At 39.2% G+C, this 121,896-nt stretch overlaps 4 protein-coding genes, 1 long non-coding RNA gene, 1 other non-coding gene and 1 pseudogene across 9 annotated transcripts; 4 read left to right on the top strand and 3 right to left on the bottom strand.

The window, feature by feature from the left end:
* The first annotated feature begins 891 nt into the window (after positions 1-891).
* Positions 892-25,086, top strand: gtpbp3 (GTP binding protein 3, mitochondrial). The gene is made up of 11 exons (XM_088349840.1): positions 892-1,147; positions 2,087-2,352; positions 2,993-3,079; positions 5,534-5,616; positions 7,062-7,181; positions 12,935-13,007; positions 15,513-15,656; positions 16,695-16,860; positions 21,519-21,649; positions 21,750-21,936; positions 24,273-25,086. Exons 1-11 carry the CDS (start codon positions 1,071-1,073, stop codon positions 24,502-24,504), a joined length of 1,566 nt encoding a protein of 521 aa, XP_088205966.1. The 5' UTR covers positions 892-1,070; the 3' UTR covers positions 24,505-25,086.
* LOC148355323 (uncharacterized) lies at positions 16,115-24,500 on the bottom strand. Its single transcript, XR_015852236.1, has 2 exons — positions 24,244-24,500; positions 16,115-16,822 (listed from the first exon to the last, which is right to left on the bottom strand). It is a non-coding gene; the product is annotated as an uncharacterized LOC148355323 (long non-coding RNA).
* A 1,749-nt stretch (positions 25,087-26,835) lies between the features above and the next one.
* On the top strand, positions 26,836-26,921 carry LOC148355321 (U2 spliceosomal RNA; annotated as a pseudogene).
* A 1,233-nt stretch (positions 26,922-28,154) lies between these two features.
* LOC148355320 (U4 spliceosomal RNA) lies at positions 28,155-28,295 on the top strand. The gene has a single exon (XR_015852363.1). It is a non-coding gene; the product is annotated as a U4 spliceosomal RNA (small nuclear RNA).
* A 17,054-nt stretch (positions 28,296-45,349) lies between these two features.
* Positions 45,350-67,561, bottom strand: plvapb (plasmalemma vesicle associated protein b). Of its 2 annotated transcripts, XM_088349466.1 has the most exons (10): positions 67,513-67,561; positions 58,162-58,239; positions 57,910-58,086; positions 57,741-57,828; positions 56,039-56,240; positions 55,744-55,963; positions 51,973-52,122; positions 51,784-51,900; positions 51,431-51,538; positions 45,350-45,642 (listed from the first exon to the last, which is right to left on the bottom strand). In XM_088349466.1, exons 2-10 carry the CDS (start codon positions 58,171-58,173, stop codon positions 45,634-45,636), a joined length of 1,083 nt encoding a protein of 360 aa, XP_088205592.1. In that variant the 5' UTR covers positions 58,174-58,239; positions 67,513-67,561; the 3' UTR covers positions 45,350-45,633. The 2 variants fall into 2 exon arrangements, with proteins under 2 accessions (XP_088205592.1, XP_088205591.1); XM_088349465.1 differs by lacking the exon at positions 67,513-67,561 and having other exon boundaries at positions 58,162-58,503.
* A 4,788-nt stretch (positions 67,562-72,349) lies between these two features.
* On the bottom strand, positions 72,350-81,422 carry babam1 (BRISC and BRCA1 A complex member 1). 3 transcript variants are annotated; one of them, XM_088350377.1, is made up of 9 exons: positions 81,278-81,422; positions 80,076-80,513; positions 78,530-78,588; positions 78,329-78,449; positions 75,164-75,242; positions 75,067-75,091; positions 74,851-74,980; positions 74,692-74,778; positions 72,350-73,385 (listed from the first exon to the last, which is right to left on the bottom strand). In XM_088350377.1, exons 2-9 carry the CDS (start codon positions 80,493-80,495, stop codon positions 73,185-73,187), a joined length of 1,122 nt encoding a protein of 373 aa, XP_088206503.1. In that variant the 5' UTR covers positions 80,496-80,513; positions 81,278-81,422; the 3' UTR covers positions 72,350-73,184. The 3 variants fall into 3 exon arrangements, with proteins under 3 accessions (XP_088206503.1, XP_088206501.1, XP_088206502.1); XM_088350375.1 differs by having other exon boundaries at positions 74,692-74,980; XM_088350376.1 differs by having other exon boundaries at positions 74,692-74,980; positions 81,274-81,407.
* Positions 81,423-81,844: 422 nt separating this feature from the next.
* Positions 81,845-99,703, top strand: ushbp1 (Usher syndrome 1C binding protein 1). Its single transcript, XM_088349374.1, has 14 exons — positions 81,845-81,996; positions 84,339-84,541; positions 85,854-85,990; positions 87,069-87,232; positions 87,311-87,475; positions 87,570-87,817; positions 88,810-88,950; positions 89,034-89,119; positions 89,799-89,904; positions 89,969-90,191; positions 92,020-92,178; positions 95,700-95,797; positions 97,710-97,823; positions 97,897-99,703. The coding sequence occupies exons 1-14, from the start codon at positions 81,991-81,993 to the stop codon at positions 98,051-98,053; spliced, it is 2,007 nt and encodes a 668-aa protein (XP_088205500.1). The 5' UTR covers positions 81,845-81,990; the 3' UTR covers positions 98,054-99,703.
* The last annotated feature ends 22,193 nt before the right edge of the window (positions 99,704-121,896 follow it).

The following is a 121,896-nucleotide window of genomic DNA, read 5'->3' as shown; positions in this document are numbered from 1 at the left end:
GCATCTCCAAGGCATGGATTTTCTTTTCCAGTTCGGCAGCGAGAGTCCATGTCTAACAAGCATAGATGATGATCTTTGATTTCCCTGCTATGTTCTCGGCCGTGCAATCAATTGCATTTTAAAAGGTGAACGGGGATGGTGGTCAGTTTTCACATGATGTGACAGTGAACTAAACTTTGACTTAATTACATAAGGCACTTTTTATACAAATCGCAAAAAAAAAAACAACAACAACACTTGCAATACAGAAAAATAGGTGTAACTTCTATAACAAATTACAAATTTTGTTAGTGTTGATTTTGCTTCACAAATTCTCAGAAAACGGGAACTAAATAGGGCTTTTTTTTTCTGTTTGGGGAATGAGGTCTTTAGTATAAGTTTACGTGTTAAGATTTTGATGGAACCGGTTTGGAGGAGATTGTATTATTTCCATTTTATGGTTCTGATGTGTTTTTATGTTCGTCTTTTGTAGTGTTGCTCTTGCATGATGTCCCAATCATGAATAGAAGGATTATTTAGACTTTGCTATTGTGTCCTATCATCATTGTTATTATTATTATTATTATTATTATTATTATTATTATTATTATTATTATTATTATTATTATTATTATTATTATTATTATTATTATTATCATTATTATTATTATTATTATTATTACTATTATTGTTGTTATTATTATAATTATTATTATTATTATTATTATTATTATCGTGTTTACTGTCGCAAGGCGGTACGATGGTTCAGAACGTGGAGCAGCACGGAATGAATTCAAAGACGTACTGCCAGGCGGAACGGAAAATAGATTGACAGGTATTTTGACGAATTGAACTTCCTAACTAACACTATTTCAGGAAATTAACCAATCAAATTAGGAAAACAAGGTGAAGTTCCGGTCTATTTGTGTTTGTATTAACTCAAAAGGTCAGAATGTGTATAAAGCTTTAGCAGCTTTTGCCGTTTTATACTATTTCAATTTGTATTCATGTTCTCTTGAAAAGAAAACATACCCCATAGTTTCACAATGTCATGAAATAAAATTCACATGAGATAAAAAAGTGGCCGTTTTATGTTCACGAGGACCATGTTACTATCGTCTGTTCGTCATGGAGTAAAGACAGCTGCAGCCAACATTTGTAAGAAAAGGTTTGTAGTTTACGCTTATCTTTAAGTTGTTTTTTTGGACTATTATCAAAAGCTTTTATTGTTTAGCTTAAAGTGTAATTATTGTCCCCTAACTAGTCGTGTAAACCCTCGAAATATCTAAACATTTAAATATTATACTTTCAATTTACAAATGCTGCATTACCAATGTATGTCACTCCTGAGAGCTACGTTTTGTTACCCATTTGCACGAAAGGCTTCCAGTTTGGTATGCATTTGCAAATGACAACTTATTTTATTACTTTATTGTCACTATATTTTTACCAGGTTTAAATTATCTAAAGTTGAGTTAAACCAGGTATGCCAGGTAACAGGGTTGGGTAGGGTTACTTTAACTTGATTACCTTCAATTACTTTTGGGTTACTCCAATACCAAATATGCTAACAAAAGACAAAAGAAACTTAATATTAATAAAATTACTAAATTTTGTGCAGGCTTGGGTAGTAACGGAATACATGGAACGGCAAAAATGATGTTGGCAAGCTGTTTGGATTTATTTTCATTTTGTTTCTGTCGCATTTTATGTTAGTTTTGCTGGAGATCAAAGCCAGGAGAGAAAGCTTACCACGTGTTGTGAGTCATAATTGTATTCATATTTAGTTTATTTTGTCTTTTATTAGCATATTTAGTATTGGAGTAATCCGAAAGTAATTGAAAGTAATCAAGTTAAAGTAACCCTACCCAACCCTGCCAGGTAATAATAACAATGTCCCTACTTTCAGAATCTGTCTGTAGGGTACTCAGGTGTTCTTTAGGAGCCCATAGGCACCACATTGGAGAACCCTGGCCTTGTTAAACTAAATCAAAGTTGAAACAACTAGTTGATTGAACAATGTATATGGCGGTTACTCCTTTAAGTGATTTTAACAAGATTGTTTTCAATTAACATTCCTAAAGTACCCGTTATCCTTTTACAACAGATGGACTTCACCGTTGAGGCACCTGAGCGCAATCGATGAAGTCCCTCCACTGACAGATGCTGAAACTATCTATGCATTATCATCAGGCCATGGCAAGTGTGGGGTTGCCGTGGTACGGATCAGTGGCCCAGCATCCATTACAGCTCTCAGGTGTATGGCTGGCCTCACACGAACACTGCCTCTTCCTCGCAGTGCATTATTAAGGAGCATCAAACATCCCCGGTCAAAAGAACTGCTGGACCGAGGGCTTGTACTTTGGTTCCCAGGTATTTGAGCAAGAATGTAGTTTTGAAATTAATGGAAGGAACGCTTCCCCACTGATATTGAGCAATTACCTGATTTGTCTCCACTAATACTATATGATCGCCTAAAAAGTATGCGCTTTGTGCACAACAATGTGATGTCATACGTATAGTTTTCTCTTATTTCTGGATGAAAATGGTGTAAGTTAAAAAAGTAAGGTTTCAATTACAATCCAAGTGCCAACCCAAATCCCCAAAAAGAAGAGAAAGGAAGTTTTCATTCGAGCGCATCTAAGAATTGTACATCCTTGTTCATGCAAAAGAAGGAGCTGCAATAATGGTTTCAGCCAGAAGATCGTGTCAGCAAGGAGAATATTTTGAAGTTATGGACACCACCTTTAGGTAACAGGATCAGTCAAGAGAAATGCTGGACCGAGGGCTTGTAATTTGGTTCCCAAGGGTGTAGCTTTGGCATGAACGGAGGGGACGTGTCCCCAACAATATCAAACAATTATTGTTAGGTCTCCACCAATATTATGTGACTCTTTAAATACCAAGACCAAACCTACACCCTTCTTTTTAAGTACATTTCACTCCTCACTAGTAGATATCCTTTTTTTACAAACGCCTTTGTGCAACTGCTGTTTTTTCTTTTTGTTACCAGCTCCCCACAGTTTTACAGGAGAGGACTGTGTTGAGTTCCATATCCACGGTGGTCCTGCTGTTACAACTGCTGTCCTTCAAGCTCTTGGTAGCTTTCTTTTTGCATTTTTTTGTAGATATTGAATACATTCATAGAGTGTTTTACTTTAACACAAAATTACGACATGTACATTTGCTTTTTATCAAGAAGTTTGGCAATCAAAGGCCAGCGAAAGAAAGCATTTAGTTGCGCTTGCTTCTTTTTTGCCGCTAGAGAGCAGTGTTGTACAGGTTTTAAAGGAGGTCTAACCTGCGTTTGGAATTTTTTTTTTTTTTTTTTTAAACACACACAAGAACAGCTCGATTCCATCGTAGTCCTCCAGAGGAACCCAAAACAACAAAAATAAGGTAACGGATCAAATCCAGACTAAAAAACAACCACTCATTATATAACCTATTTACGTTTCATTTTTTTGTTACAATAATTTACTAACGCATCCAAAGGTCAAATAAATCGGTAGTCTTCATTTTAAAACATATTCCTATTGCCCAATATATGGTTAATACTGTATTAATTGCTTGAAATTATTGGCATGACCACCTTTCAACTATTTTAAGGTTAATTTTCAAAATGTTGCAGACTCCTAGACTCTGAGTGAGTACTGGCAGAGGGTTTCACATCACATCGCATCGGGGACTCCACATATTATACTGCATTTTAGAGTCATAATTTTACTGCACGCATTTTCTGTAACACCCCTGTATTTTACTTTTGTTGCTGTCATGTCTACTGCACAAAACATATATTGCGCAAGAGAAAAAAACCCGAAATACACATAATATATATATACATATATATATATATATATATATATATACTGGACTGTCTCAGAAAATTAGAATATTGTGATAAAGTTCTTTATTTTCTGTAATGCAATTAAAAAAACAAAAATGTCATACATTCTGGATTCATTACACATCAACTGAACTATTTCAAGCCTTTTATTATTTTAACATTGCTGAATTTGGCTTACAGCTTAAGAAAACTCAAAAATCCTATTTCAAAATATTAGAATATCATGAAAAAGTATACAAGTAGGCTATTCAACTAATCACCTGAATCATCTAATTAACTCGAAACACCTTGCGAGGGTTTCCTGAGCCTTAAAAACACTCAGCTTGGTTCAGTAAACTAAATCACTGCTGATCTGACTGCTGTCCAGAGGACCATCATTGATACCTTCCATCAGGAGGGTAAGACACAAAAAGAAATTTCTCAAAGAGCAGGCTGTTCACAGAGTGCAGTTTCAAAGCATATCCACAAAAAGTCTGTTGGAAGGGAAAAATGTGGCCGGAAACGCTGCACAACCAAGAGAGATGATCGCAGCCTTAACAAAATTGTGAAGAAGAGCCGCTTCCAGAATTTGAGGGAGCTTCAAAGACAGTGGGCTGAAGCTGGAGTCCAGGTATCAAAAGCCACAGTTCACAGACGTGTCCGGGAAATGGGCTACAATAGCCGTATTCCCATGGTCAAGCCACTTCTGAACTCAAGACAACGGAAGAAGCGTCTGACTTGGGCTATGGAGAAGAAGCACTGGACAGTTGCAGAGTGGTCCAAAGTCCTCTTTTCAGACGAAAGCAAGTTTTGCATTTCATTTGGAAGTCAAGGCGCCAGAGTCTGGAGAAAGGCTGGAGAAGAGCAAAATCCAAGTTGCTTGAAATCCAGTGTGAAGTTCCCACAGTCAGCAATGGTTTGGGGAGCCATGTCAGCTGCTGGTGTTGGTCCACTGTGTTTCATCAAGTCCAGAGTAAATGCAACTGTGTACCAAGAGATTTTAGAGCACTACATGCTTCCATCTGCTGAAAAGCTCTATGGAGATGAGGATTTCATTTTCCAGCATGATCTGGCACCTGCCCACAGTGCCAAAACCACCAGTAACTGGTGCACTGACCATGGCATCACTGTCCTTGATTGGCCCTGCTAATTCCCCTGACCTGAACCCCATCGAGAATTTGTGGGGTATAGTTAAGAAGAAGATGAAAGACACCAGACCTACAAATGCAAATGAGCTGAAGGCCGCTATCGAAGCATCCTGGGCATCAATAACACCTCAGCAATGCCACAGGCTGATTGCCTCCATGCCACGCCGGATTGATGCAGTAATCCATGCAAAAGGATTCCCAACCAAGTACTGAGTGCATCAATGGACATTTTCAAATGTTTGATTTAGTTTTGCTGTTATAAAATTATTTTTTTACTTGGTCTGAGGAAGTATTCTAATATTTTGAGATAGGATTTTTGAGTTTTTTTCAGCTGTAAGCCAAAATCAGCAATATTCAAATAATAAAAGGCTTGAAATAGTTCAGTTGATGTGTAATGAATCCAGAATGTATGACATTTTTGTTTTTTTAATTGCATTACAGAAAATAAAGAACTTTATCACAATATTCTAATTTTCTGAGACAGTCCAGTATATATGTATATATATAAAATGTAATTTATTGATTTATTCATTCATAATCGTATTTTTAATTTGTGTTTGATTTTGGGTTTGTTTTTTAGGAAGTGTGCCTGGCATTAGGCCTGCAGAGTCAGGGGAGTTTACACGAAGAGCTTTTCAAGCAGGAAAACTTGGTCTGACAGAGGTATATCCATTACAACCAATATTCTTTCTGTTATTTTTCAAGTAATTTTGAGTCATTTAAGACAATTGAGCTCATTTCAAGTAGGAGTCCTAGGCACACACGCCCTGCATTTGAAGCATTTTTTTTTTGTAAAATCTCAGTTCAGAAGTCCCAGGTTAATTTCAAATTTTTAACTACAGGTAACAGCCACATCAGACTGCGAATGGTTACAAGCACTCAGTCGTCAACATTACAATGGTACTATCTGCTTCCAGGACAATATCTAGTTATTTGGTGTAGTAGCATAATGCTGTAGCCGCTGGTTGCCTAAACTGTCGTACGCCTTGCTAGACAGCTGCATGCTGCAGTGCCGGACACTAAATGAAAGAAATGTGTGCCAGAAAAAAAAAATCAACATCTGCTGGCCATGGCTATGTAAGTCGAGCAGGTCAGCTGTTACCTGTACTGGCCTTTCTTTGTTGAATTAACATGGAATTCGAGTTTCCTTGCACAAAACTTAAACATGCATGGCAGGTTGATAGGCAAGTCTAGAAATTGTCCCTTGGTATGAATGTGTGTACGATTATCTCGGTGAGCCCTTCGATTGGCTGGCAATTAGTCCTGGATGTCCCCTATCCACTGCCTCAAGTTATTTAGGATGGGCTTCAGAAACTCAGCAACCATCGTCTGGATAAGCAGTTGGACACTAAATAAGTTTATTTTTTTATCACATCCCTTAAAGGTGTGGTGCTTCGTTTGAGGTGTCCTTAAACAAGTTGAATGTAGAATATTTTCTCTATTAAGTATGCGTTAACGATGCCCAATTGAGTTCTAGGAGCCTTTATACACATTTTCTATCACGCCTATCTGATTTCATCTTTCTTTTAGCAATCCTAATCGGGACGCGCAACACATTAGGTAGAAGGGAGGGGGGAGGTTAGAGAGTGAGTTTATGCTTGTCATTGTAATTGTTTGTTCGTGCATCATTAAAAAGGTAAAAATAAGAAAAGGCCTGTTTCAAATTAATTCCGAACGGCAACCTAAAACCCCAGAAAGATGAAAAAAAGGAAAGTTTATTCAAACGCGTTTAAAAAATGCACGTACTTCCAGGCGCATAATGAATGAGCTGACTGAGGCTGCGATCATGACCATATGCAAGGAGATGGCGACAGAGAGCAACACAGTTACGAATCCCGTACAGTACCTTTAAAGTAATAGATGTTTTCTAAAATGAGATGCCATGGAATGAATATTGTTTAAATTCCATTACAGCTGAACATCTTAAGCCTTTAAATAAAAGCACCAAAAAAACATTTTACTGTAAAAAAGTGTGATGCCTAAAAAAGAATCAGTCACATATAATATATTCCACTTTCTGCTGGAAGCATTGATGACGGAAAAAAAATGGCATATGACAATGTGGATGCTGTTTCTTTTTTCAGTGTCAGTTGTGATGCTTTTTATAGGTGGAGGGCCTCGGGGATTTGATCCATGCCGAGACGGAAGCTCAGAGGAGGCAGGCGCTACGGCAAATGTCAGGAGAACTTGGCCGTCTCTATCAGGACTGGAGTCTTAAACTGAAACGGGTACGTTTGATTTCACCAGCTCTTCTTTTTTGTCGCACAGTCAGGAATAAACATGTATTCATCAGTCACCAGGGTTCGTACGGGTGCTTGAAATCCTTGAAAATGCTTGATTGTTAGGTGGAGTTCCCCCAAAATTATTTTATAGCTGTGTTTCCTGACAGTCGCTTTTAAATGAAGAAAAATTTAAAAAGTGCTATTATCGAGTTGGCGTTACTGGCCCCAACTGTCTCATCCAAGAGAAAAGGATTATCAGACGAGTCATGGGAATTCCGACTCTTTTTCCAGAAGCTGCTCTTTCAGCTTGGCTCACTGAGAACAGCTCCTCTTTTTTTTTGTTTCCTTATAAGTGAGATCTTATCAATAATAATAAAACATTATGCTCCAAATTATTTAGTGATTTGTCATTGTGTATGTTTTGCTGGGGATCCATGCAAAACACACGATGTATGAATAAAAAAATTCACAGATCTACAAAATAAATTGTACAATACAAAACAATTTTGGATTTTTACACACTGAACAGATTTAAAGTCGAACAACAACATAAAACCCCTGGAAATGCAAAACAATTAAATAGAATTGTAAATAGTTAATTTTTATTGCAATTCATCATTTATTTATAGCACTGAAGAGTTAATATTTTAAATTTATATTTTAAACAATATGGACACAAATCTTCTGAAAAACACGCAAAAGAAGCATAATTTAGAATACAAATCCCAATAATCAAAACAAAAAGCAAAAGATCAGCAGTCTCTGAGATTGAAGATTGAATGCACTTTGCTTTCGAGCGATCAATTTTATTAAAATTAGTCCGAATTTGGCTCATTTTTCAGCTTTTTATACATACAGTGCCTTCTTTTTTTGTTTTCCATATTGAACTCCATTATTACCGAACACCTATAGAGCATTTCCTGTGTTTCTAAATAAGAGTGACGTATTGAAACTGCACGTGCATTGTTAAAGCAGAATGGCAGCAGAATTCATGTCAGTTTATAGCAGCCCCCTGACACATAATGATCATAGATAGGAACAGCGCAAAATAGCACAAATAATGTGCTAGAAGCAAGACAGCGACTTTATTTTATTCATCAAAGCCATGAACAAAAAAAATTTCTTTCGAATGGTGCTGGATTTCTTCCTTTTAAGGTACTGGAAACATTGAAAAAAATGTCCTTATAAGTGCTTGAAAAGTGCTCGAATTTGGCCATGAAAAAGGTTTGACTTCAACCTTTTTCCTAATTCTATGTGGCAAAAAAGTGCTCACTTTTCCGTGTTTTTCACTATGTTGACATCACTCAACACCTGTAGATCTCCTTAATGTGTATTATTTCAGCATGAGAACATACTTTATGAATATGGATTCCTGCGATAAAAGTGAAATGAGTTGCGAAACTTTGCATTTGTTGGCTGAATACATTATGCTAATGAAAAGAGGCCATTTCAAGCTGATATACTGTACTGCAGGGATCCCTAACCTTTTCTGTACTACGGAACAGTTTTATGTCTGTTTTCACAGCCGGCCCCAAGGTTGGCAATTAATCTGTGATTTACTTCTTTCATAAAAGACTGAATGTGGCCAAAAATAGGTTCTCCAGTCACACTATGACTATTTAATCTTCAGCAAGACCTCAGCGTCCAAATCAGGATTCAAGTTTTTTTTCTTTGCCAAATCCTGAAAATACAATCTGTTGCAGCAACAATGAGAATTTCTTGTCAGACAGGTTCCTCAGTTTTGACATGAGTTAGTTAAAGGAGGTGTGCGTAGTTTGCTGTGTTCTTAAAAGGTTGAAAGTGAAATATCTTCTTTAATAAGTATGAGTTAACAATGCCCAACTGAGTTCAAGAGCCCTTATGCTTTAGTTTTTATTGTGCCTATCTGCTTTATTCTTACCTTTATCAGGCCTGTTCGAAGCGGAACAAATCCCTAAAAAGATGAAAAAAAGAGCTCATTGAGCAAATCTAAGAAATGCCATGCAAATCATGTGTTACTCTGCAGCCATCTCCTGGCTTAAAATCATGATTGCAGCCTTATGTTTTCAAATGATGCACCCCCTTTTTGTTTTGCTGGTCATTCTGCTTTGGGATCTGATGTCAACTAGATATTCTTTTACACAATGACAGACAGGGTTCCCGCGGATCCTTGACAAGTCTTAGAAGGCATTGCATTCATCATTCTTAAAATAAGGCCTTGATTGGCATTAAAATGTTAAATCCAATTTTCGAAAGTCTTAAAAAATGTTAACACATGACTAAAAAGATTGAAAAACATTTATCAATTGTAATTTTTAGTAATTCACCGATTTACTTTGCTGGCAAATTTGTTTGAGCAAAATAACAGAACCATCAAAACAGTAGTGTGGTTTTAGTCGGGCCTTTCAGACCTGATGCATGTCTTAGGTCTACTCACAATACACATAGCAACTTTAGACAGAGACGTTACCTTTGGATGTTTGTAAACACTAACACAAGCAGTCTAATTGAGTATTCAGAGAAAGTACATTTTCTTTTAAGTGATCGATAATGTTGAAGACGTGTCCCCTCTGTCCCTGCCAAAACCACGCCCTTCATTCTGAGAGAGACATGGTCTACAACAAATGTGTGGTACATGCACTTTCACTGGGGACCCCTGGTTGATGAAAGATGTTGACATATTTTTGGCTGGTTCACAACTACTTCTAAGAAACAGTGTTTTTTTCAACATGTGACTGTAGCTGAGGGAAGACACTATAGCCATGTAGCGTTATGGACACCAGCCAAGTGCTCCTGGTTGCTCCAGTTGGGAGCAACTGTTCTAGGTGTTCTTCCTTGGGAAACTTCCTGAGATGTTTTTCTTTAGGTTTCTTAGTAGCATCTTTATTTTAGGTTCAGACCTTTGGGAATGTGAGAATAACATAAGATCAAATAATAAGTAAACCTTCTGTGTGAAGCTTTGCGTGACACCCTTGGAAAAAAAAACAATGTAAATCATAATCGCACGTGTGCATGGATCTGAGTTTTGGAATTTGATGCTTCCTGTTTTTCTTCAGCTATACGACTATTGTGCGTGTTCCGCAATGTCAATCATGTTACTGATTTGTATGGTGGTGGAAGTACTGCACAGAGCCGTTCTCCCAGATGGATTTGGCATTTAAAAATCCTTGTTTAATTTTGCATGTCAGTTTCTTTCCATCATTAACCCGCATTATGATATGTATATTAGTCAATTTAGATAAACCATTGTGTTTTCTTGCTGTTAGTGATTATGATACAGTTTGGAATTACTATTGTATTGTATTAACTCATTATTTTCTTGCAAGATAATTTTTTAGATGTTCTTGACTATTTTTATGGTTCTAAAACTGTTGTGATTTGGTTCTAAAACAGTTTGGGCAGTACAAGTATTTTATTTGCAGAAGAAGAAGAATTTTACATTGTACGGTTTACTTTATTCACACTTGACTTAAAATCCATAACTTTGTAAATATTTAAGGTATTTTAGTTGTCATGTTGACTTGTTTTAAGTGGAATATCCCAGTTGTGTATAGTTTTTATTTCAGATGTGAACACTTTATATATTTTTCTATTTATCAGTCTTTATATTGTCTATTTTTCCAACTGGAATGCAACCGTAATTTTGTTGTAGCAATTGAGTGATAACAAAGGTGATTCTGATTCTGAAATGCACCTACCTTCATGAAGATCGTAATGCAGTCTTGAGATAGCCCTCAATGCCATTAATAGATTATTGCCCTATACATAAACATTTGTAACTTGAAAGACAAACTCTTGTCATTGTTTTGTATGTTGGGGGCTCTAGAATTTAAATGACCAGAATCTTCAAAAAACAGTGACAACAACAAAGCGAAGCACTTGTATGTAAAACGGTTTATTCATGTTATCTTCACACAAAATTAAAATAGCAAAAATAGAATTGCGCACAAAATAGTCTTAGGCTAGGTCTGCAGGTGCATACCTGGTAAGGTTGCAAGGATAAACGTCTCTTCTGGATTGCGTGATGTTGAAGCATGGAATGATAATTGATTTTAGAAAAATACTTTTTAAAAAATGTATTATTATTATTATTATTTTTGTTGGACTGATCCCGACTTGCTCATTTTGGCACAAATCCATAGCCCCCGGTCACTGGTAGCAGAGGACAATTGTACATTGCTATATTGCAGTGTTTTGAACCAGTGTGCCGGGGCACACTAGTTTGTCCTAAGACTTGAACAGCAAAAAAAATTTCCCAATTTTATCTTTGCCAAAAAGAATGCTATTGTTTTTCTTTTAATGACCAGCCAAATAATTGACACACTAATTATAATCTTCTCAAAATGCAGTACAATAGTATTAATTTATATTGTTTGATAAAGGTCTTTTTTTAAGATTACAATGAATAATAACATTTCATTTGACTAAAAATCAGAGATAGAATGTTTATCTGGCAGATTTTTTTTTAGTAAGAAAAGATCAAAATGTCAACTGTAAGAAAGTAAGATATTACTGCAAAAATGATTAAATTAAAGATCTTGCACATAATTTTGCCGATGTAATCAAAAACAAAAATGTTATTAAATATGAGAAACTGGTTAAAAATTTAGTAAAATCCAAAATTACATCCGAATGAAAAAATATATATACCGGTAATCTAATTTTGGTGACCTTATGATTTAAGCTTAAAAAAATGGTGCCTGAATGAACTTTACATTTTTAACAGACGGTGTGCTTTGAAAAAAAAAGTGTTAAAGAACCCTGCTATATTGTCATCTTACAGCAGCAAATGTTATCCCACAATAATCAATCACAAACTCTAATGTGAAGTGAAACCAGTATTCTGCTAATGGCAACGGAAAATGGTTAACACTGCATCACAACACATACACCTTTAAAATATACATGAAACATCTAGAAAATATTTAGAGAGGGACTTCAAAAATGAAAATGAAACACTAAGCTAATGTGTTTTTTATGGTTTACCATAAATAAGCACCCATGCAAATATGAGCTACAGATGTTGGCTTACCCTATAGCTTAATATGCAGCAGTTGAAACCACTTCAACCTTGTTCTGTCGACCTTCCGCTGGATTCGTTCATCGACTGCACCTCGCCAACTGCAGAATTACGGGTAGCTACAACTTGAAAAAAATGTTTTTTTGTAAAAGGAACATATGTTGGCCTGGAGAAGGCTGGGTGCCACCAGGCTGTACTTGACCAAGACACACCGCAGGAAATGGTGCCCCTATGACCCTAGTGGTTAAGGGTCCAACCAACCAACCAATACGTAGACACACAATGGCGGAAATTTGTTTTGGATGCAGCAGTGACTGAACGTCATTGACCAATCAGTGGTTATCAGTGACCCATGTGACGTTTTAGTCCCCGGGACCCTGATTTGGAACCTCAAGAGAGGTGATACAAAAACGTTGGTGCCAGGGACTTAGAACCAGGTACTTTTTCATAATGGAAAACCAAAAAAGGTGAGGCGAGAAATGCTGGAAGTGTGTGCTGGAAAAGCACCTTATATACAGTTCTAGTGATAAACGTTGCTGGTCAAGATTTGCAATGACATGTTAGTTTTATATTCTGTTTGTATTAAAATTTTACAATTGAAATTGGGTATATAGGACATCATATAATTATACTATTGGTGGCTCTTTATTTAGATTCAGATTTATTCCGAATGGAGTTGCCCATTTTCTCCTGTCATGAAGCTTCAACAGATTGAGTAATCGATTGAGTAATGTCTCTCTTGTCTTTTTGTTTGTCTCAGTCTCTTGCCCATATGGAGGCCTTCATAGACTTCAGTGAAGAGGAGCTTATAGAAGACGGAGTCTTAAATCGAGGTACCTACTTTCATACTCATATTTGATACGCAAGAGCACAGTCTTGATTGAAGTTTCATAGGAGGCTCGATGGGTGCGTGGACTCTGGTACATCCAAATGAGAGGTGTCAGCCCGGCTTTCCTGTTTGGATAATTAACTAGCCATCGCGTGCTTTTGCTGTGCCACAGGGGAGAAGCCATCAAAATCAAAACGTTCAGAAACTTTCCTTTCAGGAAACATGAACCAAATTGGCAGTGGCACAGTGGAAACATTTGTCTTGTCTTCAAAGCCAACCTGCCGCTGCACTTATTGGCTCAGGAACAGTGCTGTCAGAATTAGGTTTCTCTATACTGGTTTCCCATATAGGAGTGTTTGTGTTAGAGAAATACCTCCCTAGAGTCTTGACACTTCCTGTCTGGCAATGGTAGAACTTTTAGAATCCTCAGAAGTTATCGAGGTTAACACGTTGGGACCTGGGATTTTATATATATTTTATACAGTATATATTTTTTGCGTGAGACAGCACAAAGGTAGTAGGCTCATACCTCAGAAGTGCAAATAATTATAGACTCGTTTTTAAAAATAGCAGGGCAAGCTGGCATGTTGTCTTTCTTCTGCCACACGCAAATGTGCCCCAACGGATGTGGCCAATATGTGTGTATATCTACATCCTTTTACTCACAAATATATAAATATAAAGGTAGAAAGGGGAGGAGGGCATAAAGAAAAAAGAGAAACCTTGACCCATTTTGTTTGGACAGAATACCAGCAGACAGCTGAAGTATTTCCTTTAAAGCACAGAAATTCCATGTACACAGATGAAGGTTAAGGCAAGCACCATCTTCAGTGCCTTGCCCCCCTAAAAATGTTTTCACATATAGACATATTTTCTGAGAATCAACAACAAGTGAGACACATTCGTGAAAAGAAACACAATTTATCCAATATTTTATACTGTGCAAACAAATAAAAATCGAAAAGTAGGCGTTGCAAAAATATGAACCCCCTTTGTGCAACCTCCTTTCACTAGGATCACAGCCACAAGTTTTTTGGGGTATGTCTCTTTAAGTGTTGCACTGCTTGAAACGGTAATATTTGCCCATTCTTCCCTACAAAACAGCTCTCGTGCCTAAAGGTTTGCTCGTGATTGTTTGTGCAGAGTATTAATCTCTTTCCATAAAGGCTCTATAAGATTGAGGTCTGGACATTGGCTTGGCCAATCTAACACCTTTTATATTATTAATTTTAAACCATCCCATTGTATATTTTTCTTTATTAAGGTCTCTTGCAGACTCCCAACATATTTTCTGCCAGAACGGCCCTGTATTTGGCTCCATCTATCTTCTTATAAACTCTAACAATCTTCCCAATCCCTGCTGAAGAAAAGCAACCCCAACGCATGATGCTGCCACCACTATGTTTGACACTGGGTATGGTGTTTTCTGGCTGAACCAAACGTAACACTTTGCATTCTGCCCAAAAATTTGGTCTTATCTGAACAGAGAACCCTGTTCCACATTGTTTCTCCTATGTGGTTTCTTGAAAACACCAACCTTTTTATGTTATTCGTTCAGAAAGGGCTTTCTTCTTTCCACTCTTCCAAAAAGGGCAGATGTATGCAGAGTACGAATAATAGTCGTATTTTGCACAGATTGTCCCACTTAAGCTGTGTATGCCTGCTGGTCATTCAATCTGATCATGCACTTTTTGGTTGCTTCTTTGATTAGTTCTCTTCTTGTTTGGGACAAAAGTTTAGTGGGACGGCCAGGTCTTGGTAATTTTGCAGTGGTTTTCTGCTCCATCCATTTTTTTTTATTATGGCCTGCACGGTGCTCAGGGAGATGTGTAAATCTTGCAAAATATTCCCATTCCATCTTTGAACTTATCTATTACTTTATTTCAGACCAGACTCAGGTGTTCTCAAGTCTTCATAAGTCTGTCTGTTATCCAGTGTCACCTTCCACAGACCTCTTTGCCCATCGTGGAGCACGTGCATTTAAAATGAGACCTAATGACACACAGGTGCACTTTGTTTTTCATTGTTAGTCATTTAGGTTGACAATGGGTCATTTGGAAGTCATCAGGGAATTCTTGAGGTCAGTTGGCTGAGCTGAGAGAAGAGGGGGGTAATATGTTTCCTTAGCGCAGTGGTTAGCACATTTGACTAATACGCAAGAAATCCCCGGTTCGAGACCGGGTGGACACATATATCGGCGTGGAGAGGGATAGGCGCCACCAGACAGTATTTTCCCAAGACACACCACAGGAAATGGTGCCCCTGCGACCCTAGTGGTCAAGGGATCCAACCAACCAACCAAACCAAATGTAACATAAAATGTTAAAATATTTGTACTCACTTCACAATTGTGTCTAACATGTTGTTGATTTTTAGAAAAATACTTTCAGGTTTTTAGCTTTAAGTTTGAAGCCTGAAATGTGGCAATATTCCAAAATGTTCATGCGGGAGGGGGCGGGTGCTAGTTTCGCTACGCACTGTACATCATGTCCCATTTCTGTGTATCCAGTAGATGGTATGGTGCGTGATTTGCAAAGTGAGATGGTGCGACACCTAAAGGACGAGAGGAGGGGCGAGCGACTACGTAGCGGAGTGCAGGTGGTCATCGCAGGAGCCACAAACGCCGGGAAAAGCAGCCTCCTCAACACACTTTGTAAGAAACAAGCAAGTCGATAGCACATAAGCAGATTATGATTAAGCGTTCCTTACACTTAGGCAACGGCAGTTATCTTGAATGTAGTTCTATATGTAGGTATGGCTTGCGTCACTCTCATTTATGAACACAGTACATCGGTCCGATTGAGAGTCCTTGTGAGGTTAATAAGGAAATTCAGTACATGCACAGGTCCTTTGTCTGATCTCTTAGTGGTTCGGGCAGTTTTCAACCCGAAAATCTTTGGACAAATTGGCAATACATTGCACTAGTAAGTTACTATGTTAGCATGGTTAAATGGAGTAAGTCATGATCTATAACTTTACTTAAAAAACCTAACCATGATATACAGTAAAAGATAAATATTCTTCTAAAACTTATAGCATGAGTAAAAATGTTTAATTTCCGATCTTTGACATCCGGGTTATGAGTGCAACGTAGAAACTGCTTCATCACGCTGCAATGAGTGGCAGTTTTATTCAAAGTTGTTCATAATCTATTCAGACATTATACACCTAATAAATGAGCGATGTTTTACCTTTTTTGAGTTTACTCTCTATTCTTGTGTTGAACAGGCCTCTATAGTAATATATTTTTTTCCCATGCTTTGTCAAGATAATCAAAACATGTGTCATTTATAGAATAAGGATGCATTTGTTTGGCTTATTGTATCCTGAAAGCATTTTGAATAACGTATAAACTATCCTGGTTGGCGACTTGTATCGGCCTTCCATAACTTCCTATTCACATAATGGCTTCATTTGTCAAAGTGTGTGATAGTTTGCTGTTGTGAGTAGTCTTTCTATATACACAGAAATTAGTGAAAAAAAGCTTTTTTTCCTGAATTACATAAATCCAAAAGTTGAGCCTCCCTGATTTGTTTTGCTTGTTAAACATCCAAGACAAATTATTTTGTAATAAAGGTACATTTTGAAGAAATTGTTATGTAAATTGTTTCAATCCTGGTACAACTCTTCAATGGAAAATTATCGGTAATAAAATTATAAATCAATACTATGCCCTTTATTTCTCATTCAGGCCAAAGACCTGCAGCCATTGTATCCCCCATTGCTGGCACCACCAGAGATGTAGTGGAAACGGCTCTGGATATTGGTGGCTTTCCTGTCCTCTTGAGTGACACTGCAGGCCTCAGAGACAGTTGGGACCTGGTGGAAAGAGAAGGGGTCCGTAGAGCCCGTGAAAGGTAAGTACTATGTTTATATTACAGTTCAGATGAGGGCCTTTTGTCCATATCAGTCGCGGTGTGACCAATGCATAATGTGTTTCAAAACAAAGGAAGGATACTAAATAAAGTCTAATTGCTTCTCTGTGGATATAAATACATGGAAAACCACTCCCAGGAGGTTGCATAATAAAGACGTAGTTTTCCTTAATGTATTTACAACACCCCATCTGTGATTTTGTGAATGGACATATTGGGATCGCAGATGCCTGCTGGCAGCCACTTCCCTTGTTTACACACACTCCAAAAATTGTATTTGTTAAATCCGTCATTACTCATTTGTCCCATACTAAGAGGCCTGTTGATAGACAGGCAGACAGCAAGGAGGATTGCCACAATTCAGAGTTTGTAAAGGTGCTTGAAATCTTTGAAAAATCTTGAATTTTAATGTTATTTTCAAGGATTGAAAAAAGTGCTTGGAAATGTTTCTCACGTCTGCTTAAATTTGACACTGACACTGCTCTGTAGTGGTGTGCTATGCCATTGGATTTTTTTCCCCTTCCCTCGTGATTAACAGCAGCTGGCATTCGTTTGTATGGCATTGTCCTGTGAAGCTTTATCGGCCCCCTATGGGTCGATCATGCCCAAGAGGTGCATGCTAGGACCAAAAGGAGCAATATGAAATGTGAATTAGTTCAAGGATTACAAAATTATTTTGGACGTTTATTGTGGACAATGCAAAAAAATGAAGGTAGCTTTTCCCAGTGGTATATGGAATAAGAGAAGTTTACGCAACTGAAAATGTAAGCTACATACTACCCAACACATGTAAGGGGAGAGATTTTGTCTCAAAAATATTTACACACGTATTGTTCCGATCCAAAAGATATTTGCTATCTACTCAAGAGCTAAAAATCATATGACTTGATAAATGCAAACTAAAAAACATTTTGTAAATTGCAAATATATTTGTGGCTCTGAAAAATACATCATCCACAATGGATCCCTTCCTTTAATGCTACTGCAGAAATTGAAAAATCGGCTTTGAAAGTCCTTGAAAAGTGCATGGAAAAAAACCTGACACTTCATACTTGACATTTATTACATAGGAAGTTGGTCAAAAGCAATCAGAGTGACACTGGAAAGTCTTGATTTAATACCTTCATCAAGTCAAGAACTAATAGCTTTCACCCAACAGCAATTATAACCTTCCATGCTGCAAAATAAAACACTGCTTTACTCAAGATCGGGATTTGCAATAATAAGAAGTGGTGATTCAGCCGTTAATTTCATTTTTTACTTTGAACATTATTTTTTTTTATCATTACCCTCATCACTGCCTTTAGTACTTGATCACTGATGTGTTTTTTCTTATTGAAAATGGTCTTGCACCATTGTGCATTTGACATGTTTCAATGACTACGAATTATATTCAACATTTTTACAATGCTTCTTTTCAATTATGACTATGTTATATTTGCACAGAGCATATTTGCTTGAGTAACAGAATCTCTTTATATCCCCCCTATAATCCTTAAAGAAAATCCAGACAATAATATAGATTCAAGTCAAGACAAGTCAAGTCAAATTTATTTATATAGCCCTTAATCACAAAAATGTCTCAAAGGACTGCACAGGATTACAAGGACACAATTACCTGATCTTAAACCAACAAGAGTTGGATATAAGTAGATTGAAGAAAATAACGTATACATAAATCTCAATGTACGCTGCTTTGAAGAGACTTTGATAAAAAAAAAAAATCATCTATTTTAAGCAGTAAGCAATAATAAATATTAGAGTTCAGCTCTGTTATACATAATTTTCCTGACGTCACCAGATTGGATTAGGTGATGGCTGGAATTGCACAATATGTTTTGATTAAACATGCACTTAGCGGTATATTAGTTTGTGACTTATTGTGTTTATAAGATTAGGGATGCTTGTGTTTCCCTGTATCACTTAAATTAGGCATGTCAAACTGCGTTTGGCTCTCAGGCTGGATCCAGACTTTATATTCTCAGGGGGCCGGATCAGTAAAAAATATATCAACACCAAATACTGTACCTTGCTTTCTTTTTTCAGTACTATGCTTTATCATTTAGACTACATTTGTAGCCTACCCTGCATATTATAATCACGGATGTTTGGAGATTTAAGTAATTATTCACAAACAATGAAAAAAAACGATTTTCATGTTTGTCATTGAATGCATTAACAATTTGTCTATTTCATCAGTTGAGTAAATGCACCCGTACATCAAAACCAACTTACCAGAAACAGCACAAGCGTAAAAAACAAAGTGGGAGTTATGAATATGATTATGCTTGTCTCAACGGTCATACTTCTTTGAAATAGAATGAAATACAATTTAAGAGTTTTAGTAATGAAACTTCTTAGCTGGGTCTACTTTTACACCTATACTACCCTGTAGCGACGGGAAGGAGTATTTGGTTTGTATTTGTTTTATAAAATCCTAACTTTTGAACTGGATTTTTTATTTTTTTACATAGTCTGAAATTTAGGGGTGTGCTGGATTCAATCGTGCAGGCCGGATCCGACCCGCAGGCTGTATCATTGTTATGAATGCCTTAATCTGACTAATAACACATCGCTTGTTTTATGTTTACATGTCGTATGCTCAATGAATAATAGTCATAAAGCTAAGCAATAGTGAATTTAAGACGTGACGTGTTTTGCAGTTTAGTATGCTATTTTGAATTGAGGTTTATATTTTCTTGCGATTTCTTTTTATCAATTGAGTGGTGTGCCGCTGTATCGGAAAGGTGTGCAGCGTGTGTTATATTCAGAACGTTGTGTGCACAAAACAGGTCGGACATGTGCGACCTGGGTCACTACAGGAAGGAGGTTGTAAGTACGAACATCCGCGGCTGCTACTAGCTCCTCTTATGGGTTGGATGTCGTTGCTGTCTTGTAGAAAAGACATATTTTTTTTCATTTGTCCGTTTATTATCTGAACAATCCCTCAACGGGTTATTAAAGAGTTATTCAAAGAGTAATTGTTTTTAGATCTCTCAATGTCAATTGTATCATTTTTTTCATGTAACCGTGTTTTTCCTACTTCTCAGACAAAACTGAATTTTAGAGATTTTCTTATCGATACTTCTTAAAGGACACTGTGTAATATGTGACCACGAGATGTCACTGTATTGAAATGAAATGAAATGATCTGCATTTATATAGCGCTTTTCAAGTCAATGACTTCCCAAAGCGCTTTACAGTGAGCTTCACATTTCCCAATAGCGGCCTTGTATTGCAGCCATGTAAGACGCTAACCTGCTTATTGAGGGTATTAGGGGTTCAGTGTCTTACCCAAGGACACTTCGACATGTAACACGGACAAGCCGGGATTTGAACTGGGATCCCTTGATCCCAAGACGAGCGCTCTACCTCCTGAGCTACTGCCGCCCCGTATTGTGTAATGCAACCAAAAACGAGTGCTTAGGAGCACACACTACCGAGACTCAAAGTAACCATAGAGCAGAATTTTTCTTATCATTTTTTGCCCAATATTTAACAAGCTTTCTGATTTATTTTTTTTCCGTGTACCAATAGTAGCAAGATGGCTGACAAATATTTCAGCTCCATCTAGGTGAGCCTCATGTTTTGCAAAATTGATGCAAATTTCTCGATTTACAAGTATTTCTGTTTATTCTTTAACCCTATATTGTTTCTGTTTCTTTAAACGAAGTCTTTTTTCAACTGCCGGTAGGCACTAGCTAATAGACGCTGTCCCTTTAACAAAGAAAACCTTTGCATAGGCCTATATAGCTTTTTTTATTTGTTTTTATTTCAATACATTACCACTGTCACGTAAAAATAAAATGTATCTATTTTTTTCATGCATCTTTGGAATTTTTACATTGTCACCAGGCCCAAACATAAATGCAAAAGATAGATAAGAAAGGTACGTTGTTTTTTCGCATTTGTGACCCGCTCTGCCAAAAAAGTGGAAAGTAGCAACGTTCTATTTTTAGCTGCAAGCTGATAACTAAGAAAAAATGAGGAAAATCATGCGAAAGACCTCTACGTATTTTGGTTATTTTGGAAGATATGACATTTCAAAAGCCTTTCCCTGAGTTTTATAGTCCATATTAATAGGGAAAGTAAAACGGAAATTAAAGTTCAATATTTCCGATTTTAGAAATCAAAATTAAAGTGATTTTAATGTGTATTTAAATGTGCTAAACGTGTCTTTTAGTCTGGTCTATTTTATGTCTGTGCAAAAGCCTTTGTTAGAACGAGACTGTCCCTTTAACTGTAAAACCATTTGAATGACACCACACCGGGAAAAAAAAGCAAAGATTACCTTAAACATTAGTTTCTCAGGTTTTTGTTCAGAAGGCTGAAATTCAAATGGCCATAGCTTTGAAATAGTTTATCATAAAGCTTTGGCTATGGTATCGTTTTAAAGCTCATTTCTTATACTTTCCATTGATACCAAAAACCCAAATTGGATTTTTGCCTCACTGTGACTCGTTTCGGTAGATCAGGTCTCGTTTCACAATTTTTTTTGCTCATGTAACAGTTGGCTGAATCAAATAAATATTTGAAACCTATTTTTTTTTTTTTCAACTGTCTAGTGATTGTTTTGTTTTATGATATTAAGCCATCCGAATCCATTTTATCTTCAACAACAGCATTGTTATTCTCTCTAGAATTGAGCAAGCAGATTTGACTCTGGTGGTTGTAGACTCTTCCCATCTCCCCAATGACCTCAAGCAAGCTCATGACTTCCTTGAGGACCACCTGAGGAATGTCCTGCTCAATCAGGAACATCATTTCACCGGTAACTTTGGAAACGTTTCTCTCGATCAAATGGGATGTCCAGCGTATTATGATTTCATATTTTGTGAGAATGATTACATGTATTTACTCTGTTCTCACAGCATTAGGATCTGACAGATTACTCCTGGTCCTGAACAAGGTGGATTTGCTACCTGAAGAACAGCGACAAATCATGAAAATGAACATCGGGCGTATCTCCGGGCTTTTTCCTATTTGTATGATGTCGTGCCAGACTAATGAGGGACTTGAAGACTTCCTCACAACACTGCACAGCCGAGTCAAGACTTTGTGAGTCAGACAGCTTTACCACCATTTTATGTCTTTGCCTTATTTTTAGCTAAACTGGCTTCTTTGAAATCAAGTGACTAATAGAATCTTTTGAAGTAGAGTCAAAGTATCCCGCCAAACATAGCAATTAGAAGTAGTATGAAAGAGGGATCACTTAAACCAATCAACTGTAGGTCAGTTTTGAATAACACTTTTACAGTTGCATTTGACTGTCATTTTTATTATAAGTAATGGTTTCAAAACAAGGTGTGAGCAGAGTTATTTTGTAAAGATGTCACAAACTACTGCAAACGAGAAGTATACATATGTATTTACCTTCAGCTCTGTGACAGCTATGAGACGGCAGTGAAAATACTTTGTTTAATGAGCTTCCATATACATGATTCCATGGAGACCTATAGCCAAAACGGGAAATGCTGGTGTAACATTGTGACTTTAAACTGTAGTCGGGACTCTGTCCTATATATATTATGGATTGAACCATGCAATTAATGTTTTGTTTATGCTTTACACATAACACAATTTAAATGATAAAGAAAAGATTAACATGTCTGTATTTTATCTCCGAGCCATATTTGACTCGTGAGCCATACGTTCCCGACCCCTTTATTAGTGTGACAGGCGAGTTATACTACATCGTGCATTGGCATATAGTAGAAAATCGCATTCACACCTCCAGACATGTCTTGAATGTTGGAAATATGACTTTTTCAAGTCTTTATTTATAATCTCATCTCATCTACCAGCTCAGTAGCCTAGATGGTAGTGTGCCCGCTTTGAGACTGGGAGGTCGCTGGTTCGCGCCTCGGCCGAGACATACCTAATTGGTATAATCGCGGCGCCCTCTGGCTGCGGCTGCATCGACTCGCTACAACGGGTCAGATGTATCGACATTTCGTTCTGTGTACATTGTTACAAAGAATGACAATACAAAGGAAATTATTATTATTATTATTATTATTATCTCATCTCATTAGCTGCACCGCTTATCCTCAGTAGGGTCACGGGGGTGTTGGAGCCCATCCCAGCAATCATCGGGCAGTGGGCAGGGGACCTTTATTTATAATATTGCACTTTATTTTTTTTGAACTTTTTCTTTTTAATGAGGAAAATTTTAGTCAAAATAGTCTGATATGTCAGATAATATAATTTTTAGTAACATTTTTCTCATCTTTAAAACTAATTCGTAAACAGATAGCAATACCAGAAAAATAGTTTAATTTGATGGCTTCGTTTTTAACAAGATAATATTTCTTAAAATTGTGGTAAAATAATAGGTCTTGTACAAAACTACAATAAGACATTAAGCCGGGATATGGTTGTTTTAGCCTCAAGTCAGTTGCATGAAAGCTGGGTCAAATTTAGCTTCGCTCAGTTACTGTTGTGAGATGTTCTCTACAGCTAGCCTTCTCCAAAACAGACAAAAAAACAGGATAAGATTATTCACAGAGATACATCTGGATTTTATAGCAGTTTCCTAGAATTACATGCTATGTTGCATTCTTATATTTATCCTGGATTAGAATTTGTACATAGATCGTATATTGACATTTTATTAAACTCTATTGATAATTGCAACAGCCAATTTATTGTCATTTATGTGGTAAATCTATTGCTCTCAAGCCATGTGTTTTATTGCTATGCATATTAAAAATTCCGGTCAAATTGCCATCAGAGATTTGATGAATATTTATATTTTTAGTGTTTTTAAAATTCTAAAAAGTGACAGAAAAACTGGCTAAGGTTGTCTCAATGAAGTCTTTGACAAGGGTATTATACTATATACAGGTTCAACTCCAATTAATCTGTTCCCGCGTCAAAGATTGCTAACACTGATCCACTAAATGCAACTAACAACATTTTACAAATAGAACAGAGTTGCGTTGAGCCAGTGCACAATTGTGCTAAATTTGCTCATTTTTTTAAACAACACTGGTTGTTTAACCTTTTTTTCTAATAATTGCTTTAGTTCAGTGGCCATATAAGACAACACTTATCCTTTTTCAGTTATTCTGAGATCGATCCTCAAGATCCCTTACAGGATGCTGTGAATATGCATTTCCAGTATTGCAAACATCTACCACTGGCTTGACATAGCCGCTCCTTTTTATCCTGGTTCCGCAAACGTTCAGCCGATTAAGCCTAAATGCTGCGGCCAGACTAGATCAAGTTGGGTTTATTCAGTTTTCCTGGATTTCTTTATTCCACTTTTGCGCAATACCCCACGGGAATCGAAAGAGTTACGAAAGGGGGAAATAAAACAATAGAATCGTGTCTTATAAATAGATTTTTCAAATTCACACTCACCAGTTCAGTGTTTCAAACTTCCTGTCTAGGTGTGGCGACCCTCTGTCTGGTGGCCCTAGTCTGACCCAAGCACGCCACAGGGCCCATCTGCAGCAGTGTGTGGCAGCTCTGGACCAGTACCAGAAATTCCGTGATCTGGACCTGGCTCTTGCAGCGGAGGGCATTCGCTTAGCTCTCACCAGCCTGGGCCGGATCACCGGAAAAGTCGGACCAGAGGAGATTCTAGATATTATTTTCAAAGACTTCTGTATTGGGAAATAGTCGGGTGGCCTATGCAAATAATCATACTGTACTGATGAAAATAAACGGCAGTGAGTGCAAATGTGCGCTATCGCATGGTGCAAAGGAAAGCAGAGCAAAAAACTTTGGAATTGTGTCAGGCTTTGTGTCAACAAACGCTGACATTGTGTTCTTGGCTTTAGTCGATTCTAATGGAAAAATATTAGAACCAATTCAAAAGTTAAATAGTAGATTTGCAGGATTTTGACTTTTTGTCTCAGCCTGTTAAAGTCAAGTCAGAATCCTGGGGGGAAAGTACTTGTTGGAGTTTTTATTTTAAATTAGCAGTCCGTAATTATAATATTCTTTTACACACTGACGCCATCTTCTGGCTTAGATCATCATTGCAGCTTCTGTAATTTAATGATTCGGAGCACAGAAGGGTCTCCGATTTTCTTCAAATTATGCAGCGGGCCTTATCGTGCCTCTCTGTGATGTGCAGTGGCGGACAGAGCTAGGGACACAATGAGGCTGCCATGGACACAATTCCGATTTTTGGGTGAAATCCGATGTTTTTGTGAGGTTTTTCACATTTCCAACTAAATCTGACTTGTATACAATCTCCTTTGACTTGTATGTGTCTCCTTTGTGAACGCCACCATGTCCAGCTTACGCACAAGACGTCACACTCAATGCATTGTTTGCAGAAGTACTCATGGATGATAATGCCGTAGTGTTTTGTGCAAACAATGGCTGAACAGTGTTGGCCTCCTGAATATGAATTCAATCCAAAACCTCCCTTCCCTTTCATTGAATGCCTTCCGTGTTTTCATCCACCATGGTGTGCTGATTTCAGCGGCAAGACAATTGAAGATTATGCATCGATGGTTCGCAATGGAGGAAGCTGAAAAATTAACTCTGACAAGTTTTTATCTGTGCTTTTATTTTGTAATCAATACTTGAAAACAACCAAACTTCGTTTTGCTCCTGCTGTATTTTAAAATTTGCACACTTGTATGCTTGTCTGTGTTGTTCTAAGACAGAACCAGCAGAGGGCTCCCAGGCCCGATAATCATGCGCGCCTTATGTATGTGTTGAAAACAGAAATGGAACCCGCTACGGAGACTGCGCCATTTAACATGGTATGCCCTATGGTCGTGAAAATACGGTATATTTCTGGTGTTTGTTTTTATCAAATACTGTACATTTCTTAAAGATGTGACTTATACTCCAAGTGTGACTTATACACGATTATTCCTTGTTGATTACTGACATGCATTTTTTGGCTGGTGCGACTTATACTCTGGAGATACTTTTTAATACGATAAAGTTCAATTGACTATTCTTCCCTCTTGACTAGTCCTTAAATTGCCAAGATGCCAATTTTTTTGTTTTTTAAATCCCTCCGTTTTTGTTATTTTTACATATTTCTCAGTATAAGTCATGACATGAATAATTGAAAACTTTATTCGAACATTAAAATAAAAACAGAACAAAAACAATAACCAAACAACAAAATAATATTACATACCGTAAATTCCTGACTATAAGTCGCTACCTTTTTCCCAAATGTTCAGCCCTGCGGCTTATTCGGTGAAGCGGCCAATTTATGGAATTTTTCTAATGGCCACCAGCGGCACTCGAGTATAAAAGGTAAGATTAAGACCAGTAGAATGTGTGCGCCAAGAAAGACTGCAACCTCTGAGTTATAACATACATTGGAACATGCCCTTGATGGCGATAGATATGAGGAGGAGGGGGGATTTTGTAAGGTTTATTGTTCTATAGTCTTTATCAATTATTCATTATTCGCTATCGGTCAAATCATAGAATGCTACAAACCCAAGGTCCTAGCTACAGAGCCATGCAGGATAGTACTCAAATCCAGAACCACAGATCTACCGTTAATTTCACAATTGCGGGATGCTCTTTCTTAACAGGCGCGTTTGATCCCTTGCGAGCGTGATGCTACTAGCGTGTTGGTACCTTTCAAAGGCACGGTTTGTGATGAAAGTTATATTATTATTATTAAAGCTTTGAAAACTCTCGTTGTACCGTCTTTTTTCTTAAATATGTGTAACCATGTATAATATGTATTTGCAACGGTATATTTTTGTAATGTATTTATTTTAGAGCTTTATTCTGTTATGTGTTCTACGGACGAATCAAATAGAAGGGGCGTAGCAAACGCGGGCCGATGGGAAGTGTGGTAAAGCTGAGTTACCGGTAGATCTGTCTGTTGTCGCAGCGGACAATAGTGGATATATATTTTTCCCACCCTTAACTTTGGAAATATACATTTTGTTTTGGACTGTGTGCTTCAATGAAGGTTCCGGATTTGTGAACTATCCATGATGTTTGTGCTCAGTCACGATTTTTGCAATCGGGAGATGGAATAAGAGCTTGTTCTGTCCACTCCACGCATCAGCCCGGTATTGCAGTACATCCGGGAACGGTGCATTCGCACTGATCGCTGCTTGGCCCTGTGGCTGGGACCTTGACTCAGCCTCTTGGCTGGGAGCAAGTGTCTTGGCCTCTTGGCCTTGTAGTGTATTATGATTTGACCGATAACAGATAATGGATAATTGATAAAGAATATAGAACAATGAACCTCTACAAAATCCCCCCCCCCCCTCTTTTGGCTTACTTCTAACAGCACCCGGACTTTACAAGTCTGCATCATTTTTTTGGTTTGAACAAATGTATTGACACTAATAACAGCAAACAAACAATGTGAGGTTTGAACAATTCCTCTTGACAATCTTAACAGCGATCAAGCATATTCACATTTTCGTTACGGCTGACGATTGTAACTTCTTTTTTTGGGGGGGGTTTGAACAAATTTATTGACACTAATAACAGCAAACAAACAATGTAAGGTTTGAACAATTCCTCTCGACAATCTTAACAGCAATCAAGCATATTCACAATTTCGTTATGTCTGGCAATATGACGTTTTCACATTTTTTTCCTGACATTTTCAACATCAATTAAGTAATTTCAGAGTTATTATCGACACTTTTAACATTCACAATTTCCTTATCATGTTCTAACAAGGGCAGCACGGCGGTGCCGTGGTTAGCGCATGTGTGGCACAGTTCTAAGGTCTTGGGAACCTCCTGTGTCCATCCCACCCAAGCAGCATCCTCCAGTCCTCTGCCCGGGATGGGTTCTCTCCCTTCTTACTTCTACTTTCCACAACCAGGCCGTTGCTGCCGGGACATTTTCCATTTATGATGCGAACTGTGGTTCTAAGATTGTGTACTATCTATGTAGTTGGAGACTAACTTTCACTATCAAGATAAAATTTCAAACTCACGTTACGAATTGCCGATCCTCACCGATCAAACTTTATCAATGGTTTGTATTCATCCCACGTGAGACATACAATGATTGTTGATTATTATTAAAGTGTCCTGTTGACTATTAACTATTATAGATTTAGTTCTCTACACAGGTTTTGTTGGGTTATCGCATAGTAAATCCCATAATGCATTGCGGTCGACGAGTTTTCTCGTATGTTTTGGAGCCTTTAAGACGTGTGCAAAAAAGTGGCGTTACGAAACAAGTGATGATGCATTTAAACCTTCCGATAGAATGTCCTAGTACTTTTGTTTCACATGCCGTAGAAGAGACCGTCTTTGTGGGTGGTTGGGTGGGCGATGACTTGGTTTCTGGTTTTAATATTATTTAGCTTTGCGCAGTGGCAGTATCGTAGCCTATGAGGTTTATCCGAGGCGCGATTATTGCTAGTTGAAAACTTTACCCAATACCCCGCCTTGACGACTTGAAATATAGTCGGCTATGGCAATTTTTGACGGTCTCCACGGAGACTACATTTCCCTGTGAAAATAATCTCTTAGAAAATGGGACAATGTCCGCCGCTTCTCGCTGAGCACTGCTTAGTATGGGTTTGTGCTCACCCTATGTCAGACGTATTGCGTCAATTAATTATCTTTAAATTGGCTCGTTGACTAGTACCGTATTTCCCGCACTATAGGGTGCACCGGGTTATAGGGCGCACCCCCAAAAAATAGTTTTTGGTCCTATATGTTCCATACATAAGGCGCACCGGATTATAAGGCGCTACAATGGGAACGTCAACAAAACAGTCAGATAGTTCAGTCCAATTTATTACCCCCTTAACATCCCGAAAGCTTGCAAAGAAGCAAATACGTGTCGTAGACACGTACGGATGCGGTGTCCGTACGATGTCACTCAAATGCATCGTTCCAAATATCATTCAGAAGGTTAAAGTCTTGGGATTCAAGAAATGCCAACCATTCCTTAGTTTCTATTTTCTTTTCGCTCGCAACTTTACTGTGCATATGACAATAAACACTTGGAATTGAGTTTAATTAAAAAAAAGACCCATCACAGAAACATCTAGATCACTCTGAATCAAGGTACTATATATGGCCGGAGTAGCTCACCGAAGTCGTTGCGTTCAATAATAATGTGCAACCATGGTCCTCTTATATTCGTGAGTGTAGCAAATCCAGGAGAGTAAAATATTTACAAATACAGAATGGCAAAACATGTTTCCTCTATGCCGTAGAAAACCAAAGTTGCTATTCACATTCATCTTTTTCGGCCAATTGCAGGCTTTGTTTCGCCCCTTTAGCCTATGCGAGCCTATTAATGATAAAAAGGATCCGCCCCCTTTACCTCCGAATAACTTTAGCCAATAGTGATCGATTCAAATGATGATTGACACATTGGCTGGGAAATGAATCGCCGGTATATGTATCCCAGCATACACCGCGGACCACATCGCCTACGAGGAAAAATCTAGTCGGCGGCTGCTTGCCTTTGTTGCGAGACCTTGCGACTTAATATTGATCCATATATAAGGCGCACTGTATTATAAGGCACATGGTCAGTTTTTGAAAAAGATAAAGGCTTTTAGGTGCGCCTTATAGTACAGAAAATACGGCACTCAGTGTTATATCAATAATATCGTAAGTATATCAGGTACTCCTAATTTAAATTATCAACAAGTCATTAGGGGCTTGCACGATCAACGAGTTTCTTGTATATTTTGGAGCCTTTAAAGCATGTGCAAAAATGTTGCGTTACGAAACAAGTGATGATGCATTTAAACCTTCCATCGGAATGTCTTAGTACCTTTGTTTCACATGCCTTTGGAAAGACCGTCTTTGTGGGTGGTTGGGTGGTTGGGTGGGCGATGACTTGGTTTCTAGTTTGTTTATTTATTTAGCTTTGCGCAGTGTCAGTATTGTAGCCCTTAGCTTGGCCTTTTGGCTGAGAGTATAAGTGTCCCGGCCCCTAGGCTTTGTAGCGTATTATGAACTGACCGATAACGGATAATGAATAACAAAGAAACCCCAACCCCCTATCAATTGTGGTTTTGGACCTGTGTGCCCCACCTAGGAAAATGCATTCGCATTGATCGCTGCTTGACCCTGTGGCTAGGACCTTGAATCAGTCTCTTGTCTGGGAACAAGTGTCTCGGCCTCTTGGCTTTGAGGTGTATTATGATTTGACCGATAATTGATAAAGAATATAGAACAATCACCCTCTACAAACCCCCCCTATCAAAGACGCCATCTGGACCTCCTGAAACCTGCTGGTAAGGAGGTGCAGGCAGATCCCCCCCGTGGCTGTGCTCCGAATGGCTGCAGATACCATACAATCTGCGAGCGGCAAGCCTAGGACGCAGCCATAAAGAAAAACAATAGTATTGCCCTTTACACATTGGTTAACTGCTGTTAAAAGTGTCGATAAAAATTGTTCAAACCTCATATTGTTAGAATATGATATAATGAAATTGTGAATGTATTTAATTGCTGTTAAAAGTGTCGATAAAAACTCATATTGTTGGGATATGATATAATGAAATTGTTTAATTGCTGTTAAAAAAAAAAAAATGCTCATGCTTAATTGCTATTTAGATTGTCAAGAAAAATTGTTCAAACCCAAAAAATGTAGTTGGTGTCGATGGATTTGTTCAGACCAAAAAACAATCGCGGGACTTTGGCCTGGACAGATCTATTGACACTAACAACGATGTTAAAAATGTCGGAAAAAAATGTGAAAACGTCATATTGCCAGACATAACGAAATTGTGAATATGCTTGATCGCTGTTAAGATCGTCGAGAGGGATTGTTCAAACCTCACATTGTTTGTTTGCTGTTATTAGTGTCAATACATTTGTTCAAACGAAAAAAGAAGTTACAATCCTGGAATTTACAGCCTGGTCGGAGTTAATCTTGTGACTGTATCACAAGCTTTAGTGCGGGCGCACGCGGCTTATACATGGGTGCGGCTTGTGTAAGTGCAAAAGTGGCAAACCACCTATAAAGTGGTGGGTGCGGCTTATAATCAGGTGCGCTCTATAGTCCGGAATTTACGGTAATATGTTCGAAAAGGGGTAGTCAGAAGCAAATGCTTATATTCCCTACCCCTTTATCTTCCCTATTAAATACACCAATTATATAACAACAATTGTAATACTATTAATAATAACAGCTTTGTTATAACAATAGCAAGAATAACTCAAAGTTAATCATAGTGTCACGGGACCGGACCAGATTGGAGGCAGGAGGCAGGAAGGATGAACTCATTCGTGTTAACGATCAGATACTTTTATTAAGGAAATACAAGTCGTCCAACACTCAGGGACAAAACAAAACAAAAACAGGCTTACAGGCAAACAGGAACTCAGACTAGGAATACTCACAAAACAGGCTTTTAGTCAGAACGGGCAAACGCAGGTTTCCTCACGTCAAACAGAACAGATTAATGCAGAACAGAAAACGCAATGAACCAGCCACCGGCAATCCCCAAAACCCGCCTTTAAGAAGCCCACACGGAAATTAGACGATCTGCTACAGCCGGTGCCCAGGGGGCGGGGCCAGCCGGTCGCCACGGCGACCATGCTGAACATGACACATAGTTCTATACGCACTACTGTATTCCTAATCTCTCGTATCACTTATACCTGATTTTCTCCATCTCTGTATTCCGCCAGCAATGTTTTTTTGTATTTAAATTTGAACAAGTGAATAGTTGTGGACATTGTTTGATCTTATCTTGTAAATTATTCCAAATTTTGACTCCACACACAGACACACACGTACTTCTCCTGGTGGTTCTCACCTTTGGGATTGTGAATTTTCTACAGCGTCTTAAGTTATAATTTCCTTCTTTCTGAATGAATCATTTATGGATGTTTTCTGGCACTATGTTTTTGTTGATCTTAAATAGCAGTTGTGCAGTGAAAAATTGTACTAAATCATCTAATTTTAATAATTTGGACTGCAGGAATAATATACTAGTATGATCTCGATATCCTACCCTGTGTATGGTTTTAATTGCACGTTTTTGGAGGATAAAAAGGGGCTCTAATGAACTTTTGTAACTATTGCCCTAGACTTCTGCAATAATTACAAAAGTTCACTACAGCCCCTTTTTATCTCCACTTATACATACTGTACACTTGGGAGTGTTTGGCCCGTCTTAAATCACATTTCATATAGCCTTGTGATACAAGTTTATTGGGCCCCTGGGTCCAACAAAGCCAAATTTAGTACCACGCAATAAAATTTTCAGCATCTGATGACCGCAAGGTCATACCTCCCAGTACGGATGTGTTTTATGTACAGGCTGACCTGGAACAGCGCTTCGGATTTCAGCTGCATCCATGTCGGATTTTGTCGGCTGTGCTCGGTTTAAATAGTAGAAAAAACAAAAAAATGCCATTTTTCTTCGCCATTGCAATTAGAATTTAGGCCGGGCTCCAAACATAACCTAGTAAATGTTTGTGCCTATTTATCTTGACATTTAATTTATCCTATTGTTGGCTTTTAAGTCTTTAATACGTGTTTATGCTAGCGTGCCGTGTCTAATTTTTCTTTTTGCACCATGATGTCTATTTTTGCACCAAATGCATATTGCACAAACCCTTACGATACCAAACTGTATGTAACCTCCTATATGCCGACATTTCTTGGGTAAATTTTGTGTAAATTATAACTATAATCTTATCATCCTTGTTTTATAACCTTATCTTCTCTGTTCCTTTATCTTCTTGGGTTTTTTACCTCACTGTGAATGTGTGAAACTGGAGTGTCATGCCCAATTTCGTTGTCACAATATGTTAACTCATTTTGTAACAATGACAATAAAGGTATATTCTATTCTATTCTATTCTAATTTAATTGTAAACAATGTTCAGGACATTATTATCGATGCCGAAAATGACAATCCGAATTAGTATTTTTTTAAAATTTTATAGCTACTTGATAAGTGTTATATTTTTCTTAGCCAAGGCACATGTGACTTCAGGTATGACATCTTCTCACCTGAAGGACACCCAAAATGCGATGCACTTCCTCTCATATTTATATGCAAGTATAAAGGCGTTAGAAATCAGGTTGCATGGACTGTGCTGAAAGAAGTTGAAAGCTTTAGGTACTTGGGTTGTGATGTGGCTGCAGTTGGTGGAATGGAGTGCGAGGTATTGTACAGAGTGAATCAAGGAAGCATGGTTTTGGGTGCTCTGAGGAGAGTGATGAGCAACAAGAGCATGAGTACTATACGTAGCCATAATACAATACAACTTTTACTTATATCTGTACATTCAAGGAAACTGTGCGGGTCAGATTTATCGACATTTCGTTCTGTATACACGTGTACTAGAATGACAATAAAGTAGATCTGAATCTGAATCTGAAGTATGGATGTTAAGAGGGGACTGTATGAGAGTGTGATTGTGCCGACTGTGTTGTATGGTGCAGAGACTTGGAGCTTGAACGCAGATTTAAGAAGGAAATTGAATGTTTTTGAGATGAAGTGTTTGAGGAGTATGTTAGGAGTGACAAGATTGGATAGATTGAGAAATGAAATTGTGAGAGACAGAACTGAAGTTGTAGTGGAACTGAGCAAGCGTGTGGATAACAGATTACTCGGTTGGTTTGGACACATGGAGAGGATGGATGAGGAGCAAATGTTGAAGAGGATCTACAGAGCAGAAGTCTATGGAAGGAGACCAAGAGGAAGGCCGCGATTGGCGTGGATGGATGGTGTTATGAGTGCACTGCAGGAAAGAGGTCTAAATCTAGTGGAAGCTAGAACTCTTGTTGGTGATAGGAATGAGTGGAGAAGTGTTGTAAAAGGATAGTTTGGACGTGTTCTAAGGGATGGGCAGGGCACCCGTATGATGCGGCAGGGGTAAACCAGTGAAAGCTGTTGAACAGAATGATTGTATTGTGTCACTCTAACCTGAGTGACATGGCCGTTTGCTTGTGTCCCGTTTCATCTGGAGGGACGAAAGCATGACCTACTTGGGTGCCGAGGTGCTTAACTTGTCTGGATGTTTGGGTATTTGGGTTGGGCATGGTCCCCCAAAATTTTTGTGTGTGTTTTTTGCTACTTTTTCCCTTTTTTATTTTCTTTTTGTGTGTGTTTCTTTTACTGTCGGTCAACCCTCTCGAGGAATATGACCAGGGTAGATATATAGATAAAGGTGCTCGTAATAATATCTTCGCATTATATTTGTGACTGACAAAGTAAATATTGAGTGATCAAGTCAAGCTCTAGTCTTTCTCAACTACTTTATGGAGACATGTTTACTGGAGCTGTGTAATTGTTATTGTAAACAAAGAAAAAGACATCAAAAGATTTGGATCGGTCCTCTCCAAAAGCAGGATTTTATCATGAATCGTGCATCCCTACACTCAGTGGGTCCTTTATGCAGATAATCCAGAACAGACTACAACCAGGGTGGGAAAACTACAGCCCGCGGGCCACTTGCGGCCTGTCATGGTTCTGAATCCGGACTAACAAAATATAGTTATGTTTATTTGGGGCTCCCCTTATCACAAGGAGTCTCAAAGGCCTGCAGAGACCATTGCAAACTAGACTATTATGACACCATCCCCTGGTCTAAAACCTACATGAGGGCAAGGAAAAACTCAAAAACCTCAACTGTGAGCGTTCATTGCATATACATAGTATGTGATTAAATTCTAAAAAAATGTGTTTGATGCTACGCTTGTCCCCTGTGTCCCCAACATTCATATAGCCACCCATTTTCCCTTATTATATACTGTATTGATTTTATTTATCAAGGTATTTCATTTAAAAATACCTGTGAGCTAACTGTATTGCATTGAGTTTTTCAAAGCATATTATTGAATTTAATGCTTATAGAGGGACATACTATATATATAAATATATAGGGCCCAATATATATATATATAATTATATCTAAATATAAATTATACACACACATATATATTTGCATTCATTCTGAGTATTTCAAAACCAATTTGATTAAACGATCTATTTATAGACCCCAAAATATATGTATGTAGTGGCGGGCTGTGCATTTTACACCTAGGCCTTCAGCTCCAGTTTGAATTAGTTATGTGTCATTACAAGCTCTTGGAGTTGGCTCTTGGAAGTGAAATTTCCAATTGTATTATTTGCGAGGACTCAAGTGGAATAGTGATTTTGGCCAACAACTTCCGCACGCCTGGATCTCTGGGTCTGACAGCGCGGCCCCCGCCACAGAGTGCAGTCCGCTCGGGGAGCTGGCAACTTGGACTGTGCAAGAGGGGAGAGGGTGGGAGACCTGCTTCACGTAAAGCCTTTCTTTTGTAACACAATCTAAGTTAAAGAAGATTTTATAAACTGGAACAAAGAACAATGACAGGTGGATAATGAAAAAGGTGAGCGAGAGAGAAGCTTGGCCCGACCGCAATCGTACCGCCCAGGCTCGCAAATCGGATCGTCTTTGGCTTAAGATATTACATCTAGGCTGAAATTGTTGGACAAAAGTTTTCCCGCTTGCAAAAGGCTTGCTCGGTTCTGATTTGTACGACCTTGTATAGCTCAGTCTTTTGAATTTTAACGGCTATTGGCCCGACCGCTTTGTTGAATTACCGCCCCCTAGCCAATCATAATTTGTGGAACCAGTGTCATTTCTCAAAGCCCTCTAGAGGGCTCTCAGATGCCAACGCAGAATCTTATTAGCTAAACCACCAGCTGTCTTGAAGACTGGTGTTACAGAATACAGCCTTCAGGATTTTTTTTGAACAAGTGATGGCCTGAAATGGAATTGGTTTAAAGCCTTGAATATAAAAGCACACATCTGGAAGCTTGGCAACCAGGGGAGAAGCAGTTGGAGGAAGCTGACAAACAATTTGAAATGATTTAATAAGTAGAGATGGACACAATATAATCAAATCACATAATTTAGATATTTTTAGAATAGAATATACCTTTATTGTCATTGTTACAAAATGGGTTGAACATATTGTGACAACGAAATTGGGCATGGCACTCCAGTGTCACATTTAACAGTGAGGATAAAAGAAAACAAAGAAGATAAAGGAACAAAGAAGATAAGGTTATAATTTACACATTATTTGCACAAGAAATGTGGGCATGTAGGATGTTACATACAGTTTTGGGATCGTATTAGTGAAATATGCGTTAAATGCAAAAATAGTCAACATTGTGCAAAAAATAGTCAACATTGTGCAAAGTGAGCATAGGCATGAATACAATAGGCCAGCAGAGGAGGCCTTGCAGACCCTGACGTCCCACCCCTGATCAAATGTACAAGGAGATGTCTGCATGTTTATTTATTCCTAAATGTCTGTTTTTGTTTTTTTATGTTTACAATGGAAATAAAAATGGACATATGTGTTTTTGCATTTGCAATGAGAATACGAGAAATTGGATAAGCCCACGTTAACCCTCTCCCTCATCTATTGCTGAGGTATCGGATTTGAGACGGTATCTGTCGATACCGACAACAATATCAATGTTTTTCCCTCTTAACCTGGCCCTTTTCCAAAATTATTTTCAACCAATGGGGTTTGCCACTCCTGGGCTCCAAGCAATCTCTGGTTTTACTCTGCTGCAGAGAAGTCCACCATGATCGCCCTTCAGGACATTTTCAAAGAGATTTTCGCCTTTGACAAGCTTTTCCGAATGTCAATGGCGTTTGTTTACATTTTGAGTCTGGTCTGTAGCCTCCAAGAGGAGAACACCAACGCCCACAAAGTTCATCAGAGACGACCTCCACCGTTTGGGAGTGAAGAGGACGGAATGTCCGGCACTCCGCCTTATCCAATACTCCTGAGATCGTCTCCGTGTTTGCTTGGTCCGAGACGTATACATTGGCTCACGGGTGTGAAACATGCGGTACGTAGACCCGATCAGGCACGCCACGGTGTTTAATCCGGCCCGCGAGACAACACTCAGAGAAGCACAAGAGAAAAGCGAGCCGTCGTTTGAAATATGTCTGCTTGACGTTGACAAAGTTGGGCACCATTAGCAAAGCAACTGGAGCTATATTAGTCCCTCTTTCAATCTTTTTATTTTTCCCTAGCTTTCTCTTTATAGTTCTTTCTCTTTTCTTTTTAACTTTACCTTTTTTCTCTCTTCCTACCTCTCTTTGTCTCAATTTTCATTTTTTTTCTCTTTCACTTTCTTTTTCTATCTCTCTCTCTCTCCATTTTCTCTTTATTTCTCGATGGCTCTCTTTTTCAATTTTTTACTTTCCCTCTCCTCTCTTTCAACCTCTCTCTGTCTACCTATGTCTCAATTTTCTTTTTATTCCTCTTTCACACTCTTTAACTCTATTTCTATGACACTTTCTCTCTTCCCAATTCCTCTTTATTTCTTTCTATGTCTCCCTTTTTCAGTTTTTAACTCTCCCTCTTTTCTCTCTTTGTACCTCTCTCTTTCTACCTGTCTCAATGTTCTTTTTTCTCTTTCACTCTCACTCTTTTTATACCTCTCTTTCTCTCTCTCCAATATCTCTTTATTTCTCTGTATGTCTTTTTCAGTTTTTCACTCTCCCTCTCTTCTCTCTTTATCCCGTTCTTTGTCTACTCATGTCTCAATTCATTTGTTTTTCTCTTTCACTATTCTTCCTCTCTCTCCCTTTCCAATTTCTCTTTCTCGTTGTCTCATTCATTCTTTTTCTCTCTCTGTTTTGTCTTCTCTTTTCTCTCTTTCTCATTCTCTCTCTCTTGATTTATCTTATTTTCTTTCTGTCTTTCCTCCTTTCTCTTTCTCTTGTTCTCCCTCTTGTTTTCTTTCTCTCTGTAATCTACCAGTCCATCCCATGTGAGTTTATTTTTCTAATGTGTGGTCCTTGAGCTTTAATGAGTTCTACACTCCTGCGTTGGCTGATATCTGTCAAAAAAGCCTGTGCAAATATCTGATGCCCCCCTCCCCTTCGCAGTTTTTTCCCCGACGCTCAATTAACAAAATGAGTGAAGGCCTCCAAAAATACGCAGTCTGAGTGTCTTCCAGTCTGCGATACCAGACAATTGTGGAGGTGACGAAGGTGCTAGCTGTTGTTCCCCCGTCAATCTCTTCCCGATCAAATATTTATGTTTCTTTGTTGAAGTTGTCAGCCTCCTTCCCAGTTAGGTGCCGACTGACGACATTTGCTCGTCTTTAACGGCAACACGGGTTCCTGCGTGCGTGGTTTTGCCCGTCTCTGTACTCGTACCCTTTCCTCTTCCGGTTTTACTCCGTCAGCCTTTTCTCGTCCGTCTTGATTAATTACGACACGAGGAAGCGGCACAGCTTTGTAGTCTCTAAAAATATAGAACCACGAGAAAACCATTTTGGATCATGCATGCAGACGCCGCATCCTGTTAGAAATACGGGGGGAGCACATCAAATTGTTGTTTATTTGATCGAAAGATGTATCGTTTGTCTTTTTTCTCTTGATTTGTGAATCATTTTGTTAGACTTAGAGCAGGCGTGTTCAAACTGCGGCCTGGGGGACAGTTACGGCCCGTGATCAAACTTCTACAGGCCCGCAGCCTCTCATAAATTTTTAACAAAGAAATTGTTCACCATTTGACCAGATGATGGAAGTAGCCCTTTGGCTACCTTGCCCTTGGCTTTCCTTTGAGCCCAGCCCATTTCCGACATGGGGACTGTAAATTAAAAAAGGAAAGTTGACTGTGAGGTGCCGCCGCCTCCAGGATAAGTGGAAATTGGAGTATTTTTTCACTGAAATCCAAAACAACTGTCTAAGTTGTCAAGTGACTTTGGCTTTTTTCAATATAACATCCAGAGGCACTTCCAGACAACAAAACGCTAACTTTTAGCTAAAAAAAAAAGGTAAAACTTGCAAAGTGTGAGAAAATAGTACACGTTTTTTGCATAATATATATATTTCATCTGTATATTCCGATTATTTCCTGAAATAATGTCTGTCTCGTCTTTGACCTCCGGAGTTGTGGCGTCATCCAAGTAACACCAGCACCCTCTCAAGCCAGTCACCATAATGGTTGACGTGTTAATTAGTCAGATAGGGTACTAAAGTTTTAAGCCAAGTTTTGGTAGTTTATGTGGTGAATGCCCAGGTTATGTGTCACAGGTGGGTGCAGCACTGGTAAAACAAATGGCGAGCAACTAAAAATGGGGCGAACTGGAACAAAATAACACAGAGAGCTAACGAAGGTTAAACCAACCGGGATACGGCAGACAAGACAGCTGCTAAGGAGGGTTAACCAGGGACCAGTCGGCGGAAAAACGGGAGCCGGCCGACTGAAAATATGCAGTAAGAAGCCAGGATAACCGGGAACCAACAACGGAAAAACTGTCACGGCAACAAATGAACACGGCAGGCTAGCCAGCTGATAAAAAAGGCTAACCGGGACCAGTCAACTAAAAAACGGGAGGCTGGCTGAGCAAAAACATGCAGTAAGCAGCCAGAGTGCCACGGAACCAACAACAAAAAACGGATGCAAAACATGAACCAAGCTGGGGGAAAAAAAACAATCGACACAGCAGACTAGCCTGCAAACTGATTGTTAACGGAGCTAACCTAAACAAATGTGGATGCCTTAGCAGCCTCCCTGAAGCTAATGGTGTGGTATCCGGACAATATTATACCAATTGCAAGACACGCGGCAAAAAATACAAAGAAAAGGCAACAATTCCCAACCTAAACGGTGGCAAAGGGAAAAAGGAACACACACTGTTAATACTTCCGTATCCTTCTCCGTTACAGAATTTGGTGACATTTTAACTCAACTCTGATTGCACCTTGTTTTAAGTAACTGAATGAGGGAAACAAATTTAAGTGGGATATTTGTTGTTATGGGGCTCGTGAATTTTTATTATTTCATATATTTTATGAAATCATCACACAGTGAAATAAAATGCACTGAAGAATTTGCTTTTATCAGGAGAGCGAGTCTGGCAGATTTGTTGAATTTTGTCTTAAGCTATACAGACGCTGCCCGACCTACGAACGGGATAGGTTCCGGGCGATCCTTCGTAAGTTGAGTTTGTTTGTAAATTGCTTCAGTGCAACATTTTGTATGTTTAAGGTTCGTATAAGTAACCTGTATTGTTTTGTACTAAAATATGAACATTTCATAAAATAATATGCTCTATAAAGATAAATAAAGTGAAGTTTAACTTACTTTTGGAAGATGGGCCACTTTCGTTTCAAAAGAAACGACCCGCTTCTTCTTTAAACTTTACACCAACCATATTGAATGGATGCGTGAGATATTAAACAATGAAAATGGCAACCGCGCTGGAGATAGTATAGACATCATATAGACAGTATAGAATGTTTACACATGAACTAGGAAGAGGAAGTGGATTTCTTCTTCGGGGTGGATGCTGGGTGACCTCTCACAGCGCCACACGCTGGTTGCGGTGGAAAAAAGCACTCAGTACTGTCCTGTACTCGGAAAAAGGTGCACAATACAAAATCTAACTTACAGCAATGTTTGGATATTTTTCGACATCACGAAAAAAATTGATCATATCTACGTTTTACGTTAGTCGAATGGTCGTAAGTAGGGGAGCGTCTGTATGCTGCTTTTCCCAATAAACAAATTAAAAATGAAAAATAAAATTCTTTCATAGCTCGAAATCAAAAAGGTCCCACACCCCTTTGTATACAGTAAAATAGATGCATGGAATTTTCACACAAATCCAAAGCTTGTTTCCCTTCTTTCACGAATGGACAAACTGATGGAAAGAAAACGTGCATGACATTAACTTGAATATAGTCTCATCTCATCTCATTAGCCGTACCGCTTATCCTCAATAGGGTCGCGGGGGGGCTGGAGCCCATCCCAGCCATCTCCGGGCAGTGGGCAGGGGACACCCTGAACAGGTTGCCAATCGCAGGGTCACACAGGCACAAACAACTCATTCGCTCATTCACACCTAGGGACAATTTGGACCGGCCAATCCACCTGAAATGCATGTCTTTGGAATGTGGGAGGAAACCGGAGTGCCCGGAGGAAACCCACGCATGCACGGGGAGAACATACAAACTCCGCACAGGAAGTCTGCAGCTGGATTTGAACCCACGACAGGTTCCCATGACATGAAAGGTGCCGCACAAGCACTAACCACTGCGCCACCGTTTTTTTCGTTGCAAACGAAGCGAGCGGTTTGATGCTACTGTGCGCATGCTTCTGCTGCCTCGGATTTCATGTGGTAGTTGTGTAGTGAAAGGAAGTCCGTCTCTTTTTAGAGAACCGGCTTTTTCGGCTCAACTCATTAAGAGAGCCAGCTCTCAAACGGCTCACTTGCTTTGATGCATTATATTATGAATTATGATGTTGTATAAAGAAGTTGAGAAAAAAGGAAGTATAAAAGGAGAAAATACAGGTTATCCCTTTAATCGGTATATTACCAACAATAATTTAATGCAGAAAATGATTTTATAATTTGAATAAGAAAATGTATTATTCTACTTAATTATATTTGCATGTATTTTTTCCTTCTACAGTGAACGTCCAAGTGACTTCATTTTTGAATTTTTTTTTATAATAAACCTCATTCATGTCGAGCAACTCAGGATCTCACAACAAAATGTTAATTAATAATATATATGATACAACGAAACACATGTGCAATATAACATGTTAAACTACATAAGTAAACACGTTTGAAAAAAAAATATGGTGTAAGATTTTTTTATATTTTGTAAGGGAAAATACGACAGTTTGTAAGGGCATGGAGCCCTGGAGCGCGACAGGTTACAATCGCTGCTCACTACAATGGCCATTCATCATTTGTTAATTCTAAGAGACGCGCCATTGTTAAGAGCCTCGTCTTTGACGTCACAGTCGAGGGGCTATATGCCGAATCCAGCAATTTTAAGCCTAAACTTCTCGAGTCCCGGCACGTGGAATATTTTGCAACACATCTGCTTGATTATGAGGGAGGAACGCTACAAGTTTGGTGTATAATTGAAAAAGTTATACGTGATTAATGCGTCACTGTAAATTCAAACTAAGCTTTCTCCAAATGAACCCATCCAACAAGAACTCTTTGATAATTTGCTTAAAAGAGGGTAGGTTCATGTCTTTATATGGTTGTAATGTGAACATTACAAATATAGGTCCTTTCTTTCTCGCTTCCTTTCGTCCTGTCTATTTTCTCTCTTCCTCCTTTCCTTCAGTCCTGTCTTTCTTTAGTTCTCTCTTGCTCTTTTTCTATCTTCTTCCCATCCTGCAGCCCTTTGAGACACCTTGTGATTAAGGGCGTCACAAATAAACATGATTGGCTATACTTATAATTCAAGGCGTTAAAGGTGTGATATTTCACCACTAGGTGTCGCTGTATTGTGTACTGTAACAGAAAGTGACTGCTACAAAGCACAAGGAAGACTAAACGTTGCAACATTACAGAGACTAAAAGTGACCAAAATTCACCATTTTTTTAACAGCCTTTTACAGGGTTTTATGTGTTTTTGGGGTAGCAGCAAGATAGCAGGCAATCGTGTCACCTCCCTCTAACTGTGCCTAATGGTATGTAAAATAATTATTAATTTCGCGACCTACGAGAAAAATGCACATTTACATGCTAGTTCATGTTTTTCTGCTTATTATTCAAATCAAATTTTGTTTTTTTATTCTATTAAATGAAGTTGTTTTTACCACTATGTCCTTTTTGAAAAAGGTCTTCGAATGACCTATTTTTTCATAGAAGAAGACAACATTAAATCAGATCAGTAGTTCTAAAATAGTGGGGCGGTCCCCCTCGAGTGCCGCGAGGTTCCGACTTTGGGGAACTTTTTTATTTTTATTTTGTTTTTTTAACTTTCCAAAGAATCGGGTGCAATAGCACCTTCACTACACTAGGGGAGCAGTGGTGCTCCCATTGGCTGTGCATATAGCACCGAGTATAAGCTTTGAGTATGAAGTGTAGATACGAAGTCTAGCAGACCCTCAAGTGACCCCGTGAAAAACATATCCAATCCAAATAAGGAGACAGTATTTTATGAGTGGGGTAGCGGATTTCTTCTTCCGAGGGGTGGCATGACAGAAAAAAATTAAAAGCACTGGATTAGGTAAACACAAAAAATACTATATCTGCGCTAAATTTAATTCATGATGGATGGGTTAAACACACCCCAATTTTTGCCTCACATACATGTTTAATGAAGTTTATATATTAACATTCATGGTGTATGGGTGGGTACGGTTCTGACACGGTTCCGTCATGATTTGTGGTTTGTTCCTTTGTTCTTTGTTTGGAGCCGTCCAATTTCGTTGTCACAGCATATCCCATGTTGTACAATGACAATAAAGGCATATTCTATTCTATTCTATTCTATTTGCCTCATGCCCTTACCTGCGCTCACTGGTTTAGCCCCACTGCCACTCGTTCCCTAATTAGTCCTCCTCCTATTTTAGCACGTCATTCTCGTTCACTCCTGGTCAGTCCGTCAGGAAACCTCAGCGCGTGCATGGGAAGAACTTTTGACTCTGGCTCCCGTTTTTGATCCCAATCTGTTTTTTTGTATCAATCCAAGCTCCGTTCTCCTGTCCTGGCTAACCGTATCCTGCCCAATTCTGTTTCCTGTATCGATCCCTGATCCAAGCTCCGTTTCTCTTGTACTGGCTACCCCTACCCTGCCTGATTCTGTTTCCTGTATCGATCCCCGATCCGAGCTCTGTTCTCCTGTCCCGGCTACGTGTATCCTGCCCGATTCTGTTTCCTGTATCGATCCCTGATTCAAGCTCCGTGTTTCTTATCCCAGGTACCAGACCCTGCCTGATTCTGTTTCCTGTATCGATCCCCGATCCGAGCTCTGTTCTCCTGTCCCGCTCCTACTGCCCAGCGAGCACCAGATCGCTGTCTTTTTCCTCTTGCCCTTACTTCCCCAACCCCTTTAATAAAGCATTCTGTAAAACGTTACGTATTTGGGTCGCCTGCCCGACCAGTTGTGACAGGGTGCTAGGGGCACCATTTCCTGTGGGATATCTTGGGCAAGTACAGCCTGGTGGCACCCATCCCTCTCCAGGCAAACAATAATATGTGGATTTTTGCTTTTCACAAACAACTGGTGTGCTGAAGTAATGAGACAGATCACAATAAAGGATTTGTCAACATACATTGTGTTGTGTTTTTGAGTGCATTTTATACAGTCAATTTGTAGACCTGGGGTCCGGGAAACTTTTTAACCCAAGGAACCATAATAGCAAAGTATTCTGATATAGAATTTCTTTTAAGGGGAGAGCCATTCCATATATTTTAGGACAAATTTCAACAGAACCTGCTCTCCGGACAAAATCTAATTTTTCAGCACATTTTATTTGACTTGTGTGACATTTGATAAAATTTAAGAAATAATAATGCCAGAGCCTGTGTCCCATATCAACAAATATACCACTTTAAACTTGTCTCACTCCCACAGTTAATAATATCATTTGGGGCTCATTTTGACCTTAATTTATTTCAAATAATGGTTTGAAGCAAGGTTCTTTTGTAAATATGTCACAAAGATGTGCAAACAAAAAGTTTATGGATGTATATCCTTTCAGTGCGTGTGAGAGAGGGGAGCGTGCCGTTTTGCATAGCTGCGTCCACACCTACCGCTCACCCAATCAAATCTTCTTGTGTGCTTGGATAAGATTTGTGGGTTACAGTTTGTTCTGTGACTTTTCATCATAAAGTGTCTCAACAGTGTACATGAGCTTCCATATAAAGGATTTTTTAGTGACGTACAGCCAAAATGGGGTCTGTTGGTGTGACACCTTTACTGTAATTGTATTCATGCCTATGCTCACTTTGCACATTGTTGACTACTTTTGCACTAATGCATATTGCACTAATACGATCCCAAAACTGTATATAACATCCTACATGCCCACATTTCTTGTGTAAATATTGTATATATTATAACCTTTATCTTCTTTGTTCCTTTATATTGTGTAGACTATAACCTTATCTTCTTTGTTCCTTTATCTTTTTTTTTTATCCTCACTGTTAAATGTGGAACTGGAGTGCCATGTCCAATTTCGTTGTCACAATATGTTCAACCCATTTTGTAACAATGACAATAAAGTTATATTATATTCTATTCTATTCTAAAATGTATAAAATGTAAGTAAAATTATGTCCTTTATGCACTGGACTGAACAACATGCATCATTAGAGTTGCCTGGCCATATGTGCTCATCGAAGGAGCCATATATGGCTCACGAGCCATAAGTTCCGACCCCCTGACAAAGAGTTCCCCAGCGGCCTATAACTCAATCTATTTTCACGTGCTTAACGGCGTAATGTTTATCATTTATTTATAATAACCCTGTGCTTTGTATCCAATTCCTCATCGTTGTGTTTATAGAAGGAAAGGGAAGCAATAAACTTAAGCTCTTATCACTACTCGTGTCAAACACATAGGAACACGCATGAAGGTTTTGCCCGACTCTCTGTAACAACTCAAATCCTCCGTCGGTCGATTTACCTTATTCACCGTTAACTTTTGAACACACGACGACTTTTTTTAGCGACCATAAAAATAGACAGAAGCAGGAAACATAAACTTTACCGTGTCGGGAGCTTGAGCTGTTAATAGCGTGTCCGCAGATTTACAGCTAGGAATCCGAGAAGAAGACCTTTTGAAACGTCCTGTTTCATTTATTAAACTGAAAAGAAACATTTGGGATATAAAAAAAGGGAGTACCACCCACAAGAAATATTTACACCAGTTGTCATGATTACTTTTTCAAACGATAATGAATTGAGGCACACGCTCACGCATATTTTGCAGTGAGAAAAAAATCAGGAGTTCTTGTGAGATCAGACTATTGACATGTTTTTTCCAGTCCTTTTGAAATGTCTTCAATCCGGTTTTTAAACAGCAAGGCTGCATCTTCCACACATTCGAATGGGGCCCTTCATTTCACCTGGGAAAAGAAAGACACAATAAATTCTATTGAATACATTGAATGGATACTCCACAGTGGGTATGTTTACGTGCAACATTACGTGGACTTTGGGAATAATTTAAATGAGAGAACCCTGGGCATTCTAGTACCGTAACATTAATATACCCTGGCTTGCGAAACTATTTGGCCCCCTTGAATTTTGACCTTTCGCCACATTTCAGATTTCAAACATCAAGATATAAAACTGTAATTTCTTGTGAAGCATCAACAGTAAATAGGACACAGTCATGAAGTGGAACACACTTTATTGGATATTTCAAACTCTTTTAACAAATAAAAAAACGAAAAAGTGGGTGTGCAAATTTATTCAGACCGTTTACTTTCAGTGCAGCAAACTTTCCAGAAGTTCAGTGAGGATCTCTGAATGATTCAATGTTGATCTAAATGACTAACGATGATAAATGGAGTCCAACTGTGTGTAATCAAGTCCCTGTATAAATGCACCTGCACTGTGATAGAGGTCTGTTTAAAGCGCAGAGAGCATCATGAAGAACGGGGAACACACCAGGCATGTCCGAGATACTGTTGTGGAGAATTTTAAAGCTGGATTTGGATACAAAAAGATTTCCTAAGCTTTAAACATCCCAAGAAGAACCGTGCAAGCAATAATATTGAAATTGAAGGAGTATCAGACCACTGCAAATCGACCAAGATCTGGCCGTCCCCCTGAACTCTCAGCTCATACAAGGAGAAAACTGATCAGAGAGGCCCATGATCACTCTGGATGAACTGCAGAGGTTTACAGCTGAAGTGGGAGAATCTGTCCATAGGACAACAATCAGTCATATACTGCACAAATCTGGCAAGACGAAAGCCATTTCTTAAAGATATCCATAAAAAGTGTAGTTTAAAGGTTGTCACAAGCCACTTGGGAGACACACCAAACACATGGAAGAAGGTGCTCTGGTCAGATGAAACCAAAATCGAACTTATTGGCAACAATGCAAGACGTTACGTTTGGTGTAAAAGCAGCACAGCTCATCACCCTCAACACACCATCCCCACAGTCAAACATGGAGGTGGCAGCATCATGGTTTGGGCCTGCTTATCTTACCTTCAACAGGGACAGTGAAGATGGTTAAAATTGATGGGAAGATGGATGGAGCCAAATACAGGACCATTCTGGAAGAAAACCTGATGGAGTCTGCAAAAGACCTGAGACTGGGACGGAGATTTGTCTTCCAACAAGACAATGATCCAAAACATAAAGCAAAAGCTACAAAGGAATGCTTCACTAAAAACATATCAATGTGTTAGAATGGCCAAGTCAAAGTCCAGACCTCAATCCAATTGAGAACTGAAAACTGCTCTTCACAAATGCTTTCCGTCCAACTTCACTGAGCATGAGCTGTTTTGCAAGGAGGGATGGGCAAAAATATCATTTTCTCGATGTGCAAAACGGATAGAGACATACCCCAAGCGACTTGCAGCTGTAATCGCAGCAAAAGGTGCTGCTACAAAGTATTAAATCTATGGGGCTGAATAATTCGGCACACCCACTTTTTTATTTTTTATTTGATAAAAAAAGTTTGAAATATCCAATACAGTGTGTTCCGCTTCATGATTGTCTTGATGCTTCACAAGAAATTACAGTTTTATATCTTTATGATTGAAATCTGAAATGTGGCAAAAGGTCGCAAAGTTCAAGGGGGCCAAATAGTTTCGCAAGCCACTGGTTCGGGTAAGGGTATATTTTTTTGTATCACATTTTGGTAATTATAATTATTACTATTTTTTTATAATTCAGTTTTTATAGTGTTTTTAACAGTTTTTATACAAAAATAGAATAAAAATCCCACCCCAAGGCCGACAGGCAAAAGAACAGTTCATCATGGGGAAAAAAGAGGAAAGAACACTTAACAAGGCGTTACGCATTGCAGTTGTGAATAAAAGGTTCCCAAAGTCATCCCATCGCTTATTAGTCCCATTCAACACCTTCACTCACCCCAGGATTTTTCATCATTAGCTTTTTCTAAATGTTTATGGCGAGACTATCCGGAAGATTCCAGTTTCTCTAAATTATTCGGGCGCAGGAAGCAAAAAAGTCCAAATGGGGCACTAAAATTCTGTCTCCAAGAAGAAAAAGTCAAGGTGATTTTGGGAAAGAACATTTCAACCATTTTTTTATACATTCAATAATCCATCCATCCATCCATTATCTGCACTGCTTATCCTCAATAGGGTCGCGGGGGTGCTGGAGCCCATCTCAGTGGGCAGGGGACACCCTGAACTGGTTGCCAGCCAGTCGCAGGGCACATGGAGACAGACAACTCACTCGCATGTTTTTGGAATGTGGGAGGAAACCGGAGTGCCCGGAGGAAACCCACGCAAGCACGGGGAGAACATGCAAACTCCACACAGGAAAGTTTGATCTCACGACCTCAGAACTGTGCCGCACACGCGCTAACCACTGTGCCGCCTTGCTGCCACATTCAATAATATTTTCCCATAAAAGTGCTACTTTAGAACAGTCCTATTAGCTCAGGAGGTAGAGCGCTTGTCTTGGGATCAAGAGATCGCAGGTTCGATTCCTGATTATATGTTGAAGTGTCCTTGGGCAAGACACTGGATCCCTAATGCTCCCAATAAGCAGGTTGGCACCTTGCATGGCTGCACGGCCGCTATCGGTGTGTGAATGGGTAAGTGTGGAGCACATTGTAAAGCGCTTTGGGAAGTCTTTATTGACTTGAAAAGCGTTATATAAATGCAGACCATTTACCATTCCTACAAAGCATGAATCAGTGTACCTTTCACATTGCTACATTTACAACTAATATCTTTAAACAGTCCAATTTTGAAAGGTTTCGATGGTGTGAAATAATATCATGGATACGTTTATATTGAATACATGTAACTCTAGCTTCTCTCACAGAATCCTCTGACCTGGAGATATCCCCTTTCCATGTTTTGCAAGATAAGTCCTTTTCCAAAGCCTGTTTGCGGTTATCACATGAATTCTTATTTTTCCAGGGGCACCTCTCGTTCCATGTTTTATGTCAATGGAAATAAAAGTTCAATTGCATTTGTTGTTGACTGGGGGAGGGATTTGCATCAGGCAGTGTCTTATTTGCAAATATATGCAATAGACGCTGTATCAGAAATTAGGTTTTTAGGGGTCATAATAGACAATAAATTAAGTTGGAAAACACACATACAAACTAAGGTATCTAAAAGCATTTCAATAATTAATAAAGCCAATTTAATTTCAAACTATAATGCATTTTATTCATTGTATTGTTCTCTAGTGCTGCCATACTTAAAATATTGTGCAGAAGTCTGGGGCAATAATTACAAAAGTTCACTACAGCCCCTTTTTATCCTCCAAAAACGTGCAACTAGAACCATACACAGGGTAGGATATCGAGATCATACTCATATTTTATTCCTGCCGTCCAAATGATTAAAATTAGATGATTTAGTAAAATGTTTCACTGCACAACTGCTATTTAAGGTTAACAAAAACATAATGCCAGAAAACATCCGTAAATTATTCATTCGGAAAGAGGGAAATTATAATTTAAGGGGCTGTAGTAAATTCACAATCCCAAAGGTGAGAACCACCAGTAAAAGTATGTGTGTGTCTGTGTGTGGAGTCGAGCTTTGGAACGGATTGCAAGACGAGATCAAACGGTGTCCAACTATTCACTTGTTCAAATTTAAATACAAAAAGACATTACTGGCGGAATACAGAGATGAAGAAATTGGAGTATGAGTGATACGAGAGATTGGGAATATTGCGTCTAGTTAACTTTGTGTTATTGTTGCTATTCTTATATCAAAACTGTTATTATTAATATCATTACAATTGTTGTTATATCATTGATATATTTGGTGGGGAAGATGAAGGGGTAGGGAATATAAGCATTTGCTTCTTACTACCCTTTTTCGAACATATTATGTAACGTTATTTTGTTGTTGATTTATTGTTTTTGTTCTGTTTTTATTTTGATGTTCGAATAAAGTTCTCAATCATTCATTTAACATATACTTTTATTCTAGTTATTCATTTACCAACTCAGTAACTTTTTGGAAAAAGTAGAAAGTAACTATAACTAATTCCTATTTTTAAAGTAAGGAGCCCAACACTTGATAAACTACATATCCATCACGTTATGATACCTTTTCCTAAGCATTCATGCCAGTTAACAGAATGTCCTCCAATTTTTACTTGGAGTTTACGCCAAGTTTAGCAAGTTGTGTATACTCCCTGCCAGACCATTTTTGAGTGTTCTAAAATAGGATTGATTGTTCCTTTTCCCTTATTTTCAGGAGTTAGTGTAAAATATTCTATTAGCTTGAAAGGGGAAGTAACCTCCTGCTCAAAAGGAACCCAATCTGGTTCAGCATTATTTCCAATCTAATGTTCCACAATTTCAAATTGAATACTATAATAATTAAGGTTAGGCAGTGACAATCCACCCCACCTCCATGATAGGTACAATTTATCTAGACAAATTTTTGGTTTCTTCCCATCCCACAAATAATGTTTAATCATATTATCATAGTGCATCAGTATTTCTATATTTGTGGCTCAGCACCATTCAATGGTGCTTCTTGTGTGTTTATAAGTTGTGCTCGTATATTGCGTGCCAGAAGGATGGACTTTGTTAAAATACTGTAGAACGTTACTGCATATAGAGTCAAAATTGTATGAGATTTCCTGTTACTGCATCTTCCGGCCTATAAGGTCCACCTAAAAACTCCAAATAGGCCAAAAATTCGTAAGTGTGCCTTCTAATCCAGTGCACCTCATATACCTGCAATTGGAAATACATAGTTACAATTAAATCATACCGGATATGGTAACTGTGCTGCCTTTGAGAAACATATTCAGTGTTCTTCGGATGCCCTCTTGTGGGTAACATGTTAATTGTTTGTTCCTAAATGTAAATGGTCTGCATTCATTTAGCGCATTTCAAGTCAATGAAGACCTCCCAAAGCGCTTTACAATGTGCTTCACACTTACCCATTCACACACACACTCACACATCAATAGGGAGCCAGCCATGCTTATTGGGGGCATTAGGGATTCAGTGTCTTGCCCAAGGTCACTTCGACATATAACTTGGCCGAGCCGGGAATCGAACCTGCAACCTCTTGATCCCAAGACGAGCGCTTTACCCACTGAGCGACTGCAATTACTTTTTTAAATGAAGGTAACAATTTTCAAGAAAAGAGAGACAGAAATAATGAGAAAAAAATAAGTATAAAATAAATAAAGTAAAAAGAAAAAATAATAATAATGACATGTTTATCTCTACCCAAGGGGCAAACTCTGGAGCATATATAATTTTCATATTGGCAATGTTTATCATGTTCCAAAATCAAAAATTACTATTTTTCGTGGATAATAAAAAAATTTCGTTTTTGTTTCGTAAGTCCAAATTTAATATGATCTGTGGATACTGTAGTAGGAAAAGAGTATCTTACATATTTGCAGGGGTATAGCATACATTTCTATGCACTTTTTTATTATCAAGTTAATTGACAAACATTAGTAATTTTTGTATTGTTTTATATCATAGAATATTTTGTTTTTTGCACTCATCCATCGGTCCAAAACGTCAATATTAGAAGAAATAGCCGGGATATTAGAAATCCAAATCATCTATTCATCGAAAAAATAATCGACCGATTCATCGATTATGACATTAATCGTTAGTCGCAGCCCTACAATATTCCGAACATAATCTGACTCTTCCCTTGGTGTCCAACAAGAAAATGGATGTAAAAGTGTAAAAGTCACCGTTGGAGTTTTGCTGAGGCTCGGTGCACCAAAACCAGGCCAGTTGGCTGTAGTCTGTCTGCTCTGCTGTGGGACTGACTGCACACCCGCATTTCTTGGCAGACCCACCTGCGGAACATGTATTTATTACATTTTATTCATGTGCGGGTGCAGTTGTGATTGGGCGGAAGCACACTTTCGGAGTTTAAAAGGTGACAGAATTCAAGAATTGTTATCTTGACTGCCCACCCTTCCTGCTAGTGACCACCGATTCCTCTCAAATGCTGAGCCTACCTCACCTCTGCACCAACATCCATTTATTCACTAACCACTCGTGGACATTGACTTCCCGGTTGTGCGCGGATTATTCGTACCTTGCAATTGGGCAATGCCCTGAGGGTCTGCAACTCGCTTTCTCTCAGGGCCAAAGTATCGGCTTGCAATTGTTTCTGTTGTCTTAGCCGGTTTTGCTCAATCAGCAGTTTCTCCATCTTAACAGAAAATGATCCAGTTACAAAAAGATGACAACACGAGTAAAGGGATGGCTGATAGGTGAGAACAACCTTCTCGTCATAGATTTTCTGCTTGAGTTGCAACTGCCTGGTAGTCTCGACGATCGTCTCGTTGCGGTCGCGTCGGCACGTCTGCAGGTCGGTGCTCAAGTGCGAGTTTTGCACTTCCAGTCGACTCGATATGACTTGAATCTGAGCCACCTGGAACAGGAAGACGGACGAGTTAATAGTCATTTGGCAAGACTGCTTCTGCTGTCTCATTTCAAAAAGACAATGAAATCAGGAAATGATTTTTCGAATGCAGATTGAAAAAGTGATGATACATTAAAATGCAAAAACAATGAAGCGACATTTAGTAGCATATCCCCAGTAGATTTGCTGGGTTATTTGGAGAGGATACAGGTCTTTGTTCTCTAGAACCTGTACCAGTGGAGCCATAAGTCACTTTAAGTTCACGGCAGTGGACAGCTGTGTCCGTAACACAATGAAATAGTAGTTTTCCACTGAAAAGGCATCCTCTTTGGAGGATGTTACTTGTTTTCTGTAGTACATCTGGATCAACTATAATAAGGTTAAAGTCTGACTTAACTGTATTTCCTGTCATATGATTATTGTTGTATGCCAAACAAGTCATATAAATGTTACCACACTATTATACCACTCCATTTGACTGCTGTATATATGCGTCATAGGCCTACTATATATATATATATATATATATATATATATATATATATATATATATATATATATATATATATATATATATATATATATATATATATATATATATATATATATATATAGTGTATATATATATATATATATATATATATATATATATATATACTGTATATAAAATGATACAAGTTATGTGTCAATGTTGGGAAGAGTAAGGTGATGAAGTGTTCACGGGATGGAGTGGGCATGACGTTAGAAATAAGGTTGCATGGACAGGTGCTGGAAGAAGTTGAAAGCTTTAGGTATTTGGGTTGTGATGTGGCTGCAGTTGGTGGAATGGAGTGCGAGGTATTGCACAGAGTGAATGAAGGAAGCAAGGTTTTGGGTGCTCTGAGGAGAGTGATGAGCAACAAGAGTATGAGTATGGATGTTAAGAGGGGACTGTATGAGAGTGTGATTGTGCCGACTGTGTTGTATGGTGCAGAGACCTGGAGTCTGAACGCAGATTTAAGAAGGAAATTAAATGTTTTAGAGATGAAGTGTTTGAGGAGTATGTTAGGAGTGACAAGATTGGATAGATTGAGAAATGAAATTGTGAGAGACAGAACTGGAGTAGTCGTGGAACTCAGCAAGCGTGTTGATAAGAGAGTACTCGGTTGGTTTGGACACATGGAGAAGATGGATGAGGAGCGAATGTTGAAGAGGATCTACAGAGCAGAAGTCAATGGAAGGAGACCAAGAGGAAGGCTGCGATTGACGTGGATGGATGGTGTTATGAGTGCACTGCAGGAAAAAGGTCTGAATATAATGGAAGTAAGACCTCATGTTGGTGATAGGAAGGAGTGGAGAGGTGTTGTGAAAGGATAGTGGGATTATGGATGCATTCTTAAGGATAGGCTGGGCACCCGTATGATGCGGCAGGGGTAAACCAGTGAAAGCTGTCGGGCCCTGCTGTTGAACAGAAGAGTGTGTTGTGTCGCCCTGACCCGAGTGACATGGCCGCTTTCTTGTGTCCCGTTTCATCTGGAGGGACGAAAGCATGACCACTTGTTTGGGTGTTTGGGAAATTGGGTTGGTCATGGTCCAAAAATGTTTGTGTGCGTTTTTTGCTATTTTTTTTCCCTTTTATTTTCTTTGTTATTCTATGTGTTTGTCTTGCTGTCGGTCACCCCTCTTGAGGTAGGTAGGTAGGTAGGTAGGTAGGTAGGTAGGTAGATAGGTAGATAGATAGATAGATAGATAGATAGATAGATAGATAGATAGATAGATAGATAGATAGATAGATAGATAGATAGATAGATAGATAGATAGATAGATAGATAGATAGATAGATAGATAGATAGATAGATAGATAGATAGATAGATAGATAGATAGATAGATAGATAGTGAATAAACATCATCATTATGTATGCATAAACATAGATTTGTATAAAAGGAACAGTGCTCACTAGATGTTGCTGTACTGTGTATTGCAACCAATTAACAGAGAAGAATACAAACTGCGGAGACTGAATATAACAAAAAGCACAATTTTTCTTCACATTTTTTGAGGTTCTCAGGTACTTATAACAGCAGGATGACAGACAATTATATCTGCTGGTGATTTCTCGACCGACGAGTATTTCAAACCAAGCACCTTTAAATGAAAGTTTGTGCAGTTTTGCGTCTTTCTCTCATCAATATTGTTTGTTAATGAATAAAGATTCTTTTTTTTACCAACTATGAGGCGCTAAAAAATACACACTGCCTCTTTAATCAAAAGTGGAAGCTTCACCTCAAGAGTTAAATCCGCTATGGAGGCTTTACTCAAGAGTTAAAACAGCTGTGCAGTAATGGCAAAGGATTTATGAAAATCTGATCCAGAGAACACACATGCAGATTAAAGGAGACACGCAGAGTTTGCATCCCACTCAAACAAACGCACACGAATATTGTTTTTAAAAAAATGTATGTTTAGAGTGGGACTGGGATTGTTAGATTAAGCTTCTCAAATGTTACAAGAATTGACGTGATCCGCTGGGTTGCTATGACTTGTCCTTGCTTGGTGCCTTTTTATCAAAGCACCCTCACACACATTTACAGTCTGAACCAGAAAGTACATTGGGTCACATATTGGCACATTTGTAAGGCGGAGTGGATAGCACCGCGTGGGTGGGCGGCCAAAAGATTAGAGACTGTTAAACAAGGCAGACTTTTTCCGCATCATGCTCACAAGGCTGTGTATTTGATCTTACTGGCATGCAGTGCGGCCAAGAATACCGTGTTTATTTTTTTTATTTTATTCCGTTGAAAAAAAGGGTTTAAGGGAGGGCTTTTAGAACCAATTTGAGATTTGGCATTGTGAGAGTTTCTTTTTTATATACAGTCCTCTCATGTTCTAGTGGCAAGTTTAAAATTCCTAGATTCTCTTTATCTTGGGTGTCTACTAAATGCTAAACTTATTAATGATGGTTTATGTATTTTTGCTGATTATACAAATCAATATTGTTTTTTATTTTTCGAAATCACGTTTTTTACCAGTTGGGGACAGCGAATAATACAAAATGGCCTTTTAAACGGCTGTAAAGTTTAACTTTTTAAAAAGAAAAGAAAGCTTTAAAGGTGGTGTTCATAACTTCAAAATATTCTACTTGTTGACGCCATCTTCTGGCTGAAATCACCCTTGCGGCATCTGTTAAGCTGGTTGTATGGCGCGTGCATGTATGTGTCTCTCTTAGACGCACTCGAATAAACTCTTTTTTTCATCTTTTCAGGGGTTAGGGTTGGCATTCTGACTGAATTTGTAACAGTGCTATTCTTGCTTTCAACAGTTTCAACCTAGAATAAAGCGTACTTCAAGCCTCCTTCTCTGCAGCCTAATGTGCTCTGTGGCTGGGACACAGATAGGAGCAGTTCAAACAAATATAAAGGCTCTTTGAACTCAGTTGGGCATTGTTAACACATACCTAATAGAGAAAATATTTACTCTCGAACTATTTAAAGACACCTCAAACTACACACCCCACCTTTAACTTTTACAGAATCAAGATGGATCGTTGAATGTGAAATTGAGTTTTTCATAGTGATTGGCTGTGTTGGATAGAAGAAGAAACGCGATACAAGTTACTACCATCTACAAAAGTATATCTGCGTGCGCATACCTTGTCGCCGACGTTGTCTAGATACAGTTGGAACTTGTTTTCCACATCTCGGGACAGGTTGCTGCAGCTGTTTCTTATCTTTTCCATTTGTTCCTGCTGGCTCTCACAGGTGAGGTGAAAGGTAAGCTGGTGGGGGAACAGGTTGTTGATTTTGTTCAGAAAATCTTTGGTCACCGAATGGATCCCGTCCAGAGAATGAGCAAAGTCCTCTTTACATTTCCTGGTGAAACGTACCATTTAAAATGAAATGTATTTGTCATGGCAAGGATTACTCTTTACACACACAGACACACACTTTGTGTAGAGGGTAAGCTGCTCTTTCAGCATGATGTTCTCTCTGCGTAGAGCGATAGCGTCCTGGTGGTGGACGTCTCTGTCTTTGAGCGCGTTGTCCCTCTCTTGACTCAGGTAGTGGACCGTGTGGCTGAAGTTGGCTTCTATTAGTTCAATCATAGCCTTTTGCTGTGCATTGAGACTATGCAGGGTTCGAAGCTCATCTAGAGGAAGGTAAACGTCTTTTAGGACATCAGCTCCTGAGTAGTTTGCTCATACTGTAGTTCATTACTTTGCTGGGATGTGTGGCTTGATCTGGGTCCAATTTCTAAGCTTTTATACTGCATTACAAGGACGAACAATTTATGTCAGTCTCAAAGCACCACTATGTATATATTTTTGTCATTTTGTCCTGACATTTTTGTTCACTTATTTCACTTTTAAGTTTTAATTTCCTGTTTATTCTGGAGAGCCATGTTTAATCTCACTAAATTGTTATTTTCCCAGTACTTCCATACAGTAGTAAACATGAAAAATTATTGTGTTGATAACATGTGTTTTAAGCCAAATTGATTATTGTTGAATATCATTTTCTGGGTTCTAGTTCAGATTCTACTCCTGTGTCAGAAATGATACAAATTGGATCATGAGTGGACAACTCCACTGGTCGTTAAAACAAAAGCACTCATTGGTGGTTTTGAGGAACACATTTTGGGGGGGATATACGAAAATAAATAACTCTTTTTTGCTTTGGTACTACAAACAAAAGGCCCAATTTTTAAACTTTCTTTTGTAAAAAACAACCAAATTTCAGAGTTTGTTAAACAGAATTACCTATTTTATTAGGTGGTTCAATAGAATGTATTCATTTTTTATGTTTTTTTGTACACTATAACCACATTTGTTTTGCTTTTTTCTAACAAAGTGACACAATTTCAAGGCGGTGTTTAAAGCAAAAATACCCCGTTTAAAAGCGAACTTAAGTATTCCTGGACCTGTCCAGCGGGTTGTTAAAACACATTTTCTTGTTGGTTGTTTTGAGAAACCCAACTAATTGAGAGGGTTACTTTAGAGGGATGCATCCTTTTTTTGACGTGGTAATTCAAACAAAAAGGCTTTTTATAATATTGGGGGATCTTCAACAGTAAGACATATTTTTTTTAGGTGTTTCAATTAAATTCGTCTTTTTCTTTAATGTTGTTTTTTTACATTATAACCACATTTATTTTGCTGTTATTAACAAAGTGACGGGGTTTTAGTGGGGTGTTTTAAGCAAAATTACCCCAATATTGGGCCATTATTAATTTTTTATTAGTTTTAAGTGAAATAATTTTGGGAGTTTTGTGTAAAATCCAAACACTGCACTTTGGGGTTTTGGTGAGAAAAATGTCTGAAAGTTGGGTTGGTTTGAGACCAAACTGGGTATTTTCTGAATCGACTGCTTTAACTGAATTTGGCTTTTTATTGGAAAGTTGTCAACACTTTTAATGTTCATTGGGTAATAACTTAAATTAAAAACTACTACCAGATTCATGACATAATTTTGAAGGGAAAAAAATGCTTAAAAGGATTAAGTGTTATTATGATCTAAACATTTTTTTCTCTAAATTATAATTGACACAACAAAGTAGAGACAAATTGAAAAAGCAAATACACGATTACTTCGTTGTTGTTTTCAAGCTTCTCAAGATTTAAGGAAGCACAACTGAAAAATGTGTACATACTGCTATTCGAGAAGATGGCAGGTTGCTGTATTGGAGGGGTTGGACATCGCATACTGCTCCGTGCCATCATCTGTCTCTCACAGTTAGACTGGAGAAAGATTTCCAGAAAATATCAAATCAATCACATATAAGAGAGCCCGGAACACGCTGCTTGAATATGCCCACTCACTAATTTAGTCATGAGTTCAAACTTTGTGGCATTGGCGAGGGTCTTGAACTCTTCCAGCTGCTTGGCGAGAGCATCTTTCTCTGCCGTGCATGCCCCGAGTTGAGCTGCCAGCTCTCCTTTCTCCTTCCTCAGCTGGATGTTGTTCTCGCTCAGTCTGTTAAAGCCAAGCTCGAGTTCCTGCACACGTATGCACAGCATTTAGCATCACCTTAGAAACGATCCACCACAAAGATGAGTCATCTGATCCCTCACCTTGACTCTCATCTCTTCGGCCGACTTCTCCGGCTGCCCGTAGATAAGAAAAAGCACCAGGCTGACGATGATGAGGGACTGGATGAGTGAAGAGAAGAAGAACACGATCCTCAAGTAGTAACCGCAGCTTTTGCTTTTGCTTTTGTGCAAAGGCTCCTTCGCATCAAGGACGAATTTGGCGGAGGAGTAGCCGGAGCTGTACATGTTTGGAGGTGAAATACTTGCAATGAAAATGGAACCGGGAATTGATCAGTGCACCCTGAAATCCACAGATTTCCTTGGAGTGCAGAAAGTGTCTGAGTCTATCTTGTGACAATGTCAAAGTGTGAGGAGCATGCAGGAACGCATGTAAACAAAAAGGAGAGGAGTGGGGGCCATGTTTATAAATGCTGTCGGGGGCGCACTTCCAGTCCATCCTGGCCCAGCCCTCACCTCACATACCTCCCCCTTCTCCTTTCCAACCCTTCATCGACCTCTGACACCATTACAGCCTTGCTGACCTGTACTTGTCGTCATTATTACTAAAATAGATTGTTGTGCATGGGAAATTCTACAGACATCATCATTCTTTAAACTGCATCTATTGTTGTCGATCAGGGGTGTCAAACAGCCGCCGGTCGGATCAGGCCCGCTATGGGATTGAATCCCGCGGTACAACGCTCAGGGAAGCGCAAGAAGAAAACGAGCTGCATGTTGAAATATGTCCACTTAATGTTGCCAAAGCCAGGTGCCTCCTAGAAAGACGCTGTACTTGTATTTCTTTCTCTCTCTTGCTCTCTCTTTTCATACCCTTTTCTCTCATGCAATACATTTTAAAGCATAATTCAGCAAAACAATCAAATCTGCTCTGCAAACAAAGTCTAATTTTTCAGCGCATTTGTTTTTACTGGGTGACATTTGATACAAATTATGAAGAGAATAATGCCAGAGCCTGTGTCCCACATCAAACAAACAAATATACCACTTTAAAGCGGTCTCCCTGCAGCAGTTATTTAAGATGTTTGAGGCTCATTTTGTCCTTCATTTTTTTCATAAATAATGATTTCAAAACAAGGTGCGGGCAGAGTTTTTTGTAAAAACGGCTCAAAATACAGCAAATGAAAATACGTGCTTATTTACTTTCAGTGCAGACAGCGCTGTGTGCATAGCTCTACTCACTCCTATTGCTCATCCGATCAAATTGCCTTATATAATTTGCCAGGGTTTTGGGGTTTTCTAAGGTTAGTTTTGTGGCTTTTCATCATAAGGAGTCTCGACAGTGAACATACATTAATTAATGAGCTTCATTATAAAGAATTGGTTAGCGATGTATAGCTAAAACAGGGTCTGTCAGTGTTACACCTGGACTGTAAACTGTAGGTGCGTTTGTCCCCTTTATATACTGGACTAAACCATTCATTTAGTTGGCCATGCACCCATTCCTCAGCTGTGTGCTAGTAAGATTTGGAACGCCTAAAGAAGATGTTTGCAAAGTTAGGATTTTATCTCCAAGCCATAAGTGTTCATGAAAAGAGCTGTATCTAGCTCGCAAGCCATAAGTTCCCAAAGCCTGTTGTAAAGTGTTTGTTTTACTTAACACAATGCTTTGCAAAACAGTATTGCTTTTTTGCTTTTGGTAGTTATGACAAGAAATTATAGAGGATAAGTGCTGGTATATAACAGTGGCTTGCAGTCAGGGGGAGGCAGTCCCTCACCCTTTCTCATTTAACTTCAAAATGTTCTCGTTTAAAATCGCCAAAACAAATTTCCACATTATTTTGTGCATATTATTGATACAATGAGTATGTAACATATTACTGTCCTCATCCTCTGCAGATGCAGAATGAGGCACACAATTCACTCAGTCATTGACTTGAAAAGCGCTATATAAATGCAGATCATTTCATTTCATGACCCTTATTTTAGATTCTTATTCTGTTTTTATAATTAATGTCGTTATTATCAATACTTCATTCATTAAAACAAATAACAGTATTGTTTTGAATATTCAGTCAAAAAATACATAAACCGTAATAAAACCATGTTTTTCAAAATACTCATTGGTTGAGAATTAGCAATTATTTAACATAAGCTTCACCTAGAGAGAGCTGACAAATTTGTCCGCCATCTTGTTACTACTGGGCGCACTACAACCTCAAAAAGGCAAGGCAAAAATTTGAGACATAAAATTGTGCAGTTTGGTCACTTTGAGTCTCCATACTTAGTATTCTTCCTTGGGCCGTTTAGCATTATTTTTGGTTGCACTACATCAATACAGTTACATATAGTGGTCAAAAGTTACATACTGTCCTCATTTGTACTCAAGGGCCACATGGTTAATAAATTCTCACGGGGGCCTGATTAGTAGATAAAAGAATAAGAGAGAAAAAGAAAGAAAGAAAGCGAGACAAAGAAATAGAAAGTGCAAGTAAGAGAGATAGAAAGAGAGAGTGAAGGAAAGAGATAGATAAAAAATCAAATGGAAAGAAATACATTGAGCGAGAGAAAAAAAAAGACAAAGGCGAGATCATAAAAAAGTGAGAAAGAGAAATAAATAGAAAGAAAATGAGGGAGAAAAAAAGACAAAGAGAAAGACTAAAAGAAAGAGTGAAAAAGAAAAAACGAAGGGGAAGAGAACAAAAGAGCAAGAGAGGTGGAAAAGAGAAAGAAATGGTGGGGAGAAACAGAGAGAGAGAGAGAAAGAGAGAGAAAAGGAGAGAAAGAAAAGGAAAAGGAAAGAAAGAAAACCCAAAAAATAAAGAGTAAGAGACAGAGAAAGACATTGCTCAAAAGAGACGAGAATTAAAGGAAAAGAGAGTGAGAGTAGAGGGTAAGAAAGAGAAAGAAAGAGCTAAAGAGGGAATAAGAAACATGAAAAAGAAAGACGGAAAGAGACAGGGATGGAGATTAAGAGGAAAAGAAATAGGAAGATGAAGAGAGTAAGAGAGAGAGAGAGAGTCATAAAAAACGAGAGAGAGAAAGAGAAAGAGAGAAAAATAAGCTAAAAAGAGTGAAGAAAGAAAGGAACAGAAAGAGAGGGTACGAAAGAGGGAGAAAGAAAGAGACACGGGAAAAATAAGAGAAAAAGTGAGAAAGAACACAACTACAGTTGCTTTGAGAGTGGCACCTGTCTATGGCAACATCCAGTAGAGATATTTAAAACTTCAGCTCACTTTTCTCTTGTGCTACTCTCAGCATTGTATTAAAACCTTAGGCGGGCACACATAATTCATACCTGTGCACAAATCTTAACAAAAAGGTTGGTGTCCCCTGAATTTAAAGTATGTGATTCGGCCGTTTTCACTGTAATGTACTTTTCCAGCTTTTGACAATTGGCAAGTACAAGTGCAAAAACTAATATTTGAACGGGCCAGTACGGAAGTGATGAAATATTTAGTTTTGTGGTCCAATTGCCACCTAGAGTGGATGCTCCTGCAGTCTGCCGAAGAATTCCGCCCAACGTAGATGAAGAAAATAAGAAAAACAGCATATCCTGTCCCGAGCAAGCACGGAAAGGAGTCGTGGCAGCGGAGGAGTGAAGGAATGAAAACAATGGGGAGCTGTCATTCTTCGGGGATGAGCGGATAACAAATTCTCTGCGCAGTGCCGAGTCGCTCGGCCCTCCCGCTCGCTCTTATCTGCGGTGATGACGTAGGGGCCGGCCGACATCGGCCGGCTGGAAAAAAGGGGAAAGGTCTCCCGGCCCCTGAGCTTTCCTGCTCCCCATTGTCTCACTAACAACATTCCGTCCGGGGAAAACCTCCATCATGAAAGTTTGTGAGTGACAGAAAGTGCACGACTATCAGAAGTGGATTAAAAACAGGAAACCTTGTGCCGAAGGGATAAGACAAAACAACTGCTTTAGATAAGTAACAGGAGACGGGAGATGCATCACATCTTAAGGAGCGCTGTAATATTCACACTACAAGTTGATTCAAACATTTTCAAAAGATTTTATTCAGATCATGCCTGTTTTGGGGAATATTCAAGCACCCCCAAATTCAACGCAAGCAACCCCCCAAATTATAGCATGTTTAAAACTCTCTTCCTTAATAAGGGACCGTATGGGCTTTTATATGATGAAAAAACGCTAGCTAAAATATAAGACAGTAAAACAAAACAAACAAATTGTTAGGAAATAAATTGTTCAAATTAGTTATCTGACTCCATTAACCAAACACCACCTAACAATGCGCGCTCGTTTCTTTTTGTGTTTCTTTTTTCTTAAACAAATTAACTAAGTGAACTCCATCGAATTAGCCGAATTAGTGTCGCCCGAGTCTTCGTCAAGCCTCTTCTCTCGTTCTCCCTCGATCTTCTCCGAGTTCTCCCGGCCCACGCCTTTTTCCGCCAGCTGGTGCGCCAGCTCCTCCCATGGGCGGGCCAGAGACTCCCCACGTGGGCACCACCTCGTCTCCTCGATGTCTGGACCCCGAGCGTTTATCAAATCAGTGCCTGGCGTCCTGCGTCTGGCCTTCTCCGTCAGTGTCCTGTTATCAACAGAACTAAGCAAAACATTCGCATTCGGAACGGTGTGACCTGTCATTGAACTTAAGCCTTCTCAGTGAAAATCTTCATTCATTAAATGTAACTTGTATAAAATCCTTTATAGTAAAATGTATAAAATCCTTTAATATGAACAATGCAGTCGGGAATACTGTACTCCACTGACTTGAAATTGTTCAGTCCATTAAATTCCTAGCACCGCTCTTGCCCTGCTCCTCTTTGGCTAGGGCTAGTATCACTTGCTGCATATTGGCGGAGTCTGTGGAGGCTCCAATGTATGACGGTGAGAGTATTATGGAACTTATGGAAGCGCAAGAGTCCCAATATTCAATTAAAAAAGGAACATTCAATTAATATAAGAGCCTTCAAACAAACATCCAATAAAAAATCAAAACGGCTATTCGATTATTCAATTGATAAAAACAGCCTTTTAACATAAAAATCTTTAGCAAAACATTTTGATTTGGTTTGAACTCACGGGAAAAAAAGATTGGTGTGGTATTGTGAATTTCAAAGTTTTTGTGCTAAGAGCAATATTTGCAAAAGTGTAGCTCAAAATATTAAAGTTGAATCAGGGGTCACGAACCTTTTTGACTGAAGGCTACTTATTGCTGCAGATTAGCCCCAAGGGCTACCAGTTTGACATGTATTTCTAAAATAAAAATTTGTTAGTACTATGTAGTTACTATATTATATTGCTAATACCATGGTGCGATCAGAAGTAGGTTTAACATAAGGCCCAGTAAACCACATACAAGCCTCATTTAAGGGCACCGAGTGATTTATGAAATGATCTGCATTTATATAGCGCATTTCAAGTCAAGATTTCCCAAAGCGCTTTACATTTTGCATCACATTTCCCAATAGCGGCCGTGCAGCCATGTGAGGTGCTCACCTGCTTATTGGGGGTATTAGGGGTTCAGTGTCTTAGCCAAGGACACTTCAACATGTAACACGGAGGAGCCGGGATTGGAACTGCGATCTCTTGATCCCAAGACGAGCGCTCTACCTCCCGATCCACTGATATATAAGTTAGTATACTTGTAACAGAGAAATAAAATGCAATTTCCTTTTGGTGTGACATGACTTCAGCTGGTACAGTGGAGGTACCAGGTGAATACAGGGGTGGGATGAGACGACAATTGCCAATTTAAAGTGTAAAGGATTTAAAACTTCCACTTGAGAGGATTGTCATGCCCTTAAATTTCCTTAATTTATCTGTGTAATATTTGTTATTGCAACATCTGTTTCAGTCTGGTCATCCTGGAAGGGGTATTACTCATGTGCGATCCTTATCTTAATTTTCCTCATGTTGAGATTTTTGAGTTTTTCCTTACCCTCATGTAGGTTTTAGATCAGGCAATAGTGTAATAATAGTCTGTGGTTTGCAATAGTCTGTGCAGCCCTTTGAGACTACTTGGGATTAAGTGCATCACAAATAAACGTGACTTGACTTAATCAAAATGTTATCATAATTGAATTTTACATGATATATCACTTTAAGTGAAATTTTTTTGGACCCTGTCCTCCAATCAGTGACGTGCAGTAAGGTTCAGGTCTGGTGAGGCATAGTCAGACTTAAAACTGAATAAAGATACATTTTAGTCATCATTTGATGGGCAGAGCAAGCAAGCAATATATAAACGATATTAAAGGGTAAAAAATGTTTACAGACGCCTCCCGACTTACGTTCATTTGACTTACGGATTCCGGCAGTTACCATTTCAGGACGTTTAAAAATATGCGGACATTACCGTAAGTTAGATTTTGTATAGAGTGTACCTTTTACTGAGTACAGCACAGTACTGTAGTGCTTCTTTCCGCGGCATGGCGCTGTGGAAGGTCACCCAGCATCCACACCGAAGAAGAAATCCGGCTTCTACTTCCTATTCCGTGTGTAAACATACAGTACTATGTGTACTGTATCTCTAGCGCGCTAGGAACTTTGACATTTAATTGTTTAATATCTCGTGCATCCATTCAACATGGTTGGAGTAAAGTGTAAAAGACAAGGCGAGACGTTTCTTTTAAAATAAAAGTGGAATAAGAAAGATTGATGCGGTTGAGAAAATGGTTGGATCTCTTTTTTCGGCCACTACTTCCCACTCTTGAAGCCCATCTTCCAAAAGTAAGTGACACTCTGTCCACTCCACGCATCGGCCCGGTATTGCAATACCTCCGGGAACGGTGCATTCGCAATGATCGCAGCAAGGCTTTAGGGCTAGGACCTTAGCTTGGCCTTTTGGCTGAAAGTATGTCCCGGCTCCTAGCCTTTGTAGCGTATTATGAACTAACGGATAATGGATAATGAATAACGAAGATAGAACAATAACCCTTAAAAACCCCACACTTAACTTTACTTATCTTTATAGAGCATATTATTTTATGAAATGTTTATTTTTTTTAGTTAAAAAAATACAGGGTACTTATACAAGCCTTAAACATACTTATTTAAACTGTAAACATACAAAATATAGCACTGAAGCAACTTATGAACGAATTAAACTTACGACAATTGTCCGGAACCTAACTCGTTCGTAGGTCGGGCAGCGTCTGTATTGTCTGACCTTAAAGGGACACTGTAATATTTGACCACTATATGTTGCTGTATTGTGTAGTAACACTGAAAAGTAATGCTACAAAGTACTAGGCAAAATACAAACTACAAAGAATCAGAATGAACAAACCAGCTATTTTATTTTTCTTTTGCCCAGCCTTCCACAAAGTTCTTCCCAAAGTTTTGAAGTTATGAAGGTACCCGTAGCAGCAAGATGGCGGACAATCATGTCAGCTTCCTCTAAATGAGCCTCACGTTTTGTAAAATAAATATATTTCTCTACCTACGAGTGTAAAAAAAAGGCTAATTTATATGTTAGTTTGCATATTTTTGCCTATTATTGAATTTACTATCCTTTAAAAAAATATGAATGAAGTTCATTTCTACCACTCAATGGCATTAAATAATACAACCTTTCCATTTAACTTATAAATGAAGTCTATGGGCTGCTTGTTTTGAATGAAATCACCTTTCTGATAAAAGGCCATGCAATGAAAAAAAAAGAATAGCTTATCTTGCTGTTAGCATGCTTATACTATCGCAATTTCTATTGTTTGGGGCTAAGGTTTGCGTTAAACCGGAATCCTTGGTCTCACTATCACCCTCTGCCATGAGGCATGAGAATTGAACGCCTCACTCCACATTTCCAGCGGCTCAGTAGAGTAAAAAGTTACATACTAGAGTTTAATATTCATGATTTATGTAAAACATTTTGGACAGGAAAATGAAAATCTAGAAATTGTGATGAAAGAATTTTAACACTGAATAAATACAACCATTCATTTTATATTTCCATGAGACAATCAGGAACTCAGAGATTTAGTCAATTGCCTGGACAAAGCATCAAGCCATTATGGGATGGAAATCAGTACAGAAAAATCAGAAGTAATGACCAGGAAGCTCAAAGTCATCAGCACAATTGACAAACATCACCATCAACCACCAAGAGCTTGAGCCTGTCACCAAATTTCATTTTTTTTTGACCTGTCATATCAGAAAAGGGGTCAGAAACAGGATAGCTTAAACCACAGCCTGACTTGCCAGACTTAAACCCATCCGGGGGGACAAGAACGTAGCAGTGAAATCAAAGATCAGACTCATGCAAGCGCTGGTTACTTCTATCTTCCTCTACGCTTGCGAGACAGAGCAAAACTGGAAGCGAAAATCCAGGCCATGGAGATGCGTTGCTACAGGAAACGTCTAGGCATTGGCTACTTAGCTACTATATGGCACATTGGACCCTAAGAAGAGCTCTTGTGAACTGTGCAAAAACGAAAACTGCAGTAGTATGGCCACGTCACAAGATTATTAGGACTGGACAAGATCATTCCCCAGGCCGCAGTCCAAGGGGGCTGGAGGAGAGGAAGGTTGGAAAAATAACTAGGATGACAACATCAAGGAATGGACAAAAGCAAGAAACTTTACCACGACCCAAAAACTGGCTAGGAACTGTCAGCAGTGGAGAAAGTTGTCCAGAGTTAAGGCCGTGAAAAGTTACTGTCACTAATTACCTGCTACTTTGAAAGGCACACTATTGTAAATAATGGGGAAAACAATTTTTGTCAGGGCTACAAATCTTGTGTAGTTATTTATTAAGATGCCAATTAATTCATTAAATTCCATTATCTAAACCACTTATCCTCAGTAGGGTCGCGGGGGTGCTGGAGCCCATCCCAGCTATCTTCAGGCTTCAGTGGGCAGGGGACACCCTGAACTGGTTGCCAGCCAGTCGCAGGGCACACAGAGACAGACAACTCACTCGCTCATTCACACCTCAAACGGAGTGTCCTTTAATTTTCCATTTTATTTATATAAAAAATAAATCTATGTTAAAGGCATGGATTAAACATAATACATTTATACAATCATGTTTACTTTCCCACTATTTGGAACAAAAAAAAACAATGTTCTACTTGTACTCTTGTATACATAAAATGTCCCTTTTGTCTACTCTGTAATAATACTGCAAGCCTGAACACATTTACAAGCACAAAACACCAACCAAAACTGTGTCAAAGTACTCCTAAAACTCAGTTATTGGTAAACATTAAATAAAACTCACAAAAAGAAAACTTATATTGCACTTTGACCTAATTCATTTCTAAACCAAATCAAAATAAATGCTCAGGAGCCTTACAAAACGTAGAGATGGTCCAGACCGCCATTTTGAGTTTTTTACTAAACACGAAGATTATTTTCTTTTACTCTTTACCTCGAAATTTTCACGATCTAAATTTGGTTTCTACATTCAGTAAATGTTTATAATTCCTTATAACTGGATTGTGGTCGTGTAAAAACACTTTACTAACCTGTTTTTACAGGGTAAAGAAGAGATCAGTCATGTCTTAAGTTCTCAATGGCAGCTGATAATTGTCTGAAGATACTGTATCATAAGGCGGCATACCATTCATGGGTGAAGTACTCCCTCTAGCGGTCAAATTTGCGACCTGCACTCCCACAACAAATTAGCTTATTTTCCATATAAACCACACAAAAAATAAGACATTCAAACTAGTGACCATAAACATAAATATGTTTTAGGCGTCACATGTACCTGTTATTAGTATCCTAATAGATTAGGTATATTTCCTTGCTTTACTTTACTCTCACGTGACTTCTTGCAGAACTCCGTAGTCTCCTAAATGCTCAGCTCATAAGATGCAAAAACTAGACCTCTTGTACTCCCATTTTCCTCGATTTTTCTTCCCTACATTCACATTGTTCCAATAATTTTAATATGTTCACTACATTTCTTTTAAGTCAAAGAATACACTTCTGTTTTATCTCCTTGGCTTTCGAGGTGTGTACACACCTAGAAGGCCAAGGATTAATTTTGTATCAGTGACCGTATCAATAACAAATTTTGTATGGTGATTTATTTTTTACATTTTTCTTTGTATAGTATTTCACTAAATAATGTTTTCTTGTTTGGAAAGAACATTATTTTAATTTACTTTTACTTTTGTTGAGCTGTATTGTGAAGGATTTGACACATTTTACTATAAAGGATTTTGTACGATTAAATACAAGTTACATTTATTGAGTGAAATGAAGATTTTCACTGAGTGGGTTTCAGGTCACGCTGTTCCAAATGCGGAATGTTTTGGCTGGGGAATTTTGATAACAGGACTCAGACGAAGGACGGCAGGCATTGTTTTGATAAACGCTCTCTTGTTTTGAGTTTTTCCAGACATCATGGCGAGGGGGTGGACCCCACGTGGGGGCTTTCCTGGCATGCCCATGGGGGGAGCCGGCACACCAGCTTGCGGAAAAAAACGTGGGTCGAGAGAAGGAAGCAGGAAGATCGAGAGAAGAGGCTTGACAGAGACTCGAGCGACACTAATTCGGCTAATTTGGCCATAAAAGATGGAGTTCACTTAGCTAAATTGTTTAAGAAATGAAATCTGCCCCTGTGTGGAAATGCCGGTCTCTTGTTCATTTTTCCATCAAGAAACGAGCGTGCAGGGTTAGGGGAATGTAGGTTGTGTTCGGTTAATGGAGTCAGATAATCCGAACAATTTGGTAAACGGTACATTTTAATATTCAATTCCTAACAATTGGCAAAAGGATACCTCTGGCGGTAAGGCAAATAAGAATAGTACAGTAAACGTTATGATGAGGCTCGTGAATTACCTTATCTTCGACCTTGTTTCACTATTGACTCCACAAAAATAGTGTAGTCCACCGCAGATTCCTGCTAGTAGTAAATTTGTTACATGATAAAATATGACCAGCTTTTCAAAAAATGGTTTTCTTTGGCAATCTTTTTTTAAAGAGGAAGTCCACCCAAAGGATTTCCTGACAACAATAATTTATACGGGCCACTACTGTATGACGCACAACATTTTGATTAATATTGTGTTTGGAAAATAGGAGTTGTGAAGTATAATCCACCCGTGTGTTTATCCTTTTCTGTGAACTGCTATTTTGAGAGTTGAGTTACTGAATGATGACGTCATTGTTGCTCAAGCACCAATAAACAACTAATCAAGTTTACCTGCTGTATTTTACCAAAACTATAACCATAACAGGTCAAAAGTTAAAGTGTTGTGATTTGTGGCTAAAACAAATGCAGGAAGCTTTGCAAAGTGCTCAAAATAACAACAGTATTTTATCACAAAATAACTCAATGGAGTATCAAACAAATGGTCAATGAACAACTAAACTCTCCAAACCAGAGGACAAAAAACAAACCTCCAAAACCTGTGTCGGCGGTGGACCCGAATGCGGCGATGCCGAAGGCAGGTATGCCCAACAAGGGATGATATTTTCTGTCAAAAAACAGAAAGAAAAAAAAAACAGGTGAAGGATTTAATACATTTGACTATAAAGGATTTTATACGATTGACTCATAATGCAATGAAAATTTTCACTGAGTAGGCTTTAGTTCAATGACAGGTCAGGCCGTTCCAAATGCAGAATATTTTTTCTAGTTCTGTTGATAACAGGACTCTGACGGAGGATGGTAGGCGTTGTTTTGAGGACAAGGCCCTAAAGAAGTAGAAACGCTCTGTGTTGTTTTGAGAAGCCCCACGTTGGGCTTCCTTGGCACGCCCATGGGAGGAGCCAGGACACCATCTAACGGGGAGACGTGGGCCAAGAAGAAAAAAGCAAAAGGCTTCCCAGAGATTCCAACGACACTAATTCGGCCGTTTTCGATTGAGTACACTTAGTTCAATTGTTAATGAAATTAAATCTGCCCCGGTGTGGAAATGTCGACTTTCCTGTTCATCTTTTCCGTCAAGAAACAACCGCGCATAAACTGTTGGGTGAATGTAGGTTGTGTTTGGTTAATGGAGTCAGATAACTAATTCGAACAATTTGGTGAACAGCACATTTTAATAATTATCTCCCAACACAGGTCATTAAAATGAGAAGTGTCCAATCCATAAACAAAACCGAACCTGACATTGTAATAGCAGATAGGACAAAAGAGGTGTGGAATGGCAATAACCCGACAAAGAATGGAGTCCAAACAGTCATATACAAAGGGCTAGGACGATTAGGGACAGGTGCATCTGCTCAGTTCCAAACCTTATTAGAGCCCGATGGGGGAAAAGTAGCACACCCTATCGTGACATCACCTCACCCTTAATGGCCGGATGCTAGACGAACCAAACAAAAACAAAATGGAGGCTGCACCGAGGAGACCTCCACTGGAACAGGGGACAGCTAAAGGACCTCGTCCGTCAAGTATTTGGCAATATTTGAAGACTGGAACATCAAAAATGGAAAGGAATGATTAAACAGCTTCTGCGGTCAGCAGTCATTATAAGCAGGGTTCTAAAATCTGGTGTATGTAACTTCAAAAATACTCTACCTGTTGACGCCATCTTCTAGCTGAAATAATCATTGCAGCTCCTTTGTTGCGCGTGCAGTATGTGAAATTATTATTTTGGGGGGTTTAGTTTGGCATTTGGACTGTATTTGAAACAGGCCTTTTCTTACTTTCACCATTTTCATCCCAAGATTAAAGAAAGCCACGAAATATACCACTTAAAATCACTCTTCCCTGCACCCAAACCCCCCTTCTCTTAAGCGTAATGCACTTTGTGACCAGAACACAAAATGCACGTTCAAATGATAGTTCGTATACTTTTGTTTACCTTTTAAATCAATAATGTTTTTTTACTGAACTTTTTGTCTCCACTAGGAGGCACTAAATTAAACACTGGCCCTTTAATGAAGGCCAGGTGTGGTTGATTAGATACAGCGCTGGCTGGCGCTCTCTAGCGGACGGTGGCGTAATGTATCTCAACAATACAATTATTTGCATACTGAAATCGCCATTTATTTTCTGGACAGACTGCTTGTTGGAACAAAAAACACAATATTGAACTTTTGTTATGGAACATTCATTCAACAAGAAACGTGATTATTTAAAATGTATTGCTCATGTATTGAGAATATACAAGAATACTGTTTTTAAATTAATCCATGCCAAAAGTGACTTGAATGCCGACGGCACACAGCAATTGTATGGTTACTATCTATTTATTTAATCGAATTAATTCAATAAATATCCTCGTTCATTTGATTTTTAACCATTAATTTAAAGTGAGAATAATTCGTAAATGGTGATCCCTTCAAAAATGGGGAAATACTGCTATCTTCTGACGACTATAGACAGAGAACAGGAAACAATCAGTGTACAGAAAAAATATAAAACTGTTGCCCGAGCCAAAGTGGATTTTGTCATCTTTAAAAAAGAATCTAGATTTGTCCATCGGTCACCAACCTTTTTGACTCAAAGAGTCATCAATTTTGCTTTGAGAGAGCCACACCATGTACTTTAAGACTGTTAGGAATTAAAACTATTACAAATGTATCGTTTACCAAATTGTTCGAATTAGTTATCTGACTCCATTAACCAAACACAACTTACATTCGCAGAACAATGCATGCTCCTTTCTTTATGGAAAAAAGAACAAGACATTTCCACACGGGGGAGATTTAATTTCTTATACAAATTAAGTGAATTCCATCGAATTAGCTGAATTAGTGTCGCTCTTCGTCAAGCCTCTCTCTCTCGACTGTCCCTCGATCTTTCTTTCTCTCGGCCCACGCCTTTTTCCCAAGCTGGCGTGTCGGCTCCTACCATGGGCGGGCCAGAGACTCCCCAAGTGGACTCCACCTCGTTTTCACTTCGTCACCTCGATGTCTGAAGAAACTCAAAACAACACCAAGCGTTTATCAAAACAAGGCCTGTCGTCCTTCGTCAGCGCCGTTATCAAAATTCCCCAGCCAAAACACTCCGCACTTAGAACGGCGCGACCTGTCATCGAACTTAAGCCTTCTCTGTGAAAAATCGTCATTGCATTCAATAAATGTAACTTATATAAATTCCTTTATAGTAAAATGTATAAAATATAAAATCCTTTAAGACATAGTCAACAAAACCGCTAAACCCGCTCTCAAAACAAAAGTTATTCTTCGGCGCATTTTATTACGCTGTAAGGCGTTTGATGATTCAATATCATTTTTGAAATAATAATACCAGAGCCTGTGTCTCATAAAAATATACTGCTTAAAATGTATCTCCCTGACGCAGTTTCTTAAGATTGATCAGGGTCATTCTGACCATCATATTTGTCATAAATGGTAGTTTCATGGTGCAAGAAGGTGTTTTTGTAAAAATGTCACAAATTCTGCAAACAAGGATACAGATATATTTACTCTCCCCGCAGACAGCCCTGGGCGAGAGACAGAAAAGAGTGCTCGCACTCTGCATATGGCCACCCATCCCTACAGCTCACCCAATCAAATTGCTCAGAGTTCTTGGCTGGTGTTTACGGTTTGTTCTGTGGGTTTTTGTCATAAATTCTCTCAAAAGTGAACATGGATTCTGCAATGAACTTCCATATAAAGGATTCCTTAGCGATGTACAGCCAAAACTGGGTTTGTTGGTTTAACAATTTGCCAGTAAACTGTAGTTTAAAATGTGCCCTATATATACTGGGCAGTCCCATCAGTTACACCAGTGTTGTTTCTGCTTCACGTGCACTACAATAAGCTTCACTCATACTCAAAATGAGAGGGCATGGAGAAAATTTACATTGTCTCAGTTTTGTCTCAGAGCCAGGTGTATTCAGGAAAAGCAAGCCATAAATTCCCGACCCTTGGTTTAGTCTTTTAAAACTTTAGACGTCTAGATTGATTAGATTTATTGCACCACATAAACATACATGAATTAACCACATCTTAAGCCAATATTCCCTACAACAAGGCCATTCTGGCTTGCAAAAAATAGTCATAAATAAGAATAAATCGGAACATCTCCTAATAAGGTTCTGTGCAGTCCACACAAGTGTCCAGATGTTATTTTTTTTTGTAAAATACACTTTATAGTTTAAAGTATAAAGTATAAAATCCCTTTATACTTTATACAAACGTGTCTTTTTTGCTTGTACATGATCCATTCTATCCAAAGGACTACGATCCAGATGCTGGTATACTCATTTCCAGTGCGTGTATTTTTCTCCTAGACGGTGGCCTCAACATCTTGCGTCTCTTCCTCCTCAAAGAGGCTGTAGGACGCGTGACTCTGGAACGGCCGCTGCAGCGGATGAGCTAGCAGTTTAGCCATGCAATTGTGCAGCTCGATAGCGGGGCCGCTCAAGGAAACCTCGAAGCGGTAGCACATGCCCTTCGAGTCCAAGTTGCAAAAAGCCGTGTAGTTGTCCTGGAGACACAAAACATCACACGTTAAAGCACGGGTGTCAAAGTTAACACTGTTACCCTTATGTGCAGTCTCCTGGCAAATGTCATCATTGCAGCCACAGTCAGCTCGTTCATGTTGTGCGTGCAAGTACGTGCTCGAATAAACTTTGGTTTTGGGTTGGCGTTTGGACTCTTTGAAGCTGGCCTTTCACTATTTTCATGCTACACTTACAAATACAAACTAAAGAAAAACCGCAGGGACATCCATGACTAAACTCTGCAGCCCTCCTTCAGCCCCCATTCCTGAAACCCAGGGCATTCTGCCCCAAAAAGGTCTGCTAAAAGAAAAAGGCATATAGGCGGGATTGAAAAAAACGTAGAATGGCTCTTTGAACTCAGTTGGGCATTGTTAACACGTTCTTAATAGAGAAAATATTCTATATTTAACTTTTTAAGGACCCCTGAACGACGCACCCTACTTTTAAAGTCGGAGGGGGGAAGAAGTATCTTGCAAACCCCAAAGGGGCCTTTTCATTGTATTCTTTTAGAAAGGGATTCTTCTTGCCACCTTCCATGAAGGGGTGATTTATGCAGAGTATGATTAATAGTTGTCTTATGCACAGATTGTCCCACCTTAGCTGTGTATGCTTGCAGGTCGATCCAATGCGATCTTTACCTCTTGGTTGCTTCTCTGATTAGATTTCTCCTTGTTTGGGCTGACAGTTTAGGGGGACGGCCTGGTCTTGGTAGGTTTGCAGTAATTTTATGCTCCCTCCCTTTTTATATTATTGCATGCACAGTGCTCTGGGTGATGTGTAAATGTTGCCAAATCTCCTTGCATCCCATTCAGGCTTTGATCTTTTCCACAACTTTATCCCGGACCTGCCTGGTGTGTTCTTTGGTCTTCATAATGCTGACCGTTCTCCAGTGTCTGCTTTCACAGACCTCTGAGCGGATCACTTAGTAGGTGCATTTAAACTGAGACTCAAAGACACTCTGTCATTGTTAATCATTTAGGTTGACATTGAATCATTCAGAAGTCATCACTTCTAGAGTCAGTTGGCTAAGCTTAGAGAACAGGGCGCCAGTATTTTTGCAACACTTACTTATCAATTGTTTTGTTGTAAATATAAAATCATTCACAATTGTGTTTCACGTGTTGTTGATTCATAGAAAATATTTTCAGTCTTTTAACCAAGTTTGAAGCCTGAAAAATGGCAATATGACAAAAAGTTCTTGGGAGGCCAATACTAGGCATTGTACCGGTATGTGCGTTAAGTGCTAAAAATTAGGAAGAGAAAACAGCCAATCTAAAAGTCTTCATTTACCCGCCAGCTTGTATCATCGCCGTGATCTTCAGCCCCATTGTGAAGGTAGACCACATCAAAGAAAAAATAGGGGGACTGTAGCATTTTCTGAAGAACACAAGAAGAAAAACAATGGGGCTTCACGGTGTTCCGATGACAAAAGACCTTAGTCCGACTTACACTAACAGCCTCAGACGGGTTGAGCATCAGCTGTCCAGCATAGCGACCATAAATCAGTACAGTCCGCACCACGTAAGGAGGTGGCACAGTCTGAACATTCTCCATCGACGGTAACTCGATCTTTTGACGACTGTGAAACAGAACAACCGGTTTTCACAACATTCCTTTCGTATCATTTATTGTGAAATGCAAACGGTGTGTGCTGAATGTGCTCACATGACACTGAGAAGATCTTCCAGGTCTGCGGAGGGCAGTTAAGGCCGAAAAGGACTTTTTGGAACGATAGCTAAATTGCCGGTGATTAAAAGGATACTGAAAGTCTCACACACGTTGGTCTCCAGGTCATACAGGCAGCTGCACAGTTCCCTGGGGTCAGAAGTGAATCCTGAAAGCTGAGACAAACACAATTTGTAACCAGACTGCAAAACAAGAGTCTTCAAAATCACTTCCACTTTCCAATACACCTATGACATAATAGCTCTCAACAAATAATCGATCATTAAAAGTGTCGGCTTCCAAATCAATCATCGATTTGTCGTATCGCGTGATTTATGACCCACTAGGTACGCTAAATCAATGCAAATTACTGTGCACACAATTCCGTTGTGACTTTAGTCCGGCAGAAGGTGGCAATACCTTTTTTATAAAAAGGTTATCTCTTATTATCTTTTCCTTTTTTATTGATCGTTGCATAATTAGGAGCAAAATGAGTTTTAACTTTTTAACAAATTTCAAGGGAACAAAAAGTGCTGCAGAAATACAAAGAAAAAAAAATCTGAAACCCTGTGGAAACAAATGTTGGCCTGGAGAGGGATGGGCGCTACCAGGCTGTACTTGCCCAAGACACACCACAGGAAATGGTGCCCCTATGACCCAAGTGGTTAAGGGATCCAAACAACCAACCAAAAAGAAAAATAATAATGATGACATTATTAACTCTACAAAAGAGAAAGATTCTTCAGCATACTGTAGTATACATTTTCATATCGGGACTGTTGGTCGTATTAAAATATTTAACCAAAAAAAAAAAAAAAATTAATTGACAACATTTTGATGTATATTTTAGTGGATAAAAAATTGCTACACATTAAATTTCATGTACTGCTGTTTGTTTTTGTTTTGTAAAATAAATTCAAATGTAGTATGATCTTTGCATAAGGACGAGAGTACAGCATATATTTGTTATTAGTATTTTTATTTATTGTAAAGGTTTTTTGACAAACACTTGGATTATTTTACAGTTATTTATTATAGAATATTCTGTTATTTTCTACGTAATTTTTATATCTGTCCAAAACCTCAGTATTGGTATTAAAAATGTGTTTTTTTAAAAATTCGATTCATCAATTAATCGAAAGAATAATCGTCCCAGTCATCAATTATGAAAATAATTGTTAGTTGCACTTACTTTCCTACTTTATTGTCATTGATATTAACGTTGTGAAGGCATTGTATGCAATGAGATTAGACATTGCACTCAAAAAGTGTGAAGTATTTTTGTAAAAAGAAAGAATTAACGACAGAATCGACATGTCAAATGCACAACGAAATTGAAAAGTGCCATCCTGATAGTGCAAAAAAAATAATGATAAAATATCACAGTTTGAAATAATAAGTTAAGGGTAATAGTACAAAAATAATTTATGTTAAATTGAAAAAAAATTGTCATTATTGCACATTCCTGTCTAAGTATGGTAACCAGTGGGTTTTTTTTTTTGCAGCATAGAGATTCTTGAAAGTGAGATCAATATATTAAAGTGCAAGATGAAAAAAAAAGATTTCTGAACATTGATTTATGGGCAATTGGTTTAACATGGCATCTTAAATAAAACCCACCTGTTTTTGTATATTCCCTGAGGTAGAGTTTTTGAAAATGTAGTAGGGCCATGACATGTTATTACCCAAAGCAACACTGGGATCGTTTAAATTAGTAATGGAAAAGTCAAGTCAAGTCATGTTTATTTCTATAGCCCTTAAACACAAGGAGTCTCAAAGTGGATACTGCTGTGGTCCGATTATGTAAAGCCATGTTTACGCACACAATCATTAGTCCGACTGAGAGTTTTCTAGTTGTAACTGTTGAGTTATTCCTTTCATTTTCATTTGCTTGTGCATGTATATTTGTACGAGTTACCAGATTGCTTGTGTGCACACATGGTTTCCTGGTTAGTAAAAAAACGAATGATACATGCAAACTCACGCTCACTTGCTAAAAAAGTCTCATGTGTATCACATTTCTATGGAACAGTTTTGTTTTATTTTTTGCCCCCAAGGGAAGAATGCTACAGTCATAGACATCCATAGACAAGCATAGTGGATGCAAGAGAGAGAGAACAAAGGCTTACGGCATGACGAAAGAGTGGGAGACAAAAGCTAAGCGAGATGTAGTGAGAATGCAGAGCAGGTGTTTGGTTACAATACAGTATGAAATGCGCTATGATGTAATATGCCCAATCGGCACCACAGAGCTCAAGTCAAGAGGTGCTTGACGATCAGCGTTGATCTTAGCTGCCTCAGCCCCCCACTCCTCTCTTTCGCGCAGTCCAGTGGGCAAGCTTACTGGGCCACAGTGCAAGTTTTTTCCTGAGGGCTTTTCGGTTGGTGAGGGAAGCATTCTTTTCTTTTGTTATTTTTTTTTCCCCATTGATTTCTGGCTTGAATCTTGGTTGCCCCAAATTTTCCTTTTGGTGCAGGAATCATCTGTTGTTGTTTTTTGTTTTTGTATTCATTTCATCTTTTCTTTTTATTAATTTTTTGTTTTTCCGGCGAAACAGTGAACCGGCGATGACTAAAGTGCAAAGTAGAGAGGGGTCTCTGTATTTTGTTTGAGATCAGATTATTGACAGTATTAAAAATTTGTCACTGACGTCCGCACACTTGACTAATGGCTGCCTCTGAGAGCAATATACACAGATGGATATTACATCATCTACAGAAACAAAATGTTTTGTTTAAACTGGTAAAAGCCCATACAACACAATATTGTCAGGGACTTTCTGGGTGGACTTCCACCTTATAAAAGTTGAACACACTATTTGACACATTTTCCCAAAACGTTTTTTGCGATTTAGAATAGGACGTTAAGATAAATCATTTCAAAAGTATTCAGTGTGGGCAAGGGGTGTTCTTCAGATTCAGATATACTTTATTGTCATTCGTGTACACGTGTATACAGAACAAAATGTCGATACATCTGACCCGCACAGTTTCCTTGAGCGTCAGCCGGGATAGATAAGTTTAACCATGTCTTCGTCAGAATTATAGCGCAGCAGTTCGTCATCTCGCGGTTCGATGTTAGTTCCAGTTGTAAATGGTCCAGTTTATTGTCCAGAGAGCGAACATTTTTAGGAATAAGCAGCCCATCCAAAAAAGTGGAGGACATGTATATTTGTTTTTCAGAAGAATTTAAATTGTTTCCATTGTTTGCTGGCTCATTTCATTTATAAGGTGGAATTTATAAAAAGTATTTTGAACTCACCCACAGTGCATCATCATTAACCACCACCAGAGCAAACTCGTGCCGTTTGTCAATCTTGTGCTTAGTTCGGACAAACATCTCAATCATCTTCTGGGAAATATTAAGGGCATTTGTTTTAGAGCTGTAAGGAAATGTACATTATTAAAAAAAAGAAAACCCATATTGACACTTTTATGTGAAAAGAGTAAAACAGGAGCAGACCCGTTAAAAGACTCCAGTTTCGGTAAACACATTTCTTCAGATAGGTCCAGGCAGATGATCTAATGGGTGGAAAAAAAAAAATCACATTATTATTCATCTTGTGGAGATTTGAATACGTGAAAGGAAAACACAAAAGAATAAAGTCCTCCCTTTCTAGAATCGCTGTTTACCTTTTGTGGTTTTGCTATATCGTGGATTTTAACTGTGCATTGTGTTCTGCATTCTGATTGGCTAAATAATAACTCCACTCCACTGCAGCTGCAGAAAGGCTTTTAACTAAGACTAAAAAGTTTGATCACATTACCCTGACTTTGGCTAACCTGCACTGGCTCTCTGTCCATTAAAGATGTGATTGTCAGGTTTTGTTTGTATTATGCAAAATTCTGCGTGGACTTGATCCATCATATCTTTCAGATTTAATTTCCCCCTATGTTCCTGTCCGGAGCCTTCACTCTGAAAATGCTGGTCTACTAGTGATTCCGAGAGCCAAGGAGAAATCCGCAAGTTCGAAAGTGTTCTCCATTCGGGCCCGAATGCAATTGAATTCTCTGCCCTCTGAGATTCGATCTGCAAACTCAGTGGAACTGTTTTAATCTAGGCTAAAAACACTCTTTTATTATTTAGCTTGAGAAAGACCTATATTTCATGTTAATGACAAAAACCCAACCTACATTAGGTATGCGCAAATCTTTTACAAGTTTCTCCAAAACACATCGTGTTAACAAAACGCTTTGGCGGCCGGGGCCAAAGCAAAGTTGGACTTCAACAGGACACATTCTTACTGTTTTCCAATGAATATGGGTCAGGTATCTCCAACGTGGTGCCCGCGGGCCCCAGTGTGCCCCATGTGGACAGCTGATGCGCCTGTGAACCTATTCTGAAAATAGCTTCCCAGTGCTGGTTGTGATTTTCTGGTAAAATAATTTTATTAGTGGTTGAACTATTCTATTAAACCCTACTTCCAATAATTAGCTTGGTACCCCATGCCCAAAAAAAGAACGCCTGGAGAAGGATGGGCGCTGCTAGAAGTGGTGGTTCCCCTATGACCCTGGCGGTTAAATGATCCATTAGCATTTTGGGTTGCCAATGCCTGCCTAAGGAAAGTCAATGCAGTCCACATGATGGTGACAAATTATCATGTGAAGTAAAAACGTTGGGTCCTGAAATAAAAAGATTATTTTAAAAGTAAAATTTGACAGTGCACAGGTTATTTGGAAGAAAAAAAGATAATAAAGTACTGTACTTTTATTTGTTAAACAAATGCTTTAGCCTGTAAATTGGGTTGGTTCTTTGGTTTCGATGTATAATACAGTATTTAAAAAAAATAAAGGGTTCTTTTTCGTGGGTTTTGTGACTATTTGCAGGACCTTTTTGGAATGCAACCCGCGCAAAAAATGAGGGATAGCTGAATTTAATTGTAAAGTTATTGTAACAAAAAAAAGCTTTCCATCTCACAGATTTTTCCTACGGGTGGCTTCTAGTTGGAATGCATCCTGCGTGAAAAACGAGAGATTACTGTACAACAAAACCGGAAGTGCGAGCCTACCACTTTCTCCGGACAGTTAACTCTTGGAACTCGGATTTGGTACTCTGCCGGAGGGGGGGCAGAGCTTGTGAGCACAGGCTGCTGCGGCGCAGGCTTGGGCCTCTCCTTGCACGTAGCAGCCAAAGCAAGCTGTACGGCCGCCGCGGAGGTAACAGAACCTGTCACAGGGGCTGGGATCTGTGTCGCAGCAGAGATGGTCGTGGTGGTGGAAGAAGGGGGACTTTCGCTGGTCGAAGCCTCGCCTTCGCCTTCAACGCGGCTCCCCACAGCCGGTTGTGACAGCGTGGGGTTTCCTCCCCCGCCCAGGCTGCCTGTGCTGCTCCTACGGTCCTCTGCACCTTCTGGATTGGAACGAGTTCTTGGTCGCAGCTCAACCAACCGCTCCTCACCATCGGCGGGGCCAGGCTCGGACGTCTCCATGGGCACACAGGTTATTGACTTTAAAACAAGACAAATAGCATTTGATTAGTTTCTGTTTAATCCTAATTCTAAATGCAACTGAGCTTGTGCCTTTTCCAGATTATTTACACCCACCCTGGACTCATTGCCAGCTATTCAAAGCGTAATTGATCATTTTATTCTGTTTTTAATAATGGAAAAATGCAAAGGTGATTACTTAGGATGCTAGTACCTTATTATGACAACCATCGTTGTTTTAACTACATTGCCGCATTAGGGCTGATGTTTTATTATTACCTTGAATATTTAATAAAAAGAAGGGGCACAGGTGAGAGTTAAGAACAAGAATGGTTTTCTCTTGTCTAAAGGATTCTCCCTCGGTCCTCCCTGCAAGTTCAAATTCCAGTGATGTATTTTCTTTTAATTTTGAGTGTCTACTAAAGTTTAAACTCAACAGTAATACAGTGGAGACAAATATCTTGGGAATATTTGGATTCTTCAGTCAAGTAGGCATTGTTATTGTTATTTTATATATTGTTGGGAAAACACAGGATCAAGATAGCATGCAGCCAAGTCAAAACGTGATTTCCCTAGCCCTAAACACAATCTACCCATCTCAACATTGTAAACACACACAATAAACAGCATGATGTACAATAACTGCATGTAAACAAAAAGCTTGCATGCAATCAAATTAACAATGGCATCATGGTAACAAGTGACAGTAGCATAAAAGAGTTAGCATTAGTTAGTCTAGCGCTATGTTCTATACGACGTACGATTCAAGGAATAAACATGCCTACCAAGTTAATGGTTTGATTCCTCAAATGCAAATAACACAAAATTAATGAAAAGAAGCTCGATGTATCGGCGAGCAGCTAGCATTTGTTTTGGACTTCTGTACAGGAAAGACAAACGTAAGGGCGCTGGGTATTGTGGGAAATAGAGTTTAACACTTTAGCTCCGCCTACCGTCTCGAAATCAAAACAAATTGTACATTATACATTTTGGAGTATTCAAAAACACATTCAAATTTTATTTATGTATTAATGATGTTAAATGTGTATGTTTGAGAACTATCAGGGATATAATTTAAGTATAATAAAGTATTAAAATTGCGTGGCAGCAAGAACGTGCATTGATAGAGCATAGCATATTTACTTTGTATGAGTGAGCAATCCAAATTGATGAAAACAATTTCTGCTTTTAATTTGCACTCATCCTGCGTTCATAATTTTTTTAGTCACAGCATGTCAGTTAAAAAGCATGAAATCTAAAACTGGGCAAAACAGGAAAGAACACAAAGTGGCGGAGGAATGGGTGGGGGCGACTTTCCACCTCATTCATCACATAACTGAACACTGGTTGGCAGAAATGCAGACTGGCTCACATTCTGGACTAATATATTATTTGTTTAAACAACGGCAGCAACTATATATAATCATATATCTGCATGTTCTACAATGGTAAGAGGACGCCTATGAAATAGACTTCATCTTGGCCCCAACTGTCAAGTATGGAGGTAGGTCATGTTTGAGTGTTTTTGTTGCACATGGTGAGGTGATGTTATGATGTAATACGTCAAAGTTCTTTGGAAATAACCAGGTCCGTGTTCAACATATGTGAAACAACATGAACTCTAGAAGGATTCCAAGATGCATACCAAATGCAGCAATAGTTTGTAACTTTTTGCATTTGGGTTGTGCTGGAGCAGTATTATTATTGCATCTTCAGAAAACAATCCGCTGATATTTAAGTTTTAGAGTATTTTCAATTAGATACACATATAATTCCATTCATTTTTGGTGTGATTGCACGAAAACATGTCAGGTCTTGGAATTTGGATATCCATGCAGAACAGGAATGTATACCTATTGTTCTCTGGAAGAGTGATGAGCAATGAGGAATTCAAACGTGCCATTTACAATTTAAACAATTGTTTTCCCCCTCAAAAGGTTCATTATAATAAACTGCATATTATTTTAAATATATTTATTCAATGCATTTTTGCAAAAGAAGAATGAATGTTTTAGTTGTTTAATGCGCAAATATTTGTACAGCCAGGAAGTTGCATACAGGATGTTTTAGTTTCCCTCTTTTCCGTAGCACAGAACAATAGCAGCCAATATCACATCTACTTTGACAGGTCAACAGATTTCATCTCTCACAATAACTAAAAGCCTTTGTAATGATTTACTGTATTTCTATTTGTTATTTGAGTACATGTTGTGGACAATTGGTGTCTAAAAAAATTGCTTTCTTGAAGGTAGTAGCTTACTAGTCTTCTAAACAAGGCAATCTGATTTATTTTGTGTTCGTAAGAAAAATCCAGCCGTTTTCTGCCATTTTACTTGACTTCTTCTTGTCAACTGACCAAAACATTACAGTTGCTTAGGATTTACATATGGATATTTCAAAATGTAATTTAACTTAAAGGGACAGTGTGTATTATTACACCCTTTAGATGTCGCTGTATTGGGCTTTGCAACTGGAAAAAAAGTGCTAAAAACAAGTTCCATTGGATCTTTGAAAAGTCTGAAAGGCAATGTTCTAAAAATAAGGCCTTGATTAGCATTAGAATGTCTCAAATCCAATTTTCACATGTTTAAGATTTATCTTTATTTCAACTAAAAATATTGAACTAAAGGGTCATTTTTCATGCTTCATGATACAAATGAGTAATGAAAGTAGCAGAAAAGTTATTTGGAATTAGTACTTACAGTATCTTCCAATTTTGACTGAGGATCCATGATATACTGTGAAGATACTTTTTATTTATTTTTGTCCATGGCTAAAACTTTGGAGAGTGCTATGTTTTCCAGAGAGAACATTTTCAACTGGACCAAGTGTGATTTAAATGGTGAATGAACTGAATTTATATAGCACTTTTCAAGTCACTGAAGACCTCCCAAAGCCCTTCACAATGTGCTTCACACGTACCCTTTCACACACCTACTCACACACCGATAGCAGCGACCGCCATACAAGGCACCTTCTGGTTTATCGGGGCAATTAGGGTTTCAGTGCATTCCCAAGGATACTTTGACATTTAACTCATAGCAGCTGGGAATCGAACCTGCGCTAGAAAAAAAAATCTATCATAATAATTTAGTTTCAAAAGGTGTTAACAAGGTCTTAGAGACTCTCCAAGAGAGTCTTGAATTTTACTCACCTTAAACTGTAGGAAACCTGCAAAAATCCCAAGGAAGAATACAAATTACAGACACTCAAAGTGACCAAACCGCACAAATTCTCTTCCCGTTTTTATGCCCAGCTTTTTGCGAGGCTTTTGTTTCCCCTAGTGGTAAAAAAAGTACAGAGGACAAAAAAAGAACAATATTTATTTGAATGATAAGCAAAAATTCATGAATTGTCATAGAAACATGCATTTTTTTGAAATATTCGGAGGTGGAGGAATTTGTATTTATTTTATATAACATTAGGTTCATGTAGAGGGAGCTGACATAATTGTCGACCATCTTGCTGCTAAGGGTACCCCCATTAACCTATAACCTTGTGGAAGGCTGGGCTAAAAAAATTGGAATAAAAAATATGCACTTTGGTCACTTAGAGTCTTTGTGGTTTTTAATCCTTCTTTTGCTTTTAATAACCTGTTTTCAGTTGCACTACACAACAGAGCGACATCCAGTGGTCAAATACTACACTGTGTCCCTTTAAATCAGGGGTTGCCAACCTTTTTGAAGCTGAGAGCAATTTTTTTGTTACTGATTAGCGCAAAAGGCGACCATTTTGCTATGCATATCTAAAATAACACGTTAATACTACTACACAGTACAGTGATATCTAGCGGTCAAATATTACGCTCCGTCGTCTCTTTAAAAAGTATCCCTCATATTTTTGTAGCAGTTCAGCTTGGTTCGGTGTGACAGCCTGGATACAGCTTCCGGCAGTGACAAGGAGCTGACCACGCGTTTCGACCACGGAGGTCCCTACCCCGAAGTTGAGCCCTCGCCTGCAGAATTGGCTCAGTGTGAAGCTGACGTAGGCACGCTGCTCAGCATTATCGCCGAGGTCAACAAAAAGATGGGCTCCCTAAAGGCACCCAGGTAGTCTTAGAAATAGTTTCTTATTTTGAGAGTTACTGTTTGGGTCTGGCGCGCCCCTGTCCAACAGATTGCGCTTAATAGGTTTGTAAATAGGACCAATGTGTCCAATTACCGCAAACCAGTACCTAATTAGCCTGACGCTCCATAAGGACACTTTGGACAGCACTCAGGGTCAGGTGAATTTTATTTTCCATCAGCCACTTTCCACCATCTATACAATTAACTTTTTGTAGTTTCGTCCTGGTTTTTAAAGTTAGGTTTTAGTATTTTTGTTTTAGACAATCATATTACCGTATTTTCCGCACTATAAGGCGCACCTAAAAGCCTTTATTTTTTTCAAAAGCTGACCATGCGCCTTATAATACAGTGCGCCTTATTTATGGATCAACATTAAGTTTTCCAACTAACTTGCAGCCGCCGACTAAATTTTCCCCCGAACGCCAAGTAGTACGCGGTGTATGCTGGGATTTATTTACCGGCGTTTCATTGGCTAACCAATGTGTCAATCATCATTTGAATCGATCACTATTGGCTAGTTATTCGGAGGTCAAGAAGCGGATCCTTTTTATCATTTACAGGCTGGCATTGGCTTAAACAGCAAAACAAAGGCTGCAATTGGCCGAAAAAGATGTGTCAATCATCAGTTGAATCGATCACTATTGGCTAAAGTTATTCGGAGGTCAAGAGGCGGATCCTTTTTATCATTTACAGGCTGGCATTGGCTTAAACGGCAAAACAAAGCCTGCAATTGGCCGAAAAAGATGAATGCGTATAGCACGTGGCTGACGGCACACAGAAAGCATTTTTTTCTATTCTGTATTTGTAAATATGTTATTCTCCTGGATTTACTGCACTCACGGATATAAGAGGACATTGGCTGCACATTATTATGTATGTCAAAAATAGGACCAAAAACGATTTTTTCGGGGTGCGCCCTATAACCCGGTGCGCCTCATAGTGCGGAAAATACGGTATTTTAGACCATTTGTTTGTTACTTTGATGATTTTTTGAATAAATACCATCATGCCATGGTTCCTGCATTTGGGTCCATTGGCTGCACATTATTATGTATGTCAAAAATTGGACCAAAAACGATTTTTTCGGGGTGCGCCCTATAACCCGGTGCGCCTCATAGTGCGGAAAATACGGTATTTTAGACCATTTGTTTGTTACTTTGATGATTTTTTGAATAAATACCATCATGCCATGGTTCCTGCATTTGGGTCCACCACAAAATCACAACAGTTACCAACCTATTGATACCGACTAAATTTTAAGACATTTTAAAATTAGCATTTACTCCTTTTTTAGTGAACCAGGCGATTTGAGAACCCCGAGAGCATCCAGCCCTCTGTTTCCTGACCTGCTGTCACACAGGCTCACGAAAAGCATCCCAGAAAAGAACAATACCTCTGGTGTCAAATGTAGACCTTCGCTGCCCTATCAAGGTTTTTCCTTCTTTTATTATTTATATATGATTTTCCACGTGTCATAACGGGAAAGTATATTAGGTTTGTAAAGACATGACTAAAAGTAAGTAGGAAATAAAAGTTTCATGTGGAAAAATTACAAAATCAAATAATACGTAAACAAAAGACAAATTCTAATACCCCATTATCTTTATCAATTTACAGTTAAAAAATCAGTCAATGCAAAAACGCAACATTTCAGATTAAACACACTTGATGAAAAATAATTCAAGGAAAGTAAGATTCAAATGTGGAATCTTTTTTGATGAAAGACATAAAAAATACCCCTGAGATTAACAAAATAATCAGTCCTCTGTCAAATCTGCTAAGTATTTTTATTATTTTATGTATTTTGCTGTAAACCATTAGATACAGTAATATAGAACCAATTAAAAAAGGCCAAGGTTGGGTATCAATTAATCACAATTTAAAAAAATATATTGCATAATTCATTTAAATGTATGATCGTGTGAAATCATTAATAACAGGCCATGCTGGCCTTAACATCTTACTCTTAAAGTGAACAAATGTACTTTTTTGAATCTTTATCTAAATCAGGCATGTAAACGTGCAGCCTGCAGGATAGATTAAGCCTGTTGTATGGTTTACATGAATTACTGAGTATGTAAAAAAAAAAGATGCAAGTCTCCAAGTAACTTCTATAAAAAGTTATGATTTGCTCTCTCAGTCTGCAAGAGGGCAATGTTGGGTTTGTATAGCGTGGTGAGTTGGTTCAGATGTAAACTGCATTTATTCAACTGATAAAATAAACCAGTTCACTCATTCAAAGCCAAACATGAAAATATTTGTTCCCCATTGTTTTTTGAATAAATCTGTTTGTGTTAAGAAAAGATCCCTTGTTATTTGTAATTATAATATGTAGAATAGGTTAAGAATGTAGTCTGAATGATAAAGCATAATAATGAAAAACAAAGCTGAAAATTTTGAGTTGACTTTCTTTTACTGGGCACTAAGAACAAAGAGTCTGGAGCCTGCCAAGCTTGAGTTTGACATCCCTGATTTGAATGGTTAGTCATCTTCACAATGATTCCTGTAGGAGGCAGTAGTGCCATGTGGAACGAAGTCAAGGTTGCCCTGGCTGCTGTGGAAGACTCACTCAACTGCAGACGGTACTGGGCAGCACCCATTACTTCCTCTGAGCGAGAAAAGCCCAAAGAACATCTTAGAGCAGCCCAGGACAGCTTGGTCAAGACGACCAAGGTAGAACCAAAACAGAGAACCAAGTAAAATATTGAATATTACCAAGTCAACATCCTTCTGTTCAACCTTTCTCCGCAGATATTGGAAGAGATGGAAAAGGAATTTGGGATTTTTTGTCCCCCAGATGTGACAAAGGAAACATTCGTGGAGGAAAAGCCTGTTGAATTGCCTCTCTTGCATGCTCCACCTGGAGGACTGCAGAGAGCACTCAGCATCAGCCTGGTGGAGGAGGAGAACAGCAAGGTTGTTCCAGAGGGGAAATACATGATTCATCTGTGAAATTAATTTTGATGGCTTATCTGTTTCACAATCAGATGTTGTTTTTGCTGTTTTCCAGCAGAATGCACCACAGAGGTCCTGGAGGTCAGCCATTTGCTCGCCTTCATATGGATCTTTTGCCACCGCTGGACCTCATAGTGTTGACCGCTCCTGCGCCTCCTTTCCTGGTTCTCCGTTAGTCCTAAGAAGAGCTGCAGGGGGCTCATTTTCTTCTGGAGGAGACAGCTCCCCACTGAGTCCCGTGACTGCAGGAAGTCTTTGTTCGAGCCCCAATGGAATGGAAGCTGAGACTGAACGGCTCAACAGGTTGTTTTGTCATTATCACTTAGTCTTCGGTCAATGACTTATGTTGTACTAATAGAGTGGTTCTCAAATTGTGGGGCGGCCCCCCCTGGGGGGTTTCCGAGGCTCCAACAAGGGGAGCACGGGAGCTTTTTTTTTGAACTTTCTCAAAAATTGTTTTGTTTTCACTTAGTGTCCATGTAGTGCTTAAGGCACAGAGTATAACCTTTGAGTATGAAGAGTAGACACAAAGAGTAGCAGTCCTTCAAGTGACCCAATGAAAAATGTATTTAACAGGATGCGGAGACAGGCCAGGAGAGAAGGGTTGAAGAGACAAACAAAGGTCTCCCATAGCATTTCACTGTGACCTTGGAGGGAGCTGAGCAAAGACCCGTGTGCTTGCTGTGTAAAACATGTTGGCAGCGGACTGCATGAAGCCAAATAAATTAAGGTGTCGCTTTAAAACAGTACGACCCACTCACGCTGATAAGACACTTTTTTTTCTCCAGTGAAAATGTGTCAAAAGACTGTGCGCCATTAAAGCATCACCCGCACTGAGACGCAAAACCAGTTTTTGGTGGCATTTCTCTTTTTAGCAAGGTCATTGGCACATGAGATTGGAAAACCCAAAGAGTAAGACTGAGTCCAAATGAAGACTAAAATCCTGAAATGGGGTTATGAACAAACCACGTATGTAATTGTCTTCATATATATTTATATATATATTGTTTTGAAAATATTAACCTCAAGATGCAAAGAATCCAAGAAGAAGAAAAAAAGAAAACAGGGACTAGAAGTTGAAAAGCCTCTGTCCACTTACCCTCTTGCTCTTTTTTGCTGGAAAAATGCTGAGTCAACAAAACCAAAAGTGCTGAGTGAGTTATTTTGGGGCATTTTTCACATCTAGGGTAACCTACCTGACAATCTGTGAAAGATGATGGTCATATTCAAACATATTCCTCTTTTCTCGCACGGTCAAACCTACAAACAGCGTTGCATTATCTTTTATTTTCCAGGTGCCTCGAAAAGCTGAAGGCTAGAAATGAGCGTCTGACGATTGCTTTGGAGCGAAAACGGACCGAGTGTGAGCGAATGAGCGTCACGCTAAAAAGGCGCGAGGCCGAGTGTTCTGCTATGCACCTGGCTCTCCGATACAGGTACACAAACGAATTATGCTTATCACTCATCCGCAACATTCCACGAGGTCAAAATCAGGCTGTGGTTTGTTGCCTTTTTCCAGCCAGGAGTGTGAAGAAGCCTACAGCAAACTCTTAAAGGTTTACGACGCTCAGAGGGAACAAAGCAGTCCTCTGCAGGCTGACGGTGGTAGGGCACACAGTTCAATTCAAAGTGTATATTGTCATATGCACAGTAAAGAACCACAAAAACTGCTGAATTATATTCTTACTTCGCTGTCCACACAGTTGTCAGTATAAAAAGAGAAACTAAGAAATTAAATACATGTATACATACAAGAATATTACGAATATCCAGAAATTGTGAAGTTGAATGAGAAAGAACTGCAACACTGACTAATTACACCCATTTAATATATTTTAGTTTAAACGTGGGCAGCACGGTGGAGCAGTGGTTAGCGCTTGTGCGGCACAGTTCTGAGTTCATGAGATCGAACCTCCTGTGTGGAGTTTGCATGACGTTCTCCCCGGTTTCCTCCCACATTCCAAAAACATGCATGTCAGGTTCATTTGCCAGTCCAAATTGTCCCTAAGTGTGAATGGGTGAGTGGGTTGTCTGTCTCTGTGTGCCCTGTGACTGGCTGGCAACCAGTTCAGGGTGTCCCCTGCCCACTGCCCGAAGATGGCTGGGATGGGCTCCATCTCCCCCACGACCCTACTGAGGACAAGCAGTGCAGATAATGGATGGATGGATGATGACAAGTGAGGCTATGTATCACCTGCCTCCCCAGACTGCACGCCACTGTGTGCATGCAACTGTTGATTGTTGGTTGTCGGACAAACACTAAATGTGGTTTTGTCCTCTGCAGGATTCGATAAACAACAGCAGCCCGGCAGTCAAAAGCCGAATATATCAAGTGAGGAATTGTCAACCTCCTTCGCCATACCCGAGACAGAAACACGCGCAGCGCAGAGGTGATGTTTGAAAAGACAATCAAAGCAGTAACCGCAATTATTCACTTTGAATTCGCATCTCCAGAACTCCTGAGATCAGCGATCGAGAAATTGCTTTGCGTCAGCTGATTGAGCGGCTGAAAAGAAAGCGCGCCGCCTTTTACCTCTCCAGGCCGCGTCCACATCGGGCGGACGGCAAGTGGAGCCCGGATGTCTCCGATCCTAACCGTCCCAGAGTGGGACACATCAAGCCCGTTGAAGGCAGGAGGGACAAGACCGATTTGCTGCATGAACTGATCACAGGCAGGGTAAGAATACACGACGTCCTCAAAATTATAAGTCTCGATCTCAATATGTCAATAAATTGATCACTCAATCTATCACCGGCAAATTAAATCGACTCGAAAATGTATGTAAAGTTCGCCCAAAAATCAAATTAAAATTGAAACCATGAAACATTCCCTGTCTGAGTGTCAGATTTTAACAGCATCCAGTGGAATGATTTAAAAAAATCAATAAGATTAGAGCTAATAACATGATTAGGGCTAATGTTGCTATTAAAATAAGCAACATTTTCTGCCTATAGAGTCAGATTTGGCCAACTGGCATTGAACGTTGGGCATTTTAAGTATTTATTTTTTCTCAAGTGGTAAAAAACTTTAAAAAACAAAACAAAAAAAAACATATTTATTTGAATAAGCAAAAATATATGAACTATCATGAGCATGCATTTTTTTACCCATAGGTTGACACATTTTTATTCAGTTTACACAACAGGAGCCCCACCTAGAGGGGACTGACATGATTATCCACCATCTTGCTGCTACGGGTACCCCCAAAACCAAAAACCTCACCAAATGAAAAGTAAAATTCCGCGGTACGATCTTTGAGTTTTTCGTAGATTGTATTTTTTCTTGTGCATTGTCGTAAGAATCGATTGATTTGGGTTTTTCGGGGCCAATACTAATCATTACTATTACGTTTTTAATACTGGAAAAAGAAATAAAGACTATTTGTTATAAATTTAAAAAGAACTTTAATTGCTTTCTGAAACTTTTTAAAGTAAATTAAAATTTCAACACAACTAACATGACTAATATTACATTTAAACCAAAAACTAACAGTGCAGCAAATAAAATTAGGCTTAGCAGCAACTTGTATAAAGGTGCTTAAAATCTTAATAGCTCCTTGATTTTTTTTTCACAATAAATAAATAAAAATTCGATACAGCGCATGACTTGAAATAATGTGCATCAAAATTTCAACGGAGCTTGCAAATTGTTTTGGAGCCAGATTGATGAATTTATGTTATGGTAACAGCTAATCACTCGGCCTTTCACTTTAGCGTGCTTTTCATGCTCTCTCAACCACAACCACACACGCGTGATTGAGAAACTAATGTTATGATACGAGCTGATATATCAGTCTCCACTCGAACGTGTTTCCCTAAGACAAGTTAACTACACTTTTCACCGACTTTTTAAAATCTCAATATTCTCAGCAGTCTTGTCTCACAGGCCTTTATTTACTTTGCTGTAACGATACTCTTCCTGCATCAGTGGCTCCGCCCTCAGTCCCTTATCCAATCAGAAGGAGTGGGGTTGGTAGCGAGGAGAGAGATGCTCGGCTGCTTCTGAGCCTAAGTAATCGGCCTTTAGAAAATTTACAAATGCTGAGACCCATATCTGTCAAATTTCCAAATATCTGTGCCAATAATTGGCCCGTTTTATAATCCGTCGACCTCTACTCTGTACCACTCATTTTTGTTGGCACAAAACAGTACAACTTCTAGTGGTTAAATATTTTGGTGTCCCTTTAAAGTATTACGTTCCATAACAACATTCTGCACTTAAAATAAGAAAAATTATTAGCAAAATTTCATTTTATAATAGTATTGCTTGTCAAGATTTATATTTAATTATATATTACATCACAAATAAATTCAACTTCAGAAGAAAAAAATACTAACTAAAATAAGCAAAATCATCAATACTTTTTTACATATGTTGCACACAAGTTAAGGTGTGAGCAGGGAAGAGTCAAACCTTAGAATTACTTACTAAAATTAAAAATATATAACAAGAAAGTTTTTGTGTCAATGACACCCAATGTCTGCAGTAACGTCTGCTTATTTAGGAGGAGATGTCAGATCTCCGAGCTTTGATTCGTCTGAAGGAGAAAGAGCTGAGGTGCCTGGAGTGGAGCCTGGCAGCGAGAAAAACACAAGAGCTGCCTGAAGTGAGAGTTCCCGAAAGCCCCCAAGAGGAGCTGGAGGGCGGCAAGACCCAACAACAGGTAGCAGCGCACCTTCCCATGACTTTGTCAAGTTTTCCACAGTCAAGGTGAAACGTACAAGAGGGAGTAGGACGCTTGTCTTTAGTGGCACACCCAATTCAAATCTGGGTGCCCCACCTGGGAAATCATCCAGTTAGCTAGCAAAGCAGAGAATCCCAGCGAGCCAGAAGGATATTTTGGTCAAACAAGGTCTTTGGATGAGAACTGCTCTCACACCTCTGTCACTGTCAAAGAACAATGATATGTATCCTCATCAATATTGTGTGTGTTCCTGAAAAATAGTTATTTGATAGATAGAAAGATAGATAGATAGATAGATAGATGGATAGATACCGTAAATTCCGGACTATTGAGCGCACCTGATTATTAGCCGCACCCACCACATTTTAAGAAAATAACCGCTTTTGTACTTACACAAGCCACACCTGCATATAAGCCGCATGCGCCCACATTAAAACATGTAACACAATCACGAAATTGACCCAAACCCGACTTTGAGTCCCGCAATTGTATGTGGTTTGAACAAATTTATTGACACTAATAACAGCAAACAAACAATGTGAGGTTTGAACAACCCCTCTCGAGAATCTTAACAGCGATCAAGCATATTCACAATTTTGTTATGTCTGACAATATGACGTTTTAACAATTTTTTCTGACATTTTTAACATCAATTAAGCAATTTCGTTATATCATATCCCAACAATATGAGTTATTATCGACACTTTTAACATTCACAATTTTCTTATATCATGTTCTAACAATATGAGGTTTGAACAATTTTTATCGACACTTTTAACAACAATTTTCGAGAATGGTTGTTCAAACCTCACATTGTGTTTGCTGTTAAACGTCATATTGAAATATAAAATTGTGAATGTGCTTGATTGCTGTTGAGATTGTCAAGAGGGGTTGTTCAAACTTTACACTGTTTGTTTTCTGTTATTAGTGTCAATAAATTTGTTCAAACCAAAAAAAAGCAGTTAACCAATGTAACTGAATATGAAGTACACAGTCCAAAAACATCAGCCGGCAAATTGATCGTAAAATGACACCGGTACTTAAGATATGACGCAGACCTGCAGAGTCCGGGTCCTGTTCAAAATAATCCATGGAAAAAAAAGTATATTTCCAAAGGTAAGGGTGGGAAAAATATATATCCACTATTGTCCGCTGCGTCCACAAACACGTCTCACCTTTACTCCACTTCCCATCAGCCCCCGTTGTATTCGCCCCTTCATTTTCGTGGAAAACATATCAGAATAAGTCTCTAAAATAAATACATTACAAAAATATACAGTTGCAAATACATATCATACATGGTTACACATATTTACAAAGAAAGACGGTACACCGAGAGAGTTTTCAAAGCTTTAATAATAATATTATAAATGTCATCCCAAACCGTGTCTGTGAAGGGTACCAAAACGCTACTAGGAACACGCTCGCAATACAAGGAAACGGGTCTGTTAAAAAAAAAATACGGTATCTGTAAAAATCATGGTAAACCGTGCTCATCTTCCTTCTTATAACTGACGTCATTAAAGTTGTCCTCCCCAGTATGGGAAAAAGACTTTGTCATATAGACGTCGTCCTACACTCCTTTATTCAAAAATACGCTAGCAACACACTCGCATATATTTTACTTGTCTAAATCTTACCATTTGTACTCGAGCGCCGCTGGTGGGTGTTAGAAAAACTACATAAATTAGCCGCATCACTGAATAAGCCGCAGGGTTGAACATTTGGGAAAAAAGTAGCGGCTTATAGTCCGGAATTTACGATACTTTATTCATCCCCGTTGGGAAATTCACACTTCCAGCAGTATCCTTGTGTTGAAAATAAAACAATAATAAAGTAAAAGAAATATAATACATAAATACCCAATGTAACGTGGTAATATAGAGTTTTAGGTAGTGCTACATAAAATACACACTGTAATAAAAACAGGGTAATATGCAATGTGGGGGTGTGGTTTAATGTGGGCTTTTACTCCCCCGGGTGGAGTTAAAGAGCCTCATGGCATGAGGAAGAAATGATCTCCTCAGTCTGTCCGTGGAACAAGACTGTGACAGCAGACTGTCACTGAAGCTGCTCTTCCGTTTGGAGATGATGCTGTGTAGTGGATGTGATGAATTGTTCATGATTGACCGCAGCTTTTTCAGTGCCCGTGTCTCAGCTACAGTTGTCAGGCTGTCCAGCTCTGTGTCCACAACAGAGCCCACTTTCCTCACCAGTTTACTAAGAAAAGAGGCATCCTTCTTCTTAGTGCTGCCTCCCCAACACGCTGCCGCATAGAAGAGGGCGCTTGCCACAACAGTCTCATAGAACATTTGCAGGAGCTTTTTGCAGATGTTGAAGGACACCAGCCTTCTGAGGAAGTACAGTCGGCTTTCACCTTTCCTGCATAGAGCTTCTGTGTTGGCAGTCCTGTCCAGTTTGTTGTCCAGCTGCACACCCAGGTATTTGTAGGTCTGGACAAATTCTACACATTCTCTTTTGATGGTTACAGGAACCAGGTGAGTTCTAGTTCTCCTGAAGTCCACCACCATCTCCCTGGTCTTGGTGGTGTTCAGGTGCTGGTGTTAGCGTCACTCCATTGGACAAGTCCTGAATCAATTTTCTGTACTACTCCTCCTGCCCACTTCTGATACATCCCACGTTGCTAGTTACTTCATCTAAAAAGTTATTCGGTCACCCCCCAGGATACTGATACCAAAAATGTGTGCGTTACTCTCAAAGTAACTAGTTACTATTTACTGTATATACTCTCTTTAAAGCAGACCCCCTTAAAAGATTTGCTTGAACATCAGCCCGGTTCTTTTATCTTAAATGCATACCTGTCAACCTCCACGGCTCCATGCCCGTACAAACTGTCGTATTTTCCCGTACAAAATACAAAATAATTGTACACCATTTTTTTTTCCAGAATGATGCATGATGGGAAATCCCCAGTTGACAGACGCATGCACACAGGATCATCAAACCGCACGCTCCGATTGCAACGAAAAAAAAACGATACCGAGATAGAGGCTTCCGCGGCGAACTCCCCTGACTTGATTGATTTGCCGTTTCGTGATAGTCGGTGTATAGTCCTGTATACCGGATGGTACCCATCATTGACAAAGTTGCGTTTTTCCGTACAGATTTCCTTGTACGTCGTACTCTTCTTAAAATGCATAAAAAACGTACTTTGTACGGCAAAACCGTACAGGTTGACAGGTATGTAAATGCTCGCTATACTTTAAATAAGAACCAGGAGGCTGCATATTCTCTTTTATCTATTTACTGTATGTCTAGGGTCGTATGTGACAACATGAGTGATGCATTGGCAATGAGAGGACACTTAAATCCGTGATCTGCATTTAGTAAGTAGCGGAATAACGCAGTAACGTAACTTGTAGTAACGGCAGTAGGGTTGTGAAAATAATGTAATATCGCAATAGCGCGTTACAGTACTCTTTACAGAGAATGATACTCATACTAAAAAGAACAGTTTTAATGTTCTTTGTCTTTTTTAGGGGCTGTACGACAACGAAGATAAAGCGTGCAGCGATGGTGACGAGTCTGGGCTCAAGTCGAGTCCTGTTTTGAAAGAACTACAGGCGCTACTTCAAAAGTAAGAGCTCACCTTTCATCTTTAGCATCTAGATTTCTTTGACCTGAACTTATCTTACCTGATCGCTGCTAAATACAAGATAATTGCTTCGACTTTTTTTGTGTTTCTATGCATCTGATCATGTCAACACAAGAGAGACAAAAAAAGAGATTAGCGGATATAGTATATTCGCATATACCAGGGATGTCAATCTTAATTTGGCTCTGGAGCCGGATCCACCCTTTCTGTTCTGAATCAGTAAAAACAATATCAACTTAAACATTTTAGCTTACTATAGTTTTTCAGTATTATGCTTCATCATTCAGCCTTCTTTAGTAGCCGACCCTACATATTATGATAATGGCTCATAAGGGATACTTTCCAAGCATCACACATTTAGTCACAAACAATGGGGGGAAATACATCTTCATGTTTGGCATTAAATACATTAACAGTTAAGTGAGCAGGTTTACACCTGAACCAACTAATCATGCTATTACAAACTCCGTCCTAAGTGGGACCTATGAAAAAAGATAATTTTCCCTGTAATGTTGTACTTTTAAATGAATAAAATAGTAATACAAAATATAAGTTTTAGCAGTGCATAGGCAATATGATTACAAACTACTTGGCTGGGCCTAATGAAGTTGATTGTATATCATTTACTGCCCTCTAGTGGGCAATGGGACCATTTGGTTTGCATTTATTTAAAAAATCATAACTTTTGATAAAAATGACGTAGAGACTCATTTCTTTGTTTGACATACTCAGAATTGTAGGGCGAGCCGTTTGTTTGACATGCCCGACATAGACAGTGGCCCCTCTACCTACAAGATCAATTCATTCAGTGATCATGCTCGTATCTTGAACAATTGGTTCCCATAAGAAATAAGTGAAAATCAATAGATCCGTTTCGGGCTTCCCAAATAAATAGCCAAATTGCTCAGAAAAACATCTTCCTGATCACCAGAAATACATACACATAGTAATTGAAAATAAAAATAAAATAATAATATCATATTAACAAAATAAAATGCGAGTTTATTTTGGGTACTTACCTTGGAGCGAGTCCCCAATATAACAGAAATAAGTATATTATTTTCGTTATTTTTGGCCTTTCTTGTAACTGATTTTTAATCCAAATAAGTCAAGATAATTTAAATGAGCAAAACTATTATGTGAGCAGATAAATACATAAATTTATAGTCAACCATATTTATTTGTTCTTCTGATTTTCCCTTTATTTTAGTTTAAAAGGTAGCCAAAGTAGAAAAATAATAATTAAAACATGAAAACATGACCTCACATAGAAGTAGGCATTAAATGTTGCTCATTTTGATATTTATTTCCATTAAAAAAAGGCAAATGAAAATATTTTTAAATATAGAAATATAAAAAAAATATGAAAAACATTAAAGGATAATCATTTTGCTCATTTCTTAAAACTTTTTTTTTATTAACTTTTTTATAGTGAGAAGATAAATTGTTTCAGCAAAATGACAGTGAGGTGATCGGAATTATTATCCTTTGTTGCCTACTTTGAGATATATTTTGTCAGTCTTTAGAGCAGGGGTCTCCATGGTGGTGCTTGCCTTCTAAGGCATGTGGACCTTTTCTGAAAATAGCTCACTGGTGCTGGGTCATCGTGATTTTCTAGTAAAATGTTGTTTTAGTGGTTGACTAAGTCGATTCAACCCTACTTCCACTAGTTAACCTGGTAATAACACAGTAACACCGTAGTAATAACATTATAAATTGTTGTTTTAGACCTGCATGTGAAAGTGGGTGCCCTTTGCGCTAAACAGTAACAAAAAGTAGCTCTCAGCTTGAAGTTAGGAGACCCCTGCTCTAAAGTCTAGTACTTTCGAGAACCACAGCTTCAAGGTAAGGTCAATAAAATGCCACAATTTATCTTCTCCTCTCTGTCTTTTAGAGAGCAAGCCCTTAAAAAGAGACTGGCTTCGGTTTATGAGTCTCTAAACACAACGTCGCCTGAGTTCGCCTCAAACAGCGAAGAGCACGCGGATCGGATTGCGCAAGCGCACAGGTACAGAATTACTTGTCGGAATTCCCGAACGTGCGGTATGTGCAGTGTGAAACGGAATCCCGTGTCATTCCAGCAAGGCCTTGAGCTCGTACAGGCAAATTCGTCGAAAGTACAGGGAGCAAGTGTGGAAGCTGGAGCAGAAACTCGCCGCCACAGTGGACAGTCAGCATGTCCACAGTGACCACACAAAGGAAGATTCTGACTGGAGGAGGGAAGAAACCGTTCTGTGATCTAATTACTTTTACTTTCATGTTGTGCTCTAAAGCTTTGTTTTGCTCTAAAATATTTGGAACAAGCACGGGAGGCAAACTTTTTGAGTCGCAGGCTGTATTGGTTTGAAGACATTTTGGGACAGAGAAAGAAAAATGGCTTATGTATGTATTTTTTATATACGTCGATTGAGAGTCATAAATCCGATTGTTTGGCAAAAGATGAGATTACGTAAGCCGATCCTTTTTTGCTCATTTGCAATTACCTGTACAAGTTTATGTTTTATCGTCTATTTGTTTATAAAGGCACCATTAATTCCAATTGGTTTTGAAACACTCAAAAGATACAAACAATTATATTTATTTACAAATAAAAACTAATTAAAAGTGCGGGTGTTACTCTGGTGACGTCACAGCTCAGGAAGTCAAAGACGAGACAGGCTGTCTTCAAAAAGTACAGTGGAACCTCGGTTCTCAACCATAATCCGTTCGAGAACCCTGTTCGAAAACCGATTTGTTCGATCACCGAAATCGTTTTTCCCACTAAAAGTAATGTAAAATCGTCTTCATCCGTTCCAACACCCTGAATGTTTACCATGAACGTAAACATGAAGCTAACCCAGGCTAATCGTACGAAAGATTACGCTAACATGAACGTGTAAAAATAAAAAAATCAGGTCATTTACACGTCATTTAGCACCCGGGTCTCCACAAAAAGTGGGGAGCGGTTAAAAGATAAAGAAAAAAATTATGAATAGGATTTCTTACCTTTTTGGTGGTCTGCAGAAGCCATGCTCTATTCCCTTGAAAGAAGGGAAACTTGCACACCTTCTTTATATTTTGCTATTATTTCTTTCTGAAATGCAATAGTTGTACGCACTACTCTTCTTTTTCCACCTGTAGCAACTTTGCTGCTTGCACCGACCTTCTTCGGAGGCATAATTAGGGGCTAAAACACTCCGTTCACCGATATTAAAAGCGAAAGCGAAAAGAAGTGCGCGCCCACGTGATAACAGTTCTTCACGAGGGGTGGGGGAAATCTACACGATCTACACCCGTACACCGCTCAGCATCGCAACCTAGCGTACTGGCGTTCGAACTCCGATTTTTTGAACGAAAAGCGAAGCAAGAATTTCTCAAAATTTTTGGTCGAGAACCGATTTGTTCGAACTGAGAGGCGTTCGAAAACCGAGGTTCCACTGTATTACCTTGGGAAATAATTGGCATATACCGATGAAATATATGTAGATTTTATGCATAACCATGTATTATTTTCTCACATTTCTAATATTTTAGAATTTGGGTTGAGCTTTCGAGGGTTTTAACTTATTATTCAATATCAATATATATGTATCTTTTTTCCACCGCGTGGTGTTTGAATAATACACAATGTACCTCAAAAGCCATCAGGAAACTACAGACGCTGCCCTACTTACAAACGAGATTCCAGACGATCGTTCATAAGTTGAATTTGTCTGTAAGTTGCTTCAGTGCTATATTTTGTATGGAATGTATGTTTAAGGTTTATGTAAGTATGTTTAAGGCTTGTATTAGTAACCTGGATTGTTTTGTCTTCAAAAGTAAAAATGTCATAAAATAATATGCTCTATAAAGATTAATAAAGTTCAGTTTACCTTTTGGAAGATCAGCTTCAAGAGGTGGTAAAAAGTGGCCAAGCGTCCTGACCGTTTTCTCAACCGCATCAAGCTTTTTTATTCCACTTTCATTTAAAAAAAACACAGCACGCCTCTTCTTTACACTTTACAGCAACAATATTGAATGGATGCACAAGATATTAAACAATAAAAATGTCAAAGTTCTTAGCTTGCTAGAGATACAATACATGTAGTATGTTTACACACACAAACTAGGAAGTAGAAGCCGGATTTCTTCTTCGGGGTGGATGCTGGGTAAGTGTAAATGTAAACGGTCTGTCAGGACCAGGACAGGAAACAGAACCCACTCGCGTAACGTTACTCACAATTTATTGGGGAGAAGAGAAAGGAGCGCACACTCGATCCGGAGATCGTTGGTCGCGAGGGGTAGATTGCTCGGGACACGGAAGTGGTCAAAATCAAACAGATCGTGGCGAGAGCAAAACAGGAGCAAAAACACAGGAAAAAAACTGAGATTCACAGGGCTTGGCAAAACAAGAGCAAAACCACAGGAAAAACAAAGAATCTCAGGGTTTGACGTGTCAAAACAGAGTTTCGCAGACGCTCTGACAAAAGGCGACTCACAGGACAGCATTTAAGTAGTCACAGGGAGCAATCTGTCAACGAGTTTCAGCTGGTGTCCATGGGCGGGGCCAATTGGGCGCCCTGGCAACCGTGACATGGTCTGCATTTACATAGCACTTTTCAAGTCAATGATGACCTCCCAAAGCGCTTTACAATGTGCTTCACACTTTCCTTTTGACACAAACTAACTAACCGATAGCAGCGTCAGTCATGCATCCCGAAAAAAATGTCCGCATCAACCGTTTTTCATAAGTCAATTGTACGAAAAAAGGCCTTTTATGTTTCTCTGAGCTTGTAATTGCTGCTCTTTTCTATCCCGGCTTCCCTCGTGCAATCTGGCAACTCATCTCTCAATCATCTCAGTCCCCTCCCCGCCTTTCCTTTAGGCCGACCCCGTGCCCCGCCCGATATGTTCAGGCGCAGCTGCGGTTCCACAGTCAGGAGGTTAAGGCAAAGGTCGAGTGTCACGCTCGCGGGGTCACGGCGATGCCGCGCTCTCGCCTTACGGCCCTCAATTGAAGCTCCGCGGAAAGCAGACGAGGCGGCGGCTCCCCTGGCGCCTTGACTTTTGGCCCCGGCCCCGCCGCCTCCCCGCCGAAGGTCGGCGTAAAGGCCTGGTCCAACCCCCCGCTGCACGTCCGGGTCACTGTGGCTATTGTTGTCATAGCTGCTAATAGAGCAGATGACGCGATCATCACGCGCTTTTGTGTGCCTGCTACTGAAAGTTTTCACACATTTTGAGTTCATCAAAGGTTTTGGGAGATTTCGCGGGGGTCCTTACCTCCTGCTGGAAACGTGGTGGACCTTTTATCATGGGAAAAGGGACATTGAGTGAAAACACGCATGTGTCAAAGCTTGTCATTCTTCTGAATTTTGGATCATTATGTGGAGGGATCAACTGTGTTTGGAATAAGAAGTGTTGGGCACGTTAATTTAAAAACATAGTTACAGTTACTCTCTACTTCTTCCAAAAAGTGAGTAACCGAATTACTCTTTAGTAAACGTAACTATTTTGTTACATAAAAAGAAGTTGTTGAATTCAAAGAATTTGAAAATTTCCAAGCAAATACAAAACATGATATTTACTTGTAGAGCTGGGAATTCTAACTTTTTAGGAGACCGCTTTTTTGCGGATAGGTTCACTAAAAAGATCCCAAACGGCTCTCAGGTAGTTTTGGTTTTAAATCCCTAGATTATTAATAATTATGTAATATTGTGCTTGAAATGACTTAAAAAGGGGTCCCAAAAAAGGGGGGAAAGGGTAAATAAAATAACAATGAGAAATAAGATAACAGAACAAAAATGAAAAAACTTTTTTATATAAAAACATTTACACTGAAAAACACAGGAAATATAATTAGACCATTTATAAATCTGCCCCAAAAAAGAGATAAAATACAAGACAATTTTTATCTTTTATGCTCAACACATTTATAGTCAACAACATAGAATCCCTCCCAAAAGGCACGAAGACCAATCACAAGAGAAAAAAGCCGTTTTGGGCGGAATAAGCTGTTGATTGGTTGGGCGACGGCTCTCTTTGATCACTTTTGGAGCAGCAAGTTTTCTTTTGTCTTTTTTTACATATGAAAATATTAAGGTATGCATATAGAAATACAGTGGAACCTCGATTCTCGACCATAATCCGTTCCAGAACCCTGTTCGAAAACCGATTTGTTCGATCACCGAAATCATTTTTCCCATTAAAAATAATGTAAATCGTTTTAATCCGTTCCAACACCCTGAATGTTGGGCTCTGTTCCAACACCCTGAATGTTTAACGTAAACATGAAGCTAACCCAGGCTAATCGTACGTTCGCGATTATTATCTTCCGTACGAAAGAATACGCTAACATGAACGTGATTTTTTTTTTAAAAAGGATAAAGAAAAGAATTGTGAATAGGATTTCAAACCTTTGTGGTGGTCAGCAGAAGGCGCAGGTGGACAGTGGAGCTATTATTTCTTTCTTAAATGCAATAGTTGTACGCACTACTTTTCTTTTTTCACCTGTAGCAACTTTGCTGCTTGCACTGACTTTCTTCGGAGGCATAATTAGGGGCTAAAACACTTCGTACACCTATATTAAAAGCGAAAGCAAAACGAAGGACGTCCGCACGCGATAACAGTTGGTCACGAAAAGAGCCATCTACACCCGTACGCCGCTCAGCATCGCACCCTAGCGTACGCACTCAGGCATTACCGGCGTTCGAACTCCGTTTTTTTGACCGAACAGCGAAGCAAGAATTTCTCGAAATTTTTGGTCGGACTCCGATTTGTTCAAACTGAGAGGCGTTCGAAAACCGAGGTTCCACTGTATATGTTTTAGTCTTGAGTGTTTGTTTAGGATTGTGGTGATTATGGGGAAGACATTTTGAGTTTTTATTTCTTGGTTTTAAGGCACCTGTTGTGTCTGCCGGGGGGCATTATGTCAAAGTGGTAGCCAGGGTGGGAGGAGTCCTTGATAATATTGTTAGCTCAGCTACACTAAAGTTAATGTTGCCGAATCACGTTTTTAAAATGCCCACTCATTTCCTATTGGTCCTAAACTTGAACTCACGGCGCAATAGTTTTCTGTGCACAGGTCTCTTTTGTTGACAGCAATTTTTGGAAACTTGAGTGCTTCTATAAGTGTTAGCCTCTTGGCCTTCTGCTTGACACTCGTGTTTACTTTGCTGCAACAAATGGCAGCAGATGGGGGAGCGGGCCTGCACAATTGTGTCACATGCCAGAAATGCTCACCTGTTGACAGAGCGTTCCGATTCAATAATCAACATCAAATCAGATTTGGGCGTACCCGCAAGATAAAGAACAGGATAGGCTTAAATATGATGAAATCGTTGGATAAAACATTTTTAAAAAGTTAAATAAAACAAAAATGTGAACAATACAGCTTTGGAAATACTCCACTGCCTTGAAATGGTTCAGTCCATTTGATTCCTAGCACGGCTCTCACCCCCTCCTCTCTCCTGTTCTGGATTTTATGAAAAGTTGAATAAAATGCATCATTGTCTACTAAGTTCCATGCTTCTTCTAAATGTGTAAGTGTACGTGTGTGTACTTTATTATAAATAAATAAGTATAAATTGTGGATGGCGTATTAATAGTGTTTCTGATAACCACATAGTGTAATGTGGTGTTTACAAATGGGAAGTGGCACACATCTGATAGTGGAGATATTATTGTCCAAAACTTTTTAAAATTTTTGCCGCCTTCCCGTTGTTGGAATTTCTTGTTAAATCAACACAAACTTTAATTAATCATCTCACTCCAATTTGTGACCTTTCCCAATCACCACTCATCTAAACAATTTGCGCGCTCTTTTCTGCATAGAAAGTTCTCAGAAGCCGGCATTTCACTCACAAGTGGATTTAGTTCCAACACACAAATCACTACATCTCTGCACGCTTCTCCTTCCAAAAACCGACTCTCCTCCTTCTTCCAAGTTGCTCAGCAAAGCATCTCCTCCGCCCCTTGGCTGGGTCCCATTGGTCTCCTGTCCCAGAAGAATGGCGCGTCGACTCCGCCTGGTCGCGACACAGCCCGCTCCCATTGGTCTCCCGTTCCCGGAAGAATGGCGGTCGACCTCCTCTGTCTCGGCCCCCAGACAGTTTGTCACCTCCCATTGCCTGAGAGCTGCCCCACGTGATCTACTCCACAAAACTTTTGCACAAAACACAGTCCAACAGACAAAACCCAAATTCATACTTCCATATTCCTTTATTGTGCAGGATTTGCATGTTCTCCTTGGCTTGCCTGGGTTTCCTCACACATTCCATAAACATGCATTTCAAGTTAATTGACCGGTCCGAATTGTCCCTAGGTGTGAATGAGCGAGAGAGTTGTCTGTTCCTGTGCGCTCTGCCACTCGGTGGCAACTAGTTGAGGGTGTCCCCTGCCCACTGCCCGAGATAGCTGGGATGGGCTCCAGCACCCCCACGACCCTACTGATGATAAGCGTTGCAGATAATGGATGGATGGATATCCGATATTACGCAATTTTTTTGTTACAGTTGTATACTCTTAGTCAATAATGACATCATCTTGAGGTAAGTTTAACCATTTGGGGGCTTTTATGAAGCTGCAACGCTACTTCACGGATTTTCACTTTTCGCGGATGGTTCTGATGCCCATTAACTACGAAAACCGAGGGATCTCTGTATAGCTTATTTGTTGTTTACCATTTACTGGCCTCACCCACGGGGAGTACTGTTTACTACGGTTTACTGCCGTCCATCTTGGCGTTAGGTCCCGGTGTGCGAAGAGTCATCAGTTGTGCAGGTTTGAGAGTATGATGTTATATGTGAGAGCGGCTTCTCATATCTTTCATATACAGTGGAACCTCGGTTCTCGACCATAATCCGTTCCAGAACCCTGTTCGAAAACCGATTAGTTCGATCACCGAAATCGTTTTTCCCATTTAAAGTAATGTAAAATCGTTTTAATCCGTTCCAACACCCTGAATGTTTACCATGAACGTAAACATAAAGCTAACCCAGGCTAATCGTACGATCGCGTTAGCGTAATCTTCCGTACGAAAGATTACGCTAACATGAACGTGTAAAAAGAAAAAAAAGGATTATGAATAGGATTTCTTACCTTTGTGATGGACGATGGGGAGAGAAAAATCATCGAAAGTTTTTTAACCTCTTCCAAAACTTGCGGCAGTTGCTTGCTTATAGCGCTAACTTCCTTAGTCGCAGCACTCGATTTCACAGCCACTTTATTCTTTACTATCGTACTGATAGTAGATTTAGCCATGCTGTATTCACTAGCAAGATCGGAAATTCGTACACCTCTTTCATATTTAGCTATTATGTCTTTCTTAAAGGCAATAGTTGTACGAACAACTTGTTATTTTTTCACCTGTCCTGCTTGCACCGACCTTCTTCGGAGGCATAATTAGGGGCTAAAACACCCGTACGCCGCTCAGCATCGCACCCTAGCGTACCGCCGTTTGAACTCCGATTTTTGGACCGAACAGCGAAACAAGAATTTCTCGAAATATTTGGTCGAACACCGATTTGTCCGAACTGAGAGGCGTTCGAAAACCGAGGTTCCACTGCATATATATATATATGCACACATTTATGCATTCACACACGCACTCAGGGGTTGAGGTCACTTCAGTGACTCAGCCTCTGTTCCTCATTTTAATAAGTTGTCCCTCTGTAATCTGCGTAAAGACATCAGAGCCGGTGCGGTCATCCCTTTCTTAGCTAAAGCAATTAGCTCATCTGTCACAGCTTCATAGCTGCCTTCATCTTCTCCTTCTGTCTTTGCCTCCCTCTTATCTCCACTCTCAGGTAGTGGAAATGTCAGCGAGTTGATGTTAAAGAAAATTGCAGGATCATTTTGCTTATTTCAGGTATTTTGTCCTAAGTTTAGTAGGACATATTTTTATAGGGAGCTAATACCATGCTAAGAATATATATATTTTAAGCAAGGTCAAATAAATTGAAATAACAAAAATATACATTTAAATGAGTAGTTTTCTGCCAATGAGCTAGTTAATTATAGATGCAGTGCAGTAATACTCTTAAATCATATCCTTTATGTACAAAGATAGTAATACTAAGACGAGTTAGCAGTACGATGACTCCAGAGAAAAAATCCTTACAGCTATTAGAAAAATGAATAAATAAATAATCTTATCTTTGCTGGCTTTTTAGCTATCTATTTCAATTTTTCTTCCTTTTTCGTAAAATGAATGTGATGTCCTTATGACAACTGTTTTTCTTTAAGATGTAATATAATTCAGTAGATATTTTGTGGTGTGTGACGTATTGTGTGACACTGCAATGAAATTAATGATATTTAATATGAGCAAAATGGTTTGATGTGGAAAGCAATCAAATGTTTTTGCTCATTTTAAAAGGTGGGTTGCCTCATTCAATGCGGCCTTAAAATTTGAAAGTAAAATGTTTTCTTTGTTAAGTATGTGTTCACAATTCCCACCTGAGTTCAAAGGGCCTTTATGATTTATTTTTGTCCCCCAATCGAGCTTGTCTGCTTTTAACTTACTTTTATAAAAGCTTTTCAAGATTTTCAGCACATTAGGAAGAAGGAAAGGAGTGGGCGGCGGGGTGAAGAGTAATTTCATGCTTGTGCTTGCGGTTTTTTGATGGTCTAGCATACGAATTGTGAATGTAAGAAAAGGAAATTCAGTCCAAACATCAACCCAAACCCCAAAACATGAAAAAAGAAATGTTTATTCAGGCGCATCTAAGAAATACACATATTAGCACGTGCCACACAGGCAGTTTTACATAGGTGGCATTTTTTGCCCCGCCTTCAACTAGGTTTGTGGGGTAACCTGTAGCAGCAAGATGGCGGACAGGTGTCACCTCATTCTTTTCGAGCCTGATATTATGTAAAATAAATACAAATTTCTCGACATAGGAAAACTTAAAACCAATTTGGCTGTATATGATAATTTAAGAATTTTCAAATCAATGTTGTTTTTTTTAATGAATGAAGTGTTTTTTTACATCTAGGATGCACTAAAAAATTCACACTGTCTCTTTAAATATGCATGTTGAAATTGTTGTTGACGTAAACAAAAGATCAACGCATAGAGGAGCGGCAGCAGATGAGCTAATGAGGTTACTGAGCAGCTTGCGTCCGTTAGATTACTGCACTAAGGTGTTTACACAAGTAAGAGGAGATGGGCGGGGCTTCCTTCTAATCCCGTTAGCGCATTTTAGTCATCTTCACTGAGCAGATTAGGTTCATAGTGGCCCCCGACATCCCTCGTTTGACCTCCAGCTAATGTCTAGGACGGGGCCAAAGAGCCGATTGGGCCAAGATTTACAAAAGCGAGAAGACGGGAGCTTGAGAAAATGTTGTGGCTGCAGCGAGTGTTAGCGCAAAGCCCTGTCTGAGGAAAGCATACATGCTAACAGTCTCTTCAATGGATTACGCTCAGATATTGTAGTGACAAGCTGCCAGGATGGAGGTGTGGGGGGGTCTTTTGCGGGGATGGTGGCCTTGCCTTTGATGGTTAAATCTATTGACCTGGCGCCCATTTAGGAATTCACTATTTTCATGCAGTACTTACTGCAAAATAAATGACTAGAACGGCTGCGCACAATTAGCGCATTATCCAAGTTGAGGCGCAGCTTTATTGGGTGGCATTTACCCTTTTAGCAGGATCAGTCACCTCTAGAGTGACTTAGCTGAACAATTGTGATCCTGGTCAAACTTGTTATGATCTGAAAGAGTAGAATGTCTTTTTGGGAAAGCTGCAGAGTCAGCAAAACGAAAATGCAGAGTCAGCTATTTATGAGCAGTTAATACAACTGGGATAACTTACCTGACTGCCTGTAAGAGATGGTGTTGATATTAAATGCCGTTCTGGCCTGGTAGAGTGCAATGTCTTTCTGTGAAAAAGCAAGCAAGTAAGTCGGCTTTTTGGCATTTTACCAAAGAAAGTATTAGAGAGGCCTGTAATTGTCAACATAAGTAAACCTCAGCACTAAGGAAGAGGATTTGGAGAAAAACAAACCAGAAAATCATTGTTATTTTTAATTTTATCTTTTTAACATTATACTGTAATTATTTTATATTTCATTTATGATTTGATTGTTTGTTAATGCAACATCTATTGCAGCCCGGTCATCCTGGACAGGGGATTACGTCATGTGCGGTCCCTTCTCAAGGTTTCTTTGTTTTCCTCATGTTGAGGTTTTTGAGTTTTTCCTTGCCCTCATATAGGTTTTAGATCAGGGGATAGTGCCATAATAGCCTGTAGTTTGCAATAGTCTGTGATCTGTGCAGCCCTTTGAGAGTCCTTGTGATTAAGGGCGTCACAAATAAACATGACTTGACTTGACATTTGGAAAATAAGATGGTGGAAAATAAGCGAGAGTATTTGGTCAATACCAAAGGTTTATCTCAAATACTCTTCTGTTGTTCGGCATGACAGGCCTTTGACCCCCTCTAAAGATCTTCCAAGATCTGGAGAATGGCTAGGCCAATCCAGGACCTTGAAATGCTTCTCACATTGCCACTGCTTTGTTGCCTGAGCTGTGTGTTTGGGATCATTGTCATGCTGAAAGACCCACCCACTTCTCATCTTTAATGCCCTTGCTAATGGAAGGAAATGTTCACTCTAAATCTATCAATACATGGCTTCTTTGATTATATCCTTTACACAGATCCTTCGACCTGGTCCCTTTGCAAAAAAAAAACTGCTCCAAAGCATGATATATCCACCCCATGCTTCACAGTGGGTATGATGTTCTTTGTATGCAATTCAGTTCTCTTTCTCCTCTAAACACAAGATCCTGTGTTTCTACCAAAAATTTCTGTCCATAACACATTCTACCAGTCCTCTTCTTGATCATCCAAATGCTTTCTAGAGAACCCCATACAGCCTTCAGCAGTGGATTAGTCTGGCAGTGCGGGATTTGAGTCCTTGGCTGTGTATTATGTTACTGATAGTAGCCTTTGTTACTGTCCCAGCTCTCTGTAGGTCATTCACCACACTTGATTTCTTTGCACCAAGCTCAGGGTTGGTAAGGGTGCTCAATATCCTTTAGGTCTTGAAATTGTTGCCATTGCTACGTTCCCTGGCAGTCTGACTCTATAGACCACGCAATAAATGAAGTTTTTTTTGGTTGTTTTTTTTTTTTCAAATAATGAGAAAAAAATGAAAATAGCAAAATGATATGTCAATATATACTTTGAAAGATGATTATTTTTTTCCTATTCTGTTATATTCCCTTAATCAACCAAAAAGAGAGAAAAAAGAAAGAAAAGACGATAGTCAAATCTAGAAAAATAGAGGTTTGCATGTATCCCCGTGCTCCACAATCCAAAAACATGCATGTCAGATAAATTGTCCGGTCCAAATTGTGTGAATGAGTGGGTGGTTGTATGTCTCTATGCGCCCTGTGACTGGATGGCTGTAAAGTTGGCTGTTTTTGGTTGTGTATTTCTCAGACTTCCATGCTATGAAATTAACCTGTTTTTATATTCCTAAATATAAAAAAAAAATCATCACACACACACACACACACACATAGTCACGTTTCAAAGATCAGTCTAATTCCATTATTTGTAAATACTGTTTTCAGTAATTTCATTTTAATGTGAAATCGCATTCATGTGTCTTCATTTCCTGTTTATGTGTGACGTCAATAAACCACGCCTACTGACCGGATGTTTTCAGTTTTTGCCAGCTAGGATGGCCGGTCAGGCTGGGCTGAGGTATCCACGATGGAGATTAAAACCTCAATAAGTGTTTTTATCTGAATAATTCTGCCAACAGAGAGTTTATATCTTGAATATCTCTCACAATGGCAACCAGTTAAGGGTGTCCTCTGCCCACTGCCCGAAGATACCTGGGATGGGCTCCCCGGAACCCTACTGAGGAGAAGCGGTCCAGATAATGGACGGATGGATAAACTGTCATGATATTCTTCTCATTTTTGTTTAGCGGGCCTGATTCGAACGCCCGCAGGCCGTAGTTTTCCCACCCCTGCTGTATAACATCCTATCGTCATTGTCCGGCGACTTCTCGGACGACCTGCTCTCTTGTTCAGAGGCACCTCGAGCAGACTCATTTAAATGACAAGGACGTTCCCCGAACGCAACTTTCCCACCACTCGCGCTATTGATGGGACAGCGGGTGTTGCTGCGTGCTTACCCCAGCAGATGTTTTTCTTTGGCAGGTTCCTTCGACATGTTTATTCTTAATTGCTGCGTCGTTGGCTGGAGGTCAAAGGCCTCCATTTGCTGGGTGCTGGCTGTGTGTTGGGGGTGGAGAGCAAGATGAAAAACGGTGAGAAATAGAGGTTGTTCTTGGGGCCAAAGGGTGCTGGGTTTAATGAGGAAGGAACAGGGAGTCATATTCTGCGGGAGCACACTTACATTTACTTTTGAGGACTTAAGTCTTTTTGTGTGTTACCAGATGAGACCCCTTGTTACTTCAGGATACAGTTATCGCTAGTTCACTCCAACGTAGATTTTTAAATGAATTGACTTTGTTGTCATTGATATCATTGTATAGCGTATTGTGTTCAGCGGGGACAGATTAAGGTGGGCACTCCTGTTTTGGTTGGGTGTGACTATCTGTGTCGGTGACCGTGATAGGCTGGTGTATGGTGTCAGTCAAACAGCATGGGTGCGCTGACTCCGCATCAAGTCAAGTAATGTTTATTTGTGACGCCCTTAATCACAAAGAGTGTCAAAGGGCTGCACAGACAATTGCAAACTACAGACTATTATTGCACCATCCCCTGTTCTAAAACCTACATGAGGGCAAGAAAAACTCAAAACCAATGAAGAAACCTTGAGAAGGGACTGCACATGAGGTAATCCCCTTTCCCGGATGACCAGGCTGGAACAGATGTTGCAATAACTATTAATACATGGATATTGTCAACATGAAATATAGGTTATTCATAAGTTATAGAATAGAAGTAAGTATCTATGCCTAGATTTAAACAGTTCCACTGAGGTTGCAGATCGAATCTCAGGGGGAAGACCGTTTCACAGCACCGGGGCCCGAATGGTGAACGCTCTCAAACCTGCAGATCTTCTCTTGGCTCCTGGGATCACTATTAGACCAGCATTTTCAGACCGAAGGCTATGGACAGGAACATAGGGGGAAATTAAATCTGAAAGATATAAGGGGAGCAAGTCCATGCATGATTTTGTATACTACCAACAGAACATGCAAACTCTGCATCAAACAAACTGGGCGCACGGCTACATCTACAGTTAGCTTTTAGCGGCTCGTTGCATTGAAAATTAATTCATCAATTAAATTGGACTCTGAATAAAGTCAGAAGAGCATAAAGAAATTGTGATCACCAGCGGGTGCTTCGTGGATTATTATAGGGTTCCAGAAGCGACTAGGGTGGCGTCTGGGAGAAGGCAAGAGCGGTGCTGCTGGTCCAGCCTACTGCTAACAGCTAGGCTAACAACTCTCCAAAGCCACCGCTGCGGAACCTGTATCTTGCCAACGCCAGCTTCATTAGCCATAAAATGGATGACCTGGAGCCATTATTTACCTACCATTGCACATCCATATTTTTTTTTGTACATTAAATGACCCCCCACTTGCGTGTTTCACTCTACAATTTTTAAAAAATTTTTGTACTGTTGTACATAAAATCCCTTTTCAATACTCCAACTCAATACTACATATTTATATCCGTATATTTAAGGAAACTGTGCGGGTTAGATGTATCGACATTTCGTTCTGTATACATGTGTACAAGAATGACAATAAAGTATATCTAATCTAATCTAATCTGATCTAATCATAACTCATGGGAAACCACTAAATTTGGGACAGGCTTATTTTAATCTTCGCGGAGATCTGTCTTCAATCCACACCCGACGCTAGCGCACGGCTAGCCAGTTGCTCTCTAAATTGCTTTCTTACTCGGAAAGAAGAGAAGCCCTCTAAATTTGTTGAATGACAATAACACCAAAGGGTCCAAGCGTTCCTATTTCTGCCTGGGGGTCGGGTGGTGATAAATCCCAGACCACGTGGGAGGATGGGGCCTACATGTTGAAGTAAGTGGGGGCTCTTTGCTCATACCTGAAGCTGCATGTGCTTTTGATGAATGTCCCCCAATTTTGTTCTACCGTATTTTCCGCACTATAAGGCGCACCGTGTTATAAGGCGCACCTTCAATGAATGATATATTTTTAAACTTTTTCCATACATAAGGCTCACCCCATTATAAGGCGCTATAAGTGCATGCTGGTTTAAGATCAGGTAACTGTGCAATTTTATAATTGTAATCCTGTGCAGTCCTTCGAGACATTTTTGGGATTAAGGGCGTCATAAATAAATGTGACTTAACTTGACTTGGCTACAGAAGAGGATATAGTTACGCTAAGCAACCGTTAGATGGTGCCGCGCTAAAGCGAATGTCAACAAAACAGTCAGATAGGTCAGTCAAACTTTATTAATAGATAACAAACAAGCTTTCCACAACTCCATTCACTCCCAAAATGAATTTTATTATTTTCTCTGAGGTAAAGCATTTTCGTGACACATCTTTAACATCTTTGAACAACAGCAAGGCATAACATTTTACTTTTCCTCCATTTAGTCAACACGCAAAAAAACGTCTGATACTGTGATGGTAAATTAAACGTTGCAATCGCAATATAGTGACACTCGTAAAGTGCAAAAACAACAAGTGCAAAACAATAACAGTAAAGCAATAACATAATAACTGTAAAATGTAAAACGTTGTAGTGGGTTTTACAAAATTAACCCATGGAACCATTGTTCAGTTAGCGAGTTCCTAGGGGGATTCTTAATTCTGCCGGCTCGAGCCACTCTCGTGTTCGATTCATTAATGCTGAACTCTCTCGCTGCTGTGTCTCTTAATAGGAGCCATTTCAGGGTCTTTATACAAACGCACAAATAAAAGAGGATCGTTGTTTAATATTTCCCAGTATGCACAGCGCACTTCTTCTTCTACGCGAAAAATGGAGTCGGTGGCTGCTTACCGTAAGTTGCGAGACCTTGTAATTCAATATTGATCCATATATAAGGCGCACCGGATTATAAGGCGCATAGTCAGCTTTTTAAAAAATAATCAGATTTTATGTGCGCCTTATAGTGCGGAAAATACGGTAATTTTGTATAATGACAATAAAATCATTCATTCAATTGTTATTATGTATTGTGTGTTATTATTTGTAGATCTATAATTGTTTTTTTCCTTACAGTCATATACTCTTAGTTGGTAATGACATAACCTCCAGCTAAATTTAACCACTTTGGGGGCTTTTATGAGGGTGCGACACTACTTCACAGATTTTTACTTTTTGTTTCTTGTCCCCTTTAACCACAAAAACCAAGGGCTCGCTGTATACCTGTTGAAGGTCAACCAAGTATCAGGCAGGCTAATTATTGATATTTGGGAATTTGACAGATTTTAGAATTGGCATTATGTTTCTTTGACAAGCCGATTAGATAGATAGATAGATAGATAGATAGATAGATAGATAGATAGATAGATAGATAGATAGATAGATAGATAGATAGATAGATAGATAGATAGATAGATAGATAGATAGATAGATAGATAGATAGATAGATAGATAGATAGATAGATAGATAGATAGATAGATAGATACTTTATTCATCCAGCAGTATCCTTGTGTTGAAAGTGTGAATTTCCCTTTAGGCTCAGATGCAGCCAAGCCTCTCTCCCTCTTCCCTCCCTCTGTCTTGGGTGCTACCCACCTGCACCTTCTGATTGGATAAGCGACCAGGGGTGGAGCCATTGAAGCAGGACGAATAATGTTAGAGCGCAGTAAATAACAGCAGTTCTGCTTTCTTATGAGTCACGACTTGCCTGTGAATCAAGACGGTAGACATTGATTCTGTGGTAGAAAAGCGTGTGTGTGTGAGTAAGAGACAACATGAGTTGGTTAATCAAGCGTGTGTGTTTGTGAGTTCTACCTGGCAACCAGTGCGTATGCGTGAATCCCGGCATGCTCTTCGTATCTCCTTCCCGCTTTGTAAACAGTCTACTGAGCTTTCATTCACAATGGACCCCACAAAAGACATGCAGAAAAATGGACAAGGAGAAAAAAGACTAAGAGAATATTCTGGGTAACAAAACAAAGCACGAGATAATGTAAATGTATGAAAAAAACACTGCGGCGAAGGAGGACAAGGAGAATAATGCAGCCATCATTCCTTCAGCCCAAATTAAATACCGGCATATATTTGGTAAAATTCAATGAAGTCTCAGAATCTGTGGAAAAGAATGACTAAGAAAAAGTGTTGACAGGTCTGGCTGGCTACTCTAATTATGATGATGTCTGCCTCGCTCATCACCGACAGATTTTCAAAAGCTGCCAAAAGCAGACGTCATTGAATCAGTTTTTTAAGAAATGCCAGGCAATAGGTAAATGACGATTTTTATTATTTTCTTTATTCTTCGTTGTTGTTTTTTTATCAATATGTGCCTTTCTTTTCATTCATTTTATAATGTATTTGGTTCATTTTCTGATGCTCTTTTATGAAAATCACACTTCTGGGCTTGGAACGGATTAGCGCATTTTCATTCAAAAGGTGTCTCTTCCTACAAATGTTTCAGGTTGCAAAGCTACTACCAGGACAAATTGCATTTGTAAATAGAGGTACCAGTTATCAGCCTCCTCTTAATAGTAATAATCTGTATTGGTATTGGACAGCACACAGAAATGGAGAAGGAAATCTTCAAGTGGTTGGAAGCCCAGAGACAAAATGAATATGGAGTGTCTTAGCAATGTGTTCGTTATGTCAAGATTGCACTAGCCAACAAACAGGATGATGTACACGTTTTCTCATATTTATTTTTTTATGTGACTATTTTAATTTAAAGCAGTTTTAGGGGGTCGGCTTGAGTAAATGCTGTCATTTCTATCTAGATCAGAGGTCTCAAACTTGTGGGAGGAAGAGATGGGAAGATGGGATCATAGTTTGAGGCCCCTGCCTTAATATGAAAGTTAAAGGGACAGTGTATATTATTTGCCCACTAGAGTCGGTGTATTCTGTCCTGCTACCGAAAACGAGTGTTAAAAGCACGAGAGAAGAAAAAATATGGAGACTCAAAGTGACCAAAATGCTTCTAAAAAGAAGATAAATCAGAAAATAAAAAAGAAATAAAATCATCAAAAAAAAGAAGAGAAAAGGAGAGAAAAGAGAAATAAGACAAAAACTAAAATATAATGAAAAAGGATGAAAGAGAAAAACAAAGAAATGTCTTTTTCTTCTGCTTTCCTTTTCCTACTTTTCTGTTTATTCTTGTTTTCCCTTTTTGCTTCGTTTTCTTATTTCCTCTTACGTATTATTCTTTTCTGTCATGTCCAGCATGGTCGCCGCGGCAACCGGTTGGCCCCGCCCCCTGGGCACCGGCTGTAGCAGATCGTCTAATTTGCGTGTGTGCTTCTCAAAGGCGGGTTTTGGGGATTGCCGGTTGCGGGTTCATTGCATTACTTTGCATTATTCTGTTCTGTTTGACTTGAGGAAACCTGTACTTGCCCGTTCTGAGTAAAAGCCTGTTTTGTGAGTATTCCTAGTCTGAGTTCCTGTTTGCCTGTAAGCCTGTTTTTGTTTTTGTCCCTGAGTGTTAGACGACTATTATTTCGTTATTAAAAGTAACTGATCGTTAACGCGAATGAGTTCACCCTTCCTGCCTCCTGCCTCCGATCTGGTCCGGCCCCGTGACATTTTCTAGAAAAACCCGTTTTCCCTTCTTTTGGTCTTTCTTTGAGAAAGGCTGGGTAAAAAAAATGGATGGGAAAGGGTGCTTTTTGCTCACTTTCAGTCCGTCGTTTGTTGTCTTCCCCGGACTGCTTTTTAGTTGCACTACACATCACAGCAACATCTAATGGACAACTTTAAAACACTGTCCCTTTAAGAACAGCAAAATGTTTTTCATCAGCGCCGTTTTTGAGGAAAACCCCACTTGGCCCGACCTCACCGGGACCCTAGCTTCAGCTGTTATCTGAGGGGTAACCGAATAACTTTATAAATGAAGTAACTAGTAACTGCAAACTCAAAAGACAAGCACTCCGACCAGTTTGCACAATTAAGAGTTTGCGGTTCGGTCACATGCTCCGTGGCCTCCACTTCACTCGGAAGCGAGAAACACGAGCTTCCTGCGGCGCCGCCTCATTACCGCGTGTTGACCTTTGCCTTCCTAACCTCGCTCACGCACGCACGCAAGGCTAGCATGTGCAAATGTTTTCCAGCCCTCCATCATCAAAAGAGCTTTTGTGTTCCCTTGTCAAGATAATATAAGTGGCCGCAGTGGAGCGTGTCCGACGACCCGCAGGCTTTCAACGGGTTAAACCTGTACGGTTTGCACACGAGAACTAGAACTGACGTTCGCGCGCTAATGTTAGGTTTCTCGAATAGGGTTGCCTGAAGCCCCTTAAAGGGCTAGGTGAGATTTTTATCCGAACACAATGCTATTATTTCAAAAGTATCATCGTGTATAATTGGTTGGATCCCTTAACCACCCAGGTCATAGGGGCACCATTTCCTGTGGTGTGTCTTGGGCAAGTACAGCCTGTTGGCATTCATCCCTCTCCAGGCCAACAAACGTTTCCATTGGGTCTCAAAACCAGGGACCTTTTACGTCTTAGGCCAGGGGTGTCAAACTCATTTTAACTCGGGGGGCCACACGATAGATTCAATATTCTGTGGGGGACCGGACTAGTAGATTAAAGAGAAAGAAAAAGAGAGATAAAGAAATAAGAGAAAGAGGGAGGGAAAAGAAGAGAGAGGGCGGAACAAAGAAAGAGAGAGAGGGAGGGAGCGTGAGAAACAAAAGAGATAAAAAGAGAAGTCGTGAGAGAGGGGGAAAGAAAGGGAGAAAGAAATCCAAAGAGAAATAGAAAGACACAAGGAGAGAAAAGAGAAAATAAAGAGCAAAGGGTAGGAAGAGAGAAAGAAAAAATAGAGAAAAGGAAAAAATGAAGTTAGAGCAAAATAAGTTAAAAAGACACAGAGAGAGAAAGAGACAAAGACCAACAAAGGAAGAGAAAAAGAGAGACACAGAGAGTGAAAGAGACAGAGACAGAGAGTGGGAGAAAAGGTGTGGAAGAGCGAGAGAGAGAGAGAGAGAGAGAGAGAGAGAGAGAGAGAGAGAAAGAGAGAGAGAGAGAGACAGACAGAGAGACAGACAGAGAGACAAACAGAGAGACAGAGAGAGAGAAATAAATACAAGTACAGTGTCTTTGTGAGAGGCACCTGGCTTTGGCAACATCAAGTTGACATATTTCTGCAGCTTGTTTTTTTCTTGCGCTTCTCTGAGTGTTGTCTCGCGGGCCAGATTCAATCCCCTAGCGGGCCTGATCTGGCCCGCGGGCCGCCTGTTTCACACGTGTTTCTTAGGCAAATGTGCTAACCACTACACTAGAGAAACAGGTTTATATGCAGGTAACATGTTTGAATAGAAGAAAAGAAAGAGTAGAATAGAAAGGCCATAAAACTAGCACAATGCTAGACCAACACTAAGCTGATGCTAGGCTTACGCTCAACTAATGCTAAGCAAACGCTAAGCAAATGCTCAGCTAACACTTGGCAAACTTTAAGAGAACTACATTTTATTACTAATTATTGCAAAGTACACCCAGTTTGATATTTCTAACTTATCATGTTATTACTATGCTGTTACTATGTTATTACTATGTTACTACCACATTAATTATTGGAAGTAGGGTTAAATAGACTCAGTCAACCCCTATACAAACCATTTTACGAGAAAATCACAATGACTGGTAAACTATTTTCAGAACAGGTCCACGGGCAACTCAGAAGTCTTTAGACCCCTGCTCTAGCTACGCTAATGCTAAGTTAGCGCTAAGATTTTCTGCATAAACATTCGTTCGTAACTACTAAGAACTTGAACCTGTCACCAAATTCAAGTGTCTTGTTTCCTATTTATTGATAAAATGTGGTCCCCTGGCACCATTTTGGACTGTGGTCAATGTGTTAAAACAAGAGAATTACAATTGTCTTTATTGTCAACGATAACAAGATAGTAACATTGTTTGCAATGAGATTAGACATGACGCTCCAGGATAAACGAGATAAACATGTAATAAAGAGTAGAGAGAAAAATTACATAAAAGAATGTCAGGGTAAAAAGGCAAAAATATTTATAAGGTTGTGCTCAGCAACTGAGTGCCATTTTCTTCCACAATAAAAGTGCAATGAAAAAAAAGCACAATAACATAAAGCAGCAACAAAATTCCAAAATAAAACAATAAATAACTTTACTATATATATATATAATTTTATTAATACAACTGGCATGATAGACACAGTTTTACTAGAAAATCACAATGACCTAGCACTGGGTGCTATGTTCAGAACAGGTCCCACAGGCACCAGGACAGTTGAGGCACCACGTTGGAGACCCCTGGTTAAAAACAACCCCTAACAATGGCTAACTTTCGCCAATAATGTTTTTTTGTATTTAAATTTGAACACATGAATAGTTGGACATTATTTGATCTCATCTTGTTAATTATTTGTCATGTCCTGTACGGTTGTCATGGCGCCCAGCTGGCCCCGACCCTTGACACCGGCTGAGACGCATTGGACTTATTGCTTTTGGAGTACTTAAACGCTCCTTTTGGGACTGCCCGTTGCCAGACCATTGCTTTACCTTGTTGAAGACCTGTTCATGCCTGTTTGATCTGAGTAATGCCTAGATTGTAATTTTGCCTGCCTTTGAACCTGCTTTGTTTTGTTTCTGGTCCGTTTGTGTGTTGGACAACTTTTATTTCTCAATTAAAGTGACAGATCGGCTACGCAAATGAGTTCCGACTTCCTGCTTCCCGGCCCGTTTCCTGACATTATTCCATAGTTTGACTCCACACACAGACACACACCTACCGTATTTTCCGCACTATAGGGCGCACCGGGTTATAGGGCGCACCCCCAAAAAATAGTTTTTGGTCCTATATCTTCCATAGATAAGGCGCACCGGATTATAAGGCGCTACAATGGGAACGTCGACAAAACAGTCAGATGATTCAGTCTAACTGATTACCCCCTTAACATTCCCAAAGCATGCAGAGAAGCAAATACGTGTCGTGAACACGTGCAGATGCGGTGTCCGTACGATGTCACTCAAATGCATCGTTTCAAATATCATTCGGAAGGTTAAAGTCTTGGGATTCAAGAAATGCCAACCATTCCTTAGTTTCTATTTTCTTTTTCGCTCGCAACTTTACTGTGCATATGACAATAAACACTTGGAATTGAGTTTAATTCACTCAAGATCGTTCTAAAACAAGATACCGGGAAAATATAAAGCCGCATAGCTAACCTAAGTTCTCACGTTCAATAATGATACGCAATCATGGTCTTCTTACAACCGTGAGTGAAGTAAATCCAGGAGAGTAAATTATTTGCAAATACAGACTAATGAAACATGTTTCTTTATGGCGTACTTTAGCAAGCTTGCTATTCAGTTATCTTTTTCGGCCAATTGCAGGGTTTGTTTTGGCCCTCTAGCGTATCCGAGGCTCCGAATAACTTCAGCCAATAGCGATCGATTTAACGGATGATTGACACATCTTTTTCGGCGAATTGCATGGTTTGTTTTGGCCCTCTAGCCAATCTGAGGCTCCGAATAACTTCAGCCAATAGCGATCGATTTGACTGATGATTGACACATCTTTTTCGGCCAATTGCAGGGTTTGTTTCGGCCCTCTAGCCTATCCGAGGCTCCGAATAACTTTAGCCAATAGCGATCCATTCAAATGATGATTGACACATTGGTTAGCCAATGAAACGCCGGTATATAAATCCCAGCATACACCGCGGACTACTCCACGTTCGGGGGAAAATCGAGTCGGCGGCTGTTGCGTAAGTTGCGAGACCTTGCGATTTAATATTGAGCCATATATAAGGCGCACTGTATTATAAGGCGCATGGTCAGCTTTTGAAAAAAATTAAGACTTTTAGGTGCACCTTATAGTGCGGAAAATACGGTACTTTTCCTGGTGGTTCTCACCTTTGGGATTTTGAATTTACAACAGCCCCTCAAGTTATAATTTCCCTCTTTCAGAATGAATCATTTTTGGATGTTTTCTGGCACCATGTTTTTGTTGACCTTAAATAACGGTTGTGAAGTGAATTTTTTTTTTAAATCATCCAATTTTAATAATTTGGACTGCATGAATAAAATATTAGTATGATCCTGATATCCTACCCTGTGCATGGTTCTTATTGCTCGATTTTGAAGGATAAAAAGGGGCTGTGGTGAACTTTTGTAATTATTGCCCCAGACTTCTGCACAATATGTTAAGTATGGCGGAACTAGAGAACAATATAATAAATACAATGCATTATAGTTTCAATTTAATTTGGCTTTATTAATTATTGAAATGCTTTTAGATACCTTCGTTTGTATGTGTCTTTATCGTTTATCTGTAAAACCTACTCAGGTAAGCGGCTGTTCTGCAGATTGCTGCCCGGGTTAAGAATGTGACCGTTCCACTCGTGTGGACTTCACGCTGAGATCCGCCGCATTCCTGACCTGCGGTTCAAAGAGCACGCACCAAACGTATGAACTCAAAGTGACACTCGTTTGGATGCTGCACAAAGCTCCAGGCTCCATCAAAGCCTTCGACAGAGTGTTAAAAAAAAAAAAAAAAAAAAAATCTGTAAAACTCAGTTAATCCGGATTCAAATGGACCTGGAAAATTATCCGTATTATCCGAGTATTCGGATTAGCTGATGTCTGGTATTCTCAGACCTCCTGACTTCAAAATGATGTTTAATAGGAAATGTTTATACAGATAAAATCAGAATTGTAGCAGGAGAACGGGAGTCCGAGGCAGAGTGAGAAATGTTGGAGCAAACGAAAGCTTTATTGACATACAGTGGCTTGCGAAACTATTTGACCCCCTTGAACTTTGTGACCATTTGCCAGATTTCAAACTTCAAACATAAAGATATAAAACAGTAATTTATTGTGAAGCATCAACAATAAGTGGGACACACTCATGAAGAGGAACACACTTTATTGGATATTTTAAACTTTTTTAACAAATAAAAAAATGAAAAATCAGCTGTGCAAAATTATTCAGCCCCTTTACTTTCAGTGCAGCAAACTCAATCTAGAAGTTCAGTGAGGATCTCTGAATGATTCAATGTTGATCTAAATGACTAAGGATGATAAATGGAATCCATCTGTGTGTAATCAAGTCTCTGTATAGATACAACTGCACTGTGATAGTCTCAGAGGTCTGTTTAAAGCGCAGAAAGCATCATGAAGGACGAGGAACATCCCAATGAGCCCTGTGCAAGCAATAATATTGAAATGGAGGGAGTATCAGACCACTGCAAATCTACCAAGATTGGGCCGCCCCCTAAACTTTCAGCTCATACAAGGAGAAAACTCATCAGAGATGCAGCCAAGAGGCCCATGATTACTGCAGAGGTCTACAGCTGAGGTAGGAGAATCTGTCCATAGGACAACAATCAGTCATATAATGCACAAATCTGGCAAGAAGGAAGCTATTTCTTAAAGATATCCATAAAATGTGTCGTTTAAAGGTTGCCACAAGCCACCTGGGAGACACACCAAACATGTGGAAGAAGGTGCTCTGGTCAGATGAGACCAAAATCGAACTTTTTGGCAACAATGCAAGACGTTACGTTTGGTGTAAAAGCATCACAGCTCATCACCCTCACATGCTTATAATACCCAAGGTCCCAAAACAGCATCTGGTCATGCTTGAGTTCAAATGAGCTGACTTCTATGATTGACTTTCTCGTTAAAGTTTCATTTTTAGGAGAGTTTGCCTCTCACGTTCCATGTCGGCTCCAGAGGCACACAGAGACGCATTGTGTTTACAAAGTTTCACTATCCCGATTGCTCATTTATTATACTCACACGCCATCTAGCAACCAACATTATGCACTGCATTTAAATATGTGCCGTAAATTCCGGACTATAGAGCTCATCTAAATATAAGCCGCACCCACCACATTTTAAGAAGAAAGCCAATTTTGTACTTACACAAGTCGCACCTGTATATAAGCCGCATGTGCCCACATTAAAAAATGTAACACAAACACAAAATTAACCCAAACCCGACTTCAAGTCCCGCGATTGAAACTAAAT

The sequence above is a fragment of the Urocampus carinirostris genome, chromosome 12 (assembly GCF_059441175.1).
Source record: "Urocampus carinirostris isolate Australia breed hairy pipefish chromosome 12, RoL_Ucar_1.0, whole genome shotgun sequence".
NCBI lineage: Eukaryota > Metazoa > Chordata > Actinopteri > Syngnathiformes > Syngnathidae > Urocampus > Urocampus carinirostris.
The sequence above is the reverse complement of the archived record's forward strand: the minus strand, read 5'-3'. Positions and strand labels throughout refer to the sequence as shown.

Bases quoted from the DNA above. Each gene is read 5' to 3' on its own strand.
- gtpbp3 (XM_088349840.1), top strand. From the start codon at position 1,071: ATGTTCACGAGGACCATGTTACTATCGTCTGTTCGTCATGGAGTAAAG. The intron at 1,148-2,086 runs GTTTGTAGTTTA...CTTTTACAACAG, and splicing joins GCCAACATTTGTAAGAAAAG to ATGGACTTCACCGTTGAGGC. The intron at 3,080-5,533 runs GTAGCTTTCTTT...TTTGTTTTTTAG, and splicing joins TGCTGTCCTTCAAGCTCTTG to GAAGTGTGCCTGGCATTAGG.
- plvapb (XM_088349465.1), bottom strand. From the start codon at position 58,365: ATGTACAGCTCCGGCTACTCCTCCGCCAAATTCGTCCTTGATGCGAAG. The intron at 58,087-58,161 runs GTGAGGGATCAG...ATACGTGTGCAG, and splicing joins CCGAAGAGATGAGAGTCAAG to GAACTCGAGCTTGGCTTTAA. The intron at 56,241-57,740 runs GTATGTACACAT...ACCTTCCTCTAG, and splicing joins TGCCATCTTCTCGAATAGCA to ATGAGCTTCGAACCCTGCAT.
- babam1 (XM_088350375.1), bottom strand. From the start codon at position 80,495: ATGGAGACGTCCGAGCCTGGCCCCGCCGATGGTGAGGAGCGGTTGGTT. The intron at 75,092-75,163 runs GTATCCTTTTAA...TGCCCTCCGCAG, and splicing joins CAACGTGTGTGAGACTTTCA to ACCTGGAAGATCTTCTCAGT. The intron at 73,386-74,691 runs GTAAATGAAGAC...TTGTGTCTCCAG, and splicing joins GCGATGATACAAGCTGGCGG to GACAACTACACGGCTTTTTG.
- ushbp1 (XM_088349374.1), top strand. The intron at 87,476-87,569 runs GTTGTTCCAGAG...GCTGTTTTCCAG, and splicing joins TGGAGGAGGAGAACAGCAAG to CAGAATGCACCACAGAGGTC. The intron at 88,951-89,033 runs GTACACAAACGA...GCCTTTTTCCAG, and splicing joins CACCTGGCTCTCCGATACAG to CCAGGAGTGTGAAGAAGCCT.